Raw genomic sequence first — 144,179 nt, forward strand, 5'->3', positions numbered from 1 at the left:
TGGAAAAGACTCTTGAGAGCCCCTTGGACAGCAAGGAGATCAAACCAGTCAATCCTAAAGGAAATCAACCCTGGATATTCATTGGATGGACTGATGCTGAAGCTGAAACTTCAATACTTTGGCCACCTGATGCGAATAGTCAACTCATTAGAAAAGACCCTGATGCTGGGAAGGATTGAGGGCAAGAGGAGAAGGGGGTGACAGAGGATGAAATGGTTGGATGGTATCACCAACTCAATGGAACATGAGTTTGAGCAAATTCCGGGAGATGGTGAAGGACAGGGAAGCCTGGTGTGCTGCAGTTCATGGGGTCACAAAGAGTTGAACACAACTTGGCATCTGAGCAATGTTTGCTGAGCCGGCCTTGCTAAACTGAACAATCCAGAGACAGTGTAACATGTTAAATATTTTATTCACATTGTTTATAAACTGTATCCACCTGGGAAACACATGAATCCAAAAAATAGATTATTTCACAGTCATTCACATTTTTTAAAAACAAGTTACTTTTGACGTGAAACTCTACGATGGAGGCCCTCAGTCCATCTTGTGGCTCAGTGCCTCGTCACATGAAGCTTCCTGCTCTGGGGAAGGGGTCCTGGGGGCAGTCCACCTCGCTGGAGTCACTAATGGTTCGCCTACCAGTGACCGATGAGGAAACGTCAGTGCAGACTTTAACCCGTGAACGTTCACTGGTGTAAATCCACCGTCACTATTTTTGTCGCGGAAATATGCATTTGAGAGCTTGCGTACCCATCAGGTAGGAAAACAAAACGAGAGACTCATAGTTTAATTGCCTGTTACAGAGCCGTCAGGAAATTCCTGGCTCTATAAAGGTTTAATGTCTTGCCCACAAACAGAATCAGTGAATTATGATTTTATTGTATTGACAGCTTGAACCATAGAAACAGTAGTGGTTTAGAAATTGATGCAAGCGTCTGTTGATTAACTCTTTGCACATCTGATGCTCCCTACCCTGGAGAAGAGGGGGAATAAATTCAGCAAGAATTAAGAATGTGCCTAATTTTAAGTGTGTTAGCCTGGATAGATGGCCATGGGGGTTTTGCTGAGCGGCTAAAAAGATATTCTGGTTAAGAAAGTTTACTGTGCTAAATCCAATTATGTATCAGCCTGATGGCCTAGCTCCTTTACCAATTAAGAAACTTTACTATGGAATTTGACTTTTAACGATTTAAAATATGTCTATCTTATCACATCTCACCTCTCCTACTATGTTAACTACAAACTAATCACTTTTTTTTTTTTTTTTGCTTTTTGAGCTGCCACAGTTACCGACGTGAAAACTTTGGAGCCTTTGGAGTGGGAGCACCAGATGAGCCTCTAAATGGCAGAATTGGATCCTTTTTCTCTGAGCAGCACTGATGGCACTGGGCATTGTGGTTCTGCAACTCTTCACTAGGGAAGTGATGTTTGATCAGGGTACCACAAAAGGTCATTCCCTCCTCCCTTGGATTAAAAAAAAAAAAAAAAGAATTGCTTAAGGGTTGCAGCCATTACCCCCAAACAGACAACAACTCTGAATCCAAACGTAAGCTGAGATGTGGAGAAATTTTATCAGCACGTTGGCAGGTGTTTTTTTTTTTTAAAGGACTTTCCAATGTCTATTGCAATCTATTGTTTGAAAAAGACAGAAATCCATTAAACGAGCTGGATGATGGAGCAGATCATAGCTTGTCTTCCTGCCACCCATGTGCATTTTTTCCAAATTTGTACACTAATCTTCGGTCAACCCGTTCCAAAATTCCGGTTTTATAGTAGTACCTGCGAAGACAGCAGAAGAGAAGCATAGGGGGGCAGGTTCACACCGCGGGAAAGCGACAAAACACAAGCTCCCCCCTCGTTCCTCTCAGCTGGCAGGGCCAGTCTGTGGTTGCCCTGGTATTTTCACACCCTCTTATCAACTTACACTTAAACCTTTCCCAGACATCCTGAAGACTGAGCCTCACCACATGCAGTTCAAAATGTGTGTGTATGTGTGATGGCCTCAGAGTGATCCCCTGGGAACACTGCCAAGAAGGGCAAGGATGGCGTGTCAGTTTACAAACCCTAATCTCACCTGAAACTAAGACCCAAAGTGTAGTCTCATGACCTTTTGGTTATCAAGTAAAGACAGCCGTGTAATTTTCTATGTGTGTGCTGTTGCTTCAGTCGTGTCTGACTCTTCTGCAACCCTCTGGGCTGTAGCCTGCCAGGCTCCTCTGTCCACGGGATTCTCCAGGCAAGAATACTGGAGTGGGTTGCCATGCCCACCTCCAGGGGATCTTCCCGACCCCAGGATCGAACCCGCATCTCTTACGTCCCCAACGCTGGCAAGCGGGTTCTTTAACACTAGCGCCACCTGGGCAGCCCAGTTTTCTGTGGCTGACCATTTTATATGACTGTGCTGGCAGACTCACGGCATCTCGTGCTGTTCACTTACCTCAGAGCTCTGCTCAGCTTTTCATACGTCATCCTGTCATTTTTCTTCCTTTGTCCCCACATCTTCGCCAGGGCTTCTGATTTAACCACCCGAAAAATACCTTGTTCCCTATCTTCCCATTCCAGAATGCCACAGTTTTCCTCAGGAGATAGAAGCAGATCTCGCACAAATTCCCATAGATGAGAACTCTGGAGGCCTTTAAGGAAGCAAAAAAAAAAAAAGTGAAAAATTAAAATTTTTGAGTCATACAACTTCTTATGAAACCATGAGAATTCCTCCTTCTTGGAGTTATGTCCCAAAGTTATGACCAAACGCTCTACTTGGAGCCTTACTGAGCTGTGAAATGTTCTCTTCTGCTAAAACAATTACAAAACACCCACAGAGACACAAAATTTACGGCAACCAGCAATATTGGTTCATGAAGCTTCCCTGCTCTATGGAACTCCCGACCATTTCTTATGGAATTAACGACGTGACAGTCGAATGATGCTTTCATTCTTCTTTCTGACAAGCAGTATGGTTCTACTGAGGCCCCATAGCTACAACCTTCTGGCTGGACTAATCCTACAGTTGTGTTTTTCATGAAAAACTGGTATTTCTGTTGTTCCATTGTATCGTCGTTAAAACTGACTCGAGCCTATAACCAAATCTCTCTAGACATTGTCTCTCTCAAGTGGGTTAGTAAGAGTACCTATCTCATAGCACAGGTTAGAGGATCATGATTTAATACGTGTTAAATGGTTAGACCCAAGCCCAGCAGGATTGACCCTGTAGATCTGTCTCAGTGCTGGGAAAGCTAACAGAATTGCTATTATCCTGGAGTACCGTTGAGAGAAGGATCCACAGTAGACCAGGAGGAATAAACCCTTCTTTAGAAATTCAATCTGGCTAAAACATTTACTTACTTTAATTCTCCTATTACCACTTCCAAGAGAAAAGAAAAATTTGATAACACTTATAAAAGTAATTATCAGTTTCTCTGCTGTGTTGTTTGGGAAATAACTAGTCCTGCTCAAACACTGGGTCTCAAAGCTTACTGCAGTAGATGATGTTGTCTCATGAATGGTTTCAAGAAATTAGCCACGACAAATGACATCAGCACACTTACTTGTTCGACTATGACTGTGACAGTCTTGACTTTTGATGCCACTTGTTTTCAAGCAACTGGAATCAGCATCTGCAACAGAGTGATTTACAGCTGCAGGAAGAAATCTAGAGGCTACATTCTGACCTCAAGTCACACCAAATGAGCAGCTATTAATCGGACACCTTCATGGCAGGAGACAGCTAGTGCTGGCTCTTCTGGGGATAATTAGTAGGTTTCAGGAGAATATGTATTCAACACTGGGGCCCAACTGTGTGTCAGATTCCAGGCTCTGAGCTGGAAACAGAAAGCAAACAAAGCAGACTTGGTCCTCGCTCAGGTAGAGGCTGAGGACTATAGGGCAAGGAAAATACAAGTGAAACACAAATCGCCTCTGATGTGTTATGAAGGAAGGAGGCATTAGATAGAGAATGGAGGCAGGCGAAAGCACCTGCTGCATCTAGATGGGGTGGCCAGGGCGGGTCTCCTAGAGGGAACACAGTCATGCTTATGTCAGGAGGTGGGAGAGGGTTTCAGAGGGAAGGAGCAGCAGTGCAAAGCCAAGGGGACCGTGGGGTGCTAGGGAGGGCAGGAGGTGCCCTCAGGGGCAGCTAGCTGCTGACAAGTCACGCGGGCACCTGATAAGGGCGAGTGAAGACTGAGGACTTTGACAAGATCCACACTTTAAGACGATCCCTCCGGCTAGTGTGTGGAGAACAGACCAAAAAGGACACAAGGAAAAGCAAAGAGACTACAGCTTATGAAGAGCAGAAAGCAAAGCATGAAATCAATGCAGGGTTAGATTAGAACTCAGGCTGTAGCAGTCTGAGACAGGGGTATAGTTGCATAATTATGTAACAGTCTAAATGGGAAAAGAATTTGAAAAAAAAAGAGATACATGCATAGGTATAACTGAATCACTTTGCTGAACACAACATTGTTTATCAACTATACTCCGATATAAAAAATCTGGCCTTCCATTTAGAAGTGAAGTGAAGTGAAGTGAAGTAGCTCAGTCGTGTCCAACTCTTAGCGACCCCCTGGACTGCAGCCTACCAGGCTTCTCTGTCTATGGGATTTTCCAGGCAAGAGTACTGGAGTGGATTGCCATTTCCTTCTCCATTTAGAAGCCACAGCTAAATGTCCACAGAGGCTTCTAGCAGGGTGGTCCTTCTCCTGTCAACGGGTAGAGTCTGCGGTCCTCACACCTCCAATATGGGCCGTGAACGGAGCCCAGAATTCACGCCCCGAGACTCCCAAGGCTGGCAGGAAGACGTCACAGACCAGGTCACAGCTGGGTCCAATGGCCAGCCCTGCAAGTGGAGTCTTGGAAGAGGATCCTCCAGCTCTCCCTTCCCACCTCCCTTCCCCCTCTCATCCCCACCTCCCTTCTCCATGGCCTCCCCTCCCCCTCCTCAAATGCAGGACTTGGATGCCTTGCATGGTGTGCAAGCCTCCCATGCGGAGCTCTGCCCACATTGCCTGTGTGTAAATAATGAATGTTGTTTGAGCCACACACACAAAAAAAAACACAACATGTATATGATTAAAATCTAAAAGGTGGCAGCAGACCACCCCTCCCCATCCCCACATCGCCCTGCTCCCTCCACTCCAGCCGCAGTGGCCTCCCAGCTCCTTCTGAAACTCACAGGCACCTCCTGCCTCGGGGCACTCGCTCCCTTGGCCCCGAGTGCTCTTCCCTGGGGTGTCCACAGCCTCATGCTCTCACCGCCACCTTTGCTCAAAGTCACCGTTTCAGGGAGGCCCTCTCTGACTGCCTGAGCCGGAAGTGCACACACTCACCCTACTCCGCACTCCGGGTCCTAGTTCTATTTTTTGCCCTGGAACATATTATGTATTTATTTTGTTCACTGGCTGACTCTCCCCACTAGAGGGCAGGGATTTGTGTTCCCATGTGTATCTCCAGAACCTAGCACAGTGCGGGGCATACAGTAAGTGCTTAATAAATGCTGTGGCACAGCCATGTACTGTACTGCACTATTCTCACCATCCCTGTTGTAGGGAGGCGATGCTATAACTCCTGAATGACAAAATAAGTATGCTGTCCGGGGAGGGAATGGTGTCCCATGCACTGCACCACTGCCCAGGGTGGCCAGTCTCAGTGCCCGTGAGTCTTGTCACTCCGTGGGGTGACAGCCTGCAATAGTGCCCTGTGGTCTCCTGGGCAGAGGCTGCCATGTCAATCTGGCCTTTCACACCCAGACCTCCACCTGGTTCTCCAGGTTTATCTCTTGCTGCTTCTCAACTCCTTCCTTCTTGGGTCAGATGGTCCCAATAAGGCTTGACTCTCTCCTGCCTCAGGGCCTTTGCACAGGCTCCCTGCCTCCCACTTCCACCCAACCGACTCCGTTCTCACAAAACTCTTCAGGAAGGCTTCTTGGAACCCACCCTTCTCTGTCCCACAGCACCTGTGCGTTCCTCAGTGTCCAGCACTGGACCCACTATCCCTCTATTGTAAAGGTTCACGTCGACTGTTGGTCACCTGAACTGACAGCTGATATTCATGGAAAGTGTTAGTCGCTCAGTCATGTCCAACTCTTTGTGACCCTGTGAACTGTAGCCTGCTAGGCTCCTCTGTCCATGGGGTTCGCCAGGCAAGAATACTGGAGTGGGTTGCCATTCCCTTCTCCAGGGGATCTTCCTGACCCAGGGATCGAACCTGGGTGCCTGCACTGCAAGCAGATGAGTGCTTCTAAATGCCCAGTGCCTCTAAATACCAAGTGCTTGGTGAGAGCTTCACAGACAGTATCTCATTTCATCTTTGCCAAGACTCCTTGAGGTATTGTTGCTTTTTTTCCTTTACTGAGGAGCAACTGAAGCCCAGAGAGTTTCAGGGTTTCACCCAGAGAGGTGGAGCCGGGACTTGGACCTAAAGCAGTTCTGTTCCAGGCAGATGTCCACAACTACTACTTCAGCGTCTCTCTCATGGCAAGTGTCCAACAGATACTCAGTGAATAATTAAAGTGTGTTGAACATCTGCTGTGGCCAGGTGGTCACCCAATCTCACCCACCCTTACGATGTATGTTTCTCACTCTCCCCACTTCACATATAAGAAGACAGAGGTGTCTCACTGGAGGCCCCTCACTCACAGGCTCCTGAGGGACCACACGAAACAGGTCCCAGTCTCTCCTCTCAGGGGACTTAGGCCCAAGTGGGAGGGAACAGCCAGTGGACAAACCCATATTGGTGATAAACGCGGCGGAGAAAGACGCAGTAGTAGTGTGAAAGGATCAAGGTGGTGGTGAAGGGGCTGAGCGGCACTGTGATCATAACAGGAGCCAACAGAGAAAGCTCTTGGACAAGAAGACAGCTGAGCAGGACGGAGTGAGCCCTGGAGACGTTTGGGGAGCCTGCCTAATGGCAGAGCTGAGATCATGTCTAATTTTCTGGCATCGGAGCCCTCAGCTCAAGTAACTGCAGCGCATGGTTCACTGGAACGAACAATGACATGAACGCGTGACTTCAGTGTTCGGGGTCCCTTCGGCCTCCCCTCTGCTATTTCCTATGTTACAGCCTAGGATTGTATCACTGTGGGAAAATAGGCCCAAGCGCACAGGCCAAACCACAGTGAACGCTCAGGAGACATCAGCTGACAGCGGAGATGCTGCCAGGCGGAGAGAGGTGAACAGAGGTGAGCAGGGCTGATGGTCAGTTGACCAAGACGGAGAAAGGGTTTCACCCTCCTCTCAGATCCGGTGCCATGCTCTGCGGCGTCGCCTGCAGAGCAGGCCTGGCCTTTGTTTCAATTTAATCTTTCAGGAAGAGAGAAAACAAATGAAGCGGTCAAGATAAACAAAGGTGAACTATTAACTGGGGACTGGACAACAGCTTTCACTGAAACACCCAAATGGCAAGTACAGGTGGAAGAGAGTCACCTTTTTAATTCTTAAGATTTCCCCCACGTGCTTTGGACGGAAACTATGTGGCTGGATGGGGTGGACACAGGATTGATCAGCAAGAAGCGAGGTGGGTGGGACGGCGGGCGTTTCCACCTGTGGGTCTTGCCAGAGACAAACAGTCCTGCTCTATCCATTCCTACTTCTCAGCGGTGGATTTGACGTTAGTCAAGGGTCAGCTAAGGCTGGAGGCCCAGCTTGGTTGGGGGTGGGGCTGGGGGTGGGGATAGAGGAGCTGAAGCCATCACTGGGTGGCCAGGTTGAGGGAGGTTCCCATGTCCAAAGCTCCCCAAGGCGGCAGCGGCGGCAGCAGCATGGCGAGCCCCGCCCCACCCCAAGCTTCTCTGCAGAGGTCCACAGAGTCTGAGGGTTGCTCTCCCTGCCTCACACTGACCTTCATGTTGAATGTGTCCCCACGGCGGGGCTGTGCCTGACACAGCCAATGGGAACAGGGCCCAGGCTGTCTGTGGGATTTGGAGAGGTTTGTTTGCCTTGAAACTGGAGACTGGTAAAGTGTGGCCAGAGGATATGTTCCCTGTCGTTGACTGAAATCACGCTCGCTGTCCTCCAGAAGCTGGGATAGACTGGAGGGGCAGTGTCTACACTGAGCTTGTCACGCACATGTCCCCAGGAGGCCAACAGTCCAGTCACAGAGCCTGCATCTCGGGCCAACGCGAGACGTGCCCGGCAGCGAGGCTGGGCCTGCAGGCTTGGTTCACTGGCTCTTCTGAGGTGGGGGTGGGGCAGGGCAGGGGAGAGGAGAGAACAAGTGGAGAAGGGCTGGGGTGCATCCCTTCAGCCCCTTCTGACAGTTTCCTAACTTGTTGGGTGTAAGTCAAAAATCCCTTGTTCTCTGAATCATTGTGGCACCAGGCCCAGACCCAGAGGAATCCTGAGTCCTAGGTCTCAACTGAGTGGACAGCAGAGTGAGCACAAGAGTCTGGGGGCACGCGTGCGTGCATGTGTGTGCACCTGTGGGCATGTGGTGCAGAGCACAGCGTATGAGAGCATAGACCTTGAGAAGAGGAGTTGGAATCTCAGCTCTGCAATGACTTGTGTGACTTGTGAGTTCCAGCACTGCCAGTTTCCATAGTAGCAAATGGGGATAATGCTACTATCTAGTGAAGTTATTCATTGGTAGAGATGTGGATGGACCAAGAGACCATCATACAGAGTGAAATAAGTCAGAAAGAGGAAAACAAATATCATATATTAACACAGGGATCAAACCCTGGTCTCCTGCATTCCAGGCAGACACTTTAACCTCTGAGCCACCAGGGAAGTCAGCACATATATTAACACATACATGTAAAATCTTGGAAACTAGTATAGATGATCTCATTTGCAAAACAGAAATAGAGACAGATGTAGAAATCAAACATATGGACACCAAAGGAGGAAAGCAGGGGATGGAATGAATTGGGAGATTGGGATTGACATATACACACTATTGATACGAAGTATAAAATAAATAACTAATGAGAAGGTATTGTATAGCTCAGGGAACCCTACTCAGTGCTCTGTGGTGACCTAAATGGGAAGGAAATCCAAAATAAAAGAGGGCATCTATGTTTACATACAGAAGATTCGCTTTGTGGCACAGTAGAAACTAACACAGCACTGTAAAGCTACTATATTCCAACAAAAATTAAAAAATAAAAACAGTGAGGTTATATATGAGGACTGTGGTTTTGGAGAAGACTCTTGAGAGTCCCTTGGACTGCAAGGAGATCAAACCAGTCAATCCCAAAGGCAGTCAGTCCTGAATAGGACTGGTGCTGAAGCTGAAGCTCCAGTACTTTGGCCACCTGATGGGAAGAACTGACTCACTGGAAAAGACCCTGATACTGGGAAAGATCGAAGGTGGGAGGAGAAGGGGATGACAGAGGATGAGATGATTGGATGGCATCACCGACTCGATGGACATGAGTTTGAGCACGCTCTGGGAGTTGGTGATGGACAGGGAAGCCTGGTGTGCTGCAGTCCATGGCGTTGCAAAGAGTCAGACACAACTGAGACTGAACTGAACTGAACTGAAATAACAATGGATGTAGAATATCTGGCCTGGCAGCATGCTGGGCACGCAGTAAGGGTTTCACAAACGGCCACCATGGCTATTAACTTAATCTTACAGTTATTGAAGATGGATGGGAACATTGCTTGAAATCCCCAGATGGATGCCACTTTGTCCTGGTTGGTCAGGCCCCCAGGCCAGGACCTTTGAGAGGGTCTCAATAACCAAGAGCAATCATCATCATCAGCTTTAAAAAATGAAAGCTCCAAAGTTCCCTTTCCTAAACCTTCTCCACCTGCAGAAGTAAAACCATGAGGGTTAATTTTCAGTCAACAAGGCCATTTGAGATCCTCCATTGCTTTATAATTATAAATGAGATCTGCTTAATGAGCTCTGATTTTTAGACATTCTCAACCACAAGGCCTCTAACAGTTAGTAATTTGTAATTATGATTTTTTACTGCTAATGGGTACCAGTATTTGGAGCAATTAGGCTGCTGGCATACGTTAGGCACTTTATACGCACTGTTACTTGAACTCATCATGACCCAGTGAGGGTCTGACCATATTATAGACAAAGAAATTGAGTCTAGGGGAGGATAAAGAAGCCACAGACCCAAGCCCCATGCTCTGTCCACCATGTTGCTCCTGCCATCTTCTCTTAGTCTCCCACTGTTTCAGGTTGTCAGCCTTTGAGTGAAGTCCTACAAGAACCATCAAGCCCATGTGCACCACGACAGCCTTGGCACAGCAGCGTGAACTTGGTTACTTACAGTCTTTGAGGGTGGCCTTGGTCTCATCGGGATCATTAAAAAAGGAGTAACCTGGGAAAGAAAAAGAAATCCATTAACCATGGCATACAACCCTGGTTTCTGCGTCCAGGCCAGAAGGGGAGGTGCTGGGCAGAAGGGGAGTGATTTTACCCTCTGCAGGGTAGTTTTATTTCACAAGGAAACTTGCAGACCACCTGGCCCTTATAGGGCCACCCCAAAGCCACTCCTGAGAGATACAACCTCCTTGGTGCTTTTCTGGCCACTGCACAGCTTATGCGCTCTTAGTTCACCAACCGGGGATCAAACCAGGGCCCCAGCAGTGAAAGCGCCGATTCCTAACTACTGGACCACCAGGAAATCCCCCAATCTCTTTGTTTTTAAAAGTTACCCTGGGAGAGCCCTGGGCCAGGCCTCCCAGCAGTCTCTAGAATTTTTTGAGTGGCTTTTGGGAGCGAGTCCTAGCTTGGGGTCAGGAGGCCTGAGCTCTGCACTGGTTTGAGTCACGGACCCTTGTGCAGACTTGCCAGTCACCCAGCCTCCAGGCTTGTGTTCCTTGCCTGCAACATGTGACAAAACCACCCTGACCGCCCTGTTGGGGTTGTCTATGATCTGGGTTGTGACCTCTGACCCCTCAGGGATTTGAACACTTGTGACTTGCTGGTCTACAATGGACACAAGAATGGACACAGAAGGCCTTAAGAAACCCGACGTGAGGATTCAAAGAGGGGCCTGGAGACTGCTGTTCTCCTCTGAAGGTGGGGGGGTGGGTTGAGGCTGGATGAGGACTTTCGGATCATGTTTTCACGCAGCACCACAGGCCAGAGGACATCCATTTTCTAACGTGGCGTTCAACGTGAGGGCCAGTTTCCGTTTACTGAGAAGATGGGAACAGGGCACAGCTTTGACTGCTGACTCCTAGGGTCGCTGGTTCTCGGAATGACTGGTTCTGGTCAGCCATACACTGTTCCTTCTTCCCAAGAACAGGCGGGGTTGCCGGGGGATCTTCCTCTCCCCGCTGGGGAGCCGCCTCCTTCCTCCTCCCTTCCCACCGACCCTGTGCTCAGGGACCAGGGTCCCTCTGATTCTGGGCCCTTAAATCCCATCGCAGTGCCTGTGGAGCCAGACCACACACTGGGCATAGAGACAAAACGCGGGAAGATGCCCTGGTGGAGAGTATGCAACCCACTCCTGTGTTCTTGCCTGGAGAATCCCATGGACAGAGGAACCTGGCAGGCTACAGTCTACAGGGTTGCACAGAGTCAGACACGACTGAAGTGACTTAGCACGCATGTACACATGTCAGGCCTAACCTAGGTAATAACCAGTTTAACATATAACTTATAGTCCAAACAAGGACTCTTTTAAGGATAAAAAACAGGATAACAGGTGAAGACACTATGTCCTGGGCAGATTGGGACCCTGGAAACTTTGGTCACAATATCTGCATTTCAATACACTTTACACATTCCCACCCGAGAAACATTAGAGATCTGAGAACTGAGCAGGCTGATGGAGCAATCTCACTGCTCAACACCATAACCGCCCTGGCCTGCAGACTGCCTGAAAGACCATCACTGGGGGTGGCTTTGTGGCTCCTAGAATCCTTTAGAATAAGAAGAGGCAACTTGTGGCCGGTTTAAAAACCAGCTGGTTTTTCACTTATCCATTTTGCACAGACCTGGAGGTGATGGGACCAGGGAAAGGTACGTTTTGATGCAACAATTGCTTGGAACAGAAGGGCCCCAGAGAGGAGATCCCAGCACAGGACCTGCAGGGACCTGAAGACAAACGTGACTGACTTGACCTTTGACTGAGGCTGGCAGTGCCAAGCTGCATCTTCTCCTAGATGGGCTGCTCTCCTCTGTGGTCCTGGCATTCTTGTGCAAGGCTGTTCCCTTGGAAGGGTTCCAAATGGAGCCTGCCTCCTCCCTAAGCCTCTGTGATTTGCTCAGACTTGCCTTGTTTCCTGGAAGGCCCACTCTCTGCAGAACACTGACCCTGGTGGGTCACTGGCACTGGCAATAGTCAAGTACGGACTGGAAATCAAGGGACAGCAGGTCTGTTTGTCCCTTCCTTGCCCTCACGAGGTCATGGTTCCGAGGCCAGAAGCCAAGCAGTGCCTGAGGGCCCCCGTCCTGGGCTTTTGTGCCCTTAGGCACTCATGATGGGGAAGATCAAGGTGGGGGCAAAGAATCTCAGAGCTGGAAGGTCCTCTTTGGGTTTCTCCCCAAATAGGAATCCCTGTCACAGCACCTCCATCAAGCAAGGGACCATTAGGTTGCTTGATTACCTCCAGTGATGGGGAGCCTCCCACCTATGATAACTTTGAAACAGCCTTTCTATTTTTTTTTTAATTTGACTTTTTAAAAAACATTTAAAACATTTTGTATTGGAGTATAACCAATTAACAATGTTGTTATAGTTTCAGGTGAACAGTGAAGGGACTTGACCATACATGAAATAAAAGAAGGTGTTTTTAGAAATGTCTCCTTAAATTGAGCTGAAATATCTTTCCTTTATTTATTATTTTTTCTTCTTGGTTATATTCATTATGACAAAAGCAGGTGTCATTCACTGTATTCGGCTCCTTATCTGCTTATGCCAGGTAATGTTTCACTGACTCCTGTCAAGGAGACTGAGGATGTGTGTATCATTACCCCACCCTAGAGGTGAGACAATGGAGATTCACAGAGGTTTAACCATGTGCCGGAGGTCCTGTGGCTCTGATGTATTAGAGCCAGGGTAGGAACAAAGGTCTTTTTGATCTCGCAGCCCTTGCTTTGTACTGACTTTCCACGAATCAGCCTTGTTTTCTGTGTGACCCTGGAGAAGTTACTTAACCACTTGGGTCCTCAGTCCCTTTATCTGTGATAAGGGAAAACAGAATTATATGTTCTCAAAAAGCTTTTCCAGATTTAAAAAACCTGTCTATATATATTTTACTCTTTCAGGGCATGTGTGTGCATGCTAAGTCTCTTCAGTCGTGTCTGACTCTGTGCAGTCCCAGGGACTGTAGCCCATCAGGCTCCTCTCTCCATGGGATTCTCCAGGCAAGAGTACTGGAGCGGGTTGCCATGCCCTCGTCCAGGGAATCTTCCCAGCTCAAGGACTCAGCTCCCATCTCTTATGTCTCCTGTGTAGGCAAGAGTCTGCTTTACCACTGGCATCATCTGGGAAGCCCCTTTCAGGGCACGAAGTGACAGTCACTCAGTCATGTCCGACTTATCGTGACCCCATGGACTATACTGTCCATGGAATTCTTCAGGCCAGGATACTGAAGTGGGTAGCCTTTCCCTTCTCCAGGGGATCTTCCCGACCCAGGGATCAAGCCAGGGTCTCCCTCAATGCAGGCAGATTCTTTATCAACTGAGCTAGCAGGGAAGACCCCCTTTCAGGGCATGTTATGTGTTAAATAAAGATACTGTCGCCACCTTGTGGCCAATTGATCCTTGACCACTAGGAATGTGATGAAAGGAAATTGCAATTAGTTGAGCCTCCCTGGAAACAGAGAAGGTAAAGAGTCCAGTTAATTTTCTTCTGCTGCTTAATGAAAGGTCAAGCCAAAGTCTCTTTCTGTCCACTTTTCATGGCTACCAATCTTTATGAACATAATATTTTGTATCAGTTGGTTCCTGGGCAATCCCTGAAGATGTTTCAGTTTTATTTCTCTTTCTTTCTTTTTTTTTTTTTAAATGGACTCAACCTACTTCCTTGGTACTCACCCTCTCTCCCAATCTCTGATTCTAGCGTGCTAGAACTTCTAGGTATGGAAAGCTCTGGTTAGTAGAGGATCTGGGTTAACAGTTGCAGTTAATAAAATATTGCCACATGGGTCGTATGGTAGGGCAGGACCTCAGAGTCATTTGGTCCCAATCCCGAGCCCCTGTCCTTGAGGCCCCGCGCTCTGGACACTGACCTTGTGAGCGGATGCTCTGGAGGATGAAGTACAGATACTCCCCGCAGACACCGGCTGCCTCCATGAACTCCTCCTGGGTCATGCCGCACAGCTGCAGGCCGCTGATGTTGAAATGGCAGAAAGAGATGCAGTTGGCGTCCAGCTTGTACTGGTCGCAGCAGAACTGGAGCCATTCCCAGACGTGGCGCTTCGTCCAGTACTCGGGGTGGACGGACGTCCAGTAGGAGTCGCAAGCTGCACCAGGAAGAGACAAGTGAGGGATGACAGCTGGGAGAGGATTAGAAGCCCCCTGAAGGAGGCTCTGGTTTTGTTAACATCCTCATCCTCTGTTCAGTGAGTCAATGGGGCCTCCTGTCCTGGGGTGTTTTTCCAGGACCCTAGTAACCTTCCATCCTGCAGTGAAAACTGGAGGCATCCTGTGTGTAGACTTATTGGCAGAAGAGGGAATGAGAGGGGTGAGAAACCTGATTATGGCTTGGAAGTACCTTGAAGGGTGTCACTATGGGAGAAGAAAGAAAAAAGTCCCTTCAGGTATTTGGTTTCAGACAACATGACATCAAGATTACAGACTTTAGAGCCTGACAAGCCTGGGTTTTAATCCTGGTTCCATGGCTTTCTACTTGGACAAGGTCCACAGATATTTAAACCTCAGTTTCCTTATCTGCAAAATGGGGATAATATGCTTCACTCACAGGGCTGTTCTGGAGTTTGTGGCTAATGTATACAGACTACAGAGCACATAGAAAATTATCGATTAATATTTATTAAATACCTGTGGTGTGCCAGGCACCATTTGAAGCTGATTTGATTCCCTCTGCTTTTATGGACAGCTGCCCCACACTAGCTACTGGTTTGTGTGTTGTCTCCAGCTGTCTTGGGTAGCTGAGATGTTGCCCAAGTGTTTGGCAGACCATGGATAACCAGAGCAGGCTTCTCTACGGGATGGGGGAGGTGGAAGTGTTGGTTATATTGCCGTTTTTGTGTTTGGGTGGTGTTTTGAGGAATTTCTATCCCAAGGCCAGATCCCCTTCACTCCTTCATTAAAGCTCCCTATGCCCTCAGACAGAGGTGGGCACCATCCTGTCCAAGAGGCTGAGAGGTGGCTGTTCTGACCCAGGGGCAGAGACGGGTGCTCAACAGACTGTCCCAATGCCAGGAGAAACTAAAAGGTTGATAGATCAGGTGTGGAAGAGGTGAGGGACCAGGTCCTTGGTCAGGCACTTTGACAGATCTTGCAATTACCATGGTACTCATTCATTCATTTGTTCATTCATTCAAAAAGCTTCAGTTTTCTCATCAGTAAAACAGGGATAATGATAGCCCCTACATCATAGGGTTGTTCTGTGGATTAAATGAGTTAATATATATAAAAGTACTTAGAAAATAGTCTAGAAGATTTTTAGTGCTATTATTAAGATTATGATTAAGCACCTTTGCTGACCAATGTCCATATAGTCAAAGCAATGGTGGTTATCCAGTAGTCATGTACAGATGTGAGAGTTGGACCATAAAGAAGGCTGAGTACCAAAGAATTGATATTTTTGAACTGTGGTGCTGGAGAAGACTCTTGAGAGTCCCTTGAACAGCAAGGAGATCAAACCGGTCAATCCTAAAGGAAATCAACCCTGAATATTCATTGGAAGGACTGATGCTGAAGCTGAAACTCTAATACTTTGGTTACCTGATGTGAATAGCAGACTCATTGGAAAAGATCCTGATGCTGGGAAAGAGTGAGGGCAGGAGCAGAAGGCAGGTGACAGAAAATGAGCTGGTTGCATGGCATCATTGACTCAATGGACAAGAGTTTGAGTTAACTCCAGGAGACAGTGAAGGATGGGGAAGCCTGGCATGCTGCAGTCCATGGGGTTGCCAAGAAATGGACATGACTTAGCGACTTAACAACAACAAAGATTATCACTGAACACCTACTATGTGTGAAACAACAAATTGTGAGCTAAGGATTCATGATGAATAGGAGGTTTGGTTCCTGTTCCGCAGGAGGAATCCGAGGTTCACAGGGGACCTGCTGAAGTTCCCACAGCCAGTGGTGGGCAGAGTTGGGATATGAACCCCAGTCTGAACTCGAAAGCCAGTGCTCTTCCTATTCTATCATGCTGGTGTTCAGAGGTCAGTACAGAGAAGAGATGAAATATGGAAGGAGAATTGGATGCCAGCGGAGAGCCAGAGAGAAGGAGAGGGCTGAGGAGAAAGCAGCAGGCAGAGCCAGGTAGAGGTGACTGGCTCAGGCTGTGTGGATGACAGAGTGTCTCTCATGAATTAGACCCCACAGTAAATGGCAGCGAGGCTGTTACTATTCTCTCTTTAAATGCTGAATTTGCTGCCATTATCCCCAAATGAACTGTGGCAATTCTAATATCTAGCAGGAGATGGCTTCTCTGCCCCTAAGCACCCATTTGTGTTGGTCAGGCTACTATGTGCCCTGACCTACACCAGCTTTGCTTCCTCAAATCCTCCCACATGGATAATAGGAAGAAACTGAGACTCCTTCTAACTCAAAGCCCTTCCAGAAATCTCTTATCCTACCATGAAGTGGATTGAGATCAAACTTGAACACTAGGTTTGTTATAGACTCGGGGCCTTGGACTCTTTAATCAATAGAAATTGATAAGAGACCAGACCAGAATTCAGGCAAGGGTTATGACTTGGGCTGCAGCAGGAGGGAATGAGAACAAGAAACAGGTGTCCCTGCTAGATGCCGGAGGAGGGTCAGCCTGGTCTCTCAAGTAGGGTGAGGGAGGGGACGAACTGGTGGGTCAGGCGGGAGGGGTGGTTTAGGTGGTCTGCCCGTCCCCTTGGAGGCGCTGAGCCCAGGGATCATGCGTGGTCCCCTGCTTCTGCTCTGGTGCCTCAGAAGTGGTGGTTGGGTTTTGGCCTTTTTGTATTTTAGGGCTTTTTGTATTTTATTGTTCATCATTTAGGGCTTCCCTAGTGGCTCAGGCAGTAAAGCATCTGCCTGTGATGCAGGAGACACAGCTTTGATCCCTGGGTCGGGAAGATCCCCTGGAGAAGGGAATGGCTACCCACTCATTTTCTTGCCTAAAACATCCCATGGACAGAGGAGCCTGGTGGGCTTGGGCTGCAGTCCATGGGGTCACAAAGAGTCAGACAGGATTGAACAACTTTCACTTTCAGCCATTTGCCCCAAATTTGCAGTTATTTTTAGTCCCTTAATAGGTGTTTTTTTTTTTTTGTATTTTATGTTTGAGATGTTTGTCTGGGTGTAAGCACTACAGCAAAGGATCCCAGATCTTAGGTTAAGTTTTTAATCAGAGTTAATATCTGGCCACGATGGCAGAGGCTGACGTTGCTGGATGAGGAGGGACCCCTATCAGTCGTGGGGTGGGGCTCCAGGATCTCCTCGGAAAATCTGGCGGCCTTTTCCATGTGGGCTGTATTTCCATGTGCTGAGTTCTGGCTGGAGTAAACCCGGGGCCTCCACCTCCCTGGTATTCCCACGAGAGACTTATGAACCTTGCAATTCTTCCGCCCAGTCCTGAGCTGAACCCCGCCGGGGGGTACCTATCTGGGCGCTGCCCTTGGAGGACACACTTTCTTTCTTTCCATGGAGAGTGTTCGCCAAGCCTCCAGGCCCCTCCCAGCTCCTCGCCTCCACCCCCGCGTTATTTTCTTTGGCCCTGGGAGATGACCATGGCATGTTGTTTCTGGAGGCCGGCGAGGCCTGAGAGGTTCAGAGAAGCGTCGCGGACACTGGGAAGCTATCGCTGGCTCCGCCTCCTTCCCCTGGGCCTGTCTGCCCCGAAGCTCCCCACAGAGCGGGCTTTGTGCGCGGCTCCCGCCCGCGGGGGAGGCCGGGCCGGGGCCAACATGGCGGCCCTCCTCACCGGCTGAGTGCCTCCCACGGCCCCCAGAGTGGAGAGAGAAGCGGCTGTTCTCGGCCCTGTGGGGGCGAAGAGCAACATGGTGGGAAGACGTTTGGTTGTGGGGTGTTTGCGCCATCCTGTCCTCACGGCGGTGAGGAAGGCCTGCTTCCTCCTCCTCACTCCGTCTGTACCCCCCCAGCATTGCCTCCAGCCCCAGGTCTTTTCACAGCCACTTCTGGTCACTTAGGATGGCATCAACCTGTCTTCTAATTCCTGCTCATCCTCAAGAGCACAGCTCACTGCCCCTCTGAGGGAGGCCAGTCCTTCTCACCCCGACTCAGGCTCCTCCTGTCACCTCCCTCCCCATTCCCCCAGGTGGGCGGGCCCAGCTCTGCTTTGTTCAACCTGAGTCCGGTGGGCTGGGAGCTGGCCTGGCCCCCTGTGGGTGCTTGGGGAGTGAAATGACCAGCCTGGGGCCGGAGAGCTATTATCATCACTTCACAGGGAGGAAACTGAAGGCCTAGGAGGATACATGACCCTACTAAGGCTGCATGGCTGCTCAGTAAGGGAGTTAGGCCCCCACTAACTCTTCTGTCCTTTCAGGTGGGAAGTTTGCATCATATTTGCCTCCCTCTTCTTGGTTGACAGGGACCAAACTGGACACACAGGCTAAACAATTTGGATGAAGGTATATACATAGAAGGGGCTTCCCAGGTGGTGCCGTGGTCAAGAATCTGCCTGTCAATGCAGGAGAAGCAAGAGATGTGGGTTCCATCCCTGGGTGGGGAAGATCCCCTGGAGAAGGAAATGGCAACTCCCTCCAGTATTCTTGCCTGGAAAATTCCATGGACAGAGGAGCCTGGTGGGCTACAGTCCATGGAGTCTCAAAGAGTCAGACACAACTGAGTGACTGAGCATGCATGCACACATATAAACATATAATTAAATTAAAATATATGTACATAGTTTATACAAATACTTATATAGTACAGTGTATGTATGTATATTTATATGTTTTATGTTTCACATATATATTTATATATATAATGTACATATATAACCTAGGTTTGAAAAATCAGAGGAAGGATAGAGAGGCTGATGATAACACTGTTTGAATGACATGAAGACCATTTTACTGCTTGGAAGAAATGAACTCAGAGAAAATAAAAGACAGGGTAATTCACCCAGAGAATATATTATCTTCCACAGGCTGTACTGTCTGGAAATGTAAAGTGTTTTCCTCAACATGTCTACCACTCACAAAATAATCTAGACTTTATAGAGAAACTGTGCCATGAGGCACTTCTGCTTATGTTTACCAGCTGGGGACAGATGATATCCCATGTCTGGTAGACTTAATCCAAAGGTCCCCAGGCCAGGATTACACAGCAGGCTTGGCCAGCTCCTTTGAAGCTGGAACTAGGTCAGGACACTTGTTTAAAGGGTTAGCTGCACTGGGAAGAAGACTTATGGGGTTAAAGGGAGTTTTCAGCAATTCTGGGGTGACGTTCTCAGAGACGATGCTATAACCTGGGATGCATTCAAATTCAGAGGGAGAGCTTAAGCTTTTAGAGCTGGGCTAGTGCACTCAGATGCCCACAGGGTCAGCAGGTGATGCCCATGCCCGAGAGTGGCCGCCGATGGGAACAGTGAGAATGGGCAAGTTCATGCCAAGTGGACAGTTGTGGCCCAGGTCTGCTAGTTGGCTGTTGCCAGGCAGGAAGGTAGGCCCTGTGTTGCCAGGCCCAGATTGTTATGTGAAATCTCACAATTTTTAAGTGCTGACTTATTTAGTTTTTAAAAATCACTCCGAGGGGCAGTTAAAAATCTTCCACAGGCTGGCTCCGTCTTGGTGGTCACTTTTGAGGGAGAACTTGACAAGCTTCTGGACAGTTGTCTCCTTCCAGACTATTGTTTAGAGTGGGCATGCTAAGAGTTTATTTATTTTTATTGAAGTATAGTTGATTTACAATGCTATGCTAATCTATGAAAGTGAGTGTTAGCTGCTCATTGTGTCCAACTCTTCCTGATCCCGTGGTTTATAACCTCTGTGCATGGAATTCTCCAAGCAAGAATACTGGAGTGGATTGCCATTCCCTTCTCCAGGGGATCTTCCTGACCCAGGGATCCAACCCAGGTCTCCCTCATTGCAGGCAGATTCTTTACCATCAGCCACCAGGGAAGCCCAAAGTGACTCAGTTTTGCATATATACACATTCTTTTAAAAATATTCTTTTCCATCTTTGTTTATCCCAGGAGATTGGACATAGTTCCTTGTGCATACAGTACCATCTTGTTGTTTATCCATTCTAAATTTAATAGTTTGGGGAGGGAGAGGGATGGACTGGGAATTTGGGGTTGGTAGAGGCAGAATTTTTATTTTTAGCTGAATAGTATTTTCTTCAAATTGAAGTTTTATCTGGAAAAAAGCAGTGCTGCTCTGCTGGGAGTTGAGGGGAAGCTACTAGATGGCTTCCTCTCCTTAACACCACTAGGCTCCTTGAAAAATTACTCTTCTGGAGCTTGTTATTTGAATTCTCCCTTAAAGCTGAAAGTGTGTGTGATCTCACACTTAGGGGGCCTGCCTCCTAGAACTCGTTAGCAAAACGGAAATAATAGGATCTACCTCTCCATGCTGTTACAAAGAGTAAGTGAATCAATGCATGCAATGTGCTTGGAACAGAACAGGCAGAGAGTAAGTGCTCATTCAATATGATTAATGTTAAATATTAACATGTACTTGTTAATATTGGGGTCACTCCGTACCACTATGTTAATTGCATTTCCTCCACTTGTTAGCTGTGCAATCCTAGTAAAGTTTTCTAACCTTTCTGGACCTCAGCTTCATTCATCTGTAAAACAGGAATAATCAAAGTGTCTATCTTTTAGGAAGCTTGCTGTGAAATGGAAGAGAAATGGTGCATGGTCTGAGAGAAACTTAGCCCAGTGATCTGGATGACAATTCAGATCAACAGTTCCCCGTGTCACTTGTAATTAGTTATTATTTGGGGACGACATTTGTTCTCAGGGAAATGATGCTGTCTCCACCAGGGCCTCAGTCTAACTGAGGGACACGCAGAAAAAAGGAACCCAAGGACCCAGTGAGAGGGAGGCAGACAGTCTGGGTCAGAGGAGACCTGAGTTAGCCAGCCTGGACTGTAATTAGCACGATTTATTAGCATCGGAAACTGGGAAAGTCTTTTGCCTGGAGTAGTACTGAAGAGGGCCAGTGAATGGACTAGGTAGCATAGGGCACCGTCAACTGTGGTTTGTCACTGAAAGGAAGGACTTTACGAGGAGGGACTTAAAATGATATATGGCTTCCAGGTTTCCCTCCAGAGTTGGTCTAGCCCCATCCAGTAGTCTTTCTTGACTTTCCTTCTAAGCCTGTGGAGTAATTTAGACCATGAGATGGAAAAAAAAAAAGAGCCTGGAGCAGTGTAAGAAACTGGATGGGGAAGAGATGAGAAGGCTGGCTGGGTATCATCCAAAAGTCGAGGCCATGAGCGTGTGGTTAGAAAGGACAGAGAGCACCAGGCCCTAAGCCGTCCCAGGCCACAGCTGCCCAAAGGCTCAGATGTGTGCGGGAGAGGCTGGAGGTGGCCAGCAGTGAGGTCTGTCCTTGGGAGTGTGCTGGGGTGTGACCAGCGCCATGGGGCTCACCTTAGGCTTTCTGATGATTTTATATTTCATTATTTGGCTTTGATTTAGAAATTCTGAGACTCTCTTTGTATCTGATCTCAAATATCTCTATCTGGAATAGGAATCTTACTTAAGTAAAGCCCCCCCTGGAACCCAGATACCTCTCTCTCTGAGTATCTGGATGTTAATACCCAAGATCAGCATTTTGTACCTTAAAAATTTTTTTTTTTCCATCAAATAAAATCTCGTGCTTGTGCTCAATCACTTCAGTCATATCTGACTGCTTGCAGCCCCATGGACTGTAGCCCGCCAGGCTCCTCTGTCTATGGGATTTCCCAGGGCAAGAATACTGGAGTGGGTTTCCATGCCCTCGTCCAGGGATCTTCCAACACAGGGACTGAACCCGAGTCTGCTGCACCTCCTGCACTGCAGGTGGATTCTTTACTGCTGAGTCACCAGGGAAGCCAGAAATTCTCCTCTAGGTAACGTATTTGTTGAGCACTTAGTACGTGCCAGTTACTCTGCTACACTGTTGAGTTTTCTCATCTCATCCTCAACTCGAGGTCCTAGATCATGTTGCCTATTTTACAAAGTAAATGAAGAACCAAAGGCAGAGAATGGTGAAAGCCCTTCTGGAGGTTACACGAGTAAGTGGCCGAGCAAGATGAAGAGTGCAAGTGAAAGTCACTCAGTTGTGTCTGGCTCTTTATGACCTCATGGACTATAGAGTCCATGGAATTCCCCAGGCCAGAATACTGGAGTGGGTAGCCGTTCCCTTCTCCAGAGGATCTTCCCATCCCAGAGATCAAACCCAGGTCTCCCACATTGCAGGTGGATTCTTTACCAGCTGAGCCACAAGGGAAGCCCAAGGAGGAGGGCATTTAGGTGTAACCCAGCTCCTGCAGCCAAGCCTTGGGAACCACTATGCCACACTGTCTTTGGAATCAAAGTGAGGGTGGGGGTGAAGAGGGGGGCCTAAAGCTTGTCCATCTCAGCTGTCACTCCAGGTCCTCAAGGGACCTCCTAAGAACCCCTAGAGCTGCCCCAACCTAGAAAACTCTGCTGTGAAGTATAAGCAAGATCCCAAAGCCAAGGTACACTGCACATTGGCCTGGCCATCTTGGCCATCAGAGGAGGGAGGTGTGGGTTTGCGGAGGGTCAGGATAGAGTTCCAGAAAGTAGGGGTGAGTCAGGATATTCCATGACTTGTCAGATGCTTGGCTACTGGAACTTGATTGAAGAAGTCATCTTTTAAAAACATTACCTGCTAGTGAAATATACACAGCTCCCCACTATCCACCTTGGATAAAATGTTCCAGTATCTGTAATTCTTTATTTTTAAAGAGCTGAAGGGAAGTTCAGGGTGAACTCATGACATTCTAGAGCATTTTGCAATCTGTGACCATCCACTCACCAGCCTGCAGGGCAGCCTCTAAATACTGGTTTTAAGAGAGGCCAGGTCCTGAGCTCTTAACACATGGAAGGTGAAGGTTTGGCTGCCTCTGCTAGGGCCATTTAAGAGGCAGTAAACAGCTGGTTCTCCTGACCATGTTGCTTGTTCCTCCCTGCCCTTTTTGTTCATAGATATCATTTATCCAGCAGGCATACCATTTCTGTCTCCCTTTCTCTCCTTTTTTGTCTCAAAGTGTCTAAGCTGCCAACAATTTTGAACTGGATAGGTTGAGATAGAGACCTGTGTTGCTTTTGTTCAATATGAAAAGTGAGGCAAGGAGAGAGAAAGCTGTTTTTCCATGTGGTGTCTTGGCTGCAGTGATGACCTACCAAGTGCCCAGCACTTTGCTAAGCACATTATGTGCGGAATCTCAGTCAATCCTCCCGACACAGGGAGGCAGATGCTATTTTAGCCAAGGAAAACATATCCCAGAGATGTTAGGGAAAACCTGGCCGAGGTCATGGGGCCGGTCAGTGCCAGCACCAGCCCCGTCACCTTGGACCCAAACAGGAAGCTGCCATTTGGACAACGCTGAGTTTAAGCTGGAATTTCCTAGGAGGTGGGCAAGGACTTCAGAAGAGATGGCCACTAAGGTGGCAAGTTGGCAGAGCAGTGTCTGGAGGAGAACTTGGCTATCTCCTGATACATCCCTCTCAGAAGGTTTTTGTAGACACTCAGACCCATGTGTCACCTCCTGGGAGACAAAAAGACAGAAGGCCCTGCAGGGTATTCCTCCCACCAGTGGGACCCAGGGAGCCTGGTCCTCACTTGGGACTGTTTCACACCCAAACTTGACCTTTATAAGCTCAGAAACACTCAGCTCCTGAAATCCAGAGAGCGAGAGGGCAAGCCCCAAACCTGGCCCCTCCCTTGGTAATGGCAGTAAGCTGGCCCACTCTTGGCCATGCATGGCTCCAAAGTCTGAGCTCTTGACAACTACAGAAGCTTCTGGAACACTATATGGGGTAGGCACCTGGGGCTACCCTCTCCCATCCGACTCTGACAGCGCTTGGTAGAAGAGGCAGGAAGAGGGGGCTCCCAGGATGGCAGGTCTGGGTTATGTGTGGGTGGGGCTGGGCTCCACCATCATGGGACACTCAGGGAAGAGACGAGGACTTGGAAACCTCTGTTTTCCTCCTTCAGATTTAGCCTCTTGACTGAACACAGGGTGGGAGGGTAGGGAGAGATTGAGTACATTTCTCATTGTCTTTTTGGGAACAAGGCGCTCTTTAGGCTTGAAGAAGAACTGTCCTGTGCAGCTGGGTGAGTCAGGTCCCCATGCAATGATCTGGACCCTGGTGAGAGTGAACCATGTCACAGGCACGTGTATGTCACATGTAGGGTTAGGGGAGGGTGTGGGATTGGTCTATGTAAGCACGTGCCTCAGGTCTGTCTGTGCAGTGCTGGTGTCTGGCCTGGAGGCAGGCACTCTTTGAGGGGGGCAGTTCACAGTGACCTCGGAGACTCACCCTCTCCTGGACGCCACCTGCTTTCTGACCCCAAGTGTGAGCCCCGCTGGGCTGGAACACACAGGGTCAAGGCTGGGTGGTGAGGCCCGAGGGCTGGATCGGTGCTTGCGTCAGCCCCACCGCGGGGCGTGTGCCTGCTGTGCGAGAGTCGGCCAGGCTTGCCGTGATGTGCAGTCACGCGGCACCTGGGGACAGCGGCCCTCGGAGGGTTTCTGGGGCAAAGCTCAGCTGGCCTCGCTTTGGCTTATGGCCTGCACAAGGCCCCGTGCTTCCTTCTTAGGTGGAGAGAACTGGACTAGGAGAGGAGGAAGTGTGGGGAGGGTGGCCTTGGGGGACAACGAGGGGACCCCTGTTTACTGAGCACTTCCTTGGTTGCCAGGTTATATATTTCACAGTTTGGCTCTTTTCATCCTTATAGAACTCATCATCCCTGCTCTAGCAATAAGGAAATAAAAGTTCAGAGAATAGCTATAATACTAATACTGATAACCACAGCATTACACCATATCTAAGATTTACACCATATGTAAGATGACCATGTAGGATAGTTAAGGGCACAGAGCTCAAGTCAATGTGCATGAGACTTAGTTAACTGTTAGACCTTGGGTGGGTCATGAAACCTCTCTGTGCCTCAGTTTCTTCATCTATAAAATGGGAATAATAATTAGTAATTTTTCTTACGGTTTCTGTAAGGATGAAATGAGTGTTTGGCACAGGGTCTGGGGCACGGCTAGTAAGTATTTAGCAAATGTTGGCTAAAGCCAGGATGCCCAAGCAATCACAGTGTACTTACTAGGCTTCGGCCTAAGGGTTTTTACTATTTTGTTTACATTAATTGCTCCAGGAGATTGGTGTTATCTTCTTTTTACCCATTAGCAAAATAAAGCTCAGAGAGGTTAGTGGAGTTTCCCAAGGCCACAGAGCTGGGAAGAGGTTGCAGTGAGGATTCCAGGGCTTTCTTTTTTGCAGAAGTGGTTCTTCCTCCTGCCCCGGACTCTGGCAACCCTCTGTCCTGAACGCTGGTGAGAGCTGGCCTTTGTAGGCCAGCCTGGCCTTGCCGCCCTCCTGAGGCCAGTGCCACCTCCTGCCCCAGCCTGTCTCAGCTCAGATGGGCTTCTTCAGTCGTACGCACCTGTCTGATGCTCAAAGGCAGGGTAATACTCTTCATTGCTGAACAGGTCAGTCCACGACATCAGGGGGTCGCAGAAGGACGTGTTGGGCAGGAAGGTGCTGTGTGTCACTGAGTCCAACATCACCCTGTAATAGCAGAAGAGGCTGTGAGGAGGCGGCAAGCCACACTGCAGGAGACCCCAGCAGGGCAACACTTGTTTTTTGTTTTTTGACTGTATCACTGGCATAAGGGATCTTAGTTCCCTACCTAGGGACTGAACCCATGCCCCATGTACTAGAAGCATAGAGTCTTAACCACTGGGCTGCCAGGGAAGTCGCTACATTTGGCTTTTAATTATGTCAGCAAACACAAACATGCAGCCTCCCAGGAGCCAGGCACTCCTCTAAGTGCCTTCCACGGGGACATTATTTAATTCTTGCCTCATCCTGCGAGGTTTGTGTATACATACCCATTTTATAGATGAGAAAAACTGAGGCAGAGAGGTTGAGACAATTGCCCAGGTAACATGCCCAGTAAGTGGCAAAGCTGGGATTTGAGGATGAAGGTTTTAATTGTGCAGTAATGCCTCGTTCTTTACTTTTCCTGTTCTCTCTCACCTGGCCCCTGAACTCTGGATTATAATGTCTAAAAATATACTTCTGAAAACAGGGAAAGAATTATTATAAGTGAATATGCCCACAAACACTAATCCACAATTCTGAAATCTGAAAGCTCTGAAACTGAAAGTATATTTGTATGTGTTTGGTGTCAACTTATCTCCCAGCAAAAACAGTCCCGAATTGATTGCTATAAAACTTGTATATATAATTATATCTATACTTCTATATATGTATGTAAACCACTCCAGTACTCTTGCCTGGAAAATCCCATGGACGGAGGAGCCTGGTAGGCTGCAGTCCATGGGGTCGCACAGAGTCGGACACGACTGAAGCGACTTAGCAGCAGCAGCAGCAGCAAACCATACATTTATTAAATATATATAACTATAGTACGCCATACAGTTTAATATCTATAGCTATAGTTTCATTTGTTCTACTTGATGAATATTCATGTGATGCACTGCATAAAATATTGATGCATTTAAGCAGTCCAAGCAGGCAATACCTTGAGAGGAGTAATCTGTGCTCTGCAGTATATACCCTGGGTAGCTTCCTGATACTTGAAGAATTCTGAATTCTGCAGCACATCCCACCCCAGGGTTTTGGATAAGAGAGTGGGGACTTGTCACCACTGTGACACGCGTGCTTCACTGAGTGCCCTGGGCTGAGCAGTTTATTATTCGTGGTGTCTCCAGAACAACCACTCTGAGTCAGGATCTGGTAGGCATTCTGTCTTATAGATGAGGGATGGGAGCTCTGAGATGCCAAATGACACACCCCATACCACCCAGGTGGCAGGTGACGGAATCTGAGTGACAACTCAGGTTGGTCTATTTAAGAAGAAATAATCCTAGTGGCTGTGCACACCAGCGAGTGGGAACTTTTGGGAAAAGATGTCTGATTGAGGTTGGAGAGGGGATAGAAAAGAAGGGGCAAACATTCTTGCCCACATTAGTTTCCTCTTTCAAATTTCCCTTTGTTGTTTTCCATATTCCCACAATTCAGAGAGAAAAAAAAAAGAATTCATTCTTGGTGAATTAGAAAAACCTGTTCACGCAAATTCTCTTATTATTATTGCAGTAATATTGATGAGATACTTGGCTCTACCCCTTCAGCAGAGAGGATACGGCAGCTCGAGATCACACAGCTGGGAAGTGGCAAAGTGAAGACTAGATTCCGTGTCTTGGGTTATTAAATGCATGGAATTTTAAGGTGGTCAAGAACTTATAAATCATCTAGGCCAGTGTTTTCCAAACTTTAGTTATTCGCCTGCCCCATGATAACTTACTTATTTTTAAAAAATCACCTCCCTTATTGTTTAACATAACTGCATTTACTTAAAAGGAAAACTTTATATTACTACTATAAATGGAAAGCCAGGATTCATTTAATATACATAAAAATAAAGACATAAGCTTTGAAATAAAAAGTAGTCATCCACGCATTGCCTGGATCGGAGAGTCTAGGCACAACCTACAGGCACAGTCTAATCCACCACCTGTTTTTGAAGGGCTCACAGATAAAAATGATTTTACATTTTTAAATGGTTATATAATATGTGCATAATGCACTTGATTTTGCCTTTAGGCCTGCAAATCCTAAAATATTTACTATCTGGTGCTTTAAGAAAATGTCTGCTACCCCGACTGGATTTTATAGCACGTATCATGAGTGGCCTGGCATGTTGGAAATTACTGTCAGTCCAATCTTTTCCCGCATCCAGACATTTTATAATTGTGAAAATTAAGGCCTAGGAAATCTGTGTAACTTTGTCAAAGTCATACACCCTATAGTATAGGGAATTAAGCTTTTTCCAATTTTCAACCTATCTGCTTTCCTTTCTACAGACACTCACAGCCTCATCCGCTCACAGACACATCCCAGGCTCACTACCAGGACAATCTGGATCTTGATCCTGAGAGGGTCAGGGACTGTGTGATTCCAGAATCAGAGATCAATTCTTTGGGGATATTTGCAAGTCTGTCATGATCATCACTATCAGATATGCACGAGAACTCTGCTCCAGACAGAGAAACACCTGAATTCAGATTCTCACATATAGGCACCCTCTCTGGGCATCACTGGAAAGTTGCCAGACCTCACTAGGAAGTCTCCTTCCTGATTCCCGGAGAGGGTTAACATGCCCAGCAGATTATCATGTTCCTGGATCTCCCCCTGGGAGCCGTATCAAGCAGAGGTCAAGGCTGCCTGGGTCTGGACTCTGATTTTCCCACAGATTGACTGGTTTTATATCCCTGAGCAGGTGGCCGGATGAGGAGGGATGGGGGTGGGAGGCTATGAGGGAGAAAGAGGCTTGGTGGGAGTCCAAAGCCTTTTCTACTTTTTGGACCTGACCCCAGAAAAGTTCTCCTAAGTGACGGTTCAAGGTAAAAATACCCCCTACCCCTCTGGGTCGGAGGCTCAGAAAATGGGAGAAGAGGGTGGCAGACCTCTGACATGACCTTCACGGATGGGCTTGGAGAAAGGAGAGGTGGCCTCCATGTGGAGAACAGTTCCCAGGTCTCTGGTGTTAATTAGAAATCCTCCAGATATAGGATCCAACAGTAGGAATGTGCTTCTTCATCTCTGCCCGACAAAGCTCTCAAACGTCATTCGGTAAATTGAATCAGATCGCAGAAAAATTAGGAATCTCTATGACCAGTACAATATTTACCTCTTAGAAGGATTTCTTTTTTTTCTCTTCACACCACCCTACTCGCTGGCACTGTGATTTCTCCAGTGCTGTACTCGGTGATGTCTGTATCTGATTCCCTTTGGGGGTTCCTTCTATGGCAAATTATATCCATTAAGTTTTCTTAAAGGTCTGTTTCCGGTATACAATGTGCTTTTTCTTCCGTAATTATTTTTTGCTTTGTGGAAAAGTGTGTTTTGTAAAAGGCAGCAGCTTTTCTTTTTTCTATTGCAGTGGGAGGAGGGGATATTGTTAATTCTTGGACTCTCCACAAAAGACCTTGGCTACTTAACCAGTAGGCCCTAGGTGTGAAAGTTCAGGAATAATGGCTGCTTTGTATTCAGCAGTGCAGCTTCTTAGGCCTTCTACAGTCCTTTCAATCACTGAACATTTTAGCTCTTCAGATTTCTTTAATGTCGGTGGAAGAGGGTGGTGGGCAACAACAGCTTTTGGGTTCCCTCTTCTCAGGGAGGACATTGAGGCCCAGTGATATATAGTTTTAGGCCTGAAGTTAGAATATGTATTCCGACGGGGGGACAGTGACCCCAGAGGGAAAAAATTGGTAAAAAAAAATCGGTCTTGAGGGTCAAAAAAATCTTAACCAGCATTATCCTTTATGACTCTTCAAAGCCCACAGTACCTAAATGATGAATGGAAAATCTGTGACATTAACATTTCATGGAGGGGGTAAGATTAAGAAACAGTGATCTAGGGGACTTCCCTGGTGGTTCAGTGGTTAAGACTTCAGCTTCCAATGCAGGGGAGAGTAGGTTCAATCCCTGCCTGGGGAGCTAAGACCCCATATGCGGCCTAAAAACCAAAGCATAGAACAGAAGCAATATTGCAACCAATTCAATAAAGACTTTTAAAAATTGTCCACCTTAAAAAATTCTTAAAAAAAAAAAGAACGAAAAAGGGGGAGATCATGGGGTCGCAAAGAGTCGGACACGACTGAGTGACTGAACTGAACTGAACTGAATTGAATGGAAAAAGAAAGGTTGAGAAGCATTGGGTTAGACTTACAGTCAGCAGCAGGACAAGTAGGGGAAGCCTAGGGAGGGTCCTAGGCCTGCTGTTGTAACCCCACATTTTTGTTTTTTGAGAGGCTGGCTGACTTGTCCTCATAGAAGGAGAATTGTCATGATTCTGCCTCTTGGTTTTCTCGAAGCCTCAATACTTCATCAGCTGCATGAACACAACAATGAGATGGACTCTAACACATGCCCTAGCTGCGTGGTTTTCTTCAGGATCCCACCCGATTTGGCTGACACAGCCACACACGTGCACGCATACACGTAGGCATATATGATGGTTATAGTTGGATATTGTGGTCAAGTACGCTCACCAAATTGGAGTACAATTCAATCATACAGAGACGAAATTTTAGCTATAAAAAATTCCCATGATTTTCTCTTCTTCTTTTCCTCCCATACCCACTTTCAGCCATGACCTCTGGACATTCTTTGCCTGGATTAGCCAGACCCCTTAAGTATTCTGAACCCTCGCTCACTGCCCGTCTACAGACCTATGGCGGTAGAATTCAGTCTCCCCAAAGTGTAATCAGCACTTTAGCTGCCCAGTAGGTAGGAAAGAATCAAGCACTTTCAGCACAAGAGGGGAGAATCAAGTGGGTTCTCTCCCATGCACGAGAAAGCCTGGCTGGGCCTTTGGGAATGGCATGGACGCTCAGGTCCCTGGTGCCTCCGGGGGCTTCCTAACCCTTCTGAGAGTTTCGTTCACTCACCAAGGGTGCACCGGAAGGGTCCACACAGTCAGAGAGACAGGCCTGTGGGCTTCTTGCCCTCACACGAGTCAGAGGCAGCAGTCACAGGTGTGGTGTCCATGGCACCTCTGTTCAGCCTTTCAGAGAGAGCGGAAGGCGCAAACCACCCAGCCTTGGCCAGTCTGCCAGACAAGGAAAATTCCTTCCTGACCCTGGCAGAGATCATCAACTTCACTCTGGGCATGTGACCAAAAATTCACCCAATTAAGCACCTACACCTTGGCTGTTTATGCACCAAAGCATCACTGCGCAGAACAGGCTGTGAAGGTGTAAACCATGGAAAAAGGGGCTCGGGAGGGCCTTCCTTGATCCCACCATCAGGGCCATCTCACTGGGAAGAATAATGCTTTTCCTCCTCTAAAGTTCCAGTGATACCCCAATGCCCACCAGGTCCCGAGCCCTACGGGCAAGGCAGGGTCCACTTCCTACCTTTTGGACCTCCCTCAGAAGAGACACATGGAGGAAAACCCATTGGTTGAACTGTTTCAATGCTTTCTGCTAAAGGCTTGTGGGTTGGGTGCTTGAGTGTTTGCTCTTCTGGGAAAAATCAGAGCAGCTATGAGACTGCTTTGCTAATGTCTTGCCAAGTGATTCCTCATCTTCCTTTGGTTTCTATCAGAAGTTTGCTAGTTTGTTCATTTTTTAGTTGTTTTTCAAAAGGTGCTGGCAAAGACTCATAGGAGTTGTGCTAAACAGTTTACCATGGGCTCCCATACAAGGCTCATTGGGTTTGGGTTAAACCCATGTGTGTGTGCTCAGTTGCGTCCAAACTCCGCAGTGCTGTGGACTGGAGCCTGCCAAGCTTCTCTGTCCGTGAGATTCTCCAGGCAAGAATACTGGAGTGGGTTTCCATGCCCTTCTCCAGGGGATCTTCCCAACTTGGGGATGGAACCTGCATCTGCTGCAGCTCCTGCGTTGCAGGTAGATTCTTTACCCACTGAGCTACCTGGGAAGCTATATTCAATCCATCAGGATTTAAATCCTACCTCTGCCACCCACAAGGAAAGGGATGTGGGACACATTTCTTACCACTCAGCCTACTGAAATTTTATTTTTTATATTCTTTATTTTTGTTTCATGTAAGGTGTGTTGTGTCAAAATCCACAACCCTCTTTGAGCTCATCTCTCAAATGGAGATTTTAACATGCAATACTCAGGATAACCCAAAGATTTAACAAAATTAGGTAATATATGTAGATGAGCAGACATAACATATATGTCCATTACTGTCCCAGCAGGGGATGGGGGAATCAATTGTCATCAGTATTCTAAAAGGTTGCTACTTAGGTGACTTCTGAGAAAAGCAGACAACCAATCTGTGAAAACTCTTACCAAGAACACTTTGAATCGCCAAAAAACCCTCTCACAGAGAACATGAGGACAAAAGGATTAAGCTTTCACTCAGAAGGGCAAACAACCTCTTCCCCTGGGTCTTGAGGCTGAAACATGAAGCTGTCTCCCTGAATCACTTTACCATGCTAGGCTTCAGTTTCCTCCTCTGTGAAGACAGTTAGGGATCATTGTCCCTAATGATCTCTGACAGCCTTTCCAGTTTGTAAAATTCTCAGCGCATCAGAATGAAGCACATCAGAAGGAATGTGGGTTCTCAGCTCCCGCGGGAGAAGGGAGCATGTGCTACACCAGTCTGCCAGCAGGGGGCGAACGCTCAAGAACCTCACATAGTGCAGCGTCTTAGAAAAGGTCTGAGAACACAGTGGAAAAACCCTAACCATTGCTTTTCTGGAAGCATTCTGTACTGAGGAGGTGTGAGAGTGCACAATGGGTTTCCTTTAAGCTATTATGTTCAGACAATCTCCTGAAAAATTCCCCAAACTGTAATAAGGCAACTATTATTTTTTTCTGTTTCAAGGGGGTGCTCCATGAGCAGGCCAATGGGAAAAGGAGGCACTTAGGCAGGAGGAGGTGGGCTTTTCTTGAAGCTGAATATTTTTTGGTGTAAAATCCAGCTTTCCTTCCTCAGGTTAGCTTGAAAAAGGGTAGAGAATGGCGTGCCCGTACGCCATTCTCTCTCAGTGAGTTCCCCTTGGTTTAATCAAGTGACCCAGAGGGGGCAGGGGCTGCCACGAAGGAGTTGGGTGGCTACACAGCCTGAGGAAGCAAAAACGTCTCTCTCAGGCCAGCAGTTAAATCCCAGTCAAACAGCTCCGGGGAGGTACTGTGACTGATGGACGTGGCAGGAGGCCTGGCCATCTGGAGCTGGGGACGGACCCACAGACCCAGGCCCCCCACCAGAGCCACTAAGGCCTGACGCCCCTTACGACTTATCCAAAAGAGCAAAGAAAAGGTGCTTACGTGAGGACGGCGGTGCTGGGTCCAAAGAGGAGGTTTTCAAAGCAAGAGAAGGCAGGCACTCCCAGCACCGGTGTACGGTGGAAATAAAGGCACCTGTAGCCTTGTGATATAAGTAACACCTACAGACAGGTCCGTTTGGTTTTTCAGGTTTATGCACAACCCCTTTGATGACGGTGACATACAGTGACACGGCTCCTTGGAGGGGGAACCGTTCTCACACACAGAAAGTTTACCTTTATCCTGCTTTTGTGCACAGCTCCCCCCCCACCCCCCACCCCGGCTCCCCTGCTCCCCACCCGGGGAGTCAGTAAACAAGCTAAGAATTCTTCTCGCCTCTGGGAGCTTTGCTGGATCCTGCGTTTGCTGGGAACTCTCTTTTGGAGGGGAAACAGGAATCTAGCCGTGGTGCCCAACTCTGCAGCCCTCCTCCCCCTCCCCCACCCCAGCAGTAAGGTGGAAGGGTAGGATAGGGCAGTGGTTAAGAACAGACTCTGCAGCTAGACAAATTTTTTTTTTTTTGGCAGTTAGATGACTGAATTCAAATCTAGGTGTATCATTTTCTAGTCGTGTCACCTTGAACCACTTAACTAGTTAGCTAATAACTTAAGTTGCTCTAATGCAAATAGCAGGACCTACCCTCATATGAGGTCCTGCAAGTGAAGCACTGTGTGAGCTCTTTGTTTTGTTCTGATTGTAGTGTTTTCTTTGACCCTTCTCCACCACTTCCTCTAAACTCATGCCTTCCCAGCAGACTGAAGGGAACAGCCAGTTTGTTGAACCAATGTTGGGGCCTTGTTTCTACTTTTTCACCCAAAGCATAACCAGCCATCGCACACATCAACTTATTCAGCTTCTAACCTCTTGGGACATAATGTGCCATGGGGTTGTTTTCTCTCTTACCTCCCCTTTACAGATGGAGAAAAGAAGAGGTTTAGGGGTTCGGTCAGGTGACCACAGCTACGAGGCTGGGGTCTGACTTGGATGCCAGCTCTCAGGTGTCTTTGTGAGAACTACCTGTATCCCTATAAGAGCAGAAACTGGACCCATCCTAGGCTGAAAACAGAAGTCCCCGGTCACCTGCAGGACGGCACTGATGGCCCCCTGCCTTTTGGCCCTGTGCTTCCAGCTCTCCTGGGCAGCCGAGACCTATGTCCAAACTGCAGACTCTGAGCTTTAGAGTGAGAGCAGGGACTGGTCTGTTAGGTTTTCTTGGGAGCACCAGCCATGGGTACAAACGCAAATACAAACAACATACAGTCTGGGGAAACAAAAGGCAGTTCATTAGCAGACTCAAGCGTCATCATAGAAAAATTGTTGAAGGAAGATAAGAGGCCTGCTGGGGATTCTGACTTGCTGTGTAACCTCGGGCAAGTCAGGTAGCTTCTCTGGGCTTCACATGCCCTGATGGTAAAAGGAGGAAGCTGGCTTAGAATTGCAATTTTCAAACTGTGCTCCGAGGAACCCTCAGTTCCCTGAAGCCCTCATAGGAGCTGCTGGGGGTGGGTGGATGAGAGAATGGGATCAGAGCGGGTTAGGCTCCAGGCGGCTCCTCCCTGATTCAGTGAGGGCATCTCGGCTTTTATATCAATCTTCAGGATAAGATTTCTCTTGAACAAAAGAATCCACACTTGAAAAGAGTCTGCAGAGAATGGGATTAGGTGGTCATTGAGATTCCTTTGAGCTTTAAAATTCTGCGATTTGCCTCTTTCTCCTCTGTGTCTGGGGGATCTGGTTGGTCATACACACTGGTTCCCACTGTTGGGTAATTTCCCGTCTTGTCAATAGTCTTGGAAAGTCTTCTTAATTTTATATCTACACACATGTGTTCTTCTTAGTGGAGAGAGTTTCATGGAAAACATCATATTCTGATATTGTTTTTAGAAAAGAGTCTTTGGAGAAATTACATTTGTTTCTGTGCTGTCTTGGTTCAGCTATTTCAGAGTGAAAAGTTTCTGGCTGTAAATGTGTATGACAGAGAACTGTTGGTCTCTTGGTCCTGAGTGTGTAATACAGCATATCTGGGTGCCCATGTGGGAAATTACAGGCTTCTGAGCTAGTGAATAAAAGGGGTGATTAAGATAAAACCGAAATAAAAGAGGAATTTGACTCTAATTAAATCTAACTATCACATTGAACCTAAATTTGGTTGGAGTGGAGATCTTGAATGATATCAAACACTAAGCTCATAAAACCTGTATTTGAATGTCAGAGGAGGACCAAAGGAATAAGGCATTCTAGACTTTCCAGCCCATCCTCCCTCTGCTGTCTCAACCCCATAGCAATACAGGTAGCATGAATTAGGCTTACAAGAGCCACAGAGTGACTAAGCCTGGATTCTATATTTTTTAAAAGATTTTTTGATGTGGATCATTTAAAAAGTTTTTTTCTTTAATTGAAATTGTTACAATATTGCTTCTGTTTTGTGTTTTGGATTTTTGGCCATGAGGCATGTGGGATCTCAGTTCCCAAGCCAAGGATAGAACCCATACCCCCAGCATTGAAAGGTGAAGTCTTACCACTGGACCACCAGTGAAATTTCTAAGCCTGGATTTTGCAGAGAGACTTTATAGGTTTGAATCCTGACTTTGCCATTTTCTGGCTGAGTGAGTCTGGAAAACTTCCTTAAATTCCTTACATCCTAGTTCCCTCATGTGTAAAGTCGCGGGGGTGGGGGGCACAGAAAGAATGCCTCCCTTGTAGGGTGTTGGGTGAATTAAATGAATTAAAAGCTGAGAAGAGGTGAGAGCCTTAGAATGAACTCTGTTTTCTACATGCTGTGTGTGCGTGTGTTCAGTCGTGTCTGACTCTTTGCCACCCTAAGGACTGTAGCCCACCAGGCTCCTCTCTGTCCAAGGGATTCTCCAGGCAGGAATACTGGAGTGGGCTGCCATGCTGTCCTCCAGGGGATCTTCATGACCCATGGATAGAACTCATGTCTCCTGTGTCTCCTGCATTGCAGGCACTCTGTACCTCTGAGCCACCACAGAAGACCCTATCTACGTGCTGGCCTGTTACATTTGTTAAAGTATTTAAACAAGGAGGCTGTTTGACTGTGGTGCCTTTAATGCCCGGTTAGCCTACACAAGCAAACTGACGCCTCAGCCAAAGTTGATTGTAAATGCACTCAGGTCCAAAAAAAAAAGAAATTCAAAACCACCAATCACAGACATCCAGCTAGGATTTCCCAGATAAAGCAACTGCTTAAGCGAAAGCCAATCAAATAATTTCCTTGCTTTCTTCCATGTCTGCTCTATAAAAGCCATTCCCAGGACTTCCCTGGTGGTTCAATGGTTAAGACAGGGTGCTTCCACTGCAGGGGGCACAGGTTGGATTCCTGGTCAGGGAACTCAGGTCCCTCATGCCACATGGTGTGACCAGAAAATAGAAGGAAAAAAAAAAGTCACTCCCCTGGCTTTTGTTGGCGGAGTGCTCCTAAACTCCTAATCACTTGCAGTTTGGTGATGCCGGATTGGAATTGATGTTTGCTCAAATAGACACTTGATAACTTTCATGTGCCTTATCTTTTAATACATTCACTACTTTAAATTCTCATAACTCTCTGATGAGGATGCTACTTATTATCCCCATTTTACAGATAAAGGAACTGAGGCATAGAGAAGTGAAGTAATTTGCCCACGGTCACACATCTAGTAAGTGGCAGAGCAGTATTTTCTGCCTCCAGAGCCCATCCTCTTAACCACCATGCTAACTGGTCCCTGAGTGCTCCTAGTTCTCTCATGAGAGGGCACAGGAGGAGGGAATCTACCACACGCCAAGAACTGTTCTAGAACCGCTCACCTGTTGTCCCGTGGTTATTTTTCACTGTAATCCTGAAAAGTAGCTATGACTACCTTCTTTTAAAGGATGAAGAATCAGAGTTTCCAGGCTTGTTGGGTGTCACCCAGCTGGGCAGTGGCCAAGCCTGGGTTGAACTCAAGGCTTCCCACTGTTAAAACCACAGTGTAGACACGAGAGTTCAAGCTGGTCTCAGAAGGAGTCCTTCCCTCTCGGTTGGTTTAAGATCCCTGAGTCTCATGACTGTTGTACACACAGTCTGTCTCTCAGAGTAGAATAGAAATTCTGTTACCTCCTTGATTTTCTGGTGTCTAGTATGGTTCTTGGGACAAAGAAGATGCTCTTTACATGCATGTATCATGGGAGTGAATTAAAAGGCAAGCCCCCTGACATAAGGCTGGAGGTTCCTACCCAGTTCCTTTCACTAGATGTAATGGGTTCCCTTCTGCTCCTAGACCCTGACTCTGGTTAACCCGAGCCAGCATTTCTTTAGTCATTTTTCTCTCCCTCAATCTGTCACCCTCATGACCCAAGGGGCAGCACAGGCTGAAAACAAAAGGGGATTAAAAAAATACATTTAGCTAAATTCAGAGATGAGGCCATTAGCAGGAACAGACTTTCAGGGTGAAGATAAAATATATGAGCTATGGATTAGGATCTCTGTCTCCATTATCTTAAAACCATTTTTTTTTTTTTTTGAAAAGAGTCTGTTGGAGAAATTACATTTTCTATGCTCTATTGGCTTAAATATTTAAGAATGAAAAGTTTTCTATTTGTGGATATGTATGATAACAAGCTCCTGGCACCTGCCACCTGGGAGCCATTAGACGAGGCATCAGACTGTAAGGCTTCAGTTTCCTCATCTGGACATACCTACTCTGATTCCTGGTACACATTAAGTTCTCACAGAACAGTGACTCCTAGTCTATGGAAAGAAATGTAGATGTTGATTGAGATCACCCACCTTTGAGGATTACCACACCAAGTAGGATATCTTGCCCTTCTGCAATGAATAATCACAATCACTACCATTTATCTGGCATTTACTAGTTGCCAGACATTGCCTAGGCATGCTCCATGTATTAAATCATTTAATCTTTGCATCACTCCTGTGAGGAAGGTACTATTATTATTATCTAAAATTTACTAATGAGGAAACAGGCATAGAAAGTTCAAGGGACTTGCCAAATATCACATAGCTGGTAGAACGTGAAGCAGGATTTGAGTCTAGGGTATCAGAGGGCAGACACACTGAAACTATAATCACAGAAAACTAGCCAATCTGATCACATGGACCACGGCCTTGTCTAACTCAATGAAACTAAGCCATGGTGGCTTGGGGGCCACCCAAGACGGGAGGGTCATGGTGGAGAGGTCTGACAGAACGTGGTCCACTGGAGAAGGGAATGGCAAACCACTTCAGTATTCTTGCCTTGAGAACCCCATGAACAGTATGAAAAGGCAAAATAATAGGATACTGAAAGAGGAACTCCCCAGGTCAGTAGGTGCCCAATATGCTACTGGAGATCAGTGGAGAAATAACTCCAGAAAGAATGAAGGGATGGAGCCAAAGCAAAAACAATACCCAGCTGTGGATGTGACTGGTGATAGAAGCAAGGTCTGATGCTGTAAAGAGCAATATTGCATAGGAACCTGGAATGTCAGATCCATGAATCAAGGCAAATTGGAAGTGGTCAAACAGGAGGTGGCAAAAGTGAACGTCGACATTCTAGGAATCAGCGAACTAAAATGTACTGGAATGGGTGAATTTAACTCAGATGACCATTACATCTACTACTGTGGGCAGGAATTCAGAAGAAATGGAGTAGCCATCATGGTCAACAAAAGAATCTGAAATGCAGTACTTGGATGCAATCTCAAAAATGACAGAATGATCTCTGTTTGTTTCCAAGGCAAACCATTCAATATCACAGTAATCCAAGCCTATGCCCCAACCAGTAACCCTGAAGAAGGTGAAGTTGAACGGTTCTATGATGACTTACAAGACCTTTTAGAACTAACACCCAAAAAAGATATCCTTTTCATTATAGGGGACTGGAATACAAAAGTAGAAAGTCAAGAAACACCTGGAGTAACAGGCAAATTTGGCCTTGGAGTACGGAATTAGCAAAGGCTAACAGAATTTTGCCAAGAGAACACACTGGTCATAACAAACACTCTCTTCCAACAACACAAAAAAAGACTCTACACATGGACATCACCAGATGGTCAACACCAAAATCAGATTGATTATATTCTTTGCAGCCAAAGATGGAGAAGCTCTAAACAGTCAGCAAAAACAAGACCGGGAGCTGACTGTGGCTCAGATCATGAACTCCTTATTGCCAAATTCAGACTTAAATTGAAGAAAGTAAGGAAAACCACTAGACCATTCAGGTATGAGCTAAATCAAATCCCTTATTATTATACAGTGGAAGTGAGAAATAGGCTTAAGGGACTAGATCTGATAGACAGAGTGCCTGATGAACTGTGGACGGAGGTTCATGACATTGTACAGGAGATAGGGATCAAGACCATCCCCATGGAAAAGAAATGCAAAAAAGCAAAATGGCTGCTGAGGAGGCCTTATAATTAGCTGTGAAAAGAAGAGAAGCAAAAAGCAAAGGAGAAAAGGAAATATATAAGTATCTGAATGCAGAGTTCCAAAGAATAGCAAGGAGAGATAAGAAAGCCTTCCTCAGCGATCAATGCAAAGAAATAAAGGAAAACAACAGAATGGGAAAGACTAGAGATCTCTTCAAGAAAAGTAGAGATACCAAGGGAACATTTCATGCAAAGATGGGCTCGATAAAGGACAGAAATGGTATGGACCTAACAGAAGCAGAAGATATTAAGAAGAGGTGGCAAGAATACACAGAAGAACTGTACAAAAAAGAGCTTCACAACCCAGATAATCACGATGGTGTGATCACTCATCTAGAGCCAGACATCCTGGAATGTGAAGTCAAGTGGGCCTTAGAAAGCATCACTACGAACAAAGCTAGTGGAGGGATGAAATTCCAGTTGAGCTATTTAAAATCCTGAATGATGATACTGTGAAAGTGCTGCACTCAATATGCCAGCAAATTTGGAAAACTCAGCAGTGGCCACAGGACAAGAAAAGGTCAGCTTTCATTCCAATCCCAAAGAAAGGCAATGCCAAAGAATGCTCAAACTACTGCACAATTGCACTCATCTCACATGCTAGTAAAGTCATGCTCAAAATTCTCCAAGCCAGGCTTCAGCAGTACCTGAACCATGAACTTCCAGATGTTCAAGCTGGTTTTAGAAAAGGCAGAGGAACTAGAGATCAAATTGACAACATCATCGAAAAAGCAAGAGAGTTCTAGAAAAACATCTATTTCTGCTTTATTGACTATGCCAAAGCCTTTGACTGTGGATCACAATAAACTGTGGAAAATTCTGAGAGAGATGGGAATACCAGACCACCTGACCTGCCTCTTGAGAAACCTATATGCAGGTCAGGAAGCAACAGTTAGAACTGGACATGGAACAACAGACTGGTTCCAAATAGGACAAGGAGTACGTCAAGGCTGTATATTGTCACCCTGCTTATTTAACTTCTATGCAGAGTATATCATGAGAAACGCTGGGCTGGATGAAGCACAAGCTGGAATCAAGATTGCTGGAAGAAATATCAAGAACCTCAGATATGCAGATGACACCACCCTTATGGCAGAAAGTGAAGAGGAACTCAAAAGCCTCTTGATGAAAGTGAAAGTGGAGAGTGAAGAAGTTGGCTTAAAGCTCAACATTCAGAAAACTAAGATCATGGCATCTGGTCCCATCACTTCATGGCAAATAGATGGGGAAACAGTGTCAGACTTTATTTTTGGGGGCTCCAAAATCACTGCAGATGGTGACTGCAGCCATGAAATTAAAAGACGTTTACTCCTTGGAAGGAAAGTTATGACCAACCTAGATAGCATATTCAAAAGCAGAGATATTACTTTGCCAACAAAGGATTGTCTGGTCAAGGCTATGGTTTTTCCAGTGGTCATGTATGGATGTGAGAGTTGGACTGTGAAGAAAGCTGAGCGCCGAGGAATTTATGCTTTTGAACTGTGGTGTTGGAGAAGACTCTTGAGAGTCCCTTGGACTGCAAGGAGATCCAACCATCCATTCTAAAGGAGATCAGTCCTGGGTGTTTTTTGGAAGGACTGATGCTGAAGCTGAAACTCCAGTACTTTGGCCACCTCATGCGAAGAGTTGACTCATTGGAAAAGACTGTGATGCTGGGAGGGATTGGGGGCAGGAGGAGAAGGGGACAACAGAGGATGAGATGGCTGGATGGCATCACGGACTCGAGGGACATGAGTCTGAGTGAACTCTGGGAGTTGGTGATAGACAGGGAGGCCTGGCAGGCTGTGATTCATGGGGTTGCAAAGAGTCAGATACAACTGAGTGACTGAACTGAACTGAACTGATGTGAGAGAATCCCAAGAGGAGCCTGGTGGGCTACAGTCCATGGGGTCACAAAGAGTCGGTCACAACTGAGTGACTTAGCATGTCCACACAGGTGGCACTAGAGTCAGAAGGTTCCCCATTAGACTAGCATTTGGTACCTCTGGAGGAGGCAGAATCTAAGTTGTGGAGACACAATTTTTGTTTTTGGCTGTGCTGGGTCTTTATTGTGGTTTCTCTTGTTGCAGTACGCAGGCTCAGTTGCCCTGCAGCATGTGGGATCTTAGTTCCCCGACCAGTGACCGAACCTGCATCCTCTGCATTGGAAGGAGGATTCCTGATATCAATTTCTTAGGCTTCTCAGGGGATCAAAATCAAAGATAAGGATTATAAACCTTTATCCATGGAAACACCCAGGATGGACTTAAGCACAAATAAGTGCTGAAGCAACTCTTGTTGCTGGTTGTGTATTTGCTTTATTTCCTCTTTGGGTCTTTCCCCAGTCTCCTATATCCAGCTCATCCCTTAGCTATTCATGCTGTCCATTCTCCTGGGCAAGAACCCCAACTCAGCAGAGAACAGCAGTGAGGCAGCTACATTGATAATCCTTCCATGGCTATGAGCTTCGTGGAAGAAATGGATCTTTGTGTGATTGCCATCACAGAAGGCATCGTGGAGGTTAAACAATAGCAAATACAACGGCTGGTTGAAGCATAATGAAAATGAGGTTAGGTATATAGATGTCATCATTTTACGGTTTAATTATGGTAATGTTTATGAAACAGCAGACACAATTGCATGCCAGTAGTTTTGGTCTCCTCTCTCTCTGTAGAGATACCGGAGCATGCTGGGTCGCTTTAGTCATGTCTGACTCTGTGCCACCCCATGGACTGTAGCCTGCCTGGCTCCTCTGTCCATGGGATTCTACAGGCAAGAATACTGGAGAGGGTTGCCATGCCCTCCTCTGGGGGATCTTTCTGACCCAGGGATTGATCCTGCATCTCTTACCTCTCCTGCGTTGGCAGGCAAGTTCTTGACTGCTAGTTCCACCTATGGAGAAGGCACTGGCACCCCACTCCAGTACTCTTGCCTGGAAAAGCCCAGGGACAGAGGAGCCTGGTAGGCTGCAGTCCATGGGGTTGCTGCAAGTGACACGACACGACTGAAGTGACTTAGCAGCAGCAGCAGAAGTGCCACCTAGCTAGGTGCTATGTTTTAGGTGAGCCCAGTTGAATCTGAAGTCATAATGGGTATACATTGAATGCATCTGAGAGGCCCAGCTAAGGGAATGCTTCTCAAAGGAAGCATTCTTAAAGAGTATTTTCTTCAGCTGTTTCCCTACCAATCAATACCCTGGTCGGCACGAGCTTGCTTCCTGAGAGAATTGCTGGGGGCGACAATTCGAAGAATGGATGCCATCGGCTCCTGTGGCCAGTTCATGATGTTGGTTGGAGGATGGGGTGGTGCTGGCGGTGCTGCCATTGACTAGTATTGAACGGACCAGTCCCTTCAGCTATGGCTCATTCACTTCGTTAATTCAGGAACCACATTAATGACAGGCTATCATTAGATGATCCATCAGTCGATCATTGAAGACGTAATCTTCCTACAGGTGAATTGACACTTGCTGGCTAAATTTATCTGAACTTCAGTTTCCTCATCCGTCGGTAGGCATGACCGCACATGTCGTTTGATATTGGGTGTCTTCACACTGATATCCATGTCTCCACACTGAACTCTTGTCAGTTGTCATCAAGAAACATGTTTATGGTCAATGGACTGGGGGCAATGGTGCCTATGAGGATGGAGGCTGGCTTGAGCGGGGGATGCTAGGGGAAATCTGTTGTGGATCCATGTAGATCTACTTTTATTAGTCAAGCAAATCTTATTTCTAAGATGCTGTTGATTATGATAGACAACACTGATTTAGGTAAACTTTGTAGGCAGAAAACATTATATTAAATGTATAGGTAGATGGTAAAGCTTATCCTGATTTCAGAAATGTTTAAAATGTGAACTTGGTAAATATAGTAATTAAAGCATATGTAATAGGCCAATATTTTCAGGAATATTAAAAAAAAAAGCAAGATCTAGTTGTATCCTTCAAGTAACAAACACTTTAGCAGAGAATTCAAAAGGAGACATTTAGAACGAGTATAGAAGTCCAAGTCTAATTCTGAGTTAGGGACTGCAGAACTTCAGGGAGAGGGAGGTCAATAAGGGCTGAAACAGTCAGGAACCACTTCTTGTGGGGTCTGGCATGTGAGTTGGGTTATGAAAAATTGGAATGACTTGCTAAAAACAGTTGCTCATTATGTCCCAAGTACACCAACTGTAGGAATTGAGCCTGTTATCATCCACATTTTACAGAAGGGGCAACTGAGGCTCAAAGAGCTTCAGGAATTTGCCCAAGGTCATACAGCGAACAAGCAGCAGAGCCAGGGTCCCACTGCCTAATTCAGAGCTCGGGCCGCGGCCACCACACTCTGTGGTGTCGGAGACGGCCAGAAGGACAGGCCCTTTCAAACAAGAGGAAGCTTGCAGGTGTGCAGAGAGAATGAGCACGGGATGGCCCAGGAGCTCACATCTAACACATGCCACCACATGGCAGTCCTGGGACATCAACTGCTAAGAACCAGCAGGGGTCTCTGGCTAGTTGATGAGGGGTTTTGAGTTTGAGGAGGTCTCAGATCTTGTCTGCTCTTCAGGGTCAGATTTTTGCAGGTCAGCAATGATGCTTGGTCAACAACTTTGATTTTTCTCTTACTCTGTCCATGAGTTTTTCCAGGATTACACTGTATTTCTTATGGAGGTTACTGCTGGGTTTTCTTCTTCCACTCATTTTAAACTAAATTTGCTTTCTTAGGTTGTTTCCTTGCAACCTTCTACTATCTCCCACAATTTGATTTGCCATTAAAAAGTACAAAGGTCTGGACTGCACACTGAAATTTCCTGAGTTTGGTTTTATTGGAGACTCACTTAGAGAAACAGTCTCAGTTGTAAACACAGGATGGTGTAAGAACTCAGGCACTGTGTTTTACAAAATTTCAGCCTTTCATTGTTATGAAATTTTCTGATTTATCACCTTCTAGAGTGTGTCATCATATGCTAACTGAAATCCAACAATTCTGGTACTTAAGAGTACTTATAAATCTGAGAGGTGAGCCTTCAAATTTGGGAAGCTGCCTGGCCTCACTGAGAGTTTCACATCAATGTTGACTGGTTTGTGCCTTGAACTTGCAAACCCAGGAAGGTTACAGTGAGGCATTTTTCACTCCCCAGGGTGTTTGTCTAGGGTCCACATTTGGGGAAGTTGTCACTGAGCTGTTGGAGTTAAAGAGAAGATAAGTGTCTTCTTTGATTTTGGACATCACTTGCCCTCATCTCTTTTCATGAAATGATGTTTTAATTCCTCTCAAAGTATAAAAGTAGGTAGGTAGGATTCAGTTTCATTCTGAGTCAATGGTTATCCTTTGGTTCCAAAGAACCAATATGAAATATGGGACTTGGCTGAACATTTTATTTCTTTTCCTTTTTTTAATTTTTATTTTGTGGGAGTATAGTTGATTTACAGTGCTATGTTAGTTTCAGGTGAACAGAAAAGTGATTCAGTTATATATATAGATATATCTATTCCTTTTCAATTCTTTCCCCCTTCAGGTTATTGCAGAATATTGAGTAGCGTTCCTTTTGCTATACTATAGTCCTTGTTGGTTATCTATTCTATATATAGTAGTGTGTATAGGTTAATCCCAAACTCCTAATTTATCTCCTCCCTTCCCTTTGTTAACCATAAGTTTGTTTTCTAAGTCTGTTTCTGCTTTATAAATAAGTTCTATTTGTGTCATTCTTTTTAGATTCCACATATAAGTGATTATCATATGGTATTTGTACGTCCCTTTCTGACTTAGTTGACTTAGTATGATAATCTCTAGGTCCATTCATGTTGCTGCAAATGGCATTATTTCATTCTTTTTTATGGCTGAGTAATATTCCACTGGGCTTCCCTGGTGGCTCAGCAGTAAAGAATCTGCCTGCCAATGCAGAAGGCATGGGTTTGATCCTGGAGTTTGGAAGATCCTTTGGAGAAGAAAATGGCAACCCACTCTAGTATTCTTGCCTGGTAAATCCCATGGACAGAGGAGCCTGGTGGGCTACAGTCAGACACACATCTCAGAGTCAGACAAGACTTAGTGACTCAACAAGAACAATATTCCATTATATACAGGTACCACACCTTTATCCATTCCTTGGTTGATGGACATTTAGATTGCTTCCATGTCTTGGCTATTGTAAATAGTGCTGTAGTAAACATTGAGATGCATGTATCTTTTCAAACTATGTTTCTCTCTAGATATATGTCCAGGTGTGGAATCGCTGGATCATATCATAGCTCTATTTTTGACTTTTAAAGGAACCTCCATGCTGTTCTCCATAGTGACTGTACCATTTACATTCCCACCAAGAGTGTAGGAGTGTTCTCTTTTCTCCACAGCCTCTCCAGCATTTATTGTTTGTGGACTTTTTGATGATGGCAATTCTGAGTGAGAGCTTCCCTGGTAGATCAGCTGATAAAGAATCCGCCTGCTATGCTTGAGACCCCAGTTTGATTCCTGGGTTGGGGAGATCCTCTGGAGAAGGGATAGACTACCTACTCAAGTATTCATGGGCTTCCCTGGTGGCTCAGACGGTAAAGAATTTGCCTGCAATGAGAGAAACCTGGGTTCAGTCCCTGGGTTGGGAAGATCCCCTGGAGGAAGGCATGGCAATCCACTCCATTATTTTTGCTTGGAGAATCCCCATGGACAGAGGAGACAGGCAGGCTATAGTCCATGCGGTCACGAAGAGTTGGACATGACTAAGTGACTAAGAACACACATTCTGACTGGAGAGAGGTGATATCTCATTGCAGTTTTGATCTACTTTTCTCTAATAATTAGTGATGTTGAGAATCTTTTCATGTGCCTCTTGGTCATCCATCCGTATGTCTTCTTTGGAGAAATGTCTATTTAGGTCTTCTTCCCATTATTTGATAGGGTTGTTTGTTTGTTTGTTTGTTTGATATTGAGCTGCATGAGCTGTTTGTATATTTTGGAGATTAAGCCCTTTGTTGGCTGCATCATTTGCAAATATTTTCTCCCAATCTGTGGGTTGTCTTTTTGTTTTTTTTAATGGTTTCCTTTGCTGTGCAAAATGGCTGAACAGTTTTAAATGATACAGTAACTAAACAGACAACTGTGGTGTTGCTAAAAGCAAAAACCAGATAAGAAGGTAGCAAAGGAAAAACAAGAATAAGAAAGGCCACTAGGTTTTGAATCTGACAGATGCAGGTTCAAAGCTTGGTGCTATCACTTGGTAGCCAGTGATAATCATCTCCCTAAGACACAACTTTCTCATCTAAAAACCTGGAGAAATAAATTGTTACTTCATAGAGTTTTGGTAAGGATTAAAGGAAATAATATAAAACAAGAAGTACTTAGCTCAATGCCTGGCATTTATTAAATACTCAATAAATGATGGTTATACTTCTTACTATATTATTATTTTTGCTGCTGCTGCTGTTGTTATTAAACTTATCCACCCCTCAATTTCCTAATCAGCAAAATGAGAATAATGTTAGCTATTCACTAGATTAATTGAAATAATACAGGTGTGTGCCCCTGGCACTTAGTTGATTTCATCCATCCATTTGTTCATTTTCCATCTCTTACCTGGTGTCTATCAAAAGTATACTAACCTTGGAAGTTAGGAGAAGGCCAGCGTATCTGGCCAACAGTTATTAATTATCTTAAATAGAGTAATACTTTTATAAGATGTTATAAGATATACTTTTATACTTACACTTTTTTATACATCTTATACTTTTATAAGATGTTCATTCCCTGACCAAACTTTTTTGTCCTGACCTCCCATGTGCCCTTCTGGGAACAAAGAAGCTCCAAAAATCCCAACAACTCACTTTATAGAGTGGCCAACAGTTTTGCCAGCTGCCAGGGCCCACTCTCCATCTTTCTGCACAAGCCCTGTGGGTGGGCTTTGGCAAGTTCACCTTCTGCTGCACCTAGGCGAGAATGGATGCCACCTGCCTTTATGGGAGGGAGACAGGCGCAGGGTCTCTTTGATTAAGGGTTTTTCTTCACCCCAGGCTGCAGCTGTCACTTTGAGTAAAGTTCAGGTGGCGTTAAGGCAGATGGCAGATTTTGCACAAGGCCATCTGAGGGAGGAAATAACCAACTGGGGTCAAGTGTTCCAGCCAAAGCAAGCGGTGAGTTGCACAATTGACCAGCAGACCATGGCTGTGCTAAAAGAGGCCGTCCAAGTATTTAAGGCTGTGAATAGACTGGGGGGAAGGGTGGAAATGACCAGGCTGGCTCTGGGCCTGCCCCACATGGGGATAGGTGCTTATCCCTTGCTGTAGCGGGGAACCTAGCTTTGAAGTGTTACCTTACACACCCATCTGACCACTGATGTTTGTTACTGCTGTTTCGTTGCTAAGTCATATCCACCTCTTTGCCACCCCATGGACTGCAGCATGCCAGGCTCCTCTGTCCTTCACTATCTCCCAGAGTTTGCTCAAATTCAAATCCATTGAGTCAATGGTGCTATCTTACCATCTCATCCTCTACTGCCCCCTTCTCCTTTTGCCTTCAGTCTTTCCTAGCATCAGTGTCTTTTCCAATGAATTGGCTCTTCCATCAGGTGGCCAAAGTATTGGACCTTCAGTTTTAGCAACAGCCCTTCCAATGAATATTCAGGGTTGATTTCCTTTAGGAAACCACTGATGTTTAATCAAGTTTAACTCAAAATTGGAGACTTTCTGGAGGACCCATTTAGTATTGGGCCTTGAGGAGTTCATTTCTCTGGACCAGAGGTGAGTAGAGTTGACTCCAGGCAGGCCATACAATATTCAGAAGGAGCAGTACTGTTTCAGGAGCCCTTGCAACTTACAAACTAGTTTAAGGTGATGGACGTTGAAGACAAGCCAAGATAGGCCTGGACGGAAGATTTGAAAATGTGGCAGACAGTGGCTAAAGAGGGCACTTGCAGGTAGAAGTGGCAATTAGGAGACCCATGAAAGTGAAAGTCGCTCAGTTGTGTCCGACTCTTTGCGACCCTATGGACTATACAGTCAATGGAATTCTCCAGGTCAGAATACTGGAGTGGGTAGCCCTTCTCTTCTCCAGGGGAATCTTCCCAGCCCAGCGATCAAACCCAGGTCTCCTGCATTGCAGGTGGATTCTTTACCAACTTAGCCACAAGGGAAGCCCAATAATACTGGAGTGGGTAGCCTATCCCTTTTCCAGAGGATCTTCCGGATTCAGGAATCAAACTGGCGTCTCCTGCATTGCAGGCAGATTCTTTACAAACTGAGCTATCAGGAAAACCTGATAGCTATTGGATAGCTATCAGGAGCTCCAGAGGTCTTAGCTAAATAGAAATATAGAAGGGTCTATTTTCTGGAGGGAAAAGACTTATGACAGATTCAACGTAGAAGGGAGAACAGGCAAAATTCTACTGCTTGTACTCCCATTCGTCATGTACAGTCTTAGACACAACTCCCAACCACACCCCCTCTTATATCTTCCATGCTCTCCCCTAGACACCCTGTCCTCGCCAGCAATCCACCACACACAGCACAGATCCTCCCACGCCATGCACAGCCATCAGATAAACACAGTCTCCTTAGGAAGCTGATTAATAAAACTATTTTATCTATAATTACACTTGACTGATAATAATGTCCTCAGAGCCTGCTTGGTTAGATTGGCTCAGATGGTAACATCCAGATTAGGACTGAACTCCCTTTGAACTCTGGACACACTGTTGGTCTCTCCAGGTCAGAGATTACAAATGGCTTTAGCTGGATTCGCCCCATGGAACTAGGAGGGTAAGTAGAATTCCAGCTCGCCTTGGTTCCCTTTTCTCTCTGAGACTGTACAGATGATATCTCTGAGAACACACGGCCCAAAGTAGGAGGAAGGCCTGAATTCAATTACCTCCTCCAACTCACCACGGCATACTCTGGTGACTCTACTTCCAAACCAATGTCAGTCTCAGGTTCCTTGGAGGAAGTGACTGTGAATGCTGTCTGGAGAACTGACACTTGAAAATAAACAGTTTAATTCCTGGATCTTAGGCTGTCGGGGATGGGCTCTACTGAGCCATAATTAACTCTTTAAAGTCTTCACGATGTCCTGAAAATATCTGATTCTTTATGATGTAACGCTGAATGGAGGCAGCGAAGAGGCCTTTTAGGCTAATTACATGTTGGAATGAGGTTAATGACGTGCTGAATATTCTTTGCATGGCTCCTCTAACATTGACAAGTCATTTGGTAACACGCAGACACTGGTGGCTTTTAAAGAAGGTGGGGGCTAGAAATTGAGCTAGACAGGCCCCTGATGTCACTCCTTAATTTAGTCCCTCCCCTGGAATTAGACCCCATGTGCCCCCCACCCCATCTCCAAGAATTAAGAGATCTTGATTTTCAATTGGCATTTGATGCCATGGGCCTGGAGATGGGGACTGCCATCCGCTTGGGTCTCAGCTCTGTCTTACACATTTTAGAGCAGCTGAATTTAGCTGAGGATGAAAGTAAGAACCTACCATCCAATGGGATGCTTTTCTGCTGGGCAGAAGGCATGTCAGTACGAATAAGCAAGATGTGCATCAAAACGAACCACTGGATCACAGGAGAATGCCCAGCACACAGGAATGAGTCCTGACACCAGCCAACTGAAGGGACTTCATATTATTATGATCCCATTCTGCAGATGCACACTGGCATTTCAAAATTACCCAGGAAGATCCAACAACCACTCCTTTTCCATCCTTCTACTCAGGGCCAGGCATTATTTTAGTCACCTGCAGAGCTGTTCCAAGTGCCTACAGCCTCGAATTAGGGGTGCCACGTGCTGCTTTTCTGACTCCCCAACATTTCCTATCTGGGTGAAATTAGGTAAAAATGAATCTCATGGCTTAGACTAAAGAGCAAAAAGTAACTACAAAAGACCACCATGCTTCATGAGGATGCTTGTCCTACCCCCGAGGCATGGTGATAGAGTCTGGTTTGCAGGCTCAGTGGATATACAGGAACCTCCGAGTTTTCTCAGCACCCCCTTTTCCTCACTCTTGGTGGAAGGATTGGAGCAAGGCTAGCCCTGCCCATGGGCTGTCTCCTCTCCCTGCACCCTCAGACATGTAGCACCCACCTCTGCTCGCTTGTCCCGCCAGGCTGGGCCGGGGTCTGGTCCTCTGATGTGGTCATTGCTTGGCCCCGAGAAGGCCCCAGTTGGCTGGGCTCCTCAGCAACAAGGATACCGCATGGCTGCTTCCAGGCCGGCGACACCCCCTCGGGGTGCCCCAGCCCCGAACAGCCTCCCACGTGCAGCAGGGCCCCAGAATGGCAGCCGGCAGATGGCCCTCCCACCTCCACAATGCCCAGGTGCTGGCCGGAGGTCAGGCGAGTCTTCTGTTTTGACGGGAGCTATGAAGAAGAGAGACAGCTGCCGCCTTGCCCGACGTGGCTGAGGTCTGAGCGAGCAGCAGGGCTGTGTCTGGGGAGGCGAGGCACGGCGTCTGGAGGAGGCACGAAGAAATGTGTCAGACAGAGCTCATCAGCACCTCAGCACCTGGCCAAATAATAATTATCAGCGCCTCGTGCCACCCAGGAGAGGGAGGGCAATATCTTTATCCCCATTTTATAGAAGGGTAAGTGGAGGCCCAAGGAGGTTACACAACTGCTTTTAGCCAGTCAGTCAGAGGCTAATCTTGGCCCCGAGGGGGGCTGACTCAGAGGTTGCCAATGCACCATAGCAACCGTGGGCCCCAACAGATGTGGGGTCTGGTATCCTGAAACACCTTGAGAAGAAAAATGTCTCCGGGCAGCTAACTCAGGACGGGTTACCCTTTATAGTACCTGCTTCGGATTCACGAAGCTCGCGAGGGTATATTAAAATCTCTGAGAATTCGTCTAGTAAAGAAACCTCTTTGATTTTGCTTAATCCAGTCTTTCTAAAACTTGAGCAACTTTTTCTAGTAACACCTATTAGCATACCTAGCTAGTGTTCCTCCAGACAGGTTTGGAAATTCTGAAGGAGACAGTCAACTCCCCAAGAGAAGGGACTGCGCCTCTTTCCCTGGGGTGTTCCCTGCACCACCCACTTGTGGCAGGCTCAAGTGGGTAGATTTGAGCGGTGCGAGCATTTTCCATGGAGAAGGCAATGGCAACCCACTCCAGTGTTCTTGCCTGGAGAATCCCAGGGACGGCAGAGCCTGGTGGGCTGCCGTCTATGGCGTCGCGCAGAGTCGGACACGACTGAAGCGACTTAGCAGCAGCAGCGTTTTCCTAGTTCCTCACACGTGGAAGCCTCAAGTCATCTTTAACACTCATTCCTCAAAGTCCTTCCCAAGGCTGGCACCATGTCACACTGACTCCACACCGCTGTGACATTTCTCTCCTGTCTATCCCTCTTCCTTTACAGTCAGTGACAAATGACCCACCGCCTCCACAGAGAGGACTTCCTGACCATCCTTTCTAACAAAGCACCTCAAGTCTGGGTGGCCAAGTTGCTCAACCCCAGGGGGCGCCCTCTCCACAGGCTACGACACCAGTGGTGCCTGCTGGAGTATGCACTAGGGCTGCCCTTCACTCTTGATCCCCTTGCTTCATGCTAGTTTTCTTCACAGGACTTTCCAATACTTAATGTTGCATTTACTTATATATTTATTTGTTTACTGATTATCTCCAGGATGCCAGCTGGTGGTTGTGCAGGTGGCTCACTGCCCAAGAAGGCAGGGCTAGGCGTTATCTCGTGCCTTTTTTTTTTTTTAATCATTCTTGAATCCACACCTAGCTTACAAAACCCCCTGCATGCAATAAGCGAGAGGAGATAAACACCCAGCCTGAGCTCTACCTTCTGAGTGTCCTGTAAGAGCCTGCATCTTCCCACAAAACTGCCTTTATTCGAGTTGTGTCCACCCAGAAAGGGATTCTGACTTATACAAAGGTGCCACGTGGGCTCACCTCTTGGTCTCTTCCATAACATGAGCTCCATGAATTGAGTGGCCATTAGTTTATTATCCAAACCATGGCAATTTCGAGAATAAACATGGCAATAATACTGAAGCGGGTTGGCCTTTCCTTCTGCAGGGGGTCTTCCTTACTCAGGGATCAAACCCCGGCCTCCTGCATTGCAGGCAGATTCATTACCTGCAAGGGAGCCACCAGGGAAGCCCTGAATAAACATGGTGCTATTTACTAATTGTATGGGGACAACAGACAAAAGTTGGGACTGTCCTGGACAAACCAGAACATATGGGCATCCTCTCCAGGTGGGCTAGACTTTGTTTTGTTAATTGCTTTATGCCTGCTGTCTCGTTTCTGGCACATCCCATTTGTGACATATGTTTGAGAGGATGATTTCTGCTATCATCCCCAAGTGAGGCTCCCTGTTTTAAGTTTCTCTCCTTTCCTAATCCATTCTACCACACTGATCCTCCTAAAATATCATTGCATATGCAGAAACTCTCATTCCAGCATCTCTAAAGATTCCACAGCTCCATTTTCCAAATTGTCTTCGCGTTAATGTAAACAAGAAATTCAGTATGCTGCATTTAATGAAAAAAATAAAGAAGAGAAAACAAAAGAAGAGTGCTATGGGATAATGCTTGGAGAATATTTGAATATCCACAAAGATACGGTGTGTGCATGCCAAGTTGCTTCAGTCTTGTCCGACTCTATGCAATCCTATGGACTGTAGCTTGCCAGGCTCCTCTGTCCATGGGATTCTCCAACCAAGAATACTGGAGTGGGTTGCCATATCCTCCTCCAGGGGATCTTCCTGACCCAGGGATTGAATCCACATCTTATCTACTTGTATTGGCTGGCTGATTCTTTACCACTAGCACCACCTGGAAAGATACGGTACACGTGAAAGAAAGAATTGCAGAAAATAAACATGGTCAACTTTGTTTAACTTCAAGAAGTTATCCAGTGATCCAGAAATGCATTCAATCTAGAATTCTCGTTTTGGGGACTTCTTTGGTGGTCCGGTGGTTAAGACTTCACCTTTCAATGCAGGGCATGCAGGTTCGATCCCTGGTCAGGGAGCTAAGATCCCATATGTGTTGGGGCCAAAAAGCCAAAGCATAAAACGGAAGAAATACTGTAATAAGTTCAACAAAAACTTTAAAAATGGTCCAGGTCAAAAAATATTAAAATAAAATCCTGTTTTGACCTAATACATTTGATGGGATTAGACGAGAAACACTTTGGAATACTTTTCCATAGGCCCAAGTCCTTAGTTTGATATCCAAATGCAGTAACAATCAAACCCACCTATTTCTCCATATGGAGCACCTATAACGTCCCCTACAGGAACCCATGGTTTATTCATTTATCCAGTAAATATTTTCTGATCACCTACTTTGTGCCTGGCTCTCTTCTAGTGACTGGGAACATCAAGGTGAATAAGCAAGGTCCCTTACCTATGGAACTCATGGTCGGGAGGTCCATGAAGAAAAACAAATCCCTGTTTTCACCGGTCTGATCTGGAAAGACCTCACCCAGGAAGTGGCATTTGAGTTGAATGTCACCTGAATGACTTGGTGTTAGCTAAGTGGGTTTGTTCTCCATTTCTAAAAGTACCCCATGTATACTTATCTGTCCCTGAGCTCTTGATCACTTTCTTCTTGAAGCTGGAATTTTTCTCTCCATATTTTTTCACTTACCTAAATTCCATTTTTCCTTCAATGATTTCTTACAGTCTAATTTTCTACAGTAAACTTCTTGAAGCTCTCATGCATCTCCAGCAACATCTAAGTTCCTCCAGCAAGTCAATCCATCATGTGTTTGGCCTTTAGCATGGGCTACCTGGCATTGTCTTGTATCTCTTTTTCTTTAAGGGTTTCCTGAATTCATATCTAGATTGTAAGTCTTTCTGCACATTAGGAAGTCAATAAACATTTGTTGATGATAAAGATATATTCTCCAGCATGGACTAGATGAGGGATGAAAAATGGCTTTTATCTTGCATGCCAAATAGGACTGAGGGTTATGACTGCCTGGGGAGTTGTGTTTAGAAGGATCGTGATGCAGTGTGTAAAGAGTGCCAAAACCTATCAGCAATGTTTTCTGCGTGTGTGTGGAGGGGAGGGGGCAGTGGGAGGGTGCTTGGAGTGGTGGGGCAGAGCATAGGCACAACTATTTACTATTCTTGAGCTAGACTCTGCAGAGGTTGAATGTTATTATCTCAAATGGGATTAAGTGGTGCATAGGACTAATCTAATCACACTAGGACCACAGTCTTGTCTAACTCAATGAAACTAAGCCATGCCCGCGGGGCAACCCAAGATAGGTGGGGCATGGTGGAGAGGTCTGACAGAATGTGGTCCACTGGAGAAGGGAATGGCAAACCACTTCAGTATTCTTGCCTTGAGAACCCCATGAACAGTATGAAAAGGCAAAATAATAGGATACTGAAAGAGGAACTCCCCAGGTCAGTAGGTGCCCAATATGCTACTGGAGATCAGTGGAGAAATAACTCCAGAAAGAATGAAGGGATGGAGCCAAAGCAAAAACAATACCCAGTTGTGGATGTGACTGGTGATAGAAGCAAGGTCCGATACTGTAAAGAGCAATATTGCATAGGAACCTGGAATGTCAGGTCCATGAATCAAGGCAAATTGGAAGTGGTCAAACAGGAGATGGCAAGAGTGAACGTTGACATTCTAGGAATCAGCTAACTAAAATGGACTGGAATGGGTGAATTTAACTCAGATGACCATTATATCTACTACTGTGGGCAGGAATCCCTCAAAGAGTCTGAAATGCAGTACTTGGATGCAAGCTCAAAAACAACAGAATGATCTCTGTTCGTTTCCAAGGCAAACCATTCAATATCACAGTAATCCAAGCCTATGCCCCAAGAAGTAATGCCGAAGAAGCTGAAGTTGAACGGTTCTATGAAGACCTACAGACCTTGTAGAACTAACACCCAAAAAAGATGTCCTTTTCATTCTAGGGGACTGGAATGCAAAAGTAGGAAGTCAAGAAACACCTGGAGTAACAGGCAAATTTGGCCTTGGAATGCAGAATGAAGCAGGGCAAAGACTAACAGAGTTTTGCCAAGAAAACGCACTGGTCATAGCAAACACCCTCTTCCAACAACACAAGAGAAGACTCTACACATGGACATCACCAGATGGTCAACACCGAAATCAGATTGATTATATTCTTTGCAGCCAAAGATGGAGAAGCTCTAAACAGTCAGCAAAAACAAGACCAGGAGCTGACTGTGGCTCAGATCATGAACTTCTTATTGCCAAATTCAGACTTAAATTTAAGAAAGTAGGGAAAACCGCTAGACCATTCAGGTATGACCTAAATCAAATCACTTATGATTATACAGTGGAAGTGAGAAATAGATTTAAGGGCCTAGATCTGATAGATAGAGTGTCTGATGAACTATAGAATAAGATTTGTGACATTGTACAGGAGACAGGGATCAAGACCATCCCCATGGAAAAGAAATGCAAAAAAGCAAAATGGCTGTCTGGGGAGGCCTTACAAATAGCTGTGAAAAGAAGAGAAGTGAAAAGCAAAGGATAAAAGGAAAGATATAAGCATCTGAATGCAGAGTTCCAAAGAATAGCAAGAAGAGATAAGAAAGCCTTCTTCAGTGATCAATGCAAAGAAATAGAGGAAAACAACAGAATGGGAAAGACTAGAGATCTCTTCAAGAAAATTAGAGATACCAAAGGAACATTTCATGGAAAGATGGGCTCAATAAAGGACAGAAATGGTATGGAACTAACAGGAGCAGAAAATATTAAGAAGAGGTGGCAAGAATACACAGAAGAACTGTACAAAAAAGATCTTCACAACCCGGATAATCATGATGGTGTGATCACTCATCTAGAGCCAGACATCCTGGAATGTGAAGTCAAGTGGACCTTAGAAAACATCACACGAACAAAGCTAGTAGAGGTGATGGAATTCCAGTGGAGCTATTTCAAATCGTGAAAGATGATGCTGTGAAAGTGCTGCACTCAATATGCCAGCAAATTTGGAAAACTCAGCAGTGGCCATAGGACTGGAAAAGGTCAGTTTTCATTTCAATCCCAAAGAAAGGCAATGCCAAAAACTGCTCAAAGTACCACACAATTGCACTCATCTCACACGCTAGTAAAGTAATGCTCAAAATTCTCCAAGCCAGGCTTCAGCAGTACGTGAACCGTGAACTTCCAGATGTTCAAGCTGGTTTTAGAAAAGTCGGAGGAACCAGCGATCAAATTGCCAACATCCACTGAATCATGGAAAAAGCAAGAGAGTTCCAGAAAAAATATCTATTTCTGCTTTATTGACTATGCCAAAGCCTTTGACTGTATGGATCACAATAAACTGTGGAAAATTCTGAGAGAGATGGGAAAACCAGACCACCTGACCTGCCTCTTGAGAAATCTGTATGCAGGTCAGGAAGCAACAGTTAGCACTGGACATGGAACAACATACTGGTTCCAAATAGGACAAGGAGTACGTCAAGGCTGTATATTGTCACCCTGCTTATTTAACTTCTATGCAGAGTACATCATGAGAAGCGCTGGACTGGAAGAAACACAAGCTGGAATCAAGATTGCCGGGAGAAATATCAATAACCTCAGATATGCAGATGACACCACCCTTATGGCAGAAAGTGAAGAGGAACTCAAAAGCCTCTTGATGAAAGTGAAAGAGGAGAGTGAAAAAGTTGCCTTAAAGCTCAACATTCAGAAAATGAAGATCATGGCATCCGGTCCCATCACTTCATTGGAAATAGATGGGGAAACAGTGGAGACAGTGTCAGACTTTATTTTTCTGGGCTCCAAAATCACTGCAGATGGTGACTGCAGCCATGAAATTAAAAGATGCGTACTCCTTGGAAGGAAAGTTATGACCAACCTAGATAGCATATTCAAAAGCAGAGACATTACTTTGCCGACTAAGGTCCATCTAGTCAAGGCTATGGTTTTTCCAGTAGTCATGTATGGATGTGAGAGTGGGACTGTGAAGAAGGCTGAGCACCAAAGAATTGATGTTTTTGAACTGTGGTGTTGGAGAAGACTCTTGAGAGTCCCTTGGACGGCAAGGAGATCCAACCAGTCCATTCTGAAGGAGATCAGCCCTGGGATTTCTTTGGAAGGAATGATGCTAAAGCTGAAACTCCAGTACTTTGGTCACCTCATGCAAAGAGTTGACTCATTGGAAAAGACTCTGATGCTGGGAGGGATTGAGGGCAGGAAGAGAAGGGGACGACAGACGATGAGATGGTTGGATGGCATCACTGACTCGATGGACGTGAGTCTGAGTGAACTCCGGGAGTTGGTGATGGACAGGGAGGCCTGGCGTGCTGCGATTCATGGGGTCGCAAAGAGTCGGACACGACTGAGCGACTGAACTGAGGACTAAAAGAGTTCTCAGGTAGAAGTCTAGGTAATATATCCACTCTCAGGTGCCCAGTTTCTAGATGTGGATCTCATCAGGGTTCCTTGTACCAGGAAGCAGAAGGACAAAATGATAGGAGAGAGCCTTTCTGAACATGTCAGTCTCTGGCTCCATGTTGCTTTTGGTGGCTGCAGAAAAGAAACTGTTTTAAGAGGGGATGGAAAGGATGCAAGCTCTTCATTTGTTCAGTCTCTTAAGATGGAGCTCAAGCCAAAAAAACTTGACTCTTCTCCTTCTGTACTATAGTATGGGGCTTTAAGAAGGTCTTAGCATCCTAGATTTAGAGGGACAACTATTTGAATATGGGTAATTTTTTGGGCTCCAAAATCACTGCAGATGGTGATTTCAGCCATAAAATTAAAAGATGCTTACTCCTTGGAAGGAAAGTTATGACCAACCTAGATAGCATATTCAAAAGCAGAGACTACTTTGCCAACAAATGTCCATCTAGTCAAGGCTATGGTTTTTCCAGTAGTCATGTATGGATGTGAGAGCTGGATTGTGAAGAAAGCTGAAGAATTGATGCTTTTGAACTGTGGTGTTGGAGAAGACTCTTGAGAGTCCCTTGGACTGCAAGGAGATCCAACCAGTCCATCCTAAAGGAGATCAGTCCTGGGTGTTCATTGGAAGGGCTGATGCTGAAGCTGAAACTCCAATACTTCGGCCACCTCATGTGAAGAGTTGACTCATTGGAAAAGACTCTGATGCTGGGAGGGATTGGGGGCAGGAGGAGAAGGGGACGACAGAGGATGAGATGGCTGGATGGCATCGCCGACTCGATGGACATGAGTTTGGGTAAACTCTGGGAGTTGGTGATAGACAGAGAGGCCTGGCGTGTTGTGATTAATGGGGTCGCAAAGAATCGGACATGACTGAGCAACTGAAAAAAAAAGAAAGAAGGAAATAGCTTTTAATGGCATCTGAAAATTATAGTAAGAAAAAATAACAAAGGGAAAAATTAAAGGAAAGAAATCATCTATGATTTCTCATCCTGAATGTAGTTCCTACTCTGGGCTGTTTATTCATCCCTCCAACAATATTTACTTTGTGTCCATCATGAATCAGGTACCGGGATCTGGGCTAGAGCAATGCATAAAGTAGTGAGTGCGTTCAGTTCAGTTTAGTCGCTGAGTTGTGTCCGACTCTTTCTGCCCCCATGGACTGCAGCATGCCAGACTTCCCTGTCTATCACCAGCTCCTGGAGCTTGCTGAAACTCATGTCAACTGAGTCAGTGATGCCATCCAACCATCTCATCCTCTGTTGTCCCTTTCTCCTCCTGCCTTCAATCTTTCCCAGCATCAGGGTCTTTTCTAATGAGTGGGCTGTTCGCATTAGATGGCCAGAGTATTAAGAGCTTCAGCTTCAGCATCAGTCCTTCCAATGAATATTCAGAATTGATTTCCTTTTGGATTGACTGGTTTGATCTCTTTGCTGTCTGAGGGACTCTCAAGAGTCTTTTCTTCAGCACCAGTATTTGAAAGCATCAGTTCTTGGGCACTCAGCCTTTATGGTTTAACAGTTCATCTCTCATATCCGTACGTGTTTACTGGAAAAACCACAGATTTCACTATATGGAACTTTGATGGCCCTTCTATTAATATTTCCTACTATTTAAGAGATGGAGATTCCTAGAGAGCCCCAAAGATGTGAGAGGTATAGGGGAGTGATCTACCCCACCACCTTTCCTTCTGAAGACAGAGTTCTGCTCACACGATGGAGTGCATGGACCGGTGAGGCCTACAGGTATGTTTTTGTTTGGTTTGCATACAAACACACATTTTTCGTTGCTTGTGTTTGAGGTGGTGTTTTGTTTCTTACTGTGAATTAGTTGCCTTATTTGAAAATCAGGAAATTTATAGGCAAATCCAGATCACCAATTCCTTTTTAAAAGTCGCATCTGGCATCCCTAGTTTCTCAGTGCTGTGGCAGTAATTTCCTGGATGTGTGTGGAGAAGCATTTGGTCACCGCTTCATGCTGCCTCATACCCTGAACTTTGTTTGTACCCTGTTGTGTTTAGTTTGACTTTTAAAAAAATTTTTAAATGCAATTTTTAAAATTGTGTTAATTGACTGGTTTGATCTCCTCGCAGTCCAAGGGATTCTCAAGAGTCTTCTCCAACACCACATATCTAAAAGGAAAACATAAGATTTTTTTTTTTTTTTGATTATAAAGTGTAATGGACTGGAAGGTAGCTCCTCCCAAATACGTCCACATTGTAATTCCTAGAAGCTGTGACTACTACGTTATATGGTTAAGAGTGAATAAAACATGATTCCATTCCGGATCTTGACAGTAAGCGTTTATCCTGGATTGTCCGAGTGTGATCACGTGTATCCTTACAACAGAGAAGGCTTTTAGGGCCAGACACACAGAAGAGGTGAAGGCGAGGAGGTAGAGGCAGATAGTGGGTAGATGTGGACTCAAGCTTAGAAACATCAACAACCACTTGAAGCTGGAAGAAACCTACTTTCCAGGGAGACTTTGGAAGGAACGTGGTTCTGCCAACAGCTGATTTCAGACTTCTGACCCCTGAACTGTGAGAAAATAGATTTCTGTTGTGGTAAGCCAGGAAGCTTGTGGTCATTTGTCATGACAGGTCTAGGGACTAAATAAAGAAAGTAATATGTATGCTTTGCAAAAAGTGCAAGCAAATTCATAAAAAGGAAATGTTATGGTAATTCCACAGTTAAATTATTCTGTAGTTAAGGGACACACACATACGAGGATTATTCTGAACATCTTTCCATGTTTTATTGTTCATTTTAAGTTGAAGTATCATTTATAATATTATGTCAGTTTCAGGGGTACAACACAGTGATTCATTAGTTTAATAGACTATACTCCATTTAAAGTTATTGCAAAATATTGGGTAGGTCAAAACGTTCATTTGGGTTTTCTGTAAGATGATGGAAAAATCCAAATGAACTTTTGGGCCAACCCATTAATAAGCTATTTCTCTGTACTGTTCAATGTATCCTTATTGATTATTTTTTTTATACATAGTAGTTTGTGTCTCTTACTCCCATATCCCTAACTTGCCCCTCTGCCATCCCTCTCCCCGCTAATAACCACTAGTTTGTTCTCTGTGTGAGTCTGTCTTGTTATATACAATCATTTTATTGTTTAGATTCTACATATAAATGATAGCAGAGTATTCATCTTTCTCGGCCTGACTTACTTTGCTAAGCATAATGCTAAGTCCATCCACATTGTTGCAAATGGCAGAATTTCATTTTTTAATGACTAATATTCCATTGTGTATACATATCACATCTTATTATCCATCCATCTGTTGATGAAAACAGGTTGCTTCCATATCTTGGCTATTATAAATGATGCTGCTATGAATATTAAAGTGAACATATCTTTATGAATTAGTGTTTTCACTTTCTTCAGAAATATTTCTGGAAGTGGGATTGCTGCCTCATATGGCAGCTCTAGTTTTTGTTTGTTGAGACACCTCTATACTGTTTTCCATAGTGACTGTACCAATTCACATTGCCACCAACAGTGTATAGGATTACTATATAAATATCTGTTGCTTTTCTATGTGCTAATAATGAATTATCAGAAAGAGAAAGCAAGAAGACAATTCTATTTCAAATCACATTAGAAAGAATAAACTACCTAAGAATAAACTTAACCAAGAAATTGAAAGACCTATACTCTGAAAAGTATAAAACATTGGTAAAGGAAATTGACAATGATCCAAAGAAATGGAAAAATATTTGTGTTCATGGATTAGAAGAATTAATACTGTTAAAATATCTATACTACCTAAAGCAATCTACAGATTTAATGTAATTCCTATCAAAATGCTCATGACAGTTTTCATAGAATTAGAACAAGTAGTCCCCAAATGTATCCATATACCACAAAAAATCTGGACTTGCCAAAGCAATCTTGAGATAAAAGAACAAAGCTGGAGGAATCACACTTTCTGACTTCAGACTATACTACAAAGTACAGTAATTAAAACAGCATAGGTCTGGCACAAAAACAGACACACGAGTCAATGGAACAGAGAGTCCAGAAATAAACCCACCCATTTATGGTCAGTTGGTTCATGACAAAGGAAGAAAGAATATGCAACGGAGAAAATACAGTCTTTCAACAAGTGGTTCTTAGAAAAATGCACAGCTACTTGTAAAGGAATGAACTCAGAACATCTCATACAGTAGATAAAAATAAACTCAAAATAAGACCTGAAACCATAAAACTCCTAAAAGAGAAGATGTGCAGAACACTCTGATATATATTGTAGCAATGATTTTTTTTAGATATCCTAAAGCCAAGGAAACAAAAGCAGAAATAAACAGATGGGAGCTAATTAAACTTAAAAGCTTTTGCATATCTTTTTTTTCTTTTAGTATTATATTAATGACTTTCATCCTAGTCTGTCTAATGTGTGTGCTATAATTTATTTAACCAATATCCTCGTGTTCGATGTTTTGCTTATTTCTAGTTTTCCACTGCTACAAATGCCACTGCAGATCTTTTTGATGGTAGCAACTTGGATAGGGCACCTCTCCACCGCCTGAGCGAGCCTCCCAGAGCCGAGCCTGGGAACTGGTGACTGAGAGGTCACTGGTTGGGCTTGGGGTTGGGGCTGGGGATTTGGTGGAGGGTGGTGGTGGGGCAGAACAGACCAAACTTATTAGCACAAAGGAGTGACTTCAAAACCCATAACACTTTTCTTTTGAATGACTAGGATTAAGGAAAAATTTATGACCCAGCTGAGAAGAGCAGGAGCGTGTTTTCAACTTTGGATTCAGAGAAAGACAGGTGATCAGGTGAATGTAGATTTATGGCTACGCAATAGTGTCGATTGGAGTAAACATTGTTTAGAGGCTGCCTGTTGCTTCAGCCCTGCCCCACCCAATGGGATGCAAAGCTAAACAAAACCATTTTCTGTGCGAAACACATCCCTCCTCAAAAGGGCAATGGGTGATAATGAAGACTTCAGAAAATGGAGCCATCACCAAATGCGGCATAAGAAAGAATACATTTGTAATCGGGAGAAAAACTTTTGTGTGTGTGTGTGTATTTTAATGTAGTCACTGTCTTGTACATTATTGTGTCTCCATGTTTCTATTTTGAGGAGAGGGTGACAGAAATTGAAGGAAGGAACAAGAGATGGACTTGAACTTGAAAAAAAATGGCCAGGGAATGAAATTCAGAGACACGCTACGACCATGAAACATGAAGATGAACCTTGAGGATATCATGCTAAGTGAAATCAACTAGTCACAAAAGGACAAATACAGTAGGATTCTACTCATATGAGGTATCTAAAATTGTCAAATTCATAGAAACAGAAAGTAGAATCGTGGTGGCCAGGGGTGGTAAAGAGAGGTGTGAAGGAGGAATTCTTATTCAATGGGTGCTGAGTTTCAGATTGGGAAGATGAAAAAGTTTTGGAGATGGATGGTGATAATAGTTGCACAACAATGTGAGCAGGCTCAATGCCACTAAGCTGTACCCCTAAAATGGTCAAAATGGGAAATTTTATGTTATGTATATTTAAAAAGAGCAGGCCCTGATGCTGGGAGAGATTGAAGGCAAAAGGAGAAGGGGGTGACAGAGGATGAGATGGTGAGATAGCATCACGGACTCAGTGGACACGAGTCCATGGAGTCGCAGAGTCGGACACAACTTAGTGACTGAACAGCAGATGTAGCAGAGCCTGGATTTAAACCCAGGTCTGCCCAGATTTGGAGCCCATGTGAGGTTTTTCTCTGGTTTGCTGGCTTAGACTAAAGCTAGCTTCTGGGCAGTTTCTTATACAATGTTCGTTCAGTGTGGCCTTCTGCAGCAACAGGAGGGCGGAGATTATTTGTTGGTTTTCTCTTATACTAAAATTCAATGTTTTAAGATGGTCTCTGATTTGTAGGGTCTCTTTTCCAACTTCTTAAAAGTTGTACAAGTCCAAGCCTGCCTGCCTTCATTGCTTTTCTAAGAACTCCTGACATCAAGACAGCTTGTATTTCGAGACGTTGTATTACAATGATTTATTGACTTATCTATCTTGTCTACCAGGTTTTAAACTCTCAGAGGGTGTGGACTTAGTCTGATTTATCTGTTTCCTCAGTGCCTAGCACTGTGCCTGACTCATAGGAGGGGCTTATTAAAAATTTGCTGAAAGAATGAAGTCAGACAGACCAATGAAAAAGCTTTAAAAAATGAACTTGTCAAGACTTATCTGGTTCATCAATGACATGATCTGTGAAGGACAGTGCTCAGTTTAGATCCTCACCTTGATGTCCATCTCTATTTATCTGAGTGATAAGCATTAAGTCTTGGTAGGTTGGCTGGGCAAACAGAAATAAATATGATAAACTCCTATTGTTAAGCGGCTTAGAGTCTGGAAGGGTGGTGCAAAATTACACACAAATCCAGGGAATAGTGGTTACAAGGTAAACAGTGTTGAAGAGGGAAGAGATTTCTGGAGAAGGATGAGAAAAGAGATAGAGTAGAGTTGTTCAGATCCCAAACCTTTGCATAGGGGCTGCCTTCACAGGTATATAACTCTGGCTCATAATCCTCTGAGACTCAGTTTCCTCATGTAAAAAAAGGGGGGCTATTTTATGGGTTGAATTATGTCCTCAAGGATGTTGACGTCCTAGCCCCCAGTACCTGTGAATGTGACCTTATTTGAAAACAAACAAACAAACAAAAAAAACCTTTGCTGATGATCAAGTTAAGATGAGGTTATAATAGTGAGTCCTAAGCCAGTATGACTGATATTCTTATATAAAGGAGAAATTGGGGCACAAAGACAGACACGTCGGGGGGAAGATGATGTGGAGACACAAGGAGAGTGCTCTCTACATGCCAAGGAATACTGGTGGCTAGCAGAGCCTAGGGGAGAGACATGGGTCAGATTCTTCCTCGTAGCCCTCAGAAGAAACCAACTTAACATCTTGATTTTAGACCTCTAGTCTCCAGAACTGTGAGATAATACACTTCTGTTGTTTAAGTCACACAGTTTGGGGTACTTTGTTGTGGCAGCCCTGCTGCTGCTGCTGCTAAGTCGCTTCAGTCAAGTCCAACTCTGTGCGACCCAGAGACAGCAGCCCACCAGGCTCCCCCGTCCCTGGGATTCTCCAGGCAAGAACACTGGAGTGGGTTGCCATTTCCTTCTCCAATACATGAAAGTGAAAGGTGAAAGTGAAGTCATTCAGTTGTGTCCAACTCCTAGCAACCCCATGGACTGCAGCTTACCAGACTCCTCCTTCCATGGGATTTTCCAGGCAAGAGTACTGGAGTGGGTTGCCATTGCCTTCTTCGCAAACTAATATAGGGGCAATAATAGTGTTTGTCTCATGGAGATGTGAGGATTAGGGGAGAAAAATAAGCAAAAGTGATTAGCATAGCACGTGGTATATAGTGTGGTGCTGGAGAAGACTGTGGTCTGGGATAAGACTCTTGAGAGTCCCTTGGACTGCAAGGAGATCAAACCAGTTAATCCTAAAGGAAGTTAGTACTGAATATTCATTGGAAGGACTGGTGTTGAAGCTGAAACTCCAATACTTTGGCCACCTGATGCGAAGAACTGACTCTTTAGAAAAGATCCTGATGTTGGAAAAGATTGAAGGCAGGAGGAGAAGGGGATGACAGAGGATGAGATAATTGGATGGCATCACTGACTTGATGGACATGAGTTTGAGCAAGCTCTGGGAGCTGGTGATGGACAGGGAAGCCTGGCGTGCTGCAGTCCATGAGGTTGCAAAGAGTTGGACATGACTGAGTGACTGAAATGAATTGAACTGAATTGAACTGAAGTGCTTGATAACTGTGGGTGGGGTGATCTCTCTTGATCTGGTAAAATGACGTGAGGCCTTGCATAGGTGGTGACATTTTGATTAAGGCAGGCAAGCTGGGTAGGATGTGCACATTGAGAAGAGTTATAGGAGGAGGGGTCCATGAAACTGCCATTCACAATGAAATCTTGGTCCCAGAAGGACATACACTCAGCCCTTACGGTCTTACCTTTGGCCCAGGTGCAAGTGGTTATTGGGTAATGTGGGGATTCTCGTTATTTTTGCCTGGCCAGCGTTTCTTTTCTCTTCCTTGGATAACAGCTACTCAGTTTTCCTTTGGTAAAGTCACCCCTCCCTTGCTCCAATCATGGCTCTGCCCTTTCCCAGGCTGTAGGAGTTGGTGGAGGCGGGGGGGGCAGTGGTGTGTGGTGGGCATATGCCCCAATCAGGGCCAATTGGAGTTCTCATCAGGCATAGGTATGGATCCTGAGAAAGGGAGGGTCTCTGTTCCTCTGGGATGAGGAACAGTAAAGACAATACACTTCGTGCTTCTTGGGGCCACTTTTCCTGACTACATGGAAGAAGCCACATCTGGGATGGGGAAGAAGGCTAAGGTGCGAACAGGAATAAACCCGAGAGTTGGAAAGTGATGGAGCTGGATGGATGGATGGATGGAGAGAAAGAGAGAGCGATCTGAAGGTAGAGAGACAGTGCTGGAACTCCAGGATCTAGTGTTCCTGAATAATCCAGGTGCCTTTGGACTTTTAAGTTATGAAAACTGATACATCTTGTTTCTTACAGATTTTGCATTGGGGTGGATTATATGCATCTGGACGAGTCCTGACCTAGTCGTTATTTTCAGGAGCCTACCTTTGCCCAAGGGCAAAGAATACTTAGGAGGGTGGAGATGCGGTGGTCGTGGGGAGGTGGTGTCTGTCACAGCTTCTGTCCTCTCAGAGGACGGGAAAGACTCCAGGGTAACCTTGCATCAGGATTGGCTTCTGCTGGCCACTTTCTCTCAGATTTCTACACTGTGTGATGATTTGGGTCCTTTTTTGACCAAAATCCTCTTTGGGGACTAAGGCTAGTCCAGCGAAGAATTTCAACGGTTTTAGGAAGGCAGAACCCCTCTCAAATTTATTGGAGAGTTCCAGGAGGCTGATCTGGGAGACCCCTAGGACCCTTTGGGACTCCCATGAAGAGGTTCTGGACCCTTGACACCTTAAAGAGTGGAGGATGCCTTACAAAATCGTGGTCGGTCTTATCCTGTTTATCACTCTATTCCTAGCATCTGTGACCATGCCTTGACCATAATAGAGACTCTTTGACTATTCACTGGTTGACCAGATGAGTGAAAATAGGACATTACTTAGAAAATATTCTATATTTCTTATCATTTATATGATAAAATGACATATTATTTCTTTGATTGAGATATACACTTGGAACTTTGGAAAACAAATAAGTTAAGTATCAAATAAGTGGTGAGCCTAACATTGGTGTTGTGCTGGGCTTCTCAAATTTTGATGTGCATACTAGTTCCCTGCCCTGCAGACTGTATTTTTTTCAGATGGCTCAACATGAAATCTCAGTGCACATTCTCTTTTTATAATACAACACTGACATTCTCCTATAGAGATGTGAGCTCTATTTCTCTCCTGTTGAGTCTAGGTGGGACCATTACTATAGTGGAAGCAATTTTAAAAAAAATTGTTTTTGGAACTTGGCCAATAGCCTGAGAAGAGACTTAGCATCAGGATCTTTCTTGAAGATATTGAAAACAATTTCTTTCTCCTAGATTTGGAGCAAGGAAGGTATAAACCTGGAGCTGCTAAGGGTCCATCATGTGATAGGAGACTGCTCAAGAGTGAAATCCTCACACAAGAAAGCAGAGCTGACCCAGAGAGAAATCAAATCCTGGTGACTGTTTGAGCCTCTGGATCCAGCCATGCCTGAACTCCCTTTAGAGATTTCAGTTAGACAAGCCAATAATTTCTTTTATTTAAAAGCTAGTTCATTTTGGGTTTCTGTTGTCTGTATCAGAGACTGATATTAGACAATATGCATGACAGCACAGAGTTTACAGACCTAGTCTTTGAAAATTCATTGTTACTATCAAAAACCAAGGATATTGGTTATCCTACTTCCCTAAGAATATCCTTGGTGGGAGGTGGGGGAGGGTGGATCTTATCCATACATTAGAATTAATGGAGCACATCCAAAATGCCAATGCTTTGATGATCTAGGCACCTTCATCAGTTATTTATGCCCCCTTCCCTTCATGACCCCTGACTCAAGGATAAACACCCTACAGCTAGTTGTTCTCAGCATCCCTTGCTGAGGGCAGGACTGACTCAGTCCTGCCCTTCAGGGAAACCCCTTAGAGCTCCTGAGTGACTCATCTTGAACAGAGCCCCAGTTTTGCCTGGGAACTTCAGGGGAGTTGTTATGTGAGAAACTCTAGAACACACACGAATAACTAAGATGGGACTCAGTGCCAATTTGGAACGATTAAAGGATCCTGTGAAAGCTGACCCTCTGGAGAGATGTATACGCTTCTATTGTATAATCCTCTAAATTCAAAGGGGCAGAGGAGTAGCCTCTTTTGATCCAAGCACCTGTGCACCCTCACTCTTGCCCCTTGGGTTCTTGGCATGAGCAAAACTCCTCTCATCATGACGACCAGCCCCAGGCTCTTTCCTATCACCCTGGGAGTGCCTTCTTAAAGGGTTCCTCCCAAAATCTTGTTCTGGGCTGTGTTGATTACTTTTCTGTGTTTAGACCTGGCCCCCGGGGTCTGAACAGCAGGAATGAGTTGCCAGAAGGATCAAATTCTTACTTCAAGACAGATGACTCTTCTTTCTTTTAGTAGGAAGCGATATTGTGGTCTTCCCTCCATACCTCTCGTCGTCGTCCAAATCCCCATCTCCTCCCAAGGCTGTCAAACGCTACCTTATCAGTGAATCCATCTCTGACCCTGCTTCCGCACTCAGGCTGGTGTGATTTCTACAGGTTTAAAGCTTTTGGAACACTCTTTATACACATTTAAGTTCATGAGTTTTCAGCTCAGAGCCTGGCACAGGGCTCCTTAAGTATTTGGTGGGGATGCTCCAGGTTTCAGAAGCAGCTTCTTCAACCCCTATTTCTCGAAGACAGCTTCTCAAGACTGCTCAGTGGAACATATTAGAATCCAGTGTGAGTCTGATGTATGAAGCAGGGCACCCAAAGCTGGTGCTCTGTGACAACCTGGAGGGATCTGGTGGGGAGGGAAGAGGGAGGCGGGTTCAGGAAGGAAGGGGCACATGTATACCTATGGCCGATTCATATGTATTGCACAATCCATCACAGTATTGTAATTATCCTCCAATTAAAATTAATTAATTAAAAAAAGAAAAAAATGTAAAAAAAAAAATCCTATGGGCTCCAACAAATGGGAAGTTAGTGACTCACCTTCTCCCCTCTGGAGAGCCGAGTGGATAAACTCAGGAGACAAGAGGCCAAGACTGGTAACCTGCTGTTTTCCTTTCTAGCTGCGTGATCTTGGGCATGTAGCTGAACTTCTCATGACCTGACTCTCCTTATTTGGGCAATAACGACTAGTCCTACTAGTCAGCATTCATGTGAAGATTAAATAAAATGAGCCAGGTACAACGTTTAGTACAGTACCTGCCACATGTTAGCTGTTACTATTATTATTCAATAAATTTCTGTTGGATATCTAATAGGAGACAGGCCAGAGTTTTAGATTCTAGCCTCTGAACTTCACATGGAATTGACTTCTTGGTGACCTAAAGCAGTGTCAGGGTCTTACTGTGACCCACTGTACTTTATTTTGGTCATTTTATTCACTCACTAAGCAGGCATTTCTCATCCATCTCTTACGTGTCTACTCTCTTTAATGTATAGCCCCCACAGTTGCATTGCGGGAATCAGGAGTAAGGTCAGGAACATACTTTGCAGTTTTGGCTGAATGATGGACTAGCCTTCTAGACTATTGATTTCTTCACTATCCCCCCCCCCCCTTTTTTTTTCCTGTCAGCTCCCAGCTCTGTGGTGGAGGACAAGAGATCTTTGCTTTACTTTAAGGGAATGCCAAGGGTGAAAATAATACCTCTGTTTCTGCAACACAGGGGCTGTAAAGAAAGCTTTAGAGAGAAATGTGTGGGTTCAGACAATGCTTTCTGGCCTGTAAGGAATGAAACCACAAGGATTAGGGGGCTACACTGCCCTCTCCTCCCCCACCTTTTGTTAAAGGAACAAGCAAGGGACTTAACTCTTTATGTTCTGGGCTGAAGTTCAGTACTTAAAACAGTCTTTGGCAAGTGGTAACATAGTTTTCAATAAACACTTTTCTTCTTTTGTGCTCCTTCAGGTACTGTGTTCAGAATACAGAGATCGGTGACTGGCTCTGGGTGAAGGGTCCCTGGCTGGCTATATGCCACACTTTGCCCTACCATAGAGCAGGATTCTGTAACCAGAACTTTGCTCCTGAAATTCTTTTTGGCCCCAGTGATAAGCATCGTGTAAAACTCTAGTAGGCTGGGGTTCACCATGCAGCTGATTCTGTCTGAAAACTGATTCAAGGTTGATTGCATATAATTTTTTCTCTTTCAAATCTCAGGGCTTTGCAGGGGTAGAAAAGCCATTCTTTTTTGCAGGGTTGTCCATTGCATTCCCAGTAAAAGCCAGTCACAAATTCCAGTTATTGCAACTATGGAAAATACCTATCCCAGTTTCCAAAACCTCCTAGGCACACTGCACCATCTTCTGTTGTGAACCACAGGATCAGGGAGCATGTAGGTCATCTTATTTGATGATGGAGTGAAGTTGAGCATAGAACTTTCCCTACTAGGCTAAAAGCTCCATGAAACCTAAACAAACCCATGGTAGGTTTTAGTCTCTATTGTTTTCTGGTGTCTATGACAGGGTTTGACCCTTACTGGATTCTCAAGAGTTATATGCACCCAGTTGATGGAAAGACTGCATAGTATAGCATTCATTTTGCGTAACTTAGTCAAACTGAAGTGCAGTTTTTTTTTTTTTTTTTTTAATAAGTGAGGGGGATATTATTTAACAAAGAGTACTCGCACAAGTTCTGACCTGTCAGAACTTACCCTGGAGAGTCTGGTGGCCCCCTTGCTAGGACAGCACCCTTTAGTTGCTGGTTCATGGGGCAGTCCAGGGGCTACCAGGAATATGAGTCAGGGAAGCAGGAACAGTCGAGGACAGTGTCTCTTTGTCAAACAAATTTTAACAGCTAGCGAGGCAATACTAGAATACACTTAGAAAAGCATCAGAGTGTAGAGTGCAGTATAAAGAACATTTTCAGGATTCCCTGGTAGCTATTCATTCATTGTCCAAATATTGTGAAATTTCTTTACAAAAGGTTCTTCTCTGACTTCTAGCCTTTCACCATTTACTTTTTCCCCCTGAAGTCTCCCTTCCCTTTGCTCAGGGAACGTTTATATTGTTCAAGAAAAGAATGAGAAAGAACACTGGGATTCACCTCGCATGGCATGGGCGTAACTGAGACTGACGCCTATTTCTCAGGAAGCTGGCCAAGGTTTACTACGCTAACAATGTCTTCTAAGCCCCTTTGCTCTTCCAGTTGAAGCTCTAGCCTTTTCTTCAGGTGAGCCCACTTGATTTCTAGTTTCCAGATGTTGGCTTAGCAAATGACCTGGTGGGAAGGAAGGGATGGTGAATGGCTGTTTGGATTCCAGGATATCAGGAGACTCGGATTTTAATCCCATCTCTTTCCTTACCAGATGGGAAGCAAACAAAGAAAAGGCACGTACACGAGCATTGGGTATCTGTGGACATATCACTTAGCCTCCCTCAGTTTCATCAACTATCAAATGAGGGCTCTGCCTTGGCTGCTCTCCTCCCAGCCCAGAATCCTTGAGTACCATCTGCTCTGACATCTCCAGGCATGGGTGGAAGGTCTGTTCCAGCCCACTGCTGGGCTGCTGGTCACCTCTTCCCTCACCTGTGTAACTGGACCCCACCCACAGGAATCCTGGGATCCATCTACTCTGCCGTGCTTGGGCCACCAGCCCTGGACCTTAGCTCAGAGGGTCTCCCACATGGAACTACAGCCAAAAGGCCCTTCCTCTTCCAGGTCCACCCCTGCCCTCCTCCCCAACTCTCACTCCCTCATCTTTCTCTCTCCTCCCATCTGCTTCCCTTCTTAAGACTCTCAGCCTTGCTTCCCCCTCAGCTCACCTGCTTCAACTCCAAGGAAACCAGAATGCTAAGGCTTCCATGGGTGCAGTAGACTGCTTTCTTATGCTGGGTCCTTGGGAAGTTACTTAACATCTTGACTTGTTTCTTCATGTGTATATGTAACATTTGCTCCCACCTCATAGGATTGTTGGGATAATTCGATGAAATTATACGTGTGAAAAACTCCAGCAGTGTCTGGCCAGTGGGAGTTACCCAGTGTTAGTATTTCTTTTTTTCCCCTGCAGCAAATTGACTTGGCTCATTGAATACATATGGGTGTGATAAAGTCAATTATTAATCTGCCTTGAGAAGTTCGCATTATCTTTCCTTCAAGCATTTAAAATATATGAGCAATTTACTCGCCAAGTTTTTTCCCCCTATTCAGCTACTATTTTCATTGCTTCCTACAAACATATGCCTGCTTCAGCCCGACTGAACTCTTTGGAGCTCCAAGACTCGCTGGGTTTTCTCATCCTTCCTTGTCTTTGCATTTGCTTACCATGCCCTCTCCTCAATCTATTTTCTTTGTCTTTGCTGCTGGTTGACCTCTTGATAATAAACATTTCAGGAATTGGTTCACATGCCACCTCCTCTGGAAAGACTTCCCTGACTGCTGCCGCTCCCCAAGGCAGAGTGAAGCGCTTTTAAGCTTTGTAGACATCATTGCCACAGGGCAATATCATTATTTCTATTTACTTGTCTCTCTTTCTAAACGGGCAAGTCCTTGATGCCAGGGACTGTGCTTCATCCATTTTTTGTCCTCAGCATCCAGCGCAGTTTTTCAGTACCTAACACAGGCTTAGTACATGTTAAATGAATGAAGAGGATGAGAAAAGATCTCACAAAAACTCACTAGGAAAGTAGCAAAGTTACTGTACTAAAGATCATTTTACTACAAGGAAAACTTCTCTGTTCTTATTTCTTTCCGGATATAGGTTCCTACTTTGGGCATGATTATAACAAGTTTGAGTTTCAGAAAATCCATAGCTGTTAGAACACATTAGGAGGGGTGAGAAAGAAGTTGTTGGAGATAAACATGTGAAAAGAGAGATGACACTTGACCCTCTGATGGTGATAGGAACAGAAAAAATATAAAACACACAACCTGGAGCTCATAGATGCCCTTGTTTGGAATGTGGGAAAGCAGTTAGACACAGAACATGTCACACGGGATATTTACATTGTCCAACATTCAAAAGGAATGCCTTAAGTTACTGAAAGTTATCAGTTATATATAACTTATAAATAAGTTATATTATGCTTTGCATATTCTACCTCAAAATACAAAGTTGGAATCTATTGATTGGGTTTTTAATGGTATAAGCTTTAGCCACCTGGAAATGGTCTGGGACTGTTCATTAAGCTGCTCCTTAAATGTTTTATCACAGAAACTTCATTGCTCATCTGGAGACAGTCCCTCAATCTCATAACTACTTTTGGATATGGAGGGCATCTTGCCAATGAACCACAGAAGGGTAAATAAAAGGTATCTTAGGATACTGTGTTTCAGACGCTTCTCTTTGGAGCTCTGGGGGTTCTTCAGTGTTCTCTCAAATATTGATGCTAGGATGGGGAGGTCAGAGCTACATTATCTTCACTGACCACACTTAGCCCCTATTTTCTACACAACAGGTTAGCTGTCAGGGTAGACTTTTGTTTGAAGAAAAGAGCCCTCTGAAAAAATGTGAGGGTTTTCTTATGGCAAGTAAAATGGGTTTCCGGATATAGATTCTTAGGAGGCAGTGACTGAGAGCCTCATCCGAGGGAGTTCAAGGCCTGGCTCCTGGACTTCATCTCTCTGTACCTCAGTTTACTCATTGGCAAAATGGATATAATTGTAGTCGTGTGTCAGCGGCCATTGTGAGAATGAAATTAGTGTAAAACATGTAAGGTGCTTAGAAAACTGCTTAGCATATAGCAAATCTATCCAAGTATTTGCTGTCTTCTATAGAGGCAGCCCCTTGATCAGGCATGCCTTATGAGGGATGAGGCAAAGCTTGGAAAGCCAGTTATAGCTAAGCCCTGAAGAATAAGTTGGTGTTTGAGAGGGCCAGGGCATTTCAGTGGGGAGAGTAAGGCAAGGAGGGAGAGATATTATACATTCAGGCCCCTGGTCTGGACCTAACAAAAAGGAGAGGCATCATAAGCGGCAAATGTGTTATTATTCTTTCTTTCTTTCTGACTATGCTTTGCAGCAGGTGAGATCTTAGCCCCTTGACCAGGGACTGAGCTTGCATCGCTGGCTTTGGAAGCATGAAGTCTTAACCACTGGACCACCAGGGAAGTCCCAGCAAATGTGTTATTATTAATTAGTGTCTCAGGTCAGCCAACGTGGTCAGGATGTGTGGGTGAGAGGGAGATGACGGGGAAAAACTGGAATGTGGCTGTCTGCGTGGTGTAGACTTCCTAGCTTGTCTTCCTCGCTAACCAGACCTTTATTCTTAGTGACATCTTTGGATCTGGATTTTAGAAAGATACTCTGGAAGAGCTGTGGAAGATAGAGAAATTAGAAGGATTTCTAATTCACCTTTCTAATAGAAAGGTAAAGTCAATGGCTGTTTTAGAGATAAAATTCCCGGAGTGGGGCGTGATCCTGGCAAGAGAGAGGGAGAGGTCGAAGATGATTCCAGTTTCCTGGTTTGGGTAACTGGGTGGAGGTGATGCTGTTCATCAAGATAGGGGAGGCAGGAGGAGGAGCAGGTTTGGGTGGGGAAGGTAATGAGTTCACTTCTGGGACAGCTTGAAATTGAAGTGCCTAAGGGAATCGAGGTGGTGATACTCAGTAGCCACTTGGATGGCCGAGTCTGGAGCTCAGAATGACAGGGCAGGGCTCAAGGTACTGATCTGGAGTCACCAATTTATAAATGAGAGTTAAAGCTTTGGGAGTGGCTGAGTTCACTCAGAGAAGGAACGTAAAGTGAGAGAAGAATAAGAATGGAATGCTGGGCCACACGGACTCCCGGGGGGCCCACTGGTCAGCATGGGAGACAAAAGTCTTCGGCTTCAGCAGACCAGCCTTCAGACGGACCCTGCCCAGGACTTGCTCGCCCTGATAATTTATCTGAAAAACATGACTGCTCTCAAAGGGCAAGAAGGGATTTATGGTCTTGGAATCGGTGTGCTTTGGAGTTGGAAAGAATCTCAGCGATTTTATGGTCCAGTGGGCTTTTTTTTTTTTTCCAGCAGACAAACTTTTTCTTTTTTTGTTAAAGAAAACTTGTGCCAAATCCCAGTAGATGATAGAGTGATAAACACAGAGCTACCATCACTGAAGCTGGGACTGGATGGCTTCTTTCAAATGTCTTAGAGCAGTCCACGCAACCCATTCATCCCACAGATATTTATTGGGCACCAAGTATACAGCAGGCCCTGTGCTCAGCTCCAGATACAGCTGTGGACAAAACAGTTTCTACCCCTGGGGCTCACTGGTTCTCAATTTTGGCTGTACTTTAAAACCACCCTGGGGAGCTTTGAAAAATTCCCAGTACCTGGGCAGTGCCCCATAGCAATACAATCAGAAACTCTTGGCAGCAGGACCAAGTATCAGCAGTTTTAAAACCTCTCCAGGTGATTTCAACGTGCGGTCACATTTGAGAACTAGCTACATATAGACCATCCAGGGCACTCAGATCCTACCATTGAACCAATATGGCAGAGCTTGGGGCCAGCACTCTCCCCACGAATCATCTAGGAAGGGCCAGGATTTAAGCTGGCCAAGGTGCACGGTGAGGGAGCCGGGCCTGGGCCTCTGTGTTCGTTCTTCTCAACCACTGATCTTTCTCCTCGTACACCAAGGTGGCCTCAGTGGGCTCCATGCTGTGTGGCCCTGGGTGGCCTTTCACCTGGTTGGTCACCCGGCTTGGCTGTTAAGTAAAAATCTGGTGAATGATGGACATTGTTCTCTCTGTTCACCAGGCCTGTCTGTCTTCTTTCTCTGTGAAAAACCAGTTGAATTCTTTCTCTAAATGGGGTATTCTTCATTCACAGGAGACACAATGGGCTTCTTTCACCGGCAGTTCAGTCTCTAGTAACAGAGACTGCGGGGCCTGCCAGCAATCTTCTTGTGAAACTGGCAGGCACCTGGCTTCTGAACATGAGCCATGTCCACTGACTGCTGGAGAAACAGGGACCCCTCCTTGTGTGGGGCTCCCTGAGACCAAGGGACCGCCCTCTCAATGGCAGGGAGAGAGCTGTGACCAAGCTTCCCAGCCTGCATTGCCGGCTCCTGGAGTTGCTCTCCACAGGGGGCAGCCAAGCCCTTCCCTCTATGTGGCTGACTAAAAGCCTGAGTTTGAAGACCACCATTTAAAGGTAGTTAGCTGTGTGACTTTGGGTTAGTGGCATAACCTCTCTGAGCTTTAGTTTCAGGCTGAAATACTAGGGATATAGGATTATTTTGAGGATGAAATGACATAACGGATGTAAAATGTGGGGGACCTGCACGGGTGTGCCAAGTGCTGGACTTCACCTCTCTGTGCAAAAGTTAAGGCCCTTTTATACATGATATGTAATTGAACCCAAATAGAATTAAATCAGCAAACTCGCTGTTGTAGATTTGTATCTCTAGTTTATAATCAGGATACCGAAGCCCAGAGAAATGAAAAAACATGTCTCATGTCACACAGCTATCAAAGAAGCTAGACGGTAAGCCATCAATAGTGGGCTAGCTGTTTTACCAGATGTTGCTTAGTAATTCAGAGGAGAGGAGAGAAAAGATGACCTGGAGAATAGGGAAGGCCTTTTTAGAAAAATTACTTTGGGGGTTGAATTCATAGCCATGCCATTTAAGCCAGAAGCTGTAGTTTTCTACAGGGAACAAGGGAAAAGGAACCCATTTTTGCTGGTACCAGCTATGTGCTAGGCACTGTGCAAACCCTCTTTAGGTACATTTGTGCATTATTTAGTTCCCAGGAATAATTTGCAAGGGAGGTCTTACGGATATTCATACTTATTTTGGAAGCAAGGATTCAGAAGCTCAGAGAAGTTAAGCAACATTCCCAATGTCACGGAGTTAAGTGTTGAAGCTGGACTTTGAACCAAGGTCTGTCGGGCTTGAGTGTGGAAGTGTTAGTCGCTCAGTCATGTCCAACTCTTTGTGACCCCATAGACTGTAGCCCGCCAGGCTCTTCTGTCTATGGAATTCTCCAGGCAACTAATACTGGAGTGGGTCGCCATTTCCTTCTCCAGGGGATCTTCCCAACTCAGAGATCGAACCTGGGTCTCCTGTGTTTCAGGCAGATTCTTTACCAGCTGAGCCACCAGGGAAGCCCAGCTTCAGAGGCAACTACTGTTTGGCTTTGGCTTGAACCTTCCCTAATGTGTCCTGGTGACTCTGAGAAATGAGGTCATCCGTGTGTTTTCAGTTCATTCTTTCACTTGCTTATGGATTTCGTCCTTATTTCCTAGGTCCTGCAATAATCAGAAAGGGCGGTTTCCTAGGCACCGTGTTGGGAGGAGAGCAGCACTGACACAATATTAACAATAATTACAACTAACATTATGTTCCAAGGGTTTAATAAGTTCCGGACACTGTTGTAAGAACTCACCAGACCTTATCTCATTCGATCCTCACAACACTCCTATATGGTTGACTTATCACGCTCCCTGTTTTTGCAGATGGAAAACTGGCTCAGATCAGTTCAGCAACTTGCCTAGGGTCACACAGCTAGTCACTGTGGAGCTGGGATTTCAACCATGCACTTAGGCCCAGATACCACTTGGCAGAACTTTCTGGAAGCAGATGCTGTGGTCTTTGTGCCTCATGACTTGACTTCTGATTGGCAGCTGCCTCCAGGAGTGTTCCAATGGGGGGATGTTCTCTGGGAAATGCTTTCTCTTTACTTCATTTTGAGGAAACAATCATTCCTGGTGGGTGGAGTTTCAGAGCGAATTTGAAACAGCTCTTACTTTTTGCTGCATGTAGCCTTCCTTGGACTTGATGTTTATTTAACTTGGCCCTACTCAGTTGGGCTCTCAGGTCTACCAAGCCCTGTCCTGCCCTCCTTCAATGACGGGGGAGCTCTGTTTACAGGAAGTGGGTCTCCTGTGCTTTCTTGTTTCAGGCGACACCCTTCTCTGCAGGTCACCCCTGTGTCCCCAGACCTTGGGTCCAGGTCCAAATCCTGTCTTAGGTGGCTGGTGAACCCTTGGGTGTCTCTGGCCAACCAAGACCATCAGCCCACTCTGGCCTTGGAGAGATTGGCCACAGGGGGTCAGCATTCTGGCACAGGGCTCCAGGGGTTTCTATTTCAGGGAAGGGATACTCTGGATTTTTCTTTAATTCAATCCTTTCATGTAAAAACTTTTTTTTATTTAAAAAAATTTTTATTGAAGTATAGTTGATTTTCAATTTTGTGTTAGTTTCAGTTGTATAGCAAAGTAATTCAGTTATGCATACACACATATCTGTGTTTTTTTTTTTTAAGATTCATTACCCTTATAGTTTATTACAAAATAATGAGAATAGTTCCCTGTGCTATCCAGTTAATCCCTTGTTTGCCTATCTTATACTACATAGGGCATATATGTTAAGTCTAAGCTCCTAATTTGTGCCCCCCACCGCCCCCACCTCCTGCCATCCTCGTTGGCAGCCTTAAGTGTGTTTTCTATGCCTGTGAGTCTATTTCTGTTCTGCAGATAAGTTCATCTGTATCGTTTTTTAGAGTCCATATATCATATATCATATGTTTGTTTTTCTCTGTTTGGCTTACTTCACTTAGTATGATAACCTCTAGGTCCATCCACTTTTACAAAAGTGCAAATATAGTAGCATTCTTTCTGTGTTCAGTAGTTTCTGCTTAAAAAACGACTACAACAAAAACTCTGCCTTAATAATAATATGAGCAGCTGTGATTTATTGAGCACATACTGTGTGCCAAATTCTTTACAAAAAGCATCTCATTTTAATCCTCTTAACAATTTTGAGAGGAAGGCGTGATTATCCTGTTTTTATGGTTGAACAATCTGAGTGTGCAGAGATTAATCTGCTCAAAGGCACACAGTCAGAAGTGGCCAAGCTAGGATTTGAGCCCAGGTCACCCTGACACTGAAATTCTTAGACACTATCCATGTAACCTCCCATTTCTCTCCTTCCACACCTTTTCCTTTGTTCATCCTGAAGCCTGAAAACTTCAGGATGGGTGAGAACTTGGACGATTTGGGTGACAAAGGGGAGTGAGGCTAATTGCTGTTTTCTCTGTGCCCACTGTGCGCCTGTGATCTCTTCAATCTGAGACGGGGGAGGGGGGTCTGGTGCAGCGTGTCTGGGGCAGAGTGTAAGCAGTGTCAGTGAGTCACTTGTCTCTTGACGCTTGACAGGAACAGCTCTGTCATGAGTGAATGTGTGTGTATACACGTGTGTTCCGCCCTTACCTGCTCCTCCTGACAGATAGCTGGTCCTGTGCCTGAATTTGATTCATTTCTAGTGAAAAACAACCTTGATCTGAAGATAAGAATTCACTCAAGCAAGATTGGAGAGTGAGATAATGTGAAGTTTGCAATGAGTTCATTTTAACCGGTGACTTATTCCACCCAAGAGTTCTCATGTATGAGAAATGAAGTCTGGATCTAGGGGTGTGTATGAGGGAGGCTGGAAAAGCAGCTAAGTTCTCCAGGAGAGCCCAGGCCTTCCCATCACTAGGAGCCCAGACTCTGGGCCAGAAGCAGAGAGTGGGGTGCAGCTGCTAGGAGAGACCTCTGAGTGCCATCCATTCTGTGGGGGACATATCCTTTGTTTGGCATCAAGCTTTTTTGGCTTCCTTTCTTGGCCTGGCTCATCATTCTGAGTCTCAATTCCCCAATGCAGGGCTAGATGCCTGCTTTCTTAATCTGCCCCTGCTCCCCTTTTGCAACTGGATGGGTTGTCATGACTTAGGCACCTTCAATAAGACACCCCCACAGTAGACGCTGATCTTGAAGGGGATCATATGAGGAAGATGGCAGTGCCAGGGATCTATTTTCAGGGGCAGCTGTGGTTGGGGTCCTGGCAGAGTCACCTGTGGCCCTGTGTGTGGCCCAGTCAAGTGGTGGTGGTGAAGGTATCTTTGCAAAGGCAGGCTACGGAGGGCCTGGAGTGATGTTCTTGTTGTTCTTGGTGGCAGAGCTTCTTTGTCTGATTCTCTGAGCCTTCCTCCAGGAGATTTGTGAGCTCCTCAATGTCCTTTACATTTGCTAATGACCCAGGCCTTGGTCTCTCTTAGTATTTGTTCTGTGAGTGCTTGAATATGCATTCTGCTGTTGCTGGGTGTAGTGTTCTCTAAAAGTTGGTTAGATTTCCTTGGTTAATAGTGTTGTTGGGTTTGTCTATATTTTTGATATTCTGTCCACTTGTTCTATTAATTGTTGAGGGGGGTGGTGCTGATGTTTCCAACTACAATCGTTGGATTTGTCTAGCTCTCTTTTCAAGTTTCATCAGTAATTTGCTTCACATATACCCTTTCTTGTGAATTGACAGTTTAAAAATCATTGTGTAATGTTCTTCACTGCCTCTGGTAATTTTCTTTGCTGAAGTTTACTTTATCAGATTTTAATATAGCCACCTGCTTTCTTTTGATTAAAATTTGCCTGACATATCCTCTCCCATCTTTTTTGACTTTCAACCGACCTATATGATTGTATTTGAAGTAACATAGCGTATAATTGAGGCATGTTTTAAAATCCACTCTGATGATTTTTCTTGCTTAACCGCTATATTTAGATCATTTATACTTAGTGTAGTTTTGGGTATCATAATCTTTATACCAAATTGTTTCTTCTTTTCTGTTCTCTTTTTTAAATTCATTTCTCTGTTTTATTTGCCTTCCTGGTGGTTATCCGAATATATTTTTTTAGAATTGCATTTTGACTTGCCTGTCATGTTTTCGACTATGTCTCTTTGATAGCTTATTTAGTGGCTGCTCTAGGTATTATATTATATGTACATAACATCACAGTCTACTGGTATTGACATTCATCAGTTCAAATGAAGCACAGCAAATTATCTCCCTGTAGGTCCACCCCTACTTATGATAAAATTGCCTTGTATATTTCCTCCAGATACATTTAGGACCACATCAGATAATGTTATAATTTTTGCTTCCACCAGCCAACATAATTTTAAAAAATGGAAGGGCAGAAGGACTGTTGTATTTAGCCCCCAATTTTGCTCTCCCTATGTTCTCGCTTCCTTCCTAATGTCTCAGGATTCCTTCTTCTGTCATTTTCTTTCCGTTTGGAGAACTTCTTTCAGCCATTAGTTTTGGATAGGTCTGCTAGTGACAGATTCTCTCAATGTCCTTCATCTGAGAATGTCTTGATTTCTCATTCAGTCCTGAAAGATATTTCTGCTGGATTCTGACCAGACAGATCTTTCCTTTCCACACTTGAATAATATTGTGCCCCTCCCTTCTGGTGTCTACAGTTTCTGATGAGAAATCCACCATGATATAAATTGTTTTTCCTTTTATTGGCAGCGTGTTGTTTCTCTTTAGCTGCTTTAAATATTTTAAAATTTGCCTTTAGTTTTCAGAAGTTGAACTAGGATATGCCTGGAATGTCATTTTGGGGGTTTATTCTGGTTGGGGCTTGCTGCTCAGCTTCTTGAATCTGAGGTTTATGTCTTTTGCAAATTTGGGAGACTTTCAGCAATTATCTCTTTAAATGCTTTTCCAATCCTGCCCTTTTCTCCTCTGCTTCTGGGACTCTGAAGACAGGAATGTTAGATTTTTGTTCCACAGGTCCCTGCGGCTCTACTTACTTTCTCATTCTCATCTATTTCTGTTTTTCATGCTGGGTTATTTCTATCATTCTATCTTCAAGTTTACTGGTTCTTTTCTTTGTTCCGTCCATTCTACTGTTGAGCTTATCCACTGAGTTTTTAACTTCAGTTACTATATTTTTCAGTTCTGAAATTCCATTTGGTTCTTTTAAATATCTTCTATTTATTTGCTGAAACTTTCTAATTCTTTGATGAAACTTCATTTTTTCCCCACTTATTTCAGGCATGTCCACAGTTTTATGTTGAATTGTGTGTAAGATATCTGCTTGAAGACCCTTGTCAGCTAATTCTAATGTCTCTATCATTTTGGTGCTGGCCTTTATTGATTGTACATTCAAGTTGAAATTTTCTTGGTTCTTCAGATGAAGAGTTACAGTCTTCTGAAACTGGACATTTTGTGTTATAATGTTGTGATACTCTGGATCCTGTTCACATCTTCTGTTGTACTGACACGTTTGGACTCTTCTCTGTTACAGGAAGAGGGAGGCGCTGCCCTGCTCCTGCCAGGGGGGCGTAGAAATCCAAGCCCCCGCTTGGCCTCTGTTGACACGAGTGGGGCAGGGATTTCTCATTATTAGGGTGGAGGTGGGAGTTCTGGTTTCCCACTAGGCCTTCACTGATACCACCCTGGTTGGGAGGGGTAGGAATGCCTTGTTACTTCTTTCCACCCATCCTCCACTGATGTCACAGTGGAGGGAGGTGACCTGATTATCTCTGGGTAGTGACAAAGTCCTGACTCTTCCCTAGGCCTCCTCTAATACCACCCCAGTGGGGAGGGGAGAGGGCGGATTGATAATTGGAGGTGGAGGGGGAGGTTCGTGCTCACCATGATGGCTCCACTGACACCTACGTGGTGAGTCAGGTGCTCGAAGACCCCAAATCCTTACTTGGGCTTCTCTGACACCATGTGGGCAGAAGTGTTGGGGACCCTCATTATAGCCTGGGGAAGGTGTAAGTGTAGGTTCCTCATTTTTGCCTTTGCTGAGTAGGCACCGTTTTTCTTTCTTTTTGGTTATGTTTGATTGGAATAGAGCAGTTATTATCTAAAAGTTTTCTATCTTGCCATCCTTTCCTGGTTCTTGGCTACAAAGAATAGGTTTTTATTACGGCTTATTTATGTCCCTGCTTATTTACATTTCTTGGTTACAAGTTTCTTCAGCTCCCATTCTCGGGTATATGAGACAAAAAGAAAACTCAGAAAACTTACCACCATGTCATTTCTTAGTTCCCAGCCTGTCTGTCTTCCTTTCCCCAACTTTCAGAATTTTATGATTATTATACACATGATGTCTATGATTTTTATTTGTACTTAGTGGGAGGAATAAGAAGAAGTACATCAACTCTACCTTCCTAAAAGTGGAACTCCCAATATCTTTTAACAAATGCTCTTGTTGCTGAAACTGGCTCTGTTGTTTGCCGTGAAGAACCAGATTGGTGCCTTTAGAGAAGGGCGGAACCACAGAAGATCTGTACTCTGAAGGGAGCACACTGAATTTGTCAACAATTTTTCAGAATTGGCAACTCTGTTTTGCCCGCAAGTAATTTTCCCCGTTTCCTTTAAACACACAGCTTATCTTCTGAATACAACCAGTTTTTCCCCATTACTGTCTTTTATTAAGTCAGTAATACTTGTTCTTCGTAGAAAATAAAGATAAGTAAAACAGAGCATCTCCCACCAGAATACATATATTATATATGTATATTATGTATAATATATTATATATGTATAATATATTATATTATAATATATGTATAATATATTATATTATATAATATATGTATAATATATTAAAAATGAGATTATGCTGTCAATTTTGCTAGGTAATCTGTTTTTCTTCATTTAACCAGGTATCTTAATATCTTTCTACTCCAAAAAATATAGTTTAGATCATCATTCTTTGCATACATGGTGTCACAAAGAGTCAGACATGACTTAGCAACTGAACAACAACATCAGTTTTTAGTGGTTATGTAATATTTCTTTGCAAGAACATAGTTATTTACATATCTATTGCTTATTGTTGGACATGTAGACAATTTCCAATTTCTTTTCAGTGTAAACGGTTCTGCATGGACCATCTTTGTAGATAATCATTGTGTACTTGCCTAGTTACCTTAAGATAACCCCTGAGAAATGGAATTACTGGGCTGTAAGGGACACATTTTTTTTCTTGAAAGAACGTTTGATAAATACCTTTACATTGCCTTCCCCTCCTGCTTGTTGTCCTAGTGCCATTGCTTGGCTCTCATTCTGCTCTAGAGTTTTCTCGTTTATAGAGCACTAGCGGTGTCCTAGCTTCAGCTCCCCCCTGGCCCCCCACCTAGCTTGAGGCTGGATAACATCTGACACATGAATGTATGTGTTGTAACACCTTCCATACTCAACTTGTTCCATCCTGAAGGCTGCTTACACTCAAGCTACGGTGGAACTTCCACACTAAGGTGGTGCGTACTTAGTTTTTAAGTTCATGTGCTGAGGGTTCAGATGGAAGATTTTGGAAGTGGATGTAGTCAGTCAGTTCCTTCCCCCACCTCTGACCTCGGGTATTTGGAGAAGAAGAGAGGTAGAGGTGAAGTCAGAGGGTTGGACATGAGTGTGAGTGGCCCAACCTGTGCCTCTCTCCACTCTGAGAGGTGAATCCTGGCCAGGGGACATAATAGGATCTGCCTTGAAGTGAAGATGGCCTGTGAAGATGGCCTTCACTTCTGTGTCTCAACAAGCAGTCTAAGGAGTCTTCAAGCTTCAGATAAGTTTTCTGTTCATCATAGAAAGATGGCCACAGAAATGGTGGTATATCTAGTGGGGAGAAAAAAGTATAGACATAACCTTCCGATTTTTGCAAAGCCTTGGAGTTCTGTGGGTTGGGCATCTGAATACCTCAATGGGAGACATTGAGACACCAATCTGGTGTATAGAGGAGGAGGAAGAGAGAGAGGTGGAAAGGGAGGGAAGGGAAGGATACAGAGGGAAGAGGAAGGAAGGGGAGGAGAAAGAAAGAGAGGGGAGAGGAAGACAGAGAAAATAAGAAATGAGAGTTGGGAGGCCTATAAAAGCTCCTTGCTTGAATATGTGTGGACCCCAGGGCTGAGGATGGAGGCTGATCTGATACTTCACATATCTGATGAGGAGACAGTTGCATCTCAGAGAATTTGCAAGCCTTGTAAGGACCAGATAACATGAGTTACATTTGAACCCAGAAGCCAGCATGAGACCAAGCAGAAGGAGACTTAACTAAACAGAGGTCACTGCCTTCTTACACTGCACACTGGGTGGCATTCCTATCACACACACACCCACACTCTGAGCTGAAAGGGTGGCTAAAAACGCTGATTTTGACTTACTTTACTTTAAAGTAACTAGACTAATAATTTTACATTGATCAGAATATGCATCCCAGGCAGAAAGCGCATTCAATTAGAGAAAGAGGGGGAAGAAAGAAATTTCTGCAGTTTCGAGTTCATGTTGACTGAAAATTCCTTACCAACTATACATACTTCCTAAACTACCATGGCATAATAAAATATGTTTTCCAGATTTGAGCCTTTGCAGATCTCCAAAAGTGAAGAGTAACTTCAGAGCCTCCTGTTGAAAGTAAAAGAGGAAAGTGAAAAGCCTGGCTTAAAACTCAATATTCGAAAAATGAAGATCATGGCATCCGGTCCCATCACTTCATGGCAAATAGATGGGGAAACAATGGAAACAGTGACAGACTATTTTCTTAGGCTCCAATATCACTGCAGATGGTGACTGTCGGCATGAAATTAAAAGATGCTTGTTTCGTGGAAGAAAAGCTATGACCAAGCTAGACAGCACATTAAAAAGTCGAGATATTACTTTGCCAACAAAGGTCCATCTAGTCAAAGCTATGGTTTTTCCAGTAGTCATGTATGGATATGAGAGTTGGACCATAAAGAAAGCTGAGTGCTGAAGAATTGATGCTTTTGACTGTGGTGTTGGAGAAGATTCTTGAGAGTCCCTTGGACTGCAAGGAGATCCAAGCAGTTAATCCTAAAGGAAATCAGTCCTGAATATCCATTGGAAGGACTGATGCTGAAGTTGAAATTCCAATACTTTGGCCACCTGATGTGAAGAACTGACTCATTGGAAAAGACCCTGATGCTGGGAAAGATTGAAGGCAAGAGGAGAAGGGGGACGATAGAGGATGAGATGGCTGGATGGCATCACCAACTTAATGGACTTGAGTTTGAGCAAGCTCTAGGAGTTGGTGATGAACAGGGAAGCCTGGCGGGCTGTAGTCTACAGGGTTGCAAAGAGTTAGACATGACTGAGCGACTGAACTGAACAGACTGATATCTCCAAAAAATATCTCCCTTTATTTATTTCTATGTTACGTATACACAGTGATTATCAAGCTTTCTAATGTACCATTTTGTTAACATGAAAAGTTTCAAGGATGGCCAATATCATATAAAGCAAGTATCAGTTGGTGGGATGGGGAGGATGCTTTCCATTAACTCTCTGCAGTTAGTGAAAGGCCTCAATGGCTGAGGAATCAACAGATCCAGGATTTCCATGTACAATTGTGTAGTGTGTACACTGCACAAAAGTGTTGGCCAAGGCACTTGGGAGTTGACATTCATCCCAAGTTCCACTTATCATGGGATCTGGTATAGGGCTCCTTTGCTGACTGTGTGATGACCGGACCGTATAACCCAAGAAATGATGGGGTAGTCCTCACTTGTTTCCTTCTCCAAAGACAAGTATTTACCTCTGGGAACTGCTGTAGGTATGGTCCTACTTTGAGAGGTCACATGGGGTTACTGTTTGGAGAGCCTTCAGTTCAGTTCAGTTCAGTCGCTCAGTCATGTCCGACTCTTTGCGACCCCATGAATTGCAGTACTCCAGGCCTCCCTGTCCATCACCAACTCCAGAATGTGCTATCATGAGTTGTCAATAAAATGGGCTGTTCTGTCAATGGCTTCTGCAAAACTAAAATGCATCCTCATGCTGCCCTTGTGCTGAATCAGCCTGAGAGTCATGACTGCTTCCCGGGCTGCAACATGGCCACTCCCAACAATAACAATAACAACAACACTAATGATAGTAAGCACTGTCATCAGCTTGCTTGGTCCAGGCAGAGACCCTTTGATCTGGAGATCTCCAAGCATGTTGCCAACATGATCCAGCAGCCAGTGTCATTATCTCCCTTTTACAGAGAGAAAATGAGGCACAAGATGTTTAAGCTTAGAGGCCCGAGGTCACGCAGGGCATCGTTACTAGAGACATATGAGGGACTCTGGTTTTTACGTCGGAAATAAAATCTGTAGGCACTTAATAAGCTTTTGGTTGGCAATGCCTGCTCTTTATGAGGACTGCATATCTTTATAAATCCTGCCATAAAAGTGAATACTACTCATTAGATTTCATTTCCAGCATGTCTTTCACAATCTTAAATGTTCTCAGCATGTGGCAGAACTTCCTCTGCTCCAAGCAGTTGTTAGCTGCACACCTGTCCTCTAAAGCACTCAGGTGGGTCCCCAGTGGTTCAGAACTCAAAGGTGGCCTTATGTGATGGAAGGAACTGTGATCAGAGTCTCAGAGGACCTCAAATTCTTTTCAGCTTTATTGAGGTATAATTGACAAATAAAATTGTATGTATTTAAAGTGTACAATGCGATCATTTGACATATGTATGCATACTTTGTGAAATAGTTATCATAATATTAAGTAATCCATCATCTCATAGGTAAGTTTTTTGTGGTGAGCTACAAGATCTTAAGATCTACTTTCTTAGCAACTTCAAATACACAGCACAGTCTTACTATTGTTACCATGCTATAGTGATTAGAGTCATAGTATATTAGATCCCCAGGGCTTATTCATTGTACAACTGAAGGCTTGTAACCTTTGATCAACCTCTTCCCATCCCTGCCACATCCCCCCACACACTGCAACCAGGCCCCTGGTAACCACCATTCTCCTAAGTTTCTATGTCTGATTTCTTTTTTTTTTTTAAGTGAGATCATACATTATTTTTCTCTGTATGACTAATTTCACTTAACATAATGTTCTCTAGGTAAATCCATGTTGATGCAAATGGGTAGGATTTCCTTCTTTCTCATGGTTGAATAATATTCCATTGTATATGCATATTGTATCTTTTTTATCCATTCATCCATTGATTAAACACTTAACATTGTTTCCTTATCTTGGCTATTGTGAGTAATGCTGCGGTGAACAGGGGAGAGCAGATATTTTTTGAGATTCTGATTTCGTTTCCTTTAGATATATCCCCAGAAGTAGGGATGCTGGATCATATGATAGTCCTATTTTTAATTTTTTGAGCAATCTTTATATTTTTTCATTATTGCTATAGCAATTAACATATACACCCACAGTGCACAAGGGTTTCCTTTTCCTCACATCCTTTCCAACACATCTTTTCTCTTCTTGATAAAAGCCATTCTAATTGTTGTGAGGTGATATATATCATTGTGGTTTTGATTTGCATTCTCCTGATAATTAGCAATGTCATGCATTGGTATATATACCTGTTGCCCATGTCTTCTTTGGAAAAATGTCTATTCAGGTCCTTTGTGCATTTGAAAAATCAGTGTATTCTGTGTATATGTGTGTGCATGTATGTGTGTGTGTGTATGTGGGTGATTTGTTGTTTTGTTCTGTTCTTATTTCCCCTATTAAGTGATAGGAGTTTATTATATATTTTGGATATCAATCCTATTAGATATATGATTTGCAAGTATTTCCTCCAATTCCATATGTTGCCATTTCATTTTGCTCATTGTTTTCTTTCCTGTGCAGAAGATTTTCAGTTTGTTGTAGTCTCACTTGTTTATTTTCGCTTTTGTTGCTTGAACATTTGGTATCCTATCCAGGAAATCATTGCCAATGCCAATGTTAAGGAGTTTTCCTCTATGATTTCATCTAGGGGTTTTATGGTTTCAGGTCTTACATTCAAGCTTTTAATCTATTTTAAATTGATTTTTGTGAGTGGTATTTAATAGGAGTTCATTTACATTCTTCTTCATGTGGATATATAGTTTTCTCAATACCATTTACTGAAGAGTCCATCCTATTCCAACTGTGTATTTTTGGTGCCCTGGTCAAAGATTAGTTGACTATGTGTGGGTATGTATTGGACTCTCTGTTGTGTTCTGCTGGTGTATATATCTGTTTTTATGCCAGTACCATACTGTTTTGATTACTACAGCTTATAATATAATTTGAAATCAGAAAGTGCAATGCTTTAACTTTTGTTCTTTCTCAAGACTTCATTGGCTCTTCTTGGTCTTTGGTAGTTCCATGAAAATTTTAGAATTGATCCTTCTCTTTCTGTGCACAATATCAATGGAATTTTCATAAAGATTGCATTGACTCTGTATATTGCTTTGGGTAGTATGGACTTATCAGCATTATCAATTCTTCCAGTCCATGAACATAGAAGATATTTCCACGGTGTCTTTCTCAGTTTCTTTCATCAGTGTCTTGTGGTTTCCAGTGTACAGGTGTTTTACCTCCTTGGTTAAATTTATTCCTATTCCTTGGTTAAATGCATTGTTTTTGACATTATTGTAAATGGGATTATTTCCTTAATTTCTCTTTCTGATAGTTCATTTTTGGTGTACAGAAATGCAATTGATTTTGTAAAATTGCTTTTTTGGGGATAGATGTGCCATGTAGCTTGTGGAATCTCTGTTCCCTGACCAGGAACTGAACCTGGACTATGAAATGAACTATGGCTGTGGAAGTGCCAAATCCTAACCACTAGACCACCAGGCAACTCCCTGTATATTGCTTTTGTATACTGCAATTTTCCTGAATCTATTAGTTCTAACAGGTTTTTTTTTTTCTTTTTTGGTGGAGTCTTTAGGATTTTCCTTTTTTTAAATTTATTTATTTTTTAATTGAAGGATAACTGCTTTATAGAATTTTGTTGTTTTCTGTCAAACCTCAACATGAATCAGCATAGGTATATATACTTTGTATGTATAAGATCATGCCATCTGCAGAGACGATTTTACTTCTTCCTTTCTGATTTGGATACATTTTATTTCTTTTTCTTGCCTAATTGCTCTGGTTAGGACTTCCAGGGCTATGTTGAATGGAAGTGGCAAGAGTGGGCATCTGTAATTTGTTCCGGATCTTAGGGGAAAAGCTTTCAGCTCTTCACTGTTTAGTATGATGTTAACTGTGGGCTTGCTACATATGGCTTATATTATGTTGAGGTACATTTCTTCTATATCTCATTTGTTAGGAATTTTTTTAATCATGAGATTTTGAATTTGTCAAATGCTTTTTCTGCATCTATTGAGATGATTATTTTATTCTTCATTCTTTTAGTGTGAGGTATCATGTTTATTGATTTGCATTTGTTGAATCATTCTTGCATCCCTGGGATAAATCCTACTTGACCATGGTGCTATTTGATTTCTGTGTGCTGGTATTTTGTTGATAATTTTTGCATTTATATTCATCAGTGACATTGGACTCTTAATTTTCATTTCTTACAAAGTCTGTGTCTGGCTTTGGCATCAGGACAATCTGGTCTTGTAAAACAAATCAAAAAATGAAAGTGTTTCCTCCTCTTTAGTTTTCTGGAATGGTTTGAGAAAGACTAGTATTAATTCTTTAAATGTTTGGTAGAATTCACCAGTAAATTCATCAGGTTCTGGCTTTCATTTGACGGGACTTTTTGATAACTGATATAATGTTCTTACTCACTATTGGTTTACTCAGATTTTCTATTTCTTCATCATTCAGTTTTGGTAGATTGTATCCTTTGCATTTTCAATTACAGTGTGAAGGATTTGCATTAAGTCATTTGCTGCAATGTTTTTAAAATGAAGTCTTGGTTTTGTGAAAATTCATCCTACCACGAACTCCAAACTTCTGAGATCTCGGAGAATCTACTTTTCCCTGCTCTGAGCCTTTGGGATGCTCTATGTCATTTTCCTTGCTGCTCTGTTATCTTTTTTTTTGATGGGATTCAAATTGTTTAAAGCAACATACATTCAGTCAGAGTTCAGTGAAGGAATTAGACTGAGAACTTTAAGTAGAAATGGATTCAATTCAGGGGATTAAGAGCTTATAGAACTGTACTAAAGGCTAGAGGAGTGGATGTCTGGTGGGTACCACTAAATTATTTCAAAGTCATCCTACCATCTGTGATCCAGAGCTTAGAAAGCTGATGCCCCAGCTGCTTTACCGTAAGTTGTTCTGGCATCCATGCGGCTGGTGATTGGACACTGGAATGAGGAGTCCCGTGGCTGAAATGCCTCTAATCACTCATGTTTCAGTCATATTGCTGCTTCACACAAAGGCATTATTGGGGGAAACTAATTTGCTTCTAGAACCATACCTTCAAGAGTGTCTGGGAAATGCTGATTTCTCTTTTCTAGCTCCTGAGTTACAGGGAATGGGAGTTAGTGCCAACAATTCTATTCAGCACAAATAGGGTTCAAATGTCATTTTACTTGGTGTATTAGTCAAAATAGGCTTTGCTGTGCTGCAATAATAAATATGCTAACTTTTTTTAAAGAAAAAATTTAATTTTTCTTTTATTTATTAACACCAAAAATATTTTCTATTGGGGTACAGCTGAGTGCTGTGGTTAACTCTCACATTCTGATGACTTAATATAATAAACATTAATTTCTCACTCACTAAGTATCTGATGCAGGCTGGTTAGCCCTCCTTTTTCGTCTAGATATACTATCTAGAACAAATGATCTTTAAGACATTGAGATAGGGGAAGAGAGAAATGGAGGACACATATCATTCACTATCTGCTTCAGCTCAGGAGTGGCACATGTCAATTAGGCCCATGATCAATGGCCAGAGCTAGTCACGTGGCCCCAACCTAGCTGCAAAGCAGGCTAAGAAATGTACAGTAGGAGGACAGAAATTTGATGAATGCTTGCTATCACTCGTGGTAAAAAAAGGAAGTGCTTGGCTTCAAAATCAGGGTGAGCCTGCCTTTCAATCTCCCTTTCCCTCTGTGAAAGGCCTTGAAGACAAAGATTCCAGGGTTCCTTAAATACCGAGATAAATACATTGCATATGAAAGGATTTAGAACTATACTCTAGTTATCTGTGTGACATTCTTGGAGGATCAGAAGAAGATTTCCTTCTCCATAAGTATCTTTCTCACTGACCTAAACTGGTACCTAAAATTTCCACCATTAATATCATTTTTTTGTGTGATGCCTCAAGGATATGCATGTTTTAAATACATTAAGGCAATAAGTAATCTTGGATTACACTAGAGTTCTATCAGGGAGCAGGGATCAAGGTGTAGAAGAATTGGACTGACGCCATGCACAGGGGAAAGAGAGAAGAAAATTGGCATCAGTGAATCCCACAGATCAGCAAGAGGGTCTTGGGAATATAGGGCAGGGGGCCGGGAGGAAGTGGACTGGACTCCCCAAGGAAGGGTAAAAAAGGGGGTTTTAGGCAGATTATTCATACCACACCTTTTCCAAGGGCCTGGCCTATTTTGGCCTTCAGGGTGGTCACATCTTCACCCAGCTGCATCCAATAAGGTCACAAAGATGTCTTTGGACCAAGCCTACTTATGCAAGATAAACTCAGGAGGATCTGCCCAGCTAGATTGTAGTGAAGACAAGTGAGGCTGCAATGGGGTGTTTGCCTCCAAATCTAGAGCTGCTGGGCTTGGCATCCCAAGAGTGACTTTAAATCTAAACTCTCTTAACTTATTGTCACTCCTGTGGACTTTTAAAATGCACCTTAAAAAAAAATGCAAGTACTTATGTTACAGTGGGCTAGTTATGTTTTTGCATCTCTGCTGGCAGGATTAAATGAGGAATGCATGTTAGGCATATAGCAGAGAACCAGTGGATGCAAGCTGTGTTCCCCCTTGTGGGTCACGTTGGTCTCTCCATCTGTAAAATAAAGTGTGTATACAATACCTCTCTCTGGAGCTCTAGGTCTCCACAGTCATCTCAAGGATCAGAGGAGGTGAGGAGAAGGCTGAGTTGGGGGAAATCTTCTGGACTTTCCACCCTCATTTTATTTGTTTATTAAAAAAATGCAGAGTACATCATGAGAAATGCTGGGCTGGAGGAAGCACAAGCTGGAATCAAGATTGCCGGGAGAAATATCAATAACCTCAGATATGCAGATGATACCACCCTTATGGCAGAAAGTGAAAAACTAAAAAGCCTCTTGGTGAAAGTGAAAGAGGAGAGTGAAAAAGTTGGCTTAAAGCTCAACATTCAGAAAACTAGGATCATGGCATCCGGTCCTATCACTTCATGGCAAATAGATGGGGAAACAGTGGCTGACTTTATTTTTCTGGGCTCCAAAATCACTGCAGATGGTGACTGCAGCCATGAAATTAAAAGACGCTTACTCCTTGGAAGGAAAGTTATGACCAACCTGGATAGCATATTCAAAAGCAGAGACATTACTTTGCCAACAAAGGTCCGTCTAGTCAAGGCTATGGTTTTTCCAGTGGTCATGTATGGATGTGAGAGTTGGACTGTGAAGAAAGCTGAGCGCCGAAGAATTGATGCTTTTGAAATGTCGTGTTGGAGAAGACTCGAGAGTCCCTTGGACTGCAAGGAGATCCAACCAGTCCATTCTGAAGGAGATCAGCCCTGGGATTTCTTTGGAAGGACTGATGCTAAAGCTGAAACTCCAGTACTTTGGCCACCTCATGTGAAGAGTTGACTCCTTGGAAAAGACTCTGATGCTGGGAGAGATTGGGGGCAGGAGGAGAAGGGGACGACAGAGGATTAGATGGTTGGATGGCATCACTGACTTGATGCACATGGGTTTGAGTGAACTCTGGGAGTTGGTGATGGACAGGGAGGCCTGGCGTGCTGCGGTTCATGGGGTCACAAAAGAGTCGGACATGACTGAGAGACTGAACTGAACTGATTTTTGATGTGGACCTTTTTTAAAGTCTGTATTTATTTATTGCAATAATGCTTCTGTTTTATGTTTTGGTTTTGCCCTGAGGCATGTGAAATCTTAGCTCCCTGATTGCACCTATCGCCTGCATTGGAAGGCAAAAATGTCTTAACCACTGAACCACCAGGAAAGTTCATCCACTCTTATTTTAAGCTAGAGCCATTCTAAGTAAGATTTATTTGGAAAAAATGTATTCTGCTGGTAAAATGAACTTTGAAACTCTGTGGACTGGGGATTCCTTCAATCTCTTCCTTCTAACATGTTATAATCATGAGAGTAATGTTTCTGAAAACACCTTAAAAATGAAAACACACTATACAAACATAATGCTGTATTATTATCAGTATCTCTTTCCGATTTGATCTTCGTTTGGTATTTGGTTAGAATAGATTGCAGTATCAGCTTCCATAACCCCCATCAGTTCAGTCATTCAGTTGTGTCCAGCTCTGCAATCCCATGGACTGCAACAAGCCAGGCTTCCCTGTCCATCACCGACTCCTGGAGTTTACTCAAACTCATGTCCATTGAGTCGATGTTGTCATCCAACCATCTCGTCTTCTGTTGTCCCCTCTCCTCCCGCCTTCAATCTTTCCCAGCATCAGGGTCTTTTCCAATGAGTCAGTTCTTCTCATCAGGTGGCCAAAGTATTGGAGTTTCAGCTTCAGCATCAGTCCTTCTGATGAATATCCAGGACTGATTTCCTTTAGGATGGACTGGTTGGATCTCCTTGCAGTCCAAGGGACTCTCAAGAATCTTCTCCAACACCATAGTTCAAAAGCATCAATTCTTTGGTGTTCTGCTTTCTTTATAGTCCAACTCTCATATCCATACGTGACTACCGGAAAAACCATAGCTTTGATTAGATGGACCTTTGTTGGCAAAGTAATGTCTCTTCTTTTTAATGTGCTGTCTAGATTGGTCATAACTTTTCTTCCAAGGAGCAAGCATCTTTTAATTTCATGGCTGCACTCACCATCTGCAGTGATTTTGGAGCTCCCAAAAATAGTCTGACACTGTTTCCACTGTTTCCCCATCTATTTGCCATAAAGTGATGGGACTGGATGCCATGATCTTAGTTTTCTGAATGTTGAGCTTTAAGCCAACTTTTCCCCTCTCCTCTTTCACTTTCATCAAGAGGTTCTTTAGTTCTTCTTTGCTTTCTGCCAGAAGGGTCATCTGCATATCTGAGATGATTGATATTTCTCCTGGCAATCTTGATTCCAGCTTGTGCTTCATCCAGCCCAGCATTTCTCATGAAGTACTCTGCATATAAGTTAAATAAGCAGGGTGACAATATACAGCCTTGACGTACTCCTTTTCCTATTTGAAACCAGTCTGTTGTTCCATGTCCAGTTCTAACTGTTGCTTCTTGACCTGCATACAGATTTCTCAGGAGGCAGGTCAGGTGGTCTTGTATTCCCATCTCTTTAAGAATTTTCCATAGTTTGTTGTGGTCTACACAGTCAAAGTCTTTGATGTGGTCAATTAAGTAGAAATAGATGTTTTTCTGGAACTCACTTGCTTTTTGATGATCCAGCGGATGTTGGCAATTTGATCTCTGGTTCCTCTGCCTTTTCTAAATCCAGCTTGAACATCTGGAAGTTCTTGGTTCATATACTATTATAGCCTGGCTTGGAGGATCTTGAGCATTACTTTGCTAGCATGTGAGATGAGTGCAGTTGTGTGGTAGTTTGAGCATTCTTTGGCATTGCCTTTATTTGGGATTGGAATGAAAACTGACCTTTTCCAGTCCTGTGGCCTCTGCTGAGTTTTCCAAATTTGCTGGCATATTGAGTGCAGCTCTTTCACAGCATCATCTTTCAGGATTTGAAATAGCTCAACTGGAATTCCATCACCTCCATTAGCTTTGTTTGTAGTGATGCTTCCTAAGGCCCACATGACTTTGCATTCCAGGATATCTGGCTCTAGGTGAGTGATCACACCATTGTGGTTATCTGGGTCATGAAGATCTTTTTTGTATAGTTCTTCTGTGTATTATTGCCACCTCTTCTTAATATCTTCTGCCTCTGTTAGTTCCATATGATTTCTGTCCTTTATTGTGCCCATCTTTGCATGAAATGTTCACTTGGTATCTCTGATTTTCTTGAAGAGATCTCTAGTCTTTCCCATTCTATTATTTTCCTCTATTTCTTTGCATTGATCACTGAGGAAGGCTTTCTTATCTCTCCTTGCTATTCTTTGGAACTCTGCTTTCAAATGGGTATATCTTTCCTTTTCTCTTTTGCCTTTAGCATCTCTTCTTTTCTCAGCTATTTGTAAGGCCTCCTCAGACAACCATTTTGCACTTTTGCATTTCTTTTTCTTGGAGATGGCCTTGAGTCATTTGAAATGAGATTGCTCAAGATAAAGTGAGATGCTCCTATTTTTTCTTTTCTTTAAGAAAGAATATATTTTTTCAGTTCAACTTAATGTATTTATTGTTACTGCTATGATATATATGATTAATATATTAGATGCTCCCTCTCTGTTTCTGTCTCTTTCTTTTATCTCAAAAGGTTGGATGGCATCACTGACTCAATGGACGTGAGTTTGAATAAACATCCTGGAGTTAGTGATGGACAGGGAGGCCTGGCATGCTGCCGTCCATAGGGTTGCAAAGAGTCGGACGTGACTGAGTGACTGAACTGAACTGATATTTCTGAACGATTTAAAAATGGTTTAATATTTATACAAAGTTTCAAACCATGAAACAAATATCAAATATTGCTAATGGATAACTGAATTGAGCTTCCCAGGTAGCTCAAGCAGTAAAGAATCTGTCTGCTATGCAGGAGACCTGGGTTCAATCCCTGGTTTGGGAAGATCCTCTGGAGAAGGGCATGCCAACCCACTCCAGTATTCTTGCCTGGAGAATTCCATGGACAGAAGAGCTTGGCAGGCTATAGTCCATGGGGTCGCAAAGCGTTAGACACGACTGAGTAACTAACACACACACGTATACCTGAATTGTGGTAAAAGTATAGAACAGGGGTGGAAATGATGAATTCTTAATTCAGGAAAATGCTGAAAACAATTCAACAGCTAGAAGCCAGTCATGGCATGGAGCAAGTAGTTAACAAACAATGCTGGATGAATGAATGATTCATTCTCTCTGGAGGGTGAGGTGTAAAGGATTAGGGACATGTGCAGAGACTTTAGTTTTAACATTTTACGTCTTAGCCTGAGTTTTTGCTACCCAAGCATTTGTAATATTACACTACTTCTCTCTATTGGAAATATTTCATAGTTAAAAAAAACTAAATCCAGGTTCTGATGTCTGCTTTCAAAGAGCTCATAGGTTAGAATTAGAATTGTTGCAACTAGCTCACATTCATCACCCCAGCCCCAGCACTTTTTGGCTATGTGTCTTGGGTAAATTATTCACCTTCTCTGAGACACTGTCCTCATCATAAAATAGCAATAGAAGAGTTTCCACCTCACAGAGCCCTTCAGACGAAAGGTGCAATCAGTATCTAGTACTGAGTGCCTGGAATATAGTAAGTGCTCAGAGCTATGTCCACATACAGCATCTCAGGTCTGCCCAGCAACCCTATGAAGATGTGGAAACAGACTCAGATCAGAACTGGAAAATGATGTTGCTGGGGTTTGAACCCAAACACCACCCTTCATATTAACCAGTCTGAGTGCTAAAGGAGTTGTAAAGTGGAATTTACCTGTCGCCTCTGTCTCCCTATCTTTTTCTTTCCCTGTGTCCTCTGCACACACAGCACAAATGGGATTCTACAGTGTTGGTCACCACGCTGTAAGCTCCTTGAGTTAGCATAGTTGCTTCAACTCTGTCCTGTGGCCAGTCCGTGTGCCTTGCAGCTTTCTGTTGTCAGAAGGGAGCCCTGCTCTCCTCCCAGACCCTGCCACCAAAGCCTGCCTGCCATTCCCAGGATGTCCCTGGGCACCAGAGGCAGGGAACAACCTGCTGTGTCTTGAGCTTGGCAGCCATCTTGGCTGGTGTTAAAGAGTAATTAAGCCATCCATGGAATGACTTAATTCCTCCGTCCAGGGGTGGAGGCTGAGGTTGTGGTTCGGAGCAAGCTGGGTCAGTGCCAAGGCTACTTTGGCTTCATCTAACTCACATCCCTCACATTCCTCTCTACAAGGATAGGGGCAGGGAGAGGTGAACCAATCCTGGGAAGGGAAGGCTTGGCCTGGAGCTTGTCTCCTCCCCTTACTAGCTTCGGAAATTTGGACAAGTAACAACCTCCCTGAGCTGATATTTCCTCAGCTTAAGATGGTGATAGTAATCTTTTCTGACCTCAGGGTTGTTGAGCAGCACAAATGATATAATGAATTGAAAACCTCTAATATGTTTTGCTCTGATGAGTCCAGATAGTATTCTATAGTGGGAGGTGGAAGTGGGAAAAGGAGCATACTGAGGGCTGGACTTTGCTAACAGCCCCCTGGACACCCGCTCCTCTGTTGGCTCAAAGCCATTTCTCAGAGTGAACCAGACGGATTGTCTTGAACCCCCCACTTTGTCAATATCCTCACCTCTCCCCTGGAGGAGAAAATGGCAACCCATTCCAGTATTCTTGCTGGAAAAATCCCATGGACAGAGAAGCCTGTCGAGCTATAGTTCAAACAGTCCCAGAGTCAGATGTGCCTAAGCATGCATGCATAACACCGTCCCTGAATTTCAACTTTGAAACTGGATTGTAATGAACAAGGGAAAGGGGTAGTCAGGTGATGTTATGAACTGGTGTTTTAAGAAAATCCAGGGTTCTCTTGGAAGAAGCATCATAGTCAAGAGGGATGGATGCAGACATGGAAGTGATGTGATTTTTGGTAAGTGGCTTAACCTCTCTGAATCTGATTTCCTCAGCTAAAAACCAAGGAACTTAATACTTTGCTTGTAGGACAGTTATAAGGATCAATTGAGAGCATGTATGGAGATACAAAATGGCAACCCCCTCTAGTATTCTTGCCTGGAGAATCCCATGGACAGAGGAACATGGTGGGCTACAGTCCATGGGGTTGCAAAGAGTCAGACATGACTGAGCAACTGAGCATGTGTACACACACATACACATGGAGATGCACATTGGGCCTGGTAGGGACTAAACACTCAATAATAGGAGCTGCTAATAGCTAGGAGTCACTGAACAGTGGGCTGCCTTCTGTGAAAACAGACCCACCATGCTCTTTGAAGCCATCTCTTTTCATTTATTTCTTTCTAAGACTTCTCTGGGAGAAGGCAATGGCAACCCACTCCAGTACTCTTGCCTGGAAAATCCCATGGGCAGAGGAGCCTGGTAGGCTGCAGTCCATGGAGTCGCTAAGAGTAAGACACAACTGAGCGACTTCACTTTCCCTTTTCACTTTCATGCATTGGAGAAGGAAATGGCAACCCACTCCAGTGTTCTTGCCTGGAGAATCCCAGGGATGGGGGAGCCTGGTGGACTGCCGTCTATGGGGTCACACAGAGCCAGACACGACTGAAGTGACTTGGCAGCAGCAGCAGCAAGACTTCTCTGGATGTTCATTTGACCTAGATTTCTCCTGTGCCCAATATTGAGAGTGAGGGCCCCAGTCATGGAGTTTGTACTAGATGGCCTTGAGGGGCTGCTGTGAGGGGCTGGTGACTCTCAGTGGTCTCTCCATCAGTGCCCACTCATGAGCACTGGGAGGAGTGAGTGTGTCTGAGAACATCTGATGCCTGGAACTGCAGAGATCTGCACACAGAATGTCATGCATTCAAGTTGGAATTAATGTTCTAGACACAGAAGTAAGGACTGTAGGTAAGATAGTGAACATGGCTTGGCTCCCTCCTTACTGAGCTTTCACATAAAAAAGTGGAACAGGTATGTAAATTCAGCTGGGTGAGGGCTCTGAGCTCACAGTCTTGTAGGGGAAACAATTAAGTCAATTCAATAGTCTAAGAGCTCTGATTCAGTAGGTGGGCTGCCCACATATATGGACTAGTAGGAAGTCTACTGATCCTGGGCATCAGGAATCTTAGGGTTTTGGCCCAGACTCTGCCACTGATGTACCCTTGGGCAGATCCCTTCCAGCTTTTGGAAATGAGATGAACTTTATGGGCCCTTATAGCACATACAAAACTTTTTTTTTTTTTTTTGGTCATGTGGCTATCTTAGAACTGGGGAATAACCAACATTCTGGTTTAAAGTATGAATTGGACAATTTCAATAAAGAGGTTAAAAAGGACAAACCTGCATCTGTGTAATGTTTTGTTTTTCTTCGAGAAAGTGTAACATTCCTGACTGACAACTCCTTGGCTCAGCCAAGGTGGAGACTTTTAGGAAAAATCGCCACTAACTAAAGAAGTGATGAAAATGACTGTGAGAAACCAAAAGGAAAGAAATCTTCCTTAAAATCCCTGCCCCAAATGGAGAAAGTGTTTCTGCTGATGGAGCAAGTGAATCTGGGCATCCAGGGTGAGCCCAGGGGTCTTGGGAATGGACTGGCTGAGCAGTAGGTAGTTTTTATATTAATCTACATGTCTACATGGCTTCTCCTAAAGGGGAGCTTCTTCTCTTGGGCATGTCATCTTTCAGCAAGTACTGGTGAAGAAACTGCATCTGAAATCCCATGTGGTCCTTCCAGCAATCCTGATGAATGGGAAATAAAAGGGATGCTGGCCAGTAAGAGACGGCAGTGTACCCAGGGACCAACAAAAGCAAGCAATCTTTTCCACTCTTGGGTAGATGATCCCCGTGGGCACTAGGAAATTAGTCGCCTGTGTTTCTCTCCTTATGCTTCCCAATCTCCTCTGGCTCCTCCCATTGGCCAACTGTAACTCAAAGGCAGAGGACAAAGGAGGCAAGCAATGCAGTCTGTGGAGCTCGGCTTCTTGAGGCCCAGCAGGGCCTGGTCTACAGGAGAGAATTCACAGAGCTGGGAAGGACAGCAGAATCAATACCAAGCAAGAGGCTCTTCCAACTCTCACGGCCTTGGGACCAAGAAACCAGGTCCCCATTGAACAGTTCACTGACTCAAGGGACATGAGTCTGAGTAAGCTCTGGGAGTTGGTGATGGACAGGGAGGGCTGGCATGCTGCAGTCCATGGGGTTGCAGAGAATTGGACACGACTCAGCGACTGAACTGAACTGAACAAATACCTATATTCAACCCCCTCTTTCTCCCACAGCAGCAGTGAAATATCCATGGGTCAGATGAGTTGGTGGGACAGAGGAGGGCTCTTACTAGAATAAGGAGTAGAGGAAAAATCTGATTTCTTTGACCTGTCTTTCCCAGAAGACGAGGGACAGATGTGGACCAACCCTCTCCTCTCAAGGCAAATACATCTTTCCATCCATGGTAGGGACAGGATAGACCCACATGTGTTGAATACCAATTACACGTAGGGGTACAGAGTTAGTTCTTTGTATATGTTGTCTCTTTGAATCCTTTGTTGAACAACTCATGAAAATCAACAGCTCCAGAGCCAGCTGTCTTGGTGGTGATGAGAACAAAGTTTGACTGCAGGACCGTCCCTCTTCTCTGATTCTTACAAGACCCATCCCAACCCCATGGACCCAGCACCTCCCTATTTCTCCTATCAGGAGGATATTAGTTCTGATAGGAGCATGATGAAGTTATTCGCTCCAGCTGTTAGGAACTTAATGTGTTACCTCTCCCAGGAGAATCTGTGTTTTCCAGCACAGCCAGACAGTGGGTGTGCTCACCCCAAAGGAGTGAATCATTAATGGTGGAATTCCAGTCATCCAGGGAGATCATATTTCTGGGGTGGATTCCTTCCTGACATGTTCATATATACAAAGGTGGCAGCCACCTATTGTCCCTTGAAAAAAGATTATCCCTGTGGGTGTGGTGATAGTGAATATGGAGAGACACATCTAGGGTGAAGCCAGAGTCATCTGACTTACAAAACTAAAATGGCCCTTTGAATGAGAGGCACTTAAACATCCATCACCACCCCCTACCCCTCCACCTCCTTCAAGATCAGGGGAGAATGCATGCCTTCCTCTCTAAACCTGGGTTCCCTTCACCCGGAACATGGCGCTAGTGTTGTGCAATGTCCCTCTTGGCAGAGATGTTTGGGCCCCTTGTTTTCAGCTTTGTGCTGTTTCCAAGAAGGAGTCATGGCTTTTGAGTAGGACTGGCTACTGAATAGTGGTCCTGATGCCAAACGAAGGAGCCAAGAAGAGCCAAAGGAGAGGAAAGTCCTGACTTTTACCTGAAGGTGAGATAGCAATCCTCATGGGAGCCAGATGGCAGCTCTGCTGTCCTGCTGTGGTTTAGGGGTCAGGCTCGGGCCAGAGCTGGGCTGGGGGTAGGAAGAGGACAGACCAGGCCAAGCAGGAGAGCAGGGCAAAGTCTCCAGCAACCATTCAGAAGGATGTAAGAAAAGCAACTTTCATCAGGAGCTGAGGGCTTGATGGAGAATGGCCCTCCACATTTACACCCAGCACCCCATGAATTTGTAAAAGCCAGGCCTGGAAGCTTTTACTTTTTTTAATACTCAGTAACATCATCGAGAACAGTAATCACTACTTCCATTTACTGAGCATCTATTCCAAAATTAGGCTCTTCACACAAATCATTTATTGAAGTCCTTTGTTGTTGTTTAGTCGCTCAGTCATGTCCGACTCTTTGAGACCCCATGGACTGCAGAACACCAGGCTTCCCTGTCCTTCACAGTCTCCCAGAGTTTGCTCAAACTCACGTCCATTGAATCAGTGATGGAGTCCTTACAAGGGTCCTATTCATACACTTACAGTCAGGCGCTATTCTGGACACTTATGGCAGATCAAGGGACAGGACAGACGAGATGGCTGTCTCCGCTGCAGGGCTGCTACATGCAGTTAACCAAGCACAACCCCAGGGGGTGCCATATGCATAGGCTACTTTGCAAACAGAGTGCCCTGGCATTGAGCATCCTGGCAGTCCTGCCATTAGTGGAGGTAATAGAATACCAGTGAAGTGTTATTATCTTTCTATTTCAGTTTGAGACACAGAGGGGTTAAGTAACCTGCTGAGTTTTTCAGCCAAAAATAACTGAGCTATGATTTATACCAGAGTTGACCTGACCTAAAGTCCTTGCAATTCACCCATGCTGGGTATGTGCCAGCGGGCATAGGGATGAAGGGGTAATCAGGCTGGGAAGGGCAGGGCTAGGTTGGATGGCCCAGTAGAGGAAACGTGTCCTGACTGGGTGGACTAGGATCGGCTCAGGGGTTAACAGAGTGTTCCTAGATGAGGCTTATTTAGCTATAAGGCTTGATAAGATCAGCTGCGTCCACGGAATGGTTGGGGGGAACAGCCTTTTATCCTCACCAGGTGGGGACTTACTCAGAAATGTCTAACCCTGGGTGGACCACGCAGCCTGAAAGACCCAGAGTCAACATTGAGTCCTCCATTTACTCATCATTTACTAGACGTCTTAGGTTACCTTGGAGAGCAGAGGGGTAGGTGCAGGGACCTAGAGGCTTGTAAGGGCAGCCTCTAAACTCCTTTGGTTCAGAATAGGGAGGGTAAAGTACCATCCAGGACCCTTGGCTCTGTTTCCTGAGTAAAGTGAGCATGCGTGGCAAGACCGAGATGGTGCTCTCCCCCATGAGTTCACTCTGCTACCTGGATCTAGTTTGCATAGCTATGAGCTTGAGTCTCACCTTGGGACCTGACTTGGTGCCACTCTGGACATGAAAAGGAGAAAGCCTTGTCTAAGTTCTTCTGCCTTTTGTCCAAGCTTTTACCCCGATGAAGGAAGAAAGACGGCCCCCATCTCTCCTGCTGCGTCTCCCTTCTCCCATCCCCAGTGGCTTCTGAGGCCTGAACGGGGCTGCCAGAGACCCAGTGCCAGCTGCTCTGAAATAACAATATTGGCACTTTGGGGAAGAAGAGAGGTTTTGAGGGGTATCTCTCTCTGTGGGACGAAGTCAACTGAAAAACAAGTTTGACTTGTGTTTGGATGGCTGCTCTCTTGGTTTTGGCTACAGAGTTTATTCTTGTTCCATTCTTTGAGTCTCTTCTGTCCTTCCATCTTTATTGACACCAGGAACCCAGGTCCGGTGGAGGGGAGAGAAAGGACTGTTTAGATGAATTAGCTGTAACTTCTAGGAGGAAGGCGATAAACCCAGAAAAAAAGACCACTTGTGAGAGTTGGACTATAAAGAAAGCTGAGCACCAAAGAATTGATGCTTTTCAACTGTGGTGTTGGAGAAGGCTCTTGAGAGTCCCTTGGACTGCAAGGAGATTCAACCAGTCCATCCTAAAGGAAATCAGTCCTGAATATTCGTTGGAAGGACTGATGCTGAAGCTGAAACTCCAAATCTTTGGCCACCTGATGCGAAGAGCTGACTCATTTGAAAAGACCCTGAGGCTGGGAAAAACTGAGGGTAGGAGGAGAAGGGAACAACAGAGGATGAGATGGTTGGATGGCATTACCAACTCAATGGAAATGAGTTTTAGTAAACTCTGGGAGTTGGTGACGGACAGGGAGGCCTGGCGAGCTGCAGTCAATGGGGGTGCAAAGGGTTGGACATGACTGAGCAACTGAACTGAACTGAACTGATGTCTATCTAGCTTCCCAGGTGGCGCTAGTGGTAAAGAACCCTCCTGCCAATGCAGAATACATAAGAGATGTGGGTTTGATCCCTGGGTTGGGAAGATCCCCTGGAGGAGGGCATGGCAAGGCAACCATTATTCTTGCCTGGAGAATCCCATGGACAGAGGAGCCTGATGGGCTACAGCCCATAGGGTTGCAAAGAGTCAGACATGACTGACTTCTCTCTGGTCCAGTGTGATGCTTCTTTCTACTTAGGCTCCCCTGGATCATGGGATTCTCCACTCAGTGCCTCCAGATTTTGTGAGAAAGATCTTTGTGTTTTTGGTTGTAACAGAGGAAGAAAGTCAGAGTTAGGGCTGGAAGAATCAGGCAGTGGAAACATGAATTCCTCCTGTCTTCAGATTCAGGGATTTCCTTCTATTGGAGCCATCACCACCGGCAGGAGTAAGCAGAATTCTTCTTCCCAGCTCCTCCTGCTGACTAGTGGTCCCAGTTCCCTCTTATCAGCTCCTTTGAAGGACATTTTTATTTCTTTTGAAATGTGAATCCTTTTGTTTGTCATGAGCTCCCAGAAGAAAATGGAGGGTCTGACATATTAATGAAAGAACAGAAAGTTATCTGGGTGGTTGGAGACTGGGAGAAGCGAAATGTCAGAGGGAAGCTTGGTTTGTTAAAAGCAAATTTCATCTTCCTCTTGATTTTGCCTGTGGCTGGTATTGCCTGTGGCTGGTATTGCCTGGGCAACTTCTTCTTCTTTTTTTTTTTTTCAGAAAAGTAATTCTCATGAGAGTTGGGGCTACAGCTGGCAAATGCCTGGCACAGTCGCTGACGTGGCCTCCTCCCCACAGCTTAGCACAGACACCACTTTACCGGCTCACTGGGACAGGAGCCCCAGATCCTTCTTGGTGCAGTGTTCTATGCAGCCTCTGTCAATCAAAGCTGACATTTGAGATGAAGCCCACTCCCTATGCCTGTTCCAAACTTTGGCTATGTATTCTTTATCATGACTTGTCTTCCAGGCATCCTATTATATTGTTGTGACTTCTACAGCACTTGGAGATTCAGAGGACAATTTGGTGTTGATTCACAGAATACCCTCTGGATCAATGGTGTTCAGTGTACACTAAACTTGACTGACTCACTGGTATCTGTTTGTCTCCTCCACCAACCAAGCTGGTTCTCTAGGCTCGGCAGGAGTTCTGGCTGAGACCTCTCATTGCCCCATATTCTCGCTATTACTAATGAGGCGTTGTTCCTTAATTACTGGTTGCTGGATACCAGAATTGTTTTCCTTTGTTTCAGTGGATTTAGCAAAGGGCTCATGAATATTTCTTGTGCTTGAGACAAACTGCCAGACTTTTCATTTCCAGGACTGCAAAGGTCATGGAGCTGGCTATCAGAGGAAATTAAAGTTAGCTGTGAATTGGAGTGAATGGGAATCAATGTGAAGTGAGACTAAGTAAAGAGATGCCTAGAACATAGAATGAAATTTGCCTTCTTTGTTGAAGCTTTTCAGACCCTTTGATATAAGTTCACTGGATACTCTATTACCTTTTTTAAAACGAAAAACAACCAGAATGTGGGAGGAATAGCCATTCCAGGTAACTCAATATTCTAAGTGATGAAAATGATTGAAATTATAATATTAAACAGCTAATAGCCCTTGTTGTAAAAAAACGGTTCCAACATAGATGAGTCTAAATTTCCTACCTCAGGGTGTCCCTCCTCCTGAGCATAACTAAGTTCTTAATGATTCAGTTTCAAGGCCTCAGGGTCCTAATCCTGAGAAGCAGAGGGTGGAGGAAGTTTACTGAAATTTGTTGGCTAGCTAAGGGATCCATCAAGAGGTTGTCTTGTTTGGATTAAATCCAGGAGGTTTTTTTTCAAGCCAATTGTTTCTTTCTCATGAAAGCTGAAAAGTTAAGGTAGGTGGAGGCTAGCTGGAATTTCAAAACAATGGATGGGTTTTTTCTCTATGGCTTAGAGGAGCTTAGATCTGAGGACAAAACGAGTGTCTAGACCTAATGACCTTGTGTTGGTCACATTCGCTGTCAATGGCTTGAGGTTGCAAAGGTCATTACCATCAAAACCATTTCTGCCAACACACTTTGTGATCTGAGAAGTTACCCACCTCGACAAGCCTCAGTTTCCTCCTCTATAAAATGGGCACTCAGTCAAGGCAAGACATTTAACCTGAGGAAAGTGTATTATTATTATTGTCTTGAAAAGCTTTGTAGAAAGATATTAGGTACACTTTATGCAATCTCATGTTGAAATTTATTTTTTTTTTAAATAAGGTATTTTGGATTTTTCCATGGTCAACTAGATATATTCCTCATATGCATTTAAAGAATATAACATATCCTAAATTAGGAAAAAAATAAAACCATGTAAAATTGTCCAACTCAAATACAGTTTCTCTTAATTTTTTGTTTACTTCCTTCTAGGCATATTTTTGTGTCTTTAAAAATTGTGGTAAAATACACTTATCAAATTTACCTTTCTATCATGCAAAGAGTTGACTCATTGGAAAAGACTTTGATGCTGGGAGGGATTGGGGGCAGAAGGAGAAGGGGATGACAGAGGAAGAGATGGTGGCATCACTGACTTGATGGACGTGAGTCTGAGTGAACTCTGGGAGTTGGTGATGGACAGGGAGGCCTGGCGTGCTGCGATTCATGGGGTTGCAAAAAGTCAGACACGACTGAGCGATTGAACTGAACTGAACCATTTTTAAGTGCACAGTTCAGTGGTGTTAAGTATATTCACATTATTATGCAACTACCACAACCATCCATCTTCAGAACTTTTCTTTAACCCAAATTGAAACTTTGTACCCCCTAACCCACAACTCCCCATTATCCCCTTCCTCAGCCCCTGATAACCACTAGTTCTGTATCTATGAATTGGACTATTCCAGGTGCCTCATATAAGTGGGATCATTTCTAGTCATTTTGTGAATAAGTCTTCTTAAAAATAAATAGATCAACCCTAATGATTATGGAATTCAGCATCCTGATTTCTTAACACTTGTACCTTGTAAGCATCTTTTCATATTGCTCCATTGTCTGTATGAACATATTTTAATGAATATTATCCAATTGAGTGGATGTAATGTCTATTATTATCCCCCCCCCCATAGTTTCCAGTCATTTGTTGTCTTAAAGAATGTTATGTAGAACTTTTATCATATTGAAGGTAGCTTCCTTTGTGCAGAGCCAAGAAATTAATGACTGGGTTAAGAGGAACAAGAAAAGTTTTAGGTTCTTAATGTCTATTACCAAATGGCCAGGAAATCGTTTCAGATGGTGCCATTAGGACCCAAGTTAGGCTTTCTCTGGGGACTGTGAGGTCCTGTTCTCTAAGGATGTTGGCCATTTGCAGGGTCCGTTCAAGCATTAACTGTCTGGGAGGGTGGGATGGGCAAGGGTGCTTTCAAAATTCCTCGATGGGAGGTGCTTCGGGACGTTGATCTCTTCAGAAGGGGTGACAGGTGTTCCCTGAAGCAGCATGTGCAGAGCAAGCCCTGTTTTCTCTTTGGATTGTATATTTACTTCCGGGCAACCTGAAGGCCTGTTGATGGAGGTTACGGAGCGTCTAAAGCTCCCCTCCACCCCATATCATCCCTGGGCTCCTTCGCCTGGACGGAGGAGACACTAGTGACATTTTCATCCTCTCCCGTCTCTGAATTTTTGTGACTCCGGGGCTCGGCCACTGCAGAGTCCACCATTTGGGCCCGACAGCCTCACCTCACGTCATCCTGGCTCCTCCCTAGCCTCTTTGGTTCTGTCTCAAATGTCCTGGGGAGGTGGGCTGGATGGGTCCACCTCCTCTCTCTTCCCAGGAAAGCCCATGTCACAACAAGCATGTCTGTGCTTGTCCCCCACAGCTTTCTCGGTAGCACAGTCTGATGACAGGGCCCCAGCTGCCCTCAGAGGCTCTCCAACAAGACGTCACAGCCGCGAGAGATCCCAATCAGCCCCTTCTCTCCCTGCAGCACTCTGCTTTGGCTGTCAGGCCAGAAAGCCAAGCCTATCTTTACCTATCATTTTGATTATTATCTTGGGGTGTAATTGGAATGAGCCCTCAGTGTGGAAACTCTTACGCAGAACACGAAGGATCGAAGAGGGCTTGGAGTCTGAACTCTGGAAGGACTCTTGCCTGAGGCCTCTTGGCAGGGATGGCTCTGGTTTCTTGGAGCACTGGTGAGGCCAACAGGTGGGTGTTCCCTTCCGGAGTGACTTCCCGCTCTTTCAGGAGCTATGCGCCATAGTGAATACTGCCGTTTCCTGCCTTCTCTGCATTATTTGATGAACACGTGGGCGAGATGCTCTGTGACTTAATACCAGTGGCAGAGTGGTCACCATTTGTTGGTTCTGCTTGTCCCTCTGGGAACTCTGGGAACTGCGGCTTGCATCTCACTGTATGTCCTTTGAGATGTCACCTGGGATCCTTCAAACTGTTTGCTCTGCCTCTGAGTGATGATTTCCAGATTCCAACCAGATTCTGTGTCAACCGTCTGTGTGTGAAATGTCCTAACATTGTCACCCACACCAAAAGCGTCAGCTGAAAAGTGTTTTGCAAAGACTCATTTCTTTTTTTTTTTTTCAAACTTCAAACTTTTTTATGTTGTATTGGGATATAGCTGATTAACAATATTGTGGTAGTTTTGGGTGAACAGTGAAGGGACTCAGCCATACGTGGACTGTGTGAGTCAGTCAGCTGTGTCCGACTGTTTGCGACCCCATGGACTGTAGCCCGCCAGGCTTCTCTGTCCACGGAATTCATATGCATGTATCGATTCTCCCCCAAACCCCCCTCCCATCCAGGCTGGCACATAACTCTGAGTAGAGTTCCATGTGCTATACAATATGTCCTTGTTGGTTATCCATTTTCAATATAGCAGTATGTATATGACCTTCCCAAACTCCCTAACTATCCCATCCCCCCAGCAATCATAAATTCATTATACTGTCTATGAGTCTCTTTCCGTTTCCAAGGACTCCTTTCAATGATAATGAAGTTCGTTTCTTTTCTGACTTTTTCCCCATACAGCTAATGCAGTTTTTTTTAAAAGCCTTTTTCCCCTCTTAATTGTATCCTCATGTGAGGTTGATTCTAGCACAATAGCAAACAATGAATGCATATTTACCAGAAAAAATCATGGTTTTACGAAGATAGGAAAGGGCATATAATAATTTCTGTGAAATCCAACACTTGATCATTCTTCTTTCTCAACTGAGATGTTGAATCTGACAGCGCTCAATAGAAAAAATCAAGTTGTAACTCTTTTTGAAGTGGGCTTCCCTGATAGCTCAGTTGGTAAAGAATCTACCTGCAATGCGGGAGACCTGGGTTCGATCCCTGGGTTGGGAAGATTCCCCTGGACAAGGGAAAGGCTACCCACTCCAGTATTCTGGCCTGGAGAATTTCAGGGACTGTATAAAGATGTTAAATTTGACAGTGCTCAGTAGAAAAAAAAGTCAAGTTGTAACTTAAAAAAAAAAACATTTAAACTATTTATTATGAAACTAAAACTAAAACAGAAGTTGGTGGATCTCATATACTCTAGATATCTGTCTCCAAGCTTCAATAGTGATCAGCTCTCGGCCAATTCTGTCTCTTCTGAACCCCATTCATTCCCTGACTCCAGATTATTTTGAAGCCTGTGTCATTTTACACCCAAGAATTGTATTATCTATCTCTGAAAGATAAACATTTCTTTTAAAAGTATATATTTACTTTTTAAGTGAAGAAAAATTTGGGACATTTTCAAAGAAGACTTAGAAAGGTATGAAATGATAGCTCTTTAATTAAAATATTTATTAGACAACTAATCCTATATCTCTTTAATTAAAGCATTTATTAGACAACTAATCCATGTTTATTGTTTCTAAAACAGGTACATTAGTAATAGAAGCTCAGTTTGTATGATAAACAAAGAGGCGCCATTAAAGAGGATATGTCCTCATTTTTCGTCACTTGTTGAAATCAAACTTTAATTCTGCAGGATACAATTATTATCGTGATTCAGAATTGTACACACTGGATGCATTTCCTCAGAGGTACGCTCAGGTCCAATTTATTTAATTTTCTATTTACCTAGCTATGTGGCTAATTAGCCCATGTCAGTTTTGTTCAAATGGGTGATCTCTAAGCTTTCAAATTCAGCATGTATCCAGAGATGAATTATTTATTTATAAGTTGTACACATACTCTATCATGGTGGTAAGTTAAGTATGTTATGGAACACATATAGAATAGAAACTAAATGATGAAATGACAACTAAAAATGAATAGCAGGTCTAATGTTTTTCTGCCACTCTCAGTGGGTCTTTTTTGTAGGTACCCCAATTTGAAGACCACTGGGAAGGCTGTGGGAGGCAATATACAGCAAAGGGTGGTAAAGCTGGAAACCCTGGGTTCTAATTCAGGGCCAAATCCATGGCTCCACCACTCCTTAGACATGGGATCTTGGACATATCACTTAACCTCTCTAAATCTATCTTCTCAGTAGGATGAAGCATTAATACCTCATAGGGTTTTGTAAGGTTTAATCCTTACACAGTGTCTGAGACATGGTAAACATCAGATTCATTTTAGCTAATAGTAACAGTAGCGATAGTGCAGTCCTAGAGGACTGGCCTGGGCCTAGTGTTTTCTTGCTCTTTTTGCAGAGTACCACAGCACAATGGGTACATTGACACTTTTTATCCAAGGGTTGTGGTGCTGCTGATGGTGCCAGTGGGGATGCTGTGATAATCCTGACACGGATGATCATGTCGGGTGTGATCAGCACAGAGCACAGGCCGCCACTCATCCAGTTATTTTTTATTTATTGGTTTTTGGCTGTGCTGGGTTTTCGTTGTTCAGATTTTTCTGTAGTTGTGGCAAGTGGGGGCTACTCTGTAGTTGCAGCATGCTCATTGTGATGGCTTGTCTTGTTGTGGAGTAGGGACTCTAGGGCGTGTGGGCTTCAGCAATTGTGGTATGGAAACTTTGTAGCTGTGGTCCACAGGCTTAGTTGCTCCAGAGCATGTGGGATCTTCCCAGAGCCGGGGATCGAACCCACGTCTCCTGCATTGGCAGGTGAGTTCTTTACCACTAAGCCACCAGGGAAGCCCCATTCATTGTTTATTTGTATTAAAGATGATGGTGATGATGGGATAATGGTGATGGGATGATGATGGTTACAGGGATAGTCACATTGGGGGTGATGAATTGGACCAGAGAGGAAGCCTTTTTTGCAGTCTCTTCTGGAATAACATCATCAATACTTGCATTTGCCCCTCCCTTATCCACCTGACAGATATGCTGACTAACTTGTTTTGCTGTGTCTCCCTTCCCAGCTTCACTGCCTTGCTGATGTTTTGCTGCTGTGTCCCGCTCTTGTGTACCTGTCAATGTTTCTGTCAAGCCTTGCTGTGCTTGCCTGCACGGGAGATGGACCAGAGCTCTGCCATACCTCCTCCAGTGGCTACTTGGTACTCATCTCATAAATCTGCCTCTCAACCTGTGAAGAGGGTGATCAGAGAACTGGAAACCTCCAGTGTGGCCCTTTCTGGACTCGATTAAGATGTGCCCATGACTTTCTTGTCCTGAGAGAGGGCAGAGGTGATAGGAAGCAAACTCGTGTACTGGTGCAAATCTGGGTCCAGTGCCCTCACGTGGTCAGGCAGGGGCACGGGGTATCCAATTGCCCAGGGAATCTGCTTCCAGCCTTGTGGCCTCTGCTTCTCATGTGATCTGAGAGGTCTCCCAGGAAGGGCTGAAACCCCTCTGGCTCAGAATCCTGAGAAAGCTGGCAGAGGAAATCAGAACAAAGGAAAGTCAGTGTTATGTCCAGTGGTGCCAAAGTATAAGGCCAAGTTGAAATAAGAATTTGCCTTGAACTCTTTTTTCTGGGTGCTTGTGGGTTTTTTTTTTTTTTTTTCATTACCTGATCAACTGGGCATTAGAGAAGTATGCCTCACCTTTTCCAGGAGTGGTTGTGACTTTATAGTTTTAAGAAATTCAAGAGTCTGAGGTTGACACTTCAATATAAGCACACTGAATGCTATTGTTCTAGATATTGACTTAGGGATTAATCTCTTTGGCAAATTACATTACAGTAGCACCACATAACCTTTTATTTTAATTTTCTTTCTGTATAGGCTATTTTATATATACCTAAGATATTCTGGAAATGAGCTGTGACACCTAAGAATATACATTTATCACTTTGCCTTAATTCTCCAACTGGGGTGTTGCCCATGTTTTAGAATTACCTGGCTCCACTTCTAGGGAATGGAATATATGATTCGGTAGAATGAGAGTATATGTTCTAATGTGATCCCCTGGAGAAAGAGATGGCAACCCACTCCAGTATTCTTGCCTGGGAATTCCCACGAACAGAGGAGATTGGCAGGCTACAGTCCATGGAGTCTCAAAAGAGTCAGACATGACTTAGTGACTAAACAACAAACAAAATGTTAACTATCTATGCATTCTTATATGCAGAAATATTATTCTATGTATTTGAAATATTTTATCAGTTTTATACTTACTTCTAAAAATTCTTGGAGTTAAGACACACTTATCTAATCATCAAACAGCCATGCAACCCCAAACAATTTGGGACTGCCTTCCCAAACACCTTTTTGGGAATTTCCTCAGCTGGCTGAGAGATCCTAGGCCAGGGAAGAGGAAAGCATTTCTACCTGTGACCCTGATGGGACGGACTACAACCTTTTGATGGTCGTTCTAACAAGGACTGGTCACAGAGCTTAGTTTTTAAACAAGAGGTGAAAATGAAAGCCAAGCTTATGTCTGGTTGATAGAATGGAACTTGCATCATGCTTAGGACCATTCTTTTGTCTAAACACGGCACCACTCATATTTATCATCTACCTTTCCCAATTCTATCCCCCTCTGATGGGAAATAAATAAAACAGCAGATATCCATCAATTGTGGAATATGTACAATGGGATATTATTTAAAGAAATATAAAAAGGACTAAAGGATTGAAGAAATAAAAAGGAATATAATGCCCTTGTTAGCTACAGCATGGAGCCTTGAAAATGTTATGCTAAATGAAAAAGACCAGTCACAAAATGCCACATACTGTTTGATTCTGTTTGTTTTAAAAAAATTCCAAACAAGTGAATCCATAGAGATGGAAAGCAGGTTGGTCGTGGCTAGGAGGAAGGAGGAGTAGGGAGTGACTACTTAATGGGCGCAGGCTTTCCTTTAACAGTGATGAAATGTTTTGGAACTAGAGAGAGCTGATGGCTGCACACCCTTGTGAATGTACTAGTTGCCATTGGACTGTACACTTTACAGTGGTTTAAATGAATTTTTTATTATATGAATTTTACTTCAACTTAAAAAAAGGGATAGTGTAAAACAAAGAGAAGGGGGGAAGAGGAAATATCATTGAACAAGATGATGCAACAAATTTTAGAAAATGGAAAACATTTGGAGAAATGGAAATTGACTTACCAGAGCAGAGGAAGCGAAAACCTAAGTGGTTTCGAGGGAATGAGGAATGCGGGTGGGGTAACTGATGGAGAAAGAAGCTACTTTACTGGTCAGACACTATAGAAAGGCTGAGGCTTAGAGATAATAGGTGCTATGATAAGTAGCAATAAATAAATAAGTTCTGATTGAAATTCAGAATATAGAGAATTTGGATGTCAAGGTCTTTTTTTCTCCCCATGCCAAAACAGTCAGGAGACTTTACAGCCTGTCCCCTTGCTCTACCCTGGGAGACCTAGAAATGGTGGAGTCCAGGGTGAAATCCCATCCTGAAAATGAGGAAGAAAGGAAAGACTATTCTTGAGATCTTGGCTTCTTCTAGGATGCTTGCAGCCAGGCTTAGATCAGCACTTGCAGCCTGGCCCCGGGTAGAAGACTGGGAGATTTCTTTCTGGAGAAACTGGGTCATCCAAGAGAACACGCAGATCCTTACTTCTGAGAGCACTCCCCTAAAAGAGCAGCTCACTATAGGATCAGTATCCAGGATAGCCACCAGTTAGGCCTGATCTTTAATACAGAACTTCTAATCAATTGTCGCAGTAACTTGGTTTTAATTATGGAAAGAGAGGATTACCTTGGATGAACCTTTCAACATCAGTGACAGAATAAAATAACTAAAAGAGAAAAAAGAACCTGGTAATGTAAAGAGCAGAGAAACACCAAGGAAAAGAAAATAAGTTTTAAAATAAAAGCCTTCATATAATTATTGTCCTTTGGAAAGATATATTGGGTTGGCCAAAAAGTTAGTTTGGATTTTTCTGTACCATCATCATACAGAAAAATTCAAATGAACTTTTTGGCCAACCCAAATATCTCTGAGAGAAGTACAGTTTGCCATGGAAACATTAATCCAAGAAGAGGAAAGAATTCCTGGAAATCTAAAACATAAATGACAAAATAAAAACAAAAACTTAAACAGAAGGTTAGAAGATCATGTTTAAGCAATAAAACTTTAGATTTCAAAAACAACAATGGAGAATCAACCCAGAAGGTTGTAAATGACCAAAAAAAGTTTGAGAAGGAGAATAGAGAAAAAGAAAGGAGAAATATTTTAAGAAAAGAGTCTAGAACAAAAGGCTGTGGTTTCCAGATTGAAAAGACTCACCCTGTACCCAGGAAAATGGACAAAAATTTTGGAAAAAACCACATTGAAACCTACCCTTAGGAAATTTTAGGACAAGAGTTTCCTAAAGACTTCCAGAGTGAGAAATGGATCACATACAATAAACTTAGAATGGCATCAGCTTTCTCTATAGAAATCTGACACTGGGAGGGAGCAATTCCTTAAATTTCTAAGAGAAAAATTACTTTTACCTGGAATTCTATATCCAGTTCAACCAACAGCCTGATGTGAGGGAGGAATTAGAATACTATCAGACAAATAAAGATGAAAATTTTGCCTCTTATGCACACAATCTCACAAAGTATTAGAAGACATACTCTATCAGAACAAGGACATGAATCAAAAAAGAGGAAGAAATGGATTCTGAGAAACAGGACTTTCCTGTATTCACAGCACACGGTACAGGGAACAGCCAAAGGGTCCTGATTACACGTGAGGCTGGCAAGGATGGATGGCTCCAGAAGGACAGCACCAGGGGAGGGAATGAAAGGAGTATCTGATCAGCTTACGCATTCAGAAGTAGTATTTAAAATGTGTGTAACAAAGATGTTGGAACATTTGTGAAAAGAATGAAAAGTACAAAGAAAATCAAGCAAATGAAGAGCAAAGAAGGCAACGTTTAATTCCTGGAAAACAACAACAAAAAACCTTTCAAGAGAGGATATGCAATCATGATGTATTACTTGACTAATGGGTGAAAAATAAATACATGTGTAGTCATTAAAATGCAGATGATGGTTGTTGGTTTAACCTGAAGTTTGGAGGAAGGGGCAGGGACAATAAGGTATAAGAGAGCTAACTGTTTATTGACCATTATATTAAAATTGACATGTCAAAGAATACCAGCATAAGGACATTATTTAGGAAAATGGACACAAATATCAAAAGAAAAACTAACAGAGGCAAAAGTGTTTGCTTCTGGGAATAGGACTTGGGAGATGAACAGGAAGGAGCTTGCTGTTTTTTGTTGTTGCTGTTGCTGTTTTTGTAAGCCTGTTATGTTAGTACCATTAACTAAAATGCTGAAAATAAAAAATAATTATTAGTTAAAAATATTTGCCAACGTGGAGTGTATCAATGGCATGCATGACAAGACTGATCGGTTGTGGGGACTTCCCTATATTCCTACCACAAATAGTGCAGATAGATAGTTAAAATTGTTGGCATTTATTCGACATTTACAACATCAGTCATTCAGCATCATCTCAATTAATGTACACAACATCCCTGTGATGGAGGCTCTTTTACTCTCCTCTTTATAGATAAGTTAACCCAGAGAAGGCAGTCTTTGCCCAGGGTCCTGCAGCTTGTAGGTGTGGAACTAGAATTCAACCCAGGTCTGGGAGACTCAGCAGCTCACAGATTTAACTTTGCAGGTTTATTACCTTTCCTCTGCATCTTCATTAGGTATTTTTAGTACCTAATTCCCCATGCCCTGTACCGGGTGCTATAAAGGAGAATTACATGGGCACCAAGTGCTTTGTGACTCCTATTGATGGCAACGTGTCAGAAATGAACCACATACACACACACATTACCCACTGACTCAGTGCCGGGATGGTGAGGGGTGACATGGAGAGGACTCTAGGCCCTGTAATTTGGGGGACCTGAATGCTAGAAGGATGCCAGGCTGGGATGTTGGTGGATGGGAATGTGGGAGAAAGGAAGAGGCTGTTCTGGACCAAACATATCCTCATGCACTAACCCATCACCATGTGGAAATTCATCACCAAAGGGCAATCTCCTTTCCCTTCTACAGATTCTCTCCAGGCCATGCTTTCCAGTTCCTCTTCTTGTTCAAGTCTGATGTTCTGTTTTAGGTTTTGGAAAGTTGATTTTAATCATGAGATTGGGACTAACATATACACACTACTATATATAAAATAGATAACTAATAACCTGCTGTATAGCACAGGGAACTCTACTCAGTGCTCTGTAAGGGACTATCTAGGAAAAGAGTCTAAAAAAGAATGGATCTATGTCTATGTGTAACTGATCCACTTCGTTGTACAGCAGAAACTAAGACAACATCGTAAATCAATTCTACTCCAACAAAAATTTTAAAAAGTTGATTTTATTTTCCTGCAATATAAAGTACAGAGATGGACTTTTTTTTTTAAGTTGGGAAAGACAGAAAAATAGAAATAAATCCATCAAGCACTGTTTTCCACATTGCCTCCTTTTTCCCACAGTTGAGCTACATATGTGTTAAGAGCACGTATTCTTTCTTTTACTAGACCTCATCCACCACCCTCACCCTGGAGTTCACAATTACCTCATTTTTCCTTTGATTGCCTTTCTAACCACCAACTTTCCCCCCAATTCTTTTCTCCTACTCGTCTCTCAACAAGATCCTCCCACCGGAGAGCCTGTCAGCTCTACCATTTCCTCTGCAGACCCTTCTCGCTGTCCCCTCCACCCAGCTCCGGAGGCCATTCCTGCAGGCTCTCCCAGCCTCCGCTCCTTCTATCTTCCCAGGTACAACAATCTTCCATTTCCGGTGTAGGATCACCTGTGTCCTGAACTTCCTGTCTTTCTGTTTCTTGGGTTTACTCATTTGCTTTGTTTGAACTCACAACCTATGAATTTCCCAAGAAAGAATGAAAGATACCTTTTTTTGAGTCCTGGGCTGAATTTTAACAAATTAACCTTTTTTTTTTTTTTTTAGTATTTGTTGCTGTTGTTTAATTGCTAAGTCGTGTCTGACTCTTTGCGACCCCATGGACTGTAGCCCACCAGGCTCCTCCGTCCATGCGATTTTCTTGGCAAGAATACTGGAGTGGGTTGCCAAGTTCTGGGCTGAATTTTGAAGTCACCAGCCTGGAAGCATCCTTGTGCCTTTATGTGTACACCAGGATTTTCCTTGTACTTCCCAACCATTAAACAGCCCCTTTTCTGTCTATATTTTCTAGATCTTGGTGAACCCATCACCCAGGACAATATTACAAGTGTCCTGTTCTGGCACGGAGCTACAGCCCATGCCCAGCAAGTGCCAATCAACAGCACTTGCCTTAATAATAGCTTAGCCTCAATAACCAAGGTTTAAGTTGTATTAATCACCTAATAAAGAAATCTTCACAAGTGCTAATTACTAGCCTACTCTGCTTCCTGGGCCCACTTAAAGAAGTGCTATTTTAGAAGCTGTAGTTCTTATAGTCACTCAACAAACATTTATTAAGTGTCTCCTATATACAGGACACCATGGGAGAGCTTTATCATGAGTTATCTAACTTCATGCTCGTGACAGTCCTATGAAGTGGGCCTTATTGCCATTTGTAAATGAAGAAACAATTTCAAAGAATAAAGCTCCTCCAGCTGTTGACTCAAGACATTTACTGAGAATCTACCGTTGGCTAGCTGACGAGGATACTGGAGAGTGGTGATGGGGGAGGCACACACACACGTCCCTGACTGCTTCAAGCTTCTAGTCTGTCTGAGGAAGACAGACAACAAACAAATACTTTTACAAGTAGTTCATTCAATGCATTTGAGATAAGGGCATGAAGAAGACACATGAGACAGTGTGTCCAGAGAACCAGAGCTGGTTTTCCAGAGGCAGTGCATGAGTTCTATAAGCTGGTAAGAGTGAACTGGATGAAATGAGGTGTGAGGATGGGAGACGGAGAGGGAAGAGCCCAGGCAAGACTTGGAGACTAGAATGGGCTTGAGTAAGTGAGGAGCAGGGGCTTCCCTGGCAGCTCAGCTGGTAAAGAATCCACCTGCCATGCAGGAGACCCCGGTTCGATTCCTGGGTCAAGAAGATCCACTGGAGAAGGGATAGGCTACTGAGAGGCCAGTGTGCCCAGAGCAAAGAATGGAATGGTGTGAATGGTGTGGCCAAAAGCACCCCGGGGACCAGTGCAGGAAACAGATGGTGAAGGGTGTGTGTGTTCTGAAAAGGAATCTACACATTATCTTTGAGGACACAGGGAACCAATGAAGAGTCATGGAATGAGATGAGATTTGTTGTGTCAAAACTCCTTCTGGTTATTGTGAGAACACTGCATTGGAGGGGGTGGGAGTGGACTTGGGGAGAGCCAAGAGAAGGCTGAATCAGACATCACAGCCTAGGGGACAGTTGCTTGTATTAAAGGGTGCTGGTGGAGAGGTGGCCGTATTTGGAAAGAAGTTTTTCCAAGGTCACACAGAGCAGAGCCAGGCTCTGAATCCAGCTCTTCTGTGGACAAGGCCTGTGTTCTTTCTGATGCATGAAAGCTATTTTTCCCTCCGTGCAAGTGTGAGCTGGGACCCTGCATCCTCCCTGTCCCAGTGCAGGGGTTGAGGATGCTAAGTTATCACCAGGAGTTACAAGGAGTCCCTTTCTCCCTCGTGCAGTGCTAGAGCTCCTACACTATGCTGTGCAGTCTGTCATTTGGGGGATTAAGAGGAAAACATAGTCACTGCCTCTAAGAGCACACACATCCTGAGACAGGCCATAGGAATGTAAACAGAGTCCCCAAACAAAATTATGAAGGAGTTATAGAAGCCCTAGAATCTCCCACAGTTCTTAGGGTCATAATTCCAGAGCTACAACTCTTGACTCTCTGACTACACTATACCCAGAAATAGCTTTAGTGATCCTGGAACTGGGGTGCACTTTTTCTAAATAGACTTACCACTTCTTTTAGACTGGCTTGATTCTCTGTCCTGGCCAGAAATTTCCTCCAGAACAACAGTAGTACATTTGAAATTATTTAACTTTTTTTGAAGTCCAAGTATTCTCTTAAATAATTGATCTGCATGGATTGATTGGTCAATGTTTTAAAACTGTCTCAAGAGGGAATGCCTTTGTCATAAGGCTAGAAGCAATGCAGTCCAAGAATACAAGACCTAACTTTCCTATAATATTCTTAGTTTTCATGTGTAACAGACATTTTCAGAACACGTATTCAATTTTGGTTTAAAAATAGGGTTTTCCTAGGAGTGTGTAGGAACTTGAGAATGTTTGTTTCCATTGGAATGTTTGGGGTTCAACTAGGAGAGTACAGGACCCTGCAGAGCTCATGGCTTCTAGATTAGCCAGTTCCTTATGGATGCCTTGGGCAGATGGGCTGTGTACCTCAGGGACCTTCTCTGAGCTGCCATATGGTACATGACTTATTCTCAAAAGTTGTAAAACTGAGTGTTACCAGGCCCAGGCTTTAACAAAATAGTTTAAAGTACAGGAAGAACTGGTGTTCAGTGGTGTGTTGATAAATGCTTATTGACATAAACAAAGAGCAAACACAATTTACAAACTGCAAATGATATAATACTCTTTATTGTAAGTTTCTTATGAGTGTGTGTTAGTCACTCAGTTGGGTCCGACTCTTTTGTGACCCCATCAACTGTAGCCTGCCAGGCTCCTCTGTATTTGGGATTTTCCAGGCAAGATTACTGGAGTGGGTTGCCATTCCCTTTTCCAGGGGATCTTCCTGACCCAGAGATCAAACCTGTGTCTCCTGCATGGCAGGCAGATTCTTTGCCATCTGAGCCACCAGGGAAGCCAAATTTCTTATAGCCAATGGAGTTCCCTCAAATGCCTTTGTTGAATATTGCTCTGGGCTCTTGTATCCAGAATGTAGCTGATCTATTGTTTCAGTTGATGAATAAGTGCGGTTCCTACATGAATGTGGGTTGATTTTTCCTTTATGTGACAAGTAAGTAGAAAGGGAAACAGCATGGCTGTTATGTTGGACCATCAATCATTGGTCAATGACACAGGTAACTTTGCTGAATTGGATGATAGTTTTTAAATATTGCAAGAATATTTTCTCATTTTTTTGTGTGTTTCATAATGTATTGCCCATGCACACAATTAAAAATTAAATCTGCATGTTTAACATTTCTTTATTGCTTTTTTATGGGTATACTATTTTATTAATATTTAAATTTTGCCAAGAGTTCAAGGATATGCTAGCCTTAGTTCAGATTTTTTTGAAACAAAAATAAAATGTACAAACAGATATAAGGGAGCAATGTATTGAATCCTGCACAATATATTAATCAAGTAGACAAGCTAGAGTTGGTGTAAGTATGTACTTAGCACATGTATGGGGACAAGTTCTGGAACTGGAAGAAAAACCTGCCATTCAGGACTGAACGGAGGTCCTTGGTTGCTGACAGAATCCCCCCTTCACTTCAGACTTGAGACAAACCGAGAGAGCCTGTCAGTGTACAAAACCCACTGAATTCAGGACAAACAATAACAGGACAGCCTGTGCTCTGCTGTGCTTAGCTGCTCAGTCATGTCCAGCTCTTTGCGACCCCATCAACTGTAGCCCACCAAGGCTCCTCTGTCTGTTGGGATTCCCCAGACAAGAATACTGGAGTGGGTTGCCATGCCCTCCTCCAGGGGACCTTCCCAACCCAGGGATCAAACCCAGGTCTCCCGCATTGCAGGGGGATTCTTTACCATCTGAGCCACCAGGGAAGCCCAGCAGGATAGTTTGGCCAGAGCTGATTCAGACTGTGGGGGACAGTCTGAAGTGAGCAGGGAGGGGGTGGCTGGAGACTGGGAAATACTGCAGCTGAAGTCGACAGAATCTGTAGACGTGAGCAGCCGTCTTCTAAAAATCGCTGATATCCAGACTAGTTCTTTAGATTCTTTCCCCAAATGAGGTCTCCAACCCTTTTAAAAAAGTCTTTTAAAAATCTTTTTACTTTATAAATAACAGACAATTGACAACATTGTGATAGTTTCAAGAGGACAGCAAAGGGACTCAGCCATATATATACATGTATCCATTTCCCCCCAAACTCCTCTCCCATCCAGATTGCCACATAACTTTGAGCAGAGTTCCCTGTGCTGTACAGTGGAATCTTTTTTGTTATTCATTTCAAATACAGTAGTGTGTACGTGTTGATCCCAAACTCCCTAACTATCCTTTCCCCCCATTCTTCCCCTCTGTGAGTCTGTTTCTGCTTTGAAAGTGCATTTGCATCACTTCTTCTTAGATTCTGCATATAAGGGATATCATACGGTATTTCTCCTCTGTTTGGCTTAGTTCATCCGGCATGACCATCTCTAGGTTCATCCATGCTGTTTCAAATGGCATTATTTCATTCTTTTTAGGAGCTGAGTAATATTCCATTGTGTTTTCTTGATCAGGGATCAGTAAACCATGGTCTGTGGGCCACATCTGGCCCCCTAACCTAATTTTTTAGTTGAAATTTATTTATTTATTTACTTATGGCTGCTCCAGGTCTTTTTTTGTGGCATGCAGGCTCTTTTCTGCTGTGCATGGGCTTTCTTTAGCTGCGGTGAGCAGGGGGTACTCTTTGCTGTGGTCAGGCTCTGGACTGATGGCGTTAATGAATCAACCAAACAGAGGGAAAAGGCATTTGTGTTTCTCCCTCTATTTACTCAGTATCTTGTACGTTCTGGATTTTGTCTAGGCACTGGGCTCCATGCTTCGTGGGATAAAATGAAGCCCCTGTTCCTATTTCCCTACATTTCTAGCAGATGGTGGCAGCAAGGGAGTGATGGTTGGAGGGCAGGTTAGAGAGGTGAGTGAAACAATATTATGTAGCAACCATGAGAGAAAGGTGGAAATACCTTGGAAGGTTTGGAGCAATGATAGTTCTGATGTATATTTTAAAAGGACCACTCTGGTTGCTGTGTAGGGAGGCCAGGTACAAAGCCATCGCAATAGTCCCGGTGAAGGTGGCTGCATAGCAACAAAGGTGGTGAGAAGTAGCAGGTTTTCGATGTTCTGTGAAGACAGATGAGCCATGGGTTCTGAGAGGCAGAGAGGAATCCAGGGAAGACTCTGAAGTTTTTGGACTGAGAAACTGAGAAACGTGGGATTCCCATTTGCTGCAACGGAAAAGATTGTGAAAGGAGAGTGGAGGGGCTGAAGGCAACTGAAAGTTTGGATGTGGACATGCTGGTTTCGATGCATTAGACGTTGCAGTGTTGAGTAGACAATTGCATACATGAGGCTAGAATATAGCAGGAGAGGCTAGGCTTGGGTTGGGTATACATGTAGAGATCATCAGCGTATGGGTGGCATTTAAAGGCGTGTGATGAGATTACCCCACTTAGAGAGGGAGACTAGACACAGAACACACGTGGTTTGAAGACGGCTTTGGGTCCCAATGTTTAGAGGAGGCAACACAGTAGAGGAGAGACTGTATTTATAAGGCACAAAGAACACTCATTGTCAGGGATTTACAGTAGGGTTCCTTGAAATGGTTTAGGTGGTGAATGGGTAAAAAGCCCTCGTGACAGTCCCATGGACCCCGGTTGGCAGCCTTAGGGATGGTGAGTGGTTCTGCTATGTCTCTCATTCAGAGGAGAGACTGTGACATTTTGCAAAATTTCTCAAAGTTCTTTTAAATGTTTGTTTATTTATTTGGCTACACTGGGTCCTAGTTGTGGCACGCAGGATCTTTTATTGTGGCATGTGAACTCTTAGTTCTGGCATGTGGGATCTAGTTGCATGACCAGGGCTTGAACCCTGTACTGGGACTATGGAGTCTTAGCCCCCCAGGGAAGTCCCTCAAAGCCAGTTTTAAATGAAAGCGTATGTCCTAGGATTTTGCAGTGTGCTCCACAGTCAAGTAAATAACAATAGGATGTGGTGGTAGCTATAGGAAGACTGGGCGCTCCTGCGGTGGTCAGGCCAGATGAATGCCGCCTTGCTACTTGCCAAGTGGAGGAGCCCATGGACAGCAGAGTTGGAAGCGTGCGTACCTCTCCTGCCCCACTGTGGGTTAAATACTGTTTCCTCCTTTCTTTCAAGTCCCAGGGCTGCCATTAGTAGCTGTGTGGCCACTGGAAAATCACTGAACTTCTCCGAACCTCTGTTTTCTCCTCGGCAATGACTTATTACGCCAACCATAGGCTGCTTGTGAAGATTAAATCATTTACATAGATTGAATGGTGCGTATGCGCACGTAGTGAACTGCAAGGTGGTGGGGACCTATAAGAGAAGGAAATAGTTGTGCCTATGATGTTGTTGTTGTTATGCTCAGTCCTTAAGTTGTGTCCAACTCTTTTGTGACCCCATGGACTGTAGTCCGCCAGGCTCCTCTGTCCATGGGATTTCCCAGGCAAGAATATTGGAGTGGGTTGCATTTCCTACTCCAGGGGATCTTCCCAACCCAGGGATCAAACATCTCTTGCATCGGCAGATGAATTTCTTTAACCGCTGAGCCACCAGGGGAGCCTCTTGCCTGTAATAAGATGCTTCAGTTCGCACAGTGATGGGTTTTCACACTGTATAAATAATGAGCTTGTCTATACTCACCTCACTGAACATACTGTCTTCAGGAAGCAAATATTCCAAGCAGACGTGAAAACATCCCTCCACTGTTATGGCTTATATCTGTTCCTGGCCCAGTTAAGAGAATGAGCTGGTTAATCTAGCCCCATTACAATTAATAACTTCTGAGTCAGAAGCATAAAACAGAGCTCTCAGATCCCGAACTTTCCTGTGATGTCGGAGCTGCGTGCCAGGTACAACTCCTCTGGTCTTCCTCTTCTGCCTCCATAAAGTTGATAAGACGTAAGAGGGGACATGAAGGATGAAAATGATCCTGACTGTGTTAGTTAGTAAGTCATTTTGGGTGGGCTACAGCCCATGGGATCACAAAGAGTCGGATATGGCTGAGCGACCAACACAACACGTGGCTTCCCAGGTGGCGCTAGTGGTAAAGAATCTGCCTGTAGTGGAGGAGACGTACCTGGGTTTGATCCCTAGGTTGGGAAGATCCCCTGGAGGAGGGCATGGCAACCCACTCCAGTATTCTTGTCTGGAGAATCCCCATGGACAGAGAAGCCTGAGGGGCTACAGCCCATGGGGTCACAAAGAATCCGACAGGGCTAAGCACAGCGGACAGCAGCTGATCAGTCTTTGTCTGGTTATTTTAATATTATTCCACCAGGTGGCGATGTTTCCTTAATCCCAAAGCAAATTTTCACTCTCGAGAAGAAGCCAAGACACAATTCGTTGCTAGCTTTTTCTTCCCTGAACATATTAAAAACAGAATGATTCTCTAAAGCTGTGGTGGAAAGGACTTCTTCTTCTGAACACCTTGGCAGTTTATGCTAAAAACAGACAAGCTCTTTGTTCAGAGATTTCTCCTCTTTGCAAGTTCTGGGAATTCTGGTTGGTAATTTTGTCTTCTGAGGATGCATATGGTGGGAACTGGGAGATGTTGGAACTGCGTGGCTCCTAGGGAGGCTTTTTTTTTTTCCTGAAAGTCACTCAGTCGTGGCTGACTCTTTGCGACTCCATCGGCTATACAGTCCATGGAATTCTCCAGGCCAGAATACTGGAGTGGGTAGCCTTTCCCTTCTCCAGGGGATCTTCCCAACTCAGGGATCAAATGCAAGCCTCCAGGCTTAGTGGGAAGTGAAGATACACCCTAGCAGTAGGCTGGGCTTGTGTGAGCCCTTCGCCCAGAGAAGAGCATCGGATTTTCCTGTGCCATGAGGGACTAGAAGTTGCCAAATGCACACAGTAGCAGCTAGATTGATCCTTGCAGAATCAGGCTGCTTTATTTAGGAATGTCAGAGATGCAAGACAGCAGCATACAGTCCAGACCCCTTCTCGTGCCATTAGGGAAACAGGCCTCGAGTTCTCCTGTTCTACCTGCTTGCCAAATTACCTTTTATTTTAGCATTTCAAACAGACTTTTCAAATGTCCCTTCTGGTACACTCAGCTAAAATTCCTGCTTAAATCTGCTGTCCTCCCGCCTGCCAAGCCCCTGCACCTCTGCGTGCCAGCCACAGACTGACTTGTTCAAAGACATCAAAGAGCAGACTGCCTGATCCAGGAGGGGAGATAAGTCATTTAAGATAGTTATTTATGAACCTGAAAAATCTCATAGTAGGATTTCTTTTTGCATTTAATAATAATAAAATAATGATGAGCAATTATTTGTTCATTCCTTCCTATGCACCAGGCTCTGTGTTAAGTACTTGACGTCATGGTATTGTATAGTGATCCCCTTAGCAAAGCTGTGGGGTAGTTATTACTATCTACTTGTTATAGAGGCTCAAAGGAGAAGTTGAGTAAACTGCCCCAGGTCAGACACCTGGAAGGAGCAAACCAACGTTCCCACTCTGCTTGTCTCTGGGTTCCGTCTCTAAGCCTCCATGTTATGCTTCATGATATTGTCTTTTATAGGATCTGATACAGAAACTAGTGGAGTTTCTTACCTGCGCACTAGTCAGGATCTCATCATTTTCCTCTTGTGACATGAAGGCTTGGTGACAGTGAGTCGGCTCAGGGCTTAGGGACTTAGTGATGAAATGTCACACCTATTGGACACTCAGAATGTGGATGCCTGGGTGGATGAGGGATGCTCCTGAAGATAGTGGTTGGACCAGAATCCAAGAAATCATTAGAATCTGTGTGTTTGGAAGTTTTTCCCACTACCTGCAAAGGCAAGGATAGTTGGCATTCCTTGGGCCTGAGGAATCAACATAATGATGAAGGCCACCAAGGGCCTCTTCTGTGCATGCTCTGAGCCAAGCGTGTTGCACGCGTGGTCTCATTTGGGTCTCTTGACAGCCTGTTGACACCAAGACTGCTCTGTCCCCACCTTCCTGGGGACAATGTCTCAAGTCCAGGAAGCTGTCCTAGAGAAACTGATGCTAGATACAAAAGGCCTTCAGAAGTCAAGGTTCCTTGTTTTCCCTCAAACAGTGTGAAGTTAAAATATTTAACTAAAATGTAGATGAATAACAGTGCCCAGAGCTGGAGTTACTGTCAGAAAAAGAGGGAAGAATTTCCCGTTTGACAGATGTGGATTCCTGGCTCAAAACCACCGCCTTGGCACTATGGGACTGCGGGCAATTACCTAACCTCTTCTGAGTCTCAACGTCCTCATCTTCAAAAAGAAGATAATATAATATATATCCCAATTGTCGTTGTTGTTTAGTTGCTTTGTGACCCCATGGCTTATAGCCCTCCAGGCTCCTTTGTCCATAGTATTTCCCAGGCAAGAAGAACACTGGGGTGGGTAGCAATTTCCTTCTCCAGGGGATTTTCCCGACCCAGGGGTTGAACCCATGTCTCCTGCATTGGCAGGCACATCCTTTACTGCTGAGCAACCAGGGAAGCCCCATATATCCCAGGGTTGCCATGAGTTTTGAATGAGATGACGTATGTAAAATGTGTGGCATAATTTCTACAGCACAGTAGGTGTTCCGTAAATACCAATGATGCTGATAAAGGTGGTTGCTATTAATGCCCTTCCAACGAGCTGCCACCCTTATTCCAGAAACTTCTTCATGATCATTGTGAGACACTTTTAGAATCTCTGAATCCAGGTAAAGCCCATTTATCCCAACATTTCTGCATGTCGATGGCTCTTTGTCTCTGGAATGACCTTCATCCTCCACATCTCCATTTCGTGTTTTGCCAGGCCTCGGAATTTAGGAAGTGAAATCCCAGGGTTTCAGGGGCTGTGGTCTGTGATGAAATTACTGCCCGTGCCCAGTAAATGTTCAATGAATAAATGAGAGCCAATGAAACTATAAAAACCAAGAGTACAACCAAGAGTAAAAATAAGTATCCTTACATATGTTTTAGATCTTAAAAGGCCTTTATGTTCAGGCTGGTCAGAGTCAAATGTGTGTCTAATAAAGATTTTACAAAGAGCCTGGAGTAGCATGACCGAAAGGAGAGAGAGGTTCCAGTGCCCGGCCCTGGGAGACCAGATGGACAGCCACCTGGGGTGAGACAGGAGACCTTGCAGTCTCAGAGCTGATAAAGTCCATGAAAGATGCTCAGGTCAAAACATATTTCCTATCAGAGAAAGGAAAACAGAAATGGAAGCATAAGAAAGAAGGAGGCTTCACAATGGAGCTCCCTCCAGGAATAGAGATTGTGAATCTGCAACAGAAAGGCTTTTAAACAGTGATATCAGAATACTGAGTAGAATTCCCTGTGCTCTGCAGTAGGTCCTTGTTGGTTATAACGGCACCCCACTCCAGTACTCTTGCCTGGAAAATCCCATGGACGGAGGAGCCTAGTAGGCTGCAGTCCATGAGGTCGCTAAGAGTCGGACACGACTGAGCGACTTCACTTTCACTTTCCACTTTCATGCATTGGAGAAGGAAATGGCAACCCACTCCAGTGTTCTTGCCTGGAGAATCCCGGGGACAGAGGAGCCTGGTAGGAGGCCATCTATGGGGTCGCACAGAGTCAGACACGACTGAAGTGACTTAGCAGCAGCAGCAGCAGTACTATATATATATATATGGGTTTCCCGGGAGGCTCAGTGGTAAAGAATCTGTCTGCGAGTGCAGAGATGCAGGACACCCAGGTTTGATCCTTGGGTCAGGAAGATCCCCTGGAGAAAGAAATGAAAACCCACTCCTGGGAAATCCCATGGACAGAGGAGCCAGCATGGTGTCTCAGAAGAATCGGACATTACTTAGTGAGTAAGGAACAACAACAGCAAAGTGTATATACATTAATCTAAACTCCTAATTTATCCTTCCCTCCCACATTCTCCTTTGGTAACCATAAATGGGAAAAGAAGCTGAAAAAGAATAGATAATATGTATATGTATAACCTAATCACTTTGCTGTACACCTGAACCAAACAGAACACTGTATATCAACTATACTCCCATATAAAATAAAAACATAAATTAAGAAATGTGATATCAGGTGCCTTGCTAATGTTCTAGTAGCTAAATAGAGCCATAGTAAAGGCCACATGACCCCCTTGCCACATTGCCTGATATGCCATCATTAGGATGTCTTCCCTTTTGGTTAACAAACAAGTGAGAATAAGGTCTGGAAATTTCTTATTTTATATCCTCCAATTTTGGATTGCCTCTTCTTGATTTTAAACACACACAAAAACCTAATCACTTCTTATGGGTTTTTTTACTCTCTTATTACAGAAGAGATCTGTATTCATCATAGAATATTTGAAAAAAAGAGGTAAGGAAAATAGGAAAATAAATTCAGCCAATAATGTAGTCATGCTATTATTAACATTTAGGCATTCTGTTTGGCTCTACAAAACTTTTTTTTTCTTGTGAAATTGAATGGAACACAATTTAACTATCTGTTCATTCATATAATCATTCATATCTTTTAACTATCTGTTGCTTCTTATTTAGAAAATCGATTACTGAGTTATGAAAAATCCACCCAAATTTTCTTCTAAAAGCTTTATGCAGTATAGCCTTTCAAGTAAGGTTGGAAATTCAACTGGAATTGATTTCCGTGCGTAGTGTGAGGTAAGGATAAGTTCCCAAATGGATATACAGTTGTTCCAAGACCATTCTTTCTTTACTACTCTCCAGTTTGACTTTGTGTTGAAAAATCAGTTGTCTACACGTAGACAGTTTCGGGTGCTCTTGTGTTCCACTGGTCTGTCTGTATGTTGCATAAGATAAGAAGGGCTGTGCTCTGTTTTGCTAACAGACAAGCCCAACTTCTCATGGCTTAACATACTGAAGTTGTGACTCCTTCACCAGCAGGCCACAGGTGAAGCAGGAGACGCATCGGGGCAGCCATCTGCATGACGTGAAGTGGTTGCTTCACTGAGAGCACTCTCCATACAGAGAAGAGACACTGAGGTTTCCTGTTGAGTTTTTCACTGACTCCGCATAAAAACATCATCCATCATTTACTTCCTCTTGCAGCTCATTTGCCAGAACCAGAGAGTTTTACCTGTAAGGGGCCCTGAAGAGCTGTCTGCCAGGTGCCTGGAAAGGGGGAACACCCAGATATTAAAAAACACTAGTGACGTCTTCCTCCCTCCATATCCTAGAATGAAAATGACAGTCTGAATTACTCCGCTGTGGTAGTAAGACTCAATACCTGGTAGAGCAAGTCCTTCAACCCTGGGCTTCCTCTTCCAGGAGGTCTTGACTAGTCTTGGACTTTAGCAATTCCATATAAGTTTAGGAAGTGTTTGTTAAATTCTTTAAAATCCTGTTGGGATTTTTTTATTGAAGCCATAGCTCAATTTAGGAAAAACTGACATTTAAAATTTTGAGTGTTCCAGTTCTGTAACAAAATTTCTCTCCTTTAACCCAAGTCTTCTTTAACTTCTTTCAATAATGGATGTTTTGCACGGAGGTCTTGCACATGCTTTGTTAGATTTTTAGATTTTTTATATTTTTAAATGCTAATGTAAATGTTACATTAAACATTTTTTTTCAATTTACAAAAAATTGTGGTTAGTGAATAGAAATTTAATTCATTTTTCTGGGTTGACTTTATATCCAGTGACCCTGAGGAACTAAATTTCTTAAAGTCCAAAACTGATGTGCTGATTCCCATGAATTTTCAATATAGATGATAATGTAATCCACAAATAATAACAATTTTATTTCTTCCTTATGTCTTTTAATTTTTTTTCTTGCTTTGCTGGGTAAGACTGCACTCATGATAATAAGCATCCTTGCTTCTTCACAAAATTCAGAAGATTATTTTCCAAGTTTCATTTTAAAATATATTAGTTGATATAGTTTTCATATCAAAGAGTTTTGTAGATGCTGTTTGCCAGATTAGTTCAGTGGCCCCCTTTTTCTAGTTTCTAAGATTTTTAATAATAAATGGATGCTGAATTTTAGTGAATGCCTTTATCTGCATATATTGAGAGGACTATGATTCCTCTCTTCCTTTTTTTTTAAATTGAAGTATGGTTGATTTACAATATTGTACTAGTTTCAGGTATACAGAAAAGTGATTCAGTTATATATATTTCAGATTATATTTCATTATAGATTATTCCAAGATACTGAATATAGTTTCCTATGTCACACTGTAAATCCTTGTTGTGTACATATTTCATGTTTAGTGGTTTGTATTTGTTAATCTTGTACTCCTAACTCGTCTCTCCTTCCCTCCCTTCCCACTTCGGTGACCATGAGTTTCTTTTCTATGTCTGAGTCTGTTTCTGTTTTGTATATTGATTTATTTGTATTATTATTATTATTTTTAGATTCTACATATGAATGATAGCATAAAGTGTTTGTCTTTCTCTGACTTACTTCACTAAGTATAATATTCTCTAGGCCCATCCATGCTGCTGCAAATGGCAATATTTCATTCCTTTTAATGGCAAAGTCAAATTCCATTGTATATATGCGCCACATCTTCTGCTGACCAGCACTTGGGTTGTTTCCATTCCTCTTTCATCTGTTAAGGTGGCAAATTATATTGGTTTTCTGATACTAAAGCAGCATTTACTCTGCTGCTGCTACTGCTAAGTCGCTTCAGTCGGACCGACTCTGTGTGACCCCTTAGATGGAAGCCCACCAGGCTCCCCTGTCCCTGGGATTCTAGCACCCAAGAATAAGCAAAAGGTGGACAGGATTTGATTCCTTTTTACATATACATTGCTGGCTTCAGCTTGTTAATATTTTATTTAGGATTTTTTCACATGCTCATGAGTAAAACTGGCCAGTAATTTTCTTTCTCACACTATTCTTGTTGGTTGGTTTTTTTAATCAAGATTAACCTGACCTGCCTCTTAAGAAACCTATATGCAGGTCAGGAAGCAACAGTTAGAACTGGACATGGAACAACAGACTGGTTCCAAATAGGACAAGGAGTACGTCAAGGCTGTATATTGTCACCCTGCTTATTTAACTTATATGCAGAGTACATCATGAGAAACGCTGGGCTGGAAGAAACACAAGCTGGAATCAAGATTGCCGGGAGAAATATCAATAACCTCAGATAGGCAGATGACACCACCCTTATGGCAGAAAGTGAAGAGGAACTCAAAAGCCTCTTGATGAAAGTGAAACAGAGTGAAAAAGTTGGCTTAAAGCTCAACATTCTGAAAACGAAGATCATGGCATCTGGTCCCATCACTTCATGGCAAATAGATGGGGAAACAGTGGAAACAGTGTCAGATTTTATTTTGGGGGGCTCCAAAATCACTGCAGATGGTGATTGCAGCCATGAAATTAAAAGACGCTTACTCCTTGGAAGGAAAGTTATGACCAACCTAGATAGCATATTGAAAAGCAGAGACATTACTTTGCCAACAAAGGTCTGTCTAGTCAAGGCTATGGTTTTTCCAGTAGTCATGTATGGATGTGAGAGTTGGACTGTGAAGAAAGCTGAGCGCCAAAGAATTGATGCTTTTGAACTGTGGTGTTGGAGAAGACTCTTGAGAGTCCTTTGGACTGCAAGGAGATCCAACTAGTCCATCCTAAAGGAGATCAGTCCTGGGTGATCATTGGAAGGACTGATGCTAAAGCTGAAACTCCAATACTTTGGCCACCTCATGCGCAGAGTTGACTCGTTGGAAAAGACTCTGATGCTGGGAGGGATTGGGGGCAGGAGGAGAAGGGGACAACAGAGGATGAGATGGCTGGATGGTATCACTGACTTGATGGACATGAGTTTGAGAGAACTCCGGGAGTTGGTGATAGACAGGGAGGCCTGGCGTGCTGTGTGATTCGGGTCGCAAAGAGTTGGACACGACTGAGCTACTGAACTGAACTAAACTGAACCTCACAAAGTAAAATGGAAAATGTTCTCACGTTTTTTATTTTCTGAAAGAGTTTGTATATAGTTTGCACTATACCTTCTTTAAATAGTTCATCAAGTTTGTTTGAGGCCATCAGAGACATTTTATTTATGTTTGTTTTTAATTAAAAATCAATTATTTTAATATTTCCACAATTATTCAGATTTTTAAATTTCTTCTTTCATTAGTTTTGTTAAGTAGTGTTTTCCTAGGATTTTGTCTAGCTCATTTCAAATTTATTCATATAGAGTTCATAATCTCCTCTTAATGTCTTGCTAATGTCTCCAGCATAGATAATGAGGTTCTCTTTTTCAATGCTGATGCTATTGATTTATGCCTTTTTTCCCCCTTTTTCATCTTGATTTGTCCCAGCAAAATTTTGTCAATTTTATCGGTCATTTCAAAGAACCAACTTTTGACCTTTTTCTTTCAATTTATTCTAGTTTTTCCATTTCATTAATTTTTACTCTTTTCTCCCCTTCCTTCCATATTTTTAGGCCATTATTCTGCTATTGTTTATCTAACTTCTCCTAGTACTCCTGAAAAAATGTTTTCTGCTCACTATACTCTTCTCATCTTTGTACTTTCTATCATTTTGTCTCTTTCTGCTTCCTTCTGGGTAATTTCTTCTGGTCTACCTAGCAGTTCACTAATTCTGTCTATATCTACCGGTATTGAGTTTGCTATTAATCCCATCTGTTGAGTTTTTTTCCTTTGTTATTTGGTTTTTAATATTAGCATTCTGGGATTTCTGTTTGATTCTTTTCTCAAATTTACAATGGTATTATTCTAGTTAATGCTGAAATGTCTTAAGTTCTTTTTTTGTCTCTTTGAGCACAGTGAGCAGCATTGTTTTACATAACTGTCATTTCTTTCATTAATTGCTCCAGGTTTCTGGTGGTGAGAGTGACTGTGACAAACAAAGACTCTCTCTTTCAGGCTCCTATACTTTTTACCACACTTCTTTTATGACATCTATTATTTTCTTTTCTCATTATTTAGATATTTTATCCCCTACTAGACTAATGAATGGTTCAAGGATCATCAGAAATAAATTCTCTATCTTGTTCAACTTTATGTCTATCTTAGTACCTAGCATTATTCCACCCTAGATAGGACGATATTATGAAAAGTGAATGAATTTAGTCTTATCTACCTACCTACCTGCTTAACTACCTATGTATCAGTTATTTTTTGCTTTTTGGCTACCTCTAAACTTCCTCAAGCCACACTTGCCTCTGGGCTGGTCCTAAATAAGGAAACATGCTCCAGCTTGAGGATTTTTGCACTTGCTCTCCAGTCTGTCTGGAATGCTCTTGCCCCAGATATTCATTTGTCTATTTTGTCATCTCACTCATACTTCTTATCAGACGTCACTTCTGCAGAGAGATCGTCTCTGACCATCTCATCAATAACAGCATTGGCTCTCCCCTCTGCCGCTCTCCTTCCACTTCCTTCTGCTTTATTTTCCTTCACAGCACTTACTGCCAAGCTATGTGCTGTGCTTAGTCACTCAGTCATATCTGACTCTTTGTGACTCCGTGGACTGTAGCCTGCCAGGTTCCTCTATTCATGGGATTCTCCAGGCAAGAATACTGGAGTGGATTGCCATGCCCTCCTCCAGGGGATCTTTCTGACCCAGAAATCAAACCAGGGTCTCCCATATTGCAGGCAGATTCTTTACCAGTTGAGCTTCCAGGGAAGCCCATTGTCAAGCTGTGGTATATTGTAACTATATCTGCTTGTTTATTTTCTGCCTCTGCCACTAGTTTATGAGCTCTATGAGGTCAGGGACTTTTTTTCTTTACTACAATTGTTTCTAGGGCCTTGAACAGTGTCTGACATGTAGAAAGCACTCAAGAAATATTTGTTGAATTAGGTGCTGTGATAACTGCTTCATAAACAATTAAAAAAATGTTTTTCCTTCAGCAGTTCTAAAAGTTTAATGTGCTTTAATTGTGTTCATTTTACTGATGAGTAACCTGAGGCTCAGAGAATTTATTGAACATGTCCAAGAGGATACGGTTAGCAAGTGATTGGTCTTGGATTTGAACTCACACCTTTGCTTTCCAAAGCTAAGCTGTCCTGTTTCCAGGACAGCCTCACATACATAAAACATGTCTGCTGCTGCTGCTGCTGCTGCTAAGTCGCTTCAGTTGTGTCCGACTCTGTGCGACCCCATAGACAGCAGCCCACCAGGCTTCCCCGTCCCTGGGATTCTCCAGGCAAGAACGCTGGAGTGGGTTGCCATTTCCTTCTCCAATGACTACTGAGATGTAAATATAAAATTGAGCAAGTAGGCTGGGGTACAGCAGCTCTTGCAAGGATAAAAAGAAAACACTGAAGCTGTGGGGAAGAATCAGGCATTTTCTTATGGGTCAGAAGCCCTCTTTGCACTCTTTGCATGATCATCCTGATCTGAGAATCCCCCAGCCCTGCTCTGCCTCACTCAGTCTCCACCTGGCAGTTTTGTTAGCCTGTCTGATCCAAATAGTTGTGTCAACAGAATGGTGACCAGACATGTAAAGCAATGTATTAGGAAGGAAAAAAAAAAGCAGCTCAGATGATGTAAGATTATCCAGATGTCAAGCATCTTGTGCTTGTACACTTGCCCATTCATGTTATTAATTTTTTAAACATTTGTGATAAGAACAACAGTTGGGCTGCTTCCCCAGGGGCCTCTGTGGATAGATTAATGCAGACATCTGCTGCTTTAGGCTTTCTGCTTGGTTTCCTACTGGTTTGGGGCAGAACCAGAAGCTTCTCAGCCAAGTTCAGGGGTAGAAGAGCCTCTGGGAAAATTTGAGAAGGAAAATCAAGAGACCACTGGGCATGTCACCTACCAGAATCCCTTCCTATAACCTGGTGGTTTAGAAGGGCAGGTGTGAAGGGGGGTTGGATGCCATCCATCTGCCTTTGCAGCTACACTGATGCCTCTTTCAGGAACAAGCAGTAAGAAACCCAGACCCCATGGAGAGTATCCTAGGCCCCCTACAGAGCCAGTTCATTGTATAATTGTTGCCATGATCAAGCAGGCTCCATTCTGGGAAGGGTGACATGGACAGACAAGTGCCCGACTTGGGAGTTATGCAGAACTTAATCGGAATTTGTGTCATAATTGGGTGACCCAGTGGCAGTTATTTAATCTATGTTCAGATTTCTCATGTGGGAAATAGGACCCACGACAGCTACTTCATAGGGTTGCTGTGAAGAGTAATTGGAACCATACCCAGGCAGTGTCTGAGACTAAGTTGGACACAATGTAGGGTGTCATAAGTAGTGTCTCTTAGCCAAGATGGAAGCTTGAGGGGCTGGGTCTTTATTAGACTGGCCACAAAGCAGTTCTGTCCTCGCCTTACTGATTCCTCCTTCTTCTCTGTGGACAATGACAAATTTTTTCTGTCTCACGGAACAGCAGCCCCTTGAAACCTACTTTTCATCAGCGTCACCTGGACTATTGGATGAAAATACACTTTCCCAGTACCTTTCCCCAGCTTTTCTATTTTCTAGGGAGAGCAGGAATCTGAGTTTTTACAAGAAATACCCCACTTCCTTATATAATTCTGACTTTGAGAAACACTGTTCTAGGATTTCCAGAATGCTGACAAATTAAAAGATGCTTACTCCTTGGAAGGAAAGTTATGACCAACCTAGATAGCATATTGAAAAGCAGAGACATTACTTTGCCAACAAAGGTCCGTCTAGTCAAGGCTATGGTTTTTCCAGTGGTCCTGTATGGATGTGAGAGCTGGACTGTGAAGAAAGCTGAGCGCCGAAGAATTGATGCTTTTGAACTGTGGCGTTGGAGAAGACTCTTGAGAGTCCTTTGGACTGCAAGGAGATCCAACCAGTCCACTCTAAAGGAGATCTATCCTGGGTGTTCTTTGGAAGGAACGATGCTAAAGCTGAAACTCCAATACTTTGGCCACCTGATTAGAAGAACTGACTCATTGGAAAAGACTGATGCTGGGAGGGATTGGGGGCAGGAGAAGGGGACAACAGAGGATGAGATGGCTGGATGGCATCAATGACTCTAAGGACGTGAGTCTGACTGAACTCTGGGAGTTGGTGATGGACAGGGAGGCCCGGTGTGCTGCAATTCATGGGGTCGCAAAGAGTCGGACACGACTGAGAGACTGAACTGAACTGACAAAACCTGGATGACATAAATGCAAAATATTCTTATAAAGACCAAAATAGAAATGAATACTCCCTTGAACTCCTTTGGGTGTGCAGTTTGCATAGTTACAGCACCTTTTCATCAAGTGCAAATGAGACCCAAATGAATCCTTATTTTGACCCCTAAAGAATTCTTCTGGTGGTAAGAGTTGGAGAGAGAGACAAGGGCCTGAGAGCCATAGGGAAATTAACACCAGCTCATAAGATACCTGGATTCTCGCTTCTGCTCTGTAGTTCACTAGCTGTGCAACTTTGACATATCACTTTAGCATCTTTTGGTCTGTTCTCTCTTCTGTAAAATGAATTCCTGCCTTGTCCATGTCTCAGGGATTCTGTGGGCTTAAGTGAGATGAACAGGTTGTGAAAAGGACAAACTCCTTGATGCACATGGAAGACAAAGAATTATAAAATTGACTGGGTGGAAAGGAGAGGCTAGTTACCTTCTGTATCAGTTAGGATCTAAACAGGAACATAGAAACTCAGGTGTTTTCAATAGAGAGAATTTAATGCAGAGAGTGGGTCACCCCAATGTTGGAAGATCTTTGAAGTCAAATAGAAGATGGTAAGCTAAATACAGGTCAGTAAGAGCAGAAGTTCACTGGTACATATAGGCTGAAAAAAGAAAAGGAGGCTGAAAAAAAAGAACCCCTGATGGGCTGGTCTGCAGGGAGCTGGAGCCATGGAGGAAATGAGGTGGCCTCTGGAAACACGCCCAGGACAGAGGGTAGGGAAGAAATACCCTGGCTTCTCACTTCCTTCCTCCTTTCTCCTGCTGGCGCCACCTCTGGCTGACCCAAGCAAAGCTGGCTGACATAGGAGCCTGAGAAACTCTTGCACCCTCAGATATCAGGCCCAGGGAGCAGAGCAGAAAGGGAGGGGTGCTGAGAAGACAAAGGAATAGGGGATGGATCTGAGGGCCATCAGGGCAGAACAAGCGCATCTGATCTTCTACCTGGGCCCAGGTCTACCCACAGATATGTGTTAACTGAACGTGTCTTGGAGCTACAAAAGCCTGTACCTTGTCTGCTCAGTTGCTTCAGTTGTGTCTGACTCTGCAACCTCGTGGACTATAGCCCCGCAAGCTCCTCTGTCCATGGGATTTTCCTGGCAAGAATACTGGAGTAGATTGCCATTTCCTCCTCCTGGGGATCTTTCCAACCCAGAGATCGAACGCAGGTCTTTTGCATTGCAGGCAGATTCTTTACCACTGAACCGGCTGGGAAGCCCTATCCTGTACCTCATCAGCACTTAATAATACAATTCAAAAGTTAGAAAAGACCCAAAGGCAAAGATTTTAGGTCAGATTGGGGCCTCCACAATGGCCAAAATTCATGAGAAAAGAGATGGCATGGAATCAAGGTTTTATTTGAACCTTTAGTCAATATTATTTTTCCTTGTCCACAGAGGCAGAGAAGTACATGTAGGAAATTTGGCCAACCTTTGCCTGAACCCTATCCAGTTTAACAACTGTCAAATAATTAATCAGATATTCTGGGTTTTACAGTTTTGATATCTGCCATGTACGTATTGACTTTTCAAGCTGCTAGAATCCAGTTGTCTGCGTTTCAATGGGGAAATAGTCTCTAAACATCACTTAATGCTTCTTTGATGAAAACGCTTTGGGAGCGCCCGGGGACCACATGGGGATTTAAGGAGCCCGAAGTGGCAATCACAGAATCCTGGTTAAAGGAATGCTGCTGAATGTAGAGGCAGTGCTGTGGGCTCCTTTGGAAAACTGTGCTTAGTTACTCAGGAATGTGCCCCTCTAGAGACAGAATCACTGAAGTGAAGAACGGAAGGGGAAATGGAGCCATCCTCCGGTTTGGCTTTCTTATTTCACATGAAAGGACTGAATTCTATGGAGGAAAAATTTCACCTAAACCCCTTCCTTCTGATCCTCCCAACCCAGGCAATGCCGGACTCTTTACCTAGTATGTGATGAACAACCAGAGTCCACATATAGCCCACCCAGTTTTGTAATTTAGCTTTAAATCTAACCTCGGGATGAATGATCAGATACATACTGACTCAAAGACCACATGCATTGGCATCACACATAGTACTTGCAAAAAATCTCTCCTCCTTGAACCTCTCCCGTATCTAAGACTCAGACTCTGAGGATGAGGCCAGGAATTTTGCCTTTTAAACAAGCTTCCCAGGTGATTTTTACTCATATTAATAAAAACGCTTGCAAATTTGTGACATGCAAAAGGAATGAAAGAATAAATGAAACCATGAATGTGGATGCTGTTGCAGTTTAGTCATCCATTTTCCCACTGAAGCACATCTAGGGTTTTCCAATCAGTCATTTTACAAATAGTGATGCAATGAATCTCTTTGTCCTATCATCTTGTGACTATGTGCTAAAGTTTCCCAGCAGTCATGTCTGGATGTGGATTTACCAGGTCACGGGCATGTGTATCTTCTTGACTAGAATTGGGAAATAGCTCTCTGAAGTGTTTACAACAATCCCCAGTCCTGAACTAGCAGTGGCTTAGAACGCCTTCCTTGTTACCCCCTGGCCAACATTTATTATCATCAGACTTCTTTTGTTATCATCAGACAGTTTTGCTAGTTCGAAGGATGTGAGTGGCCTTTTCTGTGTTGGTTTATGCTTCTCTGATGATGAGTGATGTTGAACCTTCTTTCCTGCCTTTAAGGATGTTCCCTCTCTCTCTTTTTTTTTTTAAGTTAAGCTTTTGACTTTACATTTCTGGTCAAAGACACACACAATTTTTATTTATTTATTTAGGCTGCACTGCACAGCTTGTGAGATCTTAGTTCCTTGACCAGAGATTGAACCTGGGCCTTTAGCAGTGAGAGCATGCAGTCATAACCACTGACCACCAGGGAATTCCCTAATGATGCTCATTTTTAAATTGGCTTTCTTATATGTTTTTTGGGGGCTTCCCATGTGTAAAGATGCCATGTGGGAGACCTGGGTTCAATCCCCGGATTGGGAAGATCTCCTGGAGAAAGGAAATTCTATCCACTCAAGTATTCTGGCCAGGAGTATTCCATGGACTGTATAGTCCATGGGGTTGCAAAGAGTTGGACATGACTGAATGACTTTCATTTTCACTTTCTATGTTTTTTAGCAGTGAATTAAGTTGAATAAATATATATTTCTTTCAACCCTGGACTCCCTTCAATAAAGTCATTTTTATCTGAATGAGAAAGATAGTAAGCTGTATTTTGCTGGTGCAAAAATGGCCACTCACCCTGGAACAGACAACGGCATTTGGTAAACTGAAGCTGCAGGTGGGGAAATTCTTCGAGAGGTTCCTGCTCTACCTTAGACATGGTGGGTCACATCGAAAGTCATAGCAATCTGCTCAGTCCAGCTTTTTTCTACTGTGGATTTCCAGGATTGATCTGCCTTGTTCTTTTCTTTTGCTGCCGTCTGGTTTTCTTCCTCCAGTTCTTGCTGTTGCCTGAGAAGAGGGAGTTTGTGACCCAGGGTCTTTGCCCTACTTCCAATCTTGGGATTCCTCCAGAAATTATTGGTAGCTGCCCCCAGAAGCCAAACATGGAGGAGACACAAGGAAATGGAGAGCCTTCGGCTGATGGTGTCATCAAAACACATGGAATACGTGAGCCAGCAGTGCACGCATCTCTCCCGGCTGGCACCACTAACGTATCAGTCATACTTCTTCTGAAATTATTCTCTCCCCATCCCCTGACACTCCCCTTCTCTCTTTGAATTCCCAGAGCTAGTGCTCATGAACTTTCTTCTCTTTCACAAGGGGACTTGTCCTCTTTCACAAACCAGCCACCAAAGCGAGAGTCATCACCTCTTACAGGAAATACCAGATAGATGCGTTGTCATCTCTTATCACAAGGGGAGGTCGCCTGGGATTGGTTTCTGATGGAACCTCCTGGCTAGTTCCTTCTATTCCTGTCTTGACGCAAACACAGAGGAAGGGCAATTTCCAGATATAATCCACTCCCACTTCTGTTGCTTGTCCATTCTAGCCAACTCTCATCCTGTGACTTGTTTGCCCCTGGATCAGCCAAGAGCCTTGAACAGTGATAGGACAAGCAGAATGGACGGGGAGGGCCTTTGAGGACCAGAGGTGGGCAGCTGCACAGGAAGAACAGTAGGGCAGGAAGGAGAGGGAGCAGGCTGCAAGCCCTCAGGTGTCTATGGAGTGGTCCTTGGTGGGTTGTAACACAACAACGTTGTCAGGGAGGATCTGTCTGTTGCCAACCATCTTCCTCTCAAAAGAGCCCCACACTAGGGTCCTCTGCTCTAGGGCATAGTGGTTAATTGAACTCAGGCTCTGTGTGGTTGATTGTGTAATTTAGTCACTTAGTAAATATTTACTGAATTCCTACTATGTGCCATCTACCATGTTAGACAGCATGGATGAGGGTAGAAGTAATACAGAGAAAAAATTTCACTTCTGCTATTGCTTAGCAGACAGCAGGGCTTAAAGAGAATAAGAGGGCAAGCAAGTTTTGATCTCTGCAGAAAAAAATGTCTGGAACAGGAAATGTTATGAGGAAGGGGCAGGACTGGGTGTCTTCATGTCAGAGAGAGGACTGGGCAGTCAGGCAGTAGGTGCTCAGAAGAAGCATAGAGTTTGAAGATGGAGGCTTTTTGACCAAAGATTATGCCTCTACCTGAAGTTTTGTTCGGAGCTAGGAAGTAAACTAGGGCTTCCCAGATGGCGCTAGTGGTAAAGAACCCTCCTGCCAATGCAGGAGACAAAAGAAACATGGGTTTGATCCCTGAGTCGGAAAGATTCTCTGGAGGAGGGCGTGGCGATCCACTCCAGTATTCTTGCCTGGAGAGTCCAAAGGACCGTGGAGCCTGGCGGGCTACAGTCCATGGGGTCGCACAGAGTGATTTAGCACACATGCAGGTAGCTCAGCTGGTGAAGAATCCCCTGCAATGCGGGAGACCCAGGTTCAATCCCTGGGACGGGAAGATCTGCTGGAGAAGGGACAGGCTACCCACTCCAGTATTCTTGGTCTTCCCTGGTGGCTCAGTTGGTAAAGAATCTGCCTGCAATGCGGGAGACCTGGGTTTGATCCCTGGGTTGGGAAGATCTCCTAGAGAAGGGAACGGCTACCCATTCCAGTATTCTGGCCTGGAGAATTTCGTGGATTTTATAGTCCATGATGTCACAAAGAGTCAGACACAACTGAGCAATTTCACTTTCACTTTCATGCAAGAAATAAAGCAAGTAAAACACTAAACACACTCTATGGTATGCAGTAGGTGCTCAATAAAATGTGTTGCTTTTCTCCTTATTGTTTCTATTTTCCTTTCTCTCTACTCTTTTATTTTTATTTTTTTCCCCTTTCTTCACCCTTTCCCATATGTAACTGGATTCCCCCTCTACGTTGGACAGGTTGGCAAATTTCTTCTGTAGAGGCCCAGGCAGTACATATTTTGGACTTAGCCGGCCAGACCCTCTCTGTTACAATTACTCAGCTTTGCTATTGCAATGTGAAGGCAGCCTCAGAGAATATATAAATGGATAACTGTGGCTGTGTCCCAGTATAATTTCAGTGATGGGCACTGAAATTTGAACTGTGTATGTTTTTCATGTGCTAGTGAATCTTATTCTCCTTTTGATTTTTTTTTTTGATCATTTAAAATTGTAAAGAACATTTTATCTTGAAGATAGTACAAAGATAGTGGACAGGATGTGGCTCAAGGGTTATATTCTGTTGAGTTCTAATTTAAAGCCTTGGTTTTATATTATTATTTTTTATTATTTATTGGGATATTGTTGCTTTACAGCATTGTGCTATTTTCTTCTGTACAACGAAGTGAATCAGCTATATGTATACATATATCCAGTCAATCAAACCAGTCAACCCTAAAGGAAATCAACCCTGAATATTCATTGGAAGGACTGATGATGAAGCTGAAGCACCAATACTTTGGCCATCTGATGCGAAGAACTGACCTATTGGAAAAGACCCTGAGGCTGGGGAAGATTGAAGGCAGGAGGAGAAGGGGACAACAGAGGACGAGATGATTGATTGGCATCACCGACTTGAAGGACCTGAATTTGAGCAAGCTCCGGGAGTTGGTGATAGACAGGGAAGCCTGGCGTGCTGCAGTCCATAGGGTCACAAAGAGTTGGATACGACTGAGCAACTGAACCGAACTGACACATATATCCCCTCCTTTTTGGATGTCCCTCCCATTCCTCCCCCATCCCACCCCTCCAGGTTATCACAGAGCACAGAGTTGAGCTCCCTGTGTTATACAGCAGCTTCCCACTAGCTATCTATTTTCATACATGGTAGTGTATATATGTCAATCCCAATCTCCTAATCCATACTCTTCTCTTTCACCCTACACCCTACCCCTTGTTCCACAAGTCCGTTCTCTTGATCTGCGTCTTAGTTTTTAAACTTGGGAGTTTAAAACCAACCCCTCTGAGAACCCAAAGAGAGCTCCACACACATTCATTCTTCCTATAAATGTTTTGAATCCTAACTGCTCTGCCAGCCACAGGAGCTATGCCAGGAGCCCCACAAAATTCTGCCCTTGGGGAGCTTACATTCTAGATAGTAAACTAAGACTAGATAAATAAGCAAAGCAAGGCCTAGCATGCACAGTGAAAACATAAACAGGGTGCTGTGGGGACCTGGGGGAGCATTGGGGGTGATGCTGATTCAGCCCTGAGGGCAAAATGCTGGAGCTGAACTTGAACTATGAGAAGGGGCAGCTGTAGAAGTGTTGGAGGAAATCTCAAGGCAGAGAGAGGGAACAGCAATGGCAAAGGCCAGGGGCCTGGGCAAAGAAGGCGCTAGAGGGGCCCAAATGCCACGATCCCCGCCCGGAGCCAAAGAAGAGGGTAACAGAGGTAGAAACGGCCATCCATGTCATAAAGATTTGCTACCCTCTCCTCGCCTGTAAAAGCAATGGAATAAACAGGAAGTCAGTCAAGCGTTTTAGGGTGAAACATAGTTATATCATGTTGGCTGAATGTAGAAGTCCATTCCCAGAAAACTGTACTTTGATGCCTATTCCCAATTGTTTGCTGACTGTGTGTATTGGGGGTTGGCATTCATAGGTCTCCTGAAAGTCTCTCTATGGAAGTCCAAACCTCAAATGAAAAATCGTGGTGTTAAAGAAAAGAAAAGAAAAGATGGAGGAGAGACAGACATTCTGAATGAAAAGTTCTTTGTGTCTCCTGGAGAGTTCTAGATGACACTCCTCCAAGCCACCTGCTTCCACCTGGTCTCCTTGGTGGCCCACCTCAGGGAGGGGTTGCTGGAGAAAGGTGGGAGGTGCTTGTTCCAGCTTACGGGAAATTGAGAGAGTTAGTCGCTCAGTTGTGTCTAACTCTTTGTGGCCCCATGGACTGTAGTCTGCCAGGCTCTTCTGTCCCTGGAATTTTCCAGGCAAGAATACTGGAGTGGGTTGCCGTGCCCTTCTCCAGGGGATCTTCCCAACCCAGGGATCGAATCCAGGTCTCCTGCATTGCGGGCAGATTCTTTACTGTCTGAGCCACTAGGGAAGCCCTCCAGCCCCTTCTGGCTCCTAAGCTGGATGCTGTCTGTTAATGTAGCTTTTATCTGATGAAGCTGCATGGATCAGGGTTTGTACAGAAAGGTCCTGGGGGTGGGCGGAGGCGGGAGTGGTGAGAGTGAAGCCTCTCTCTCCCAGGTCCTGGTTTTCTCCCTCCAGACACCTCCCCCGTGCACACCTCCCCCTCCCCCCGCACCCCCCTCCCTCAACTCTTCTGTCTCTCTTCCAAGGAACCAGCACTTGGGGACACGCCTCTAGTGCCCTTCCCAGCAAACCCTGACAGTTAGCACAGAGCCAGCCGCAGCACCCCCACAAGGCTGTGCCTCTGGGTTCTCTCTGTCTAGCAGAGAGAACTGGGGCCTGAGTCAGGCTTTCCTGCTCCAACCCAGTGGCCACCTGTGTTCCTGGGGGAGCTTTGGAGGCTGGGAAACCTTCAAAGAGCAGTTAATCACTAACTAACGAGATAAGAG

General features: G+C 44.2%; 1 protein-coding gene across 4 annotated transcripts; it reads right to left on the minus strand.

Moving 5' to 3' along the window:
• Positions 1 to 393: 393 nt before the first annotated feature.
• Positions 394 to 50,578, minus strand: ELF5 (E74 like ETS transcription factor 5). 4 transcript variants are annotated; one of them, XM_040258990.1, is made up of 8 exons: positions 50,502 to 50,578; positions 25,683 to 25,807; positions 14,145 to 14,378; positions 10,229 to 10,279; positions 9,575 to 9,751; positions 3,549 to 3,617; positions 2,441 to 2,636; positions 394 to 1,782 (listed from the first exon to the last, which is right to left on the minus strand). In XM_040258990.1, exons 1-8 carry the CDS (start codon positions 50,555 to 50,557, stop codon positions 1,686 to 1,688), a joined length of 1,005 nt encoding a protein of 334 aa, XP_040114924.1. In that variant the 5' UTR covers positions 50,558 to 50,578; the 3' UTR covers positions 394 to 1,685. The 4 variants fall into 4 exon arrangements, with proteins under 4 accessions (XP_040114924.1, XP_040114926.1, XP_040114925.1 ...); XM_040258992.1 differs by lacking the exon at positions 50,502 to 50,578 and adding an exon at positions 33,070 to 33,174; XM_040258991.1 differs by lacking the exon at positions 50,502 to 50,578 and adding an exon at positions 30,718 to 30,943.
• Between the last annotated feature and the right edge of the window lie 93,601 nt (positions 50,579 to 144,179).

This window comes from Oryx dammah, unplaced genomic scaffold (assembly GCF_014754425.2).
Source record: "Oryx dammah isolate SB20612 unplaced genomic scaffold, SCBI_Odam_1.1 HiC_scaffold_17, whole genome shotgun sequence".
Lineage (NCBI taxonomy): Eukaryota > Metazoa > Chordata > Mammalia > Artiodactyla > Bovidae > Oryx > Oryx dammah.

Coding starts and splice junctions, on each gene's coding strand:
- ELF5 (XM_040258990.1), bottom strand. CDS start 50,557: ATGACCACATCAGAGGACCAGACCCCGGCCCAGCCTGGCGGGACAAGC. Junction 14,379..25,682: donor TGCCTTTGAGCATCAGACAG/GTGCGTACGACT, acceptor TTCCTGGTGCAG/CTTGCGACTCCTACTGGACG. Junction 9,752..10,228: donor CAAGGCCACCCTCAAAGACT/GTAAGTAACCAA, acceptor TTACTTCTGCAG/GTGGAGAAGGTTTAGGAAAG.